The sequence below is a fragment of the Ctenopharyngodon idella genome, chromosome 24 (genome assembly GCF_019924925.1).
Source record: "Ctenopharyngodon idella isolate HZGC_01 chromosome 24, HZGC01, whole genome shotgun sequence".
In the NCBI taxonomy this organism is placed as follows: Eukaryota; Metazoa; Chordata; class Actinopteri; order Cypriniformes; family Xenocyprididae; genus Ctenopharyngodon; species Ctenopharyngodon idella.
In genome coordinates, this window is record NC_067243.1 from 13,185,031 (window position 1) to 13,286,123 (window position 101,093).

The window sequence follows — 101,093 nt, forward strand, 5'->3', positions numbered from 1 at the left end:
CTGTATTATGTAGAAGAGTATCGTGAGAAAGAGATCGAGTGAGCGAGTTTATTACCTGCATTCACATTTAGCGTTTTCCTTCAGGTCAGTCCTATGTTCATAATAAAAAATCTGTTTAAATGTCTGATGTATTATCTTGTCCTTTTAACAGTTAAGGGGTTTTCCCGTGACTGACAGCGCTAGTCAAAGCATGTCAGTTGCGTCTTGTTCCGTTTTCAAAACAATTCAGTCTTTTCAATATAAAAGTCTTCGCTACTGACTGACACACTCATAAAGACAGTCTTTGCTGCCATCTAATGGCGTAATAATGTAACTTCTGTTGCTCTTCAGGTCAGGGACTATTTTTTCCGGCGGAAGGAAGGCTTTTAGTGAAAGTTTACTTCATGGAAGTTGCATTGATACATATTTGTGGCTTTAATATTTGTATAGTGTGGTAACCATTTTATAAAAGCAATAAGGTACTCGAGGCTAGTGCTGTATCGTGAATAAGTCACGGCTGAAGGGGTTGCAGGCACTGCGTCGTGCCTAACAACGCCCTTCAGCCGTGACTTATTCATGATACAACACAGCCTCTTTTACCTTATTGCTTACAAATAAAATAATATGTTCATGAAGAACCAATTAAACTAGTCCACCAGATAGCTACAACAGTACACAGTATTGAAAAGCTTTGTGTAATGAACCAGTTAGATCACAAAGCACAAAGAGTCATCAGCTTACCGACTCACTGAACATAAACGTCAATGTTCATTCAATGTTCCTTTTGTAATTCTCAAGAGAAACTAAAACCAAAAGAGCCTGAATTCCCCTCACACATGATGGCAGAACATAAAACTGTCAGCATTGTTTTACTGGTCACTTTCATCACCGGTAAAGGCGCAAACATTCAAGGACATTTTGTGCAGCATACAAAGAAAAATCAACCTGAATAGTCAACATCTAACCATATATTTAAAGACAAAATCCACATCATTTCCCTTTTCGCTTTGGGCTGTTTGTGGCACTTATGAATTGCTTAAAAGTGGAATTACATTCTGTTGTTCTCAAGAGATTGAACGCCCTTCTATCCAACGTCTGAAAGATTAACATCTCAAATTCTCTTTTTGTGAAATGCGTTGTGACATTTGAAAACCCACAATACTAATTTTGCTATTCTCTATTCCTTGGAATTGAGCATTCACTTCACAAAAGGCTCCAGGAAACATCTTTTATGTACAGAATGTCTTTCTAAAATGTGTTTCATTGGTTACCAACATCTGAAAACCTCATACCCAGCACATTATTCTCTGCTTCATGGTCTTCCACAGTAGGACCATTATGTTCCCATGGTTTCCACCACCGGCAGTAACATGCTCTTTAAAGTTAGGGTCACAACCTCTGGAAAACCTTTAAGCAAAAACTGAATGTAGAGGAGGCAACTCTGAAAGAAATCAATGTCACTGAAAACCATGTAATGAATGTGTAGCATTTAACAATGTCAGACAACCTGAACTGACTCACCTTAAGAGACAATAGAGTGGACATTCTTCTCCTGACGTCATAGTGCATGATGTCAAAACATCTGTGAAGTCAAAGTATTGAGTGATTCATTAAACATGTAGGCTACAAATATAATTTCCCAAAAGTTCTGCTGTACTTCTAAAGTTGAGAATCTTATTCAGAACGTGTTTTGTTTCGCCGCAAGAAACAACAAATAGAGATGTTTACTCAGATGGTTGTTAAAGGGATAGTTCACCCAAAAATGAAATTTTCATCATTTACTCCAAACCTGTATAAATTTCTTTGTTCTGCTGAACACAAAGAAATATATTTGGAAGAATGTTTGTAATCTCGCCCCCTATTAGGGGCTTTCGCACCGAATAGTTCTAGGAACTCAGTTATAAGATGGTTCCCCGGGAACTAATTTCTCCTTCGGGCCATGTTCCTGGTTGCATTCGCACCAGGAATAGGAACTCTGAAGCGGCCGACAGGGGTGTCTTTAAGCGCGGCATTTACAAACGCTAAAAACCGGTGAATGGAGGATGCCGTGATCATAGCTCTGTTTGTTGTGTCGTGGGTATGCAAATGCATAATCTACATGCCTGAAAGAGCAAATAGTGGGGCTAAGAGACAAAATCTCCTATGACAACTTTCAGTATCGAGGCGGAAAAAAAGAACACAACCCTGCAGACAACAGATAAATGCCGTTATCGTTTTTTTCCATGTTCGTGAAGTAAATATGTTTACACAGCTTTTTAAAAATGCTGGGTGCCGGTGTTTGACATGCGTTTGACCAATCAACGTACACTTACGTCACTGATCATTCCTATAGTGCTGGTTTAAACCCCTATCTGAAGTAGGAGCTAATTTAGTTCCCCCAAAAGGAGGTCCTAGAACTAAAATGTTCTTAGTTCCTGAGGTGGGAACACGGCAAAATCCAGGTACTTCAGCCAATAGTTCTAGAAACTATGAAAAGGTTCCTCTGGTGTGAAAGCCCCTATTGACTACCATAGTAGGAAAAAAAAATACCATAGTTGTCAATGGAGGGCAAAATCTGCTTGGTTACAAACATTCTTCCAAATATATTCATCTGTATTCAGCAGAACAAAGAAATTTATTCAGGTTTGGAACAACTTGAGGGAGAATAAATGATGACAGAATTTTCATTTTTGGGTGAAAACATTTAGGGATGCTTTTGGAAGAAACAGCCCAGTATGACTAGTGTCCGTTTCCCATCAAATGACTCTCAAAAGCAGATTCTTTTTAGTGATTTAAAAACATACCACCGAAACCTACAAGAGTCGCACTTGTACTTTTGACTTCGGAAATGGAAAATAGGATCTTCCGACAAGAACATGAAGGCTAGCAAAAGAATTGTGCAATTTAATGAATCGCCTCGTCCGGACGATTCATTAATTGAACCTATCTTTGCAGACAGTGATTATTATTACAGTATATTATTTGCAATAGCCTATTGTAATACTTTTACAAAAATAAATAAATAAATAAATAATAATAATAAAATATATATATTTTTATATATACAGTTGCAAGAAAAAGTATGTGAACCACTTGCAGAATCTGTGAAAAAGAATTTTAACAAAATAAGAGAGATCATACAAAATGCATGTTATTTTTTATTTAGTACTGTCCTGAGTAAGATTTTTTACATAAAAGATGTTTACATATAATCCACAAGACAAAAAAAAAAGCTGAATTTATTAAAATAACCCCATTCATAAGTATGTGAACCATTGATTCTTAATACTGCGTGTGGTTACCTGGATGATCTATGACTGTTTTTTTGTTTTGTGATGGTTGTTTATGAGTCCGTTGTTTGTTCTGAGCAGTTAAACTGAGCTCTGTTCTTCAGAAAAAATCTCCAGGTCCTGCAGGTTCTCCAGTTTTCCAGCATTTTTTGCATATTTGAACCATTTACAGCAGTGACTGAATGATTTTGAGATCCGTCTTTTCACACTGAGGACAACTGAGGGACTCAAACACAACTTTTAAAAAAGGTTCAAACATTCACTGATGCTCCAGAAAAAAAAAACATGATGCATTAATAGACGGGGGGTGAAAACATTTGGAATTTGAAGATCAAGGTAAATTGTATTTAATTTGTCTTCCGGGAAACATGCAAGTATTTTCTGTTGCTTCCGAAGGGCAGTACTAAATGAAAAAAATGATATTCAAGCAAAATAAGAAAAATTCGGACCTCTTCATTCCTGTTCAAAAGTTTTCACACCCCGTCTCTTAATGCATCATGCTTCCTTCTGAAGCATCAGTGAATGTTTGAACCTTTTTTAATAGTTGTGTTTGAGTCCCTCAGTTGTCCTCCATGTGAAAAGATGGATCTCAAAATCATTCAGTCACTGTTGGAAAGGGTTCAAATATGCAAAAAATGCTGGAAAACTGAAGAATCTGCAGGACCTGGAGATTTTTTCTGAAGAACAGAGCTCAGTTTAACTGCTCAGAACAAACAAGGGACTCATGAACAACCATCACACAACAAACAAACAGTCGTAGATCATCCAGGTAACCACACACAGTATTAAGAATCAATGGTTCACAAACTTTTGAGCTGGGTCATTTTAATAAATACAGCTATTTTTTTTTGTCTTATGGATTATATGTAAACATCTTTAATGTAAAATATCTTAGGACAGTACGAAATAAAAAAAATAACATGCATTTTGTATGATCTCTCTTATTTTGTTAAAATTTTCAGATTCTGCAAGTGGTTCACATACTTTTTCTTGCAACTGTATTTTACCTGAAAGCTGCTGTTCACAACTAGGGCCTGTGTTTTTTGTCCCATAGAGTATGGCATTCTTTTACTGATAAACTAGACTAACTACTTTAAATCTTTGATTAGCTTGCAAATCAAGCAGGCCAACTGTGAAAACGTCACACAGTCGTATTAATATTCATATGGCAAACTTTCATTGTAGGATTCTTAAATCCACTGCCCGGTCGTTCTTTCATCCGCAAAATATAAGGCTTCAGCGCGTGTTACCATGACTACCAAGCTGCTGTGTTTGGCCCAGTTTAATTAATTTCTGTACTCAGTGCTAGCCGAGACATGATGCGTTCTAACAATAAATTGCTCCTATCATGTATAGGAAGAGAGGAAAATCTCCTGTGTTTGAAGTATAGTGCCTCTGGGCCGTTTACCCTCCACACTTGTCAAGCTAAATAACCTTGGAAGTTTTCATAAAAGGTTTAAAAGGGGCGCAGTGTAAAGTTCAAACCTAAATAAATGTATGATATGCGATCGCCGTGTAACAGCTCAGCACTTGAGCTCGACGCGTGCGCTTAATAGGCTACACTTCCGTAAAACGTATTACTTAAAATTACACATCCTTGCTTGATTGAGCCATCAAACTATTTTAGGCAGCTATCCATGGCTACAAACTACTTTAGTCCAGTAAAAAAAAACTCAGACTCGATATAAAATGCTAAGCTAAGAAAAGATATAACCTACACAGAAAGTCGTCTTTGATATTCAAAACATATATACAATACTAGTGTAATATTAATGATGTTCCGAACCAACATGACTTTCTTTCGTCTGTGAAACACAATAAACGAAAACGTTAGTCATAAGGACAGATTCAGTGAAAAAAGATACAATGAATGTGAATAGTGACAGATCCCCAATTCTGCCCAACAACATGAGGGTGATAAATTATGACAGAATTTTCATTTTTGGCTGACCTATTCCTCATCCTGCAGCAGAGTTCGTCGAGAAACTGAAGTGTAAACGCACGACGCCACTTGGTGACGAACTGTGGCATTTACGGCATAATTATGTAGAGCAACTTCAGTCTCTGTCTCCTCCTAGTGGTTACACGAAAGAACTGTCCTAGATCAGCAAAGAATATGTTAATTAAAAATGATTTTTTCAATAAGAAATCCAAAACATGTAGTCACATAAACTTTTATTGTAAAGATTTATTCCAAAATAGCAGAATATTGCAGAGGAAGGGATGAGTGAAAAGACAAAAAGAGGGGAGAGAGAGTGTGTGTGTGTGTGTGTGTGTGTGTGTGTGTGTGTGTGTGTGTGTGTGTGTGTGTGAGAGAGAGAGAGAAATGAAAATCCACACTTGACTTTGGCAAGACTTTTTGAAGCTAAATATACCAAAATTCCACAATAAAAGTAAGAAAATGTCTAATTTAAATGCCTTCTGTCCTTACAGATGAGTTAATATTTCACATTAGCCTCTTATACATCTAATAATGCAATGAAAAGTCACAATCTATTTTCAACTCCAAGTTAATATATAACAATTTATAAAATAAATCCGAAAAATGTTGAATGGTTATGCTTACCTGTGCTTTTTAGTTCAGGAATACAATGTTAAACTATCCATAAGCCATCCAATGCATCTCCCCAAGCCTGTATTGACCTGGATTTTTGATAAGTCGAGAAAAAAAATCCACCGTCCTCACCAAACACTTTCTGTCTGAATCAATTGGGCATCGACTGTGGGTGACCCACCTTGATATCGCTCAATATTGGTGGCCTTGGATTAGAAACTGAAATGCTGGCCATAAACTCCATGTTTTCCTTTACAAACTAATATGAGATTTCATCCAAATGCTTTATTGGATGCAGAAAACCATGGCTGCGTCTGAAATCACATACTCTCCTAAGTAGGTCCTTATTTTGAACAAGTACACTCTTCAAAATAAAGGTACCAAATAGGTGTTTTTGCAGCAATGCCATAGAAGAACCATTTTTAGTTCCCAAAATTCGGAATACTTCTTTTGTCGAATACTGTTTTTCACCTACTATATAGTAGGGAAGTATGCAATTTCGGATGCAGCCCGTGTTTTTTTTTTTTTTTTTTACAGGAATGCTACATATCTGTTTTGACATCTGACCTTTACCCAAAAAGAAGGTGGTTGTGCATAATGAATGAAAGGAAAATGAAATTATTGTTAAAAAAGAATGATGTTTTAGTGAAGTGTCAGTTATACATTGATACAGTATATACGCCTGCTAAGAAGGCATCTAAAACTAATCACGGATAACAGGCCTGGTCCACGTTGTGTGTTACTCTAAAATCCTACAAGCTGTAATTGGAACACACATCCCTCGCCAGTCCCACTTCTGGAAATCCTGGGTTAAAACTACGCTGTTTCTGCCCTATTCAGCCTCTTTAAGGCCGAGTCTGTGTGTGTGTGTGTGTATTACAGTGATAGAGAGTCTCTTCTAGCACGGGTGCACGTTGCACGCGCGAATCTCCCTCTTGTTTTTGCAGTTGTTGGGCTGTGAGGATTTGCCTTTCTTCTTTACGTTCATCACGCGTTCTTGGACCCCCCCGCCGCACGACTTGGTACACTCCGTCCAGCTGGACCACGGGCGTATCGGACAGGCTGCTGGAAGAGAGTAAAAGAAAATCAAGGTGGGGTTTTGAGCAAGGGCCCTTAACTGATAACTGTCAGTGTCCCGGTAGCAGAACACTTGATTTATTGCCTTTCCCCCCCCCATCACCAGTGTTGGAGGTAACGCATTACAAGTAACTTGAGTTATATAATCAGATTACTTTTTTCAAGTAACTAGTAAAGTAACACATTACTTTTTAAATTTACAACATTAAACTTTTTTACAAAAATAGAACTTTTTTTTGTTATTAAAACAAACAAAGAGCCCAGCCCAGATGGGAAAAAGTAACGCAAAAGTAACGTAATGCATTACTTTCCATAAAAGTAACTAACGCAATTAGTTACTTTTTTTAGGGAGCAAAGCAATATTGTAATGCATTACTTTTAAAAGTAACTTTCCCCTACACTGCCTATCACATAATTTAAGGGGCTTTCGCATCGAATAGTTGTAGATACTTAGTTATAGGAACTAGCCACTAGGATAGTTCCCCAAGAACTAATTTCTCTCCCGGGCCATGTTCCTGGTTGCATTCGCACTGGGAATAGTAACTCTGAAGCGGCATCTTTAAGCACGGCATTTACAAACACTAAAAACCGGTGGATGGAGGATGCCGTAATAGGAGTTGTGTGTCGTGAGTTTCGTGATAACAGAGATGGAATGTAAACGCATAATTTACGTGACTGAAAGAGCAAAAAGTGGGGCTAAGAGATGAAATCTCCTACAACAACTTTCAGTTTTATATTTCATCGAGGCGGAGAAAAGAACACAACCCTGCAGACAACAGGTAAATGCCGTTATTGCTGTTTTCCCATGTTTGTGAAGTAAATATGTTTACACGGCTTTTTAAAAATGCTGGGTGCCGGTGTTTGACATGCGTTTGACCAATCAACGTACACTTACGTCACTGATCATTCCTATAGTGCTGGTTTAGACCCTACTCTGAAGTAGGAGCTAATTTAGTTCCCCCAAAAGGAGTTCCTATAACTAAAATCGTTCCTAGTTCCTGCAGTGCGAACACGGCAAAATCCAGGTACTTCAGCCAATAGTTGAAAAGTATTACTTCGCAACAGGAAAACGCATCCTAAAAATTTCAGTGGAGTGTGAGTGTCACCTGGTGTCATTTTTGGTGTAGCGCCTAAACAGAATGTCACAGCAACCTCAATTATTTTTGTGATATCAACTTCAAATTTGGAATACAACTTGGTAAGACATTTTCTAGCAATTATAGAGTCCGAATTGTTTTGTAAAATATATATTTTGTATTAAATACAAAATGATTAGTGCAGTATATTTGCTTTAAAGCAAACAAACTTCTTTAACCTTTTTGCACTTTCATTTTTTGAAGTGCTTTGATTTCAGCAATAATGAAGTTCTTTTTTAAAGAGACCAATTTTAGGTCTGAATTCCAAAGCATTCATAAACTGCAACCATTAGTTTGGATAGTGCATTTTCAAGTCTATGCCCAGAGAGGTGGGTGGCGGGTATCAAGAGCGCTTAACTTCCTCTTGAGAAGGTGGCGACCAAAATAAAGTGTCAAGAATGAAGATTACCAGTGTCCTCCACAGATGATGGGGACAGCACAGTTAAAGGTGATGTATGAGTGTGTGTGTGTGTAAGAAATAAGCAGCAAGACCAGAGAGACTTCCCTTGTACAATGAGCCTGGGACATCCTCTACATCACCATCTGTGGCCGTACTGAATCACTTCATCATATGCTGACAATATGACGTGTGTGCGTGTATGTATGTGTGCGTGTGTGTGTGTGTAAGAGATGCTCCAGCTCAGAGAGAGTGGCAGAGCTTTACAAGATGTGATGTATTGATTGCTGTACGTAGGAGCAATACAGAGGATTTAAAGGGAGCTTGGGAGAACAATTTGATCAATAACAAAAATATTAGCTCTGTTTCAAAACATAGTAACCTGCATTAATGCCTACATATGGCATTTTAAGATAGATCCTATTTGTCATGGCACCTCATAAGTGACTGATTTGGAACATTGTACTAATATCATTGGGGTGAATACGTTTTTTTTTTTTTTTTAATTAATACTTTCATTATTCAGCAATGTGCATTAAATTGATCAAAAGTGACAGTAAAGACATTTATATTGTTACAAAAGATTTCTATTTCAAATAAATGCTGATCTTTTGAACTTTCTATTAATCAAAGAATCCTGAAAAAAAGTATCACAGTTTGCACAAAAATACTACCCACAACACATTAATAATAAGAAGAAATGTTTTTTGATTAAATCAGCATATTAGAATGATTTCTAGGATCATGTGACACTGAAGACTGGAGTAATGATGCTGAAAATATATTAAAATGTAATATTTAATTTTAAATTCTAATAATATTTACAAAATTATTGTGCATTATTATTTCTCTGCCTTTTGGAACAGGTCTTTGTGTTGAGAGCGCACTTGTGATACCTTAAAATACTGACTCTGTAGGCAGCTTACTAGGTTTTGGAACAGAGCAATTACCAGTTTCCAGGAACAATATACAAATGAAATAAACGTATAGTTAAGAGGGCAACGAGAAATTATATTTTCAACTCATTTTACTACCATAATGAAACATATTTCTGTGCAAAATGGAATATTCAAATGAGAAAAAAAAATTAGGTCGAGACTTGATTTTATTCGTTAGGAATTGATTAGATTAGAAAAAAATGGGCATTTCATTTCATCTTGACGTATCCATATGGTAACTTTAAAAACAAAACTTATTTGAAAATGAGATGGGACAAAAACAATTTTTCAATACGTTTGATCATAAAACTTGCTTTTGCATGCAAAACTTTGGCATTCCCCAGAGAAACTCTGTGTTCACTTGCAAAAGCATTGAAATACAGTTTTTCTACCCACCTCATATCAGCTATTAGCACTTCAGGTTGACTTTAAAGTCAGATTCAGTTGCACAATCTATGTGCAATTAACACAAATCCTGCTTCCAGGAACGTTCTGTTGACAGAGAGCTAAATTTGCAACAAGTAAATACTAAATAATTCCGGACCTGTGCTCTCCTCAGCCACAGACTCCCTGCTCTGTTTTGCTCTCCTCCTGTCTGAAGCCTCCTGTCTCTTCCTCTTGTCGCTGGCGCGGGATCCTCTTGTGCACTTGCGGATCTTGCATTTCTTCCTCTGGACCGTCTCGGGGCAGGGCAGGCCACCGAACTGAGGCTCTAGCTTGACCATTCGTGAGCGGATCATGTGACCCTTCCCGCAAGACTTATTGCACTCGGACCACCCTGACCACTCTGACAGCATGCAGTCCGTGGCTGGAAGAGGAACGGAATGAATTCAAAAGGCAGCATTTCACCAATCTGTGTATTTCTGTGCATGTACTTAGCTACTGTATGGGGACAATTTTGTGTTTTAAATATTACAAACTCTCCCTTTGGGGACGTCTTTAATTGGCAAATCGAATTAGCTTTACATGAAAACGAAGTCTTTGGTATGTCCCCATTTGGATAGCAAGTAAAAAAAAGATGTGTGTGTGTGTGTGTTACTCACGGCATTCAGGATGCATGCACTTTTCAACCTGCTCGAGCTCATCTGGGCACAGGCTGGGCTCTACGGGCGTCTTTAGCATGCGCTGACGGGAACGCATGCCCACACCGCAGGACACACTGCATTCTCCCCAGTCTGACCACGGAGACAGCATACACACCACTGCGTCTACACACACACGGTTAATTAATACAGTGTTACGCAAGTTATCAATAGTTTTTTTTATATTTTTATTAGTGCTGTCAATCAATTAAAATGTTTTACTAATTAACTGCACCTAACAAGTTTTTAATATATTTTTATATTGTAATAATTTCACATTTAATCCCCAAATTAAAATAGAAACAACAAAGACAGTATATTTTAAAACTGCAGTCCGTAAGTTTTGCCTCTTTGTCGCCATCTCTGTTTGAAACCTGCAATTGCATTTATTTGCGGAATTATCTTTACGTGGGTTGTGCATCGGCACGGCTCCTTAACGCGGATGAATCTAATGTTTGATGTCAGTCACCACACCGATAGATACTGTACTTCGGAATCACAGATTGTAGTCTTGGAAGTATGACCAAAATAAGAATTTTCAAAAAAGCGTTAATTTTGACAGCGCTAATTTTTATAAATATTTTAAAGTATATTAAATATATTTTAGAGCTATTTTACATTTTTATTGTATAGCCAAAGAAATTATATTTAAAATATTTCTAAAACTAAGAGCATTCAAACCAAAACTTTGCCATGATGCTTACTTTTTCTCACCTACTATAGATCAATCATATTTAAGTAAAAAACAATTATAATTTCGCCAGTTACATTTACTAGTCAGAAAAATTATTATTATTATTGTTGTTGTGGTTGTTAAATTATACAATATTATAATTAACATCAAATCTAATATTTAATATGTAAAGTGAATGAATGAATGAATGAATCATCTTTCCGATCTGTTGTATTGCTTTTGTCCCAATTTAACATAGTTAAATCTACTATTTATTATATTTTATTTATGATTACTTATTATAATATTTATTCATTATTATTTATATATAATATTGCAATGGCAAACTGAATTACTGTTCAGTTTGAAGCATCAACTGTTACAAGTTAAAACTAAAATATACAGCTTATTCTATGTACAAATCTGACTTATTGATTATTGTATGAATTAAAGTCCTATTATGTGACTGTGCATTACTTTACAGAGAATTTACAACCTGCTATATCTTGCCTTAAGAAGAAATGGTGCAGCCAAATGAAGTACTGACTTAACGACGAGTCGTTTCTTGAGGCCTCAATTTAAATGAGACTTTATGAACGGCTGGTGCAGCCCGACTCGGGGCAAGTGACAAGCAGGTCTAATTAGAAATCGACTAGCACCAAAGAGGAATTCTGGTAATGAATCAAGCCTGGCGAAGCAGGGCATCTTGCCTGGCCCATGAGAGGTTGTTGGATTGAGTTGACTGAATTGACATTTCGTGGCTTCATACTTACTGCACTCAGGCATCATGCACTTCTCTGCCTCCGCCAGCTGCGCTTGACAGGGCGAGCCATCCGAGGCTTCCATCTTCATCATGCGCTCTCTCCTCCTCATCCCCACTCCACAGCTCACGCTGCAGGGCTCCCACTCACCCCACTCGGTCACCACACAGCTACTGGGTGCTAAAACGCACACGTGTCTAGTTATTAGTTATTTGACACTGAATGTTCATAAAAACATGAACACAACATATATGTATAACTTACAACAGTCCTCGTTGACCACACACTTCTCGGTCTCCTCGGTTGGTAGTGTACAGCTGGAGCCGTCCTCTGGGAACTGCTTGACATATCTCTCTCTGGATCTCATGCCCATGCCACAGGAGGCGCTGCACGGAGACCAGCTGATCCACTCTGACATCATACATGTGGACGCCTCTAGAGAACAGAACGCAGTCATATGCTAGTGAGGTACTGTATGTCACAAAACTTTCTCAAATGTATACTCTGAGATCTGGTGATGAATGGACACATTTGACTGAATTTACACATGGACACATTTGACTAACTTTAAAAAGCTTTCGATTCTAAAATTTATGCTTTAATGTTTTAAATTTATTTTGTGGACAATGAGTTCCTTTACAAAAATATATTTGTAATTTAATTGTTTTTACATGGATGAGCCAAACATACAGTACATGCATACTTCAATACTGTTTAAAATGCATCTCAGGATGAACCTCATGAAGTGAGCTGAGAGAATATGCTATAAATTATATGTATGTGGCAAGTTAGCAACAGGCTAATAAACTAAATTACTTGTCAACAAATGTGTTTTATAATAATAATAATTTTTATTATTACATTATACACAAAACATTTGATGTTAAATAGTAGTAATAATAATAATAAACTCTATCACTGTGTCAGGAAAAATCTTTATTGTGGTTATTTTTATTAAATTATACAATATACATCAAATTTAATGTTTAATGTGTATAATTTGATAATAATAATAAACTATATTATTTGCCACATTTGTTTATTGTGTTTATTGTGTAATAATAATAATAAATTATGCAATATTATAATTAACAACCAATTTAATATTTAATGTGCAGGATGTAATAATATACTTAGCCTATTAAGTTTGCAATATAGCAATATACTATATTGTCAGAAAAATTGTTTATTGTAATTTTTATTATTATTATCATCTTAGTCTATTAAGTAATAGGGTAATGAACAGTATTGTCAGAAAAATTGTTTATTATATTTTTTATTATTATTATTAAATTGTACAATATTATAATTAACGTCAAATTTAATATTTAATGTGTAGAATTTAATAATAACAATAATAATTAACTATAGTATTTGCCACAAATTTGATTGTTGCGATTATTATTATTATTACTACTACTAATACATTATACAATATTATAATTAACATCAAATTTAATATCTAATGTGTAGAATCTAATAATAATATACTTAGTCTATTAAGTAATAGGGTAATGAACAATATTATCAGAAAAATAGTTTATTATAATTTTTACATTATTATTATTAAATTATACAATATTATAATTAACATCAAAAGTAATATTTAATGTGTAGAATGTAATAATAATAATTAACCATATTGTGATTATTATTAAAGTTTACAATATTATAATCAACATCAAATGTAATAATTAATGTGCAGAATTTAATAATAATATTTATTATATGTGACCATGGACCACAAAACCAAAATTTTGAAAACTGAGATTTATACATCATCTGAAAGCTGAATAAATAACCTTTGTTAGTATAGGACAATATTTGGCCGACACAACTATCTGAAAATCTGGAATCTGAGGGTGCAAAAAAAAAATCAAAATATTGAGAAAATTGCCTTTAAAGTTGTCCAAATGAAGTCCTCAGCAATGCATATCAACTCACAAAAATACATTTTTGCTATATTTACGGTAGGAAATTTACAAAACATCTTCATGGAACATGATCTTTACTTAATATCCTAATGATTTTTGGCATAAAAGAAAAATCAATAATTTTGACCCATACAATCTATTGTTGGCTATTGCTACAAATATACCCGTGCGACTTAAGTGCGTCCAGGGTCACATATTATTAATATACTTGTTAATAATAGGACTATTAATAATAATTTAGGTATTGAAAACTGGTGTCTTTGATATTGCTGGCCATGCCTTACAAACAGCCCACGTTTTTATTTTATTATGATAAGGAAAAAAAACATGTAAGATATTCACTCTTCACTATATACAACAATATGATGCAGTAACCTGCTCCTATAATCCTCTTTCTTTATGCATGACGGACTGTAAGACTACAATCCTCCTTCAATGCTGCCGTGCTCTACAGTTCATCTTTCATATCGTCCACCTTTCTCCCCTTATAGTGCTGACAGATGTGATCAAATTGACCGATCCAGCCATGCTTTATCTCACCTCAGCCGTTCCAATTATCTCTAAGGCAGAGCTTGTAAATAGATTTGTTATCAGACGGGATGGATGAACTTGGGGCGACTCTCCATAGATTTGTCTCCAGTGCAGAATTGCAGACCCCATTTGGGACGAGCAGCGAGCACTACCTAATAAAGCAGAACTAAGTGAATCATTAATAAGAGCTGTAAATAAACGTGGCCCTGATGGGGCCCCCAGAGGCCCCAGTGCCGGCCTGTCAACGGGATGGTGGATTATCAATCAATGCAAGCCCTTAACGGCCTATTAATTAAAAACAAAGGAGAGTCTATGGAAAGCAATTCTGGTTCTATTAATCAATAGCGAGCACTGGCGAGAAACAACAGCCTTCAGCGTCTTTAAAAGCCTCACGTCAGGGTTGACAGGATGAAGACGTGATGTGGAAAAACAGACAGATCAGAGGATGGAGAGGTACAGATGAGGTAGACGGATGGGTTGATGTAGATACATTGACAGTCAGAGGAAAAAAAAGAGAGAAAATCACCATCAAGCCAGCTGGCGAGACAGAGCGACAGATAAAAAACATCACAGGTGCTGCACAACTTGGTCTAAGAATCTTATTGTGGTTATTTTTGCTTAGTGATATTGCGATTTGAACTGCAATATGTTAGAACATCTCACATTTTTGTTTGATATCAAGATTAAAAGAACAAGAATAACTCAAACTATAACAGCAGCTCTCATGTGGAACAGCAAAAACTACAAACTATGCCTTTTGTCTTAAAGTTAAAATATGTTTTGCACAACAAAAAGTTCTGCTGCTAATAGAAAAAGTTAGTCTTGAAGGACAGCCATGCTTGTTCTCTTTAAAAGTATTAAATACAGACCTTTTTTAGTTGACCCAAAAATGGACTTCAAAACAATCTGGTTCTCATTGCATTCACATTGTACTTCAAAGTGGACTCAGACCTATTTTTGGTCCATTTTAATTGTGATCATTTTCTTTCAGATTGAACTCTGTCCACTTGAACATCATATTATTTTTGCATATTATTACTACTACTCATATTCATAGTTGTTAAATTAGATATTTTAAAACATTCTAAAACTACAATATTTTTATACAATAGTACATCATATTATATTAAACACACACACACATATATATATATATATATATATATATATATATTTTGCGTATTTAGAACATTTTAATATATTCTTATACAAATATCTTATACATAATAATTGAATATTGGGAACATTTTAAATTTTACAATATTTTAACATTTTAATTTTTATACTATAAAATATTTTTTTTTCCATCGTTAAAACCCCCGTGAAAATCAAGATTTTTAATATTGTTTATATATCTATGTGGTGTTTTTAACATGCTTTAAGACAAACCATGTGCAAATTCATGTCAACAGCATTGCTGAGTATTTTCTCCTTAAAACTGCAGTGAAAAAAAGACAGTCTCAAACCCGCGGTTTGAAATCGCTGGTGTCTGTGACGTCACAAACTACCTTGTAAGCAATCACGTCAACGTGCTGACGGGCTTTAGTATATCATTAACAGTGAACTAGCAGGGGAGTCTCGAGAGAAGCCAGATTATCCCGGTATATTTTTCTGTTGATATGAAAAATCATGTAAATTTAGCAATATAGTGGGTGTATGATGTATATCACGATGTTATGATGAACTATATGCCTTTCTCCACTGACGTTCCGAGGTGTTTAAAGCGTTTGTAAGGATACAGATTGTTAGCAGGCAGCTGTCTGACTGGCAAACGGGAACATGGTTTGTGTAACATAAGCAACACATTATTAGCTGTTTAATAACATAGTCAAGCAAAAGGCTAATCATATTAATTAGTTATGTGTCCGACGTTGTAAAGCGCGATACCATCGTGCAGCATTTACCTCAGTAAGTTGACCGAGCGGATCTCTGAGCAGGCGTGAGCGAGGAGGCGGGGCTAATTAGCATATTCATAGATCCACGTATATTAAATAAGGCAAGGGTGTAGAGTTACATTCAAGCGATTTTAAGGTATAAAGACTTTTTTTCAGAGGAAAAAACATTTAAATATGTCATTTTGGTGATCAAAGATGAGTTTTAAGGGATAAAATTATTGACTACAGACAGGGGGACTTTAAACATTCAAATGTAGCTTTTATTTTGGCGGAAAAGTGAAAAGGACATGTTCTATATGTTCTGGAGACTATATTTACTTAATTAAAGTCACAGAAGGCAATATAGCAAATTTGATATAAATTTGATTAACTGTGCAGCCCTTACAGCTGTATAGATACACATATCTAAGTAAAGACAGCCAACCACTGAAACGCGAAGACATTATTTGCAGTTTAACTTACCAAGATTTTACACTCTGACCCAAATGGTGAACCAACCAAAGTGCAAATGTCCTATTGATTCTTTTAAACGATAAACCGCAATTTATAGTTTACGGTTATGGTTTATAGCGTCTACCTCTCCAACGAGAGAATCGATACCTCGGTCTGCTCAAGCAGATTGCGGGCATAAAACTCCACAGCAGCAGTTTGAGGTCGGATAAGGTTTTCTTAACCTTGAAATCAGAGGCCTTGCATTTTTCTACATTACTCTCTGTAACAAGACTATCAATTAATAACATACTCCGCTCAAATCAATGATTTTTATGCATGGAGTTCTGCACAGCATTTTTATTCCTTCCTCGTTCATTTTTTTTCTTTCCCTTATTCCATGCACCTTCCTTCCTGGCACGCTCTGAGATAGCGATCTCTAAATCCGTCAGCCTCAAAGGCTTTTATATGCACTGGAGAGCTGGAGACCAGCATTATCTTGCTCACCCTCCTCGCTGCAGCCCGGACCCATGCAGGGCTCAAAGTCTTGGGTGTGCAGACAGGGCATGATGGGGTCCAGCTGCGCTTTTAGCATCCTCTGCCTCATCCTTCGACCCTTATCGCAGGTAGAGGAGCTACAGGCCGACCACGGAGACCAGTTTGAGTAGATGCACGTCTCTGGAATGTTGTCTCCTGCAGAACAGTAAGTGGACAGACTCATTAGGTTAAATTGCACGGTCCATGAAAAGCAGTGACACTTTAGCAAGGCATTTAATGGGAAAAACATTGACTTTTCTTTGTGTCTTCGTATCTTTTCGTCTTTTTTTTTTTTTATTCCTCTCAGTGGTGCTATCAAATCATTCCCTTACCAGCCAGACAGTAACACTGGCTAAGTTTGGAGCTGGACTAATGGCTGCTAGTAACGCAGAAATGACGCTCTTTAGCTATAAAAGAAGCAAGTCTAGCACCGCTCCACATTGTTCATTCTAGTCCTCATCTCTCTATTCCTGAAACTCACAATAAACTGGAGGGAAACCACAGGTAATTATCTGACTCGGTGCATTAGCCAACAAACATAATTGAAGTGCACTATGATAAAGCATATTGTTCTTCTTCATCTTCCTGTTGTTTGACTTAACCATGACAGAAGGGACATTGGGAGGTTTACTCTAAGATACCTGCTGGCCGCCTTGTTCATTAAACTGTCCGGTGGCTATGTTTTTAAATGAGGTGCTACAAATTGGATAAGATAGCGTAGCCATACGCACCTTCCTCTTTCTCCTCCTGAGCAATATCAGCGACGATATCGTCTATGGTGTCGGGCACGGTATTGCACTGCTCTCCCTGCAGATTGGAAGAACATGGATCAACTTCATAGCACCTGATAAGATCCACCATTTGCCATCTGATCACTATCACGCTAAGCCCGGCGAAAAAAAAAATCTCCAGGGGCAGATGATTGTAAACTAGCTGGCTGGAGGCAATCCCACGCTTTACCCCACTCAAAAGCCTTGAGATGAGATTCTTCCCAGCTGTGAGATAGAGATGAAACATCTGGTGTGGAATATTAAGTGTTCTGGATCATGCCGATAAGTTCCAGAATGGATTATTTTAGAATTGAATACTCCAAACACTGTCATTTGAAGGATAACAGATGTGTTATGAGAGTTGCTGTGTTTTTGTGCATCGCGACTGCTTGCCTTGACATATTTTTGTAAGCAATTGCTTTAGTTTATTTAGCAAATGGGCTTTTATGACTCAGCAATTCATGGTCAGTAACTATATTAAACAACACAGCTGTTCAGGGTGAATGTTTAAACAAAACGGTCCCATTTTGCCATAAAACAGGGAATAGACATAAATATATCCTTAAAAAAATACATACTCAATGTTATGGCCAGTAACTGACAAATAAATGGCCAATATTAAAAAGTTATATTATTATGTCTAAATAAATGACAAATAAAACATTTTAAATGATACAAGTGAATTTAGGCATCACAATTTACACTATTACAAATGGATATTAATTTTGATATTTGCTAACAATTACATTTAACAGTCATATTAAAATATAAGTGTTTTTTTTTTAAAAAGATTAATTAACAATTTAAAATAACTGCATCATTACTCCAGTCTTTAGTGTCACATGATCCTTCAGAAATCATTCTAATGTGCTGATTTGCTGCTCAAGTAACATTTCTTTTTATTATCATCAACGTTGAAAACAGTTGTGCTGCTTAATATTTTTGTGCAAATCGTGATACATTTTTTTACAGGATTCTTTGATGAATAGAAAGTTCAAAAGGATAGCATTTATTTATTTGTGTAACAATATAAAAACTTTTACTGTCATTTTTGATCAATTCAATGCACCCTTGCTGAATAAAAGTATTAATTTTTTAAAAAAAAATTTATGCCCTTAAAGGGATAGTTCACCCAAAAATGAAAATTCTGCCATTATTACTCAAACGTTTCATATTTTTGATAAAATCCGATGGCTCAGTGAGCCATCCATTGTCAGCAAGATAATTAACACTTTCAGATGCCCAGAAAGCTACTAAAGACGTATTTAAAAGTTCATGTGACTACAGTGGTTCAACCTTAATGTTATGAAGCGACGAGAATACATTTTGTGCACCAAAAAAACAAAACAAAATAACGACTTTATTCAACAATATCTAGTGATGGACGATTTCAAAACACTACTTCATGAAGCTTTGAAGCTTTACGAATCTTTTATTTCGAATCAGTGGTTTGGCGCGTGTATCAAACTGCCAAAGTCACGTGATTTCAGTTAACGAGGCTTTGTTACGTCATAAGTGTTTCAAAACGTTTCGAAATTTCAATGGTTCATGTGACTTGGCAGTTTGATACACGCTCTGAACCACTGATTCGAAACAAAAGATTCGTAAAGCTTCAAAATCACCCATCACTAGATAATGTTGAATAAAGTCGTTATTTAGTTTTTTTTGGCACACAAAAAGTATCCTCTTCGCTTCATAACATTAAGATTAAACCACTGTAGTCACATGAACTGTTTTAAATACTTCTTTAGTACCTTAGTGTTAATTATCTTGCTGTCAATGGAGGCCTCACTGAGCCATCTGATTTTATCAAAAATATCTTAATTTGTGTTCTGAAGATGAACGAAGGTCTTATGGGTGTGGAACGACATGAGGGTGAGTAATTAATGACAGAATTTTCATTTTTGGGTGAACTAACCCTTTAAACTTTGATGAAATTAATTTCATTAGATTTTTGGGACTTTTAGGACAGATGTAAAAATACCTAGTTCTGTCATAAAATAGATGCTACAGGCGGATAGGTCATTAATTCAACCTGCTGACAATAACATCGTAAACTCCACGGTACAAGCTGATTGGTTCCTGTTGCATCTGCAGCCAATGAGCTTGCTTCTCAACATTTAAATAGTTGGTCACTGTTTGCTGTAGCAGTTTGCAGTGCACTGTCTAAACCCTCCACCTTTCCCAGCTCCACCTGTATAGATCTGCTACGGGTAATTTGTGCAGCAGCAGCAGCAGCATGTCTTACTCGCTCACAGCAGGGTGTCTGTGTATGTATTGGCAGTAGCAAGTCTCGTTACTTGCTCTGCAGCATCAGCAATAATCAACAGCAGCTGCAATATCAGCTGCTGATAGCTATTCCTCCAAGACCAAATACATTAACATTGCCATATCCATTACAATGCTAAACACTTCTGAGAGTTGTCATGATAGAACTATAATTATAAACAAAAAAGACATGATGAACATGTTAGCTTTTAAAATCACCTTTCTTGCGATTCTCTCCACTACCACTCGGGCGAGGGGTGCCATGGGGCCACCGGAAGGGTCATAAAAGGGACTCTGTGGGTGATCCAAACTGGTGAGGGGTCGAATCCGCTCCTGGGGATTGCTGGGTTTATTGGGAGACTTGGATATAAATATGAAGTGGAGGGTGACAAGAGAGAGAGGGGAGGGAGGGAAAGAGAAAAAGAGAGGCAGAGTATGTGACTTTTGGATGCCATCTGCCAGGGCCTCCCAACTTTCATCTCCATATACATCATTCATTCACTCTGTAATATTCCCTTTATGAGTGATTTATGGCCTTGTTTCCTGCCTCTGCACTTTGGGTCACCTGACAGTTATTTGCGTTCCACTCCAACGCCTTCAGAGAAACGCTGCAAAACAAAGACCAACTGCTGCTCCAACTGCTCGGTTAAGCTGAGTTCAACTTCTTTTTATTTCTTTCAAGGAACAACTCAGGACTGTCTTGTACCAGCAGGGGGCATCGTGTTGAGCGCTGGTTCCACTTAGCATTTGGGAAGACTTAATACTGTTTCCACTGAAGGGCTCTTGAGTAAATATTAAGATGTTATTGACACTAGAAGCAACATAGGATACAGTGAAGAAACTGCCTTATTTGCACACTATTTTTTTTTCTTTGCTGTATTTATTTATCTAGTGTAGCCTTGGATTATGTATATTCATAAGCAGTAAACTAAAAATATGAGCTACAAAGTAGCTTTTGCTTTGTTTATATAACAATTTCATTTCCACATTAAACCTTCAGGGCAAAACAAAATATTATTCCATTATAATTAAGGCTGTCAAAGTTAATGTGTTAATGCATATGATTAAACATTTTTAACACATATTAAAAAAATGGCAATAAAACTTTGACATTTTAACTTACATTCTGTTATGTATGATTTCTAAACAACTTATCAGAAACTTAAGAGCTGACTGTAACTAATTAGAGTGCGCATGAAAATATATAAAATGTGAATATTTTAAATAATAAATAATCTATTGATAGCCAACTTATAACAAAAATTCTATGTAAATAAGACAAACCAAGCAACTGACTTGAAGTCTTATCATAAAGAGTTCATGAAGACAAGATCTTAGATTAACATACAGTAGAGGAGAGAAGAGATTTATCAATTTATCACTTCGATTGTTCAACGTAGCTTCAATCCACAATGACTCACGTTGACCGACTGTATATGGATTCCATTTTGAAAGATCTCACGGTATGTTCTAAATGTAATAATGTAATCACTCTATGAAAGCTGACCTCATAAGTGACCCCGCTGTCAGTACCGGCGTCCCACGGCACCAGATCCTTCACCAGTCTCTGGACCCAGCCGCAATCCCTGGTGCAGAGGTCCTCCCCAGACAATCCCACATTCCAGTCAGGGCTGGGGCCCAACATGGTCAGGAATGACATGAGATGACGGGCTCGATCCACTGAGAACTCTGCCGAGGGGGCGGCACGCCTGAGAGAAGATGAGGGAAAAGGTGAAGCCATCTGAAAATAAAGTTATATTCCAAACAAACATAGCGCCACGTACAAGAAGTCTGTGTCATGTGTTGTTCGCTGAGGCATAATTTGTTAGAATCCATGCAGATGGTAATTAATCAAACTAATTGCCCTGATAACAAACCATCACCAAAGCAACTGTTGCCATTTGAGCAGAGCAGGCTGCGCGTTTGAAGATGTTACTTGGATCTATTGATTAACACATATTAAATATTCATCATGAAACCAGCACCTTATGACTCTCACAGCCCACACTTGAGAGCAGAAGAAAGAGGAAGAGAGAGCCGTGCACTCCAGGCAGATGAGAATTAAACTCATGTTTTGAAATAAAAACCAAGGACTTGTGTCTGCCGAAATAAAATAAAATCACAGGATGAATGGGGAACAATAAGCTTAAAGTCACAAACGCAAACCAATGATACTCAGTTGAGACGACTACAATATAATTGGATAATGAGAACCTATATAACCCTTGTAAGATAAAATAAATTGAACCCTAATATCCCTGACCTATGTTTTTAAATGCAACAAGCCTCAATGTTCTTTATTTCACTATATGTGGGAATGTGAGGAGGTGCAAAAGTTTTGAGGTGGGGTGACTCAATGATTCTCAATTTATTTCTTCTCCAATTCCTCTAAACCCAGCACTGTGTAACTGAGTATCTAAGCAGACAACCGTTCTCTGCCTATTAAAAAAAAGAAAATGGTGGACTTATGTCTAAAAACCAGATGTTCAATTGCTCTATGTTGGAAGAATGTTAGCTGCCCTTCCTTAAAGTCACCCTGTGGTGAAAATCAAGTTTTTGATGTTGTTTATATGTCTATGTGGTGTCTTTAATATGCTTTAAGACAAACCATGTGCAAATTCATGAGTCAACACCATTGCTGAGTATTTTCTTTTTAAAACTGCAGTGATCTAAAGACAGTCTCAAAAACGCAGTTTGAAATCGCTGGTGTTTCTTACGTCACAAACTGCCTTGTAACCAATCACGTCAACGTGCCAGTGGGCTTTAGCTAATCATTAACTATAACTGCTCTGAAGCAAGGGAGTCTCCAGGTTATCCTGCTATATTTTTCTGTTGATCTGAAAAATCGTGTAGATTTAGCAATATAGTGCGTGTATGATGTATATCACGATGTTATGATGAACTATATGCCTTTCTCCACTGACGTTCCGAGGTGTTCAAAGCTTTTCTAAGGATACTGATCTTATATATATATGATGATTCATAATGATGATTCAATGATATATACAGTATATAGTACACCCCTCACATTTTTGTAAATATTTTATTACATCTTTTCATGTGACACCACTGAAGAAATGACACTTTGCTACAATGTAAAGTAGTGAGTGTACAGCTTGTATAACAGTGTAAATTTGCTGTCCCCTCAAAATAACTCAACACACAGTCATTAATGTCTAAATCGCTGGCCACAAAAGTGAGTACACCCCTAAGTGAAAATGTCCAAATTTGGCCCAAAGTGTCAATATTTTACGTGGCCACCATTATTTTCCAGCACTGCCTTAACCCTCTTGGGCATGGAGTTCACCAGAGCTTCACAGGTTGCCACTGAAGTCCTCTTCCACTCCTCCATGACTCCTCCATGACGGTGGATGTTAGAGACCTTGCGCTCCTCCACCTTCCGTTTGAAGATGCCCCACAGATGCTCAATAGGGTTTAGGTCTGGAGACATGCTTGGCCAGTCCAGTGGTCGTCTTGGAGGTGTGTTTGGGGTTGTTATCATTTTGGAATATTGCCCTGCGGCCCAGTCTCTGAAGGGAGGGGATCATGCTCTGCTTCAGTATGTCACAGTACAGGCTGGTTCCCTCAATGAACTGTAGCTCTCCAGTGCCGGCAGCACTTATGCAGCCCCAGACCATGACACTCCCACCACCATGCTTGACTGTAGGCAAGACACACTTGTCTTTGTACTCCTCACCTGGTTGCCGCCACACACGCTTGACACCATCTGAACCAAATAAGTTTCTCTTGGTCTCATCAGACCACAGGACATGGTTCCAGTAATCCATGTGCTTAGTCTGCTTGTCTTCAGCAAACTGTTTGCGGGCTTTCTTGTGCATCATCTTTAGAAGAGGCTTCCTTCTGGGACGACAGCCATGCAGACCAATTTGATGCAGTGTGCGGCGTATGGTCTGAGCACTGACAGGCTGACCCCCCACCCCTTCAACCTCTGCAGCAATGCTGGCAGCACTCATACGTCTATTTCCCAAACACAACCTCTGGATATGATGCTGAGCACGTGCACTCAACTTCTTTGGTCGACCATGGCGAAGCCTGTTCTGAATGGAACCTGTCCTGTTAAACCGCTGTATGGGCTTGGTCACCGTGCTGCAGCTCAGTTTCAGCGTCTTGGCAATCTTCTTATAGCCTACGCCATCTTTATGTAGAGCAACAATTCTTTTTTTCAGATCCTCAGAGAGTTCTTTGCCATGAGGTGCCATGTTGAACTTCCAGTGACCAGTATAAGAGAGTGAGAGCGATAACACCAAATTTAACACACCTCTTCCCCATTCACATCTGAGACCTTGAAACACTAACGAGTCACATGACACCGGGGAGAGAAAATGGCTAATTGGGCCCAATTTGGACTTTTTTTTACTTAGGGGTGTACTCACTTTTGTGGCCAGCGGTTTAGACATTAATGGCTGTGTGTTATTTTGAGGGGACAACAAACTTACACTGTTATACAAGCAGTACACTCACTACTTTACATTGTAGCATAGTGTCATTTCTTCAGTTTTGTCACATGAAAAGATATGATAAAATATTTAAAAAATGTGAGGGGTGTACTCACTTCTGTGAGATACTGTATGTATATATATATATACACACACACACACCAATCAGGCATAACATTATGACCACTGACAGGTAAAGTGAATAACACTGATTATCTATTCATCACGGCACCTGTTAGTGGGTGGGATATGTTAGGCAGCAAGTGAACATCTTGTGCTCAAAGATGATGTGTTAGAAGCAGGATAAATAGGCAAGCGTAAGGATTTGAGTGAGTTTGACAAGGGCTAAATTGTGATGTCTAGATGACTGGGTCAGAGCATCTCCAAAACTGCAGCTCTTGTGGGGTGTTCCCGGTCTGCAGTGGTCATTATCTATCAAAAGTGGTCCAAGGAAGGAACAGCGTGAACCAGCGACAGGGTCATGGGCTTATTGATGCACGTGGGGAGCGAAGGCTGGCCTGTGTGGTCCGATCCATCAGATGAGCTACTGTAGCTCAGACTGCTCAAGAAGTTAATGCTGGTTCTGATAGAAAGGTGTCAGAATACACAGTGCATCGCAGTTTGTTGCGTATGGGACTGCATAGCTGCAGATCAGTCAGGGTGCTCATGCTGACCCCTTTTTTTAAATTCATTTTATTTTATAATAGTTTATCCAACATATCTAATACATATCACAAAAAGTGATTTATGCCTCTAATGCTTTAAAAAAAAAGTTATGGGACACCACAGTGTGCCCTATTGGTGGAAAGTGCCTTGTACGTTTGACTTGATGGTTAGAAATAATTAGCGTCTGCCATTCCATTCCCTCTTCACGGGGTAAATTGGTTGTGGTAATTGACAGTCTGATGTTAAAATAGGTCAAGAGAATGTCCTGATGTATTGGAGCTGGAGGGAGGCCATTAACCTCAATCGCAAAAGCACCGCGGGGGAAATGCTACTCTCATCAAAAAACGGAAGCCTTCGCTAAACAAAACCGCACATAAAATATTAACCGCCTCGTTAGTGAGCGGGAAAGAAACATCTACATACCCAGCAGGTGCTAAAGAGAGGTTTTTTTTTTTTTCATGAACCAGACCTTGTTGTTTTCCACTAAAAAATACTCACCCAGGAGAAAGAAGACAATGGAAAGATTCGGAAACTTACACTACCGTTTAAAAGTACGGGAAAATTGAGGGAACGAATTAGTACAACATGGTCATGATTTAACTAATTAGTAAGTCAAGGGAACAAATTCTCAATTCGTGGCTACAATATTTTTTATTTTTCATATCTGGGGTTCCATACAAAAGTTTAGAGTCAGTAAGATTTTTAAAATGTTTTTGAAAGAAGTCTCTTATGCTTACCAAGACTGCATTTATTTGTCCAAAAATAGAATGAAACTGACTAAAATTTAATTTATTCCTGTGATGGGAAAGCTGAGTTTTCATTCTTCAGTGTCACATGATCCTTCAGAAATCATTCTAATATGCAGATTTGGTAGTCAATAAATAATTCTTATTATTATCAATGTTGAAGATGGTTGTACTGTTGTATTTTGTTGTATTTTTTGGAAACTGTGATAAAGATAAGAATAGATTTTTTTTGTATCTGTATTTATTACTGTCACTTTTGATCAATTTAATGCATCCTCGATGAATAAAAGTACTGTATTAATTTCTTACTGTCCCCAAACTTTTGAATTGTAGTTCAAATAAAATTCACTGTGTATTTTATGGGGTTTTCAAAAACTCATGTACAAGACCTTTTGGATATGGAGATTCTTTGGTTCTTCAGTTACATATTTAATATATTCTGTTGCCCCCATTAAGTTTGGACACACTTGGTTTTATATTTTGTCATATGGTCTAATGCAATGACATTCCTACATTTTTAAGTGTGGCTAAAGTGTCAAAATACTTTCTGAGGCCTCAGTATAAATGTAAAAGTACAAAAGAGATGGAAACTTACACATTAAGAGGCTGCCAGGCGGGCCACTGGGCTTTGGTTTTGATAACTGTCATAACATCATCACCCTGCGAGAGACAGACGGAGAGAAACAGACAGAAAAAGAGAATTTGAATTTTTATTGCATCCTATATATAGAACAACAAGTGTGCTGAGACAAAACAGCAAGGATTTTGTGTTCTACTTTCTTCAATTTGTCTATCTTTCCACCACTACAAAAAGAAAAGTTTCTTTTCCTTGCTTTATTTCTCTCCCTAAACATCTGAAATTATTATATTCATGGCAATACTTCACTTCTGGTTGTGTGTTTAAGATTCATGCTATTGTTTGGAGCATTGATCCATTTGTTGTTGTTGTTATGTGATACCTGGACCCAAGGGAAAAAGACACCATGCTTTAACAATACTTTATTGAGAACCAAAAGAAACAGCTATAATAAAACCACATTAGTAAAGAACAGTCAAAGACATGTATAAAGAAAGAAAGAGCGTGATTGAGACAAAAGCAACAGACAGAGATCGACAGGCACAGAAAGAGTAAGAAAAGCAGGCTCTGTACGTATTCATCAGGGGATGCTAGGGGCTGAAAGAAGTGTGTTCCAACATTCAGACAGGATCCTGAAGGTACAAGTAAGCGCTGACAGTTTCAAGTGCAATACTGAAGTATAATGGAGCTTGTGCCTTATCGGTTCATTATGTAGACCTCTGTCTGATAATGCACTGCACACTGAGAGAGCGTTTAGTTTAAATTCCAATTTTTGTCCCAAAGTGAACAGTTCACAGGCATCTTATAAACAGTGTTGAGGGTAACGCATTACAAGTAACTTGAGTTACGTAATTGGATTACTTTTTGTCAAGTAACTAGTAAAGTAGTGCATTACTTTTATGCATTACTTATATATGCTTATAAATATGCATTACTTTTGAATTTCCACCAAAATATTTTTCAAATAAGTAACAGAAGTTACTTTGTTTTCCCATGTATTGACTGACAGTTCTCCTGTCCCCATGTTGGGAGAAATCATAAGTGCAGCGGCGTTGTGTGTAAACATGATGGTTATTGTAGTTCTAGACTAAATGTGAGCATTTACTCATCTCACTTGCACAAAAACAGATTCAATATTCATCAAAATGAATACAAACAGTGAAATACAATCTCAGAATATTGCACAAACCTGCAATAATTAAATATATATTAAACAAATATACTTTATGTATTTAATCTCACTTTATCAACCAATGTCTTTGCTGCTTACCTTTGATTATCCACTATTTTAGATAAACATCACATTTGTGTATTATTTTAAAAAAAAATGTATTGCTGAAGAATGTTGAACTTCCTTCTCCTGTATCCTTTTCTTCTTCAATTTAGAATAGCAGCACAGCTGAAAGGTTTGTTTGAGCTGCGCCCCCTACTGTACAGGCGTAAATATGCATTTCCTTCAGCCTGAGGCTTATTCATTTCACTTTTGGTGTGAAAGGGCCTTTACATTTGCCAAAAATAGAACTTTTTTATTGTTATTAAAAAACAATCAAGCAAGCCCAGCCCAGGTGAGAAAAAGTAACACAAAAATAATGTAACACATTACTTTCAATAAAAAGTATCTAATTAGCGCAATTAGTTAATTTTTTAGAGAGTAACGCAATATTGTAATGCATTACTTTTAAAATTAACTTTCCCCAACACTGCTTATAAGTTAATACGTTTATCTTATAAGGCATCATATAACTGGCGTGACGCCATTTCAAACAAAAACGGGCCAAAACGAAGTTCGTTTGGTGTTCATTTCGGAAGTGCGAAACAGCATGCACTGTAAACCCTAACGCTCAAAATACTCAATTGGTTTGAGTCGGGCAAACTCAAATTAAACAAATTACTTGAATCAAATTAACTTTTATGAGCTTTTAGAACTTTCTTTTTCTTTTGAGTTCATGAAACTGAAACGCATTTTAAGTAATCTGAATTGTTTCACTGTTTTGAGTTTTATGAACTTATTTCTTCTAATTTAGACAAACGTAAATTTACCTGAAACCGGTCAGAGATTTCAATTTCCCAGCTTGCTTTGACATGACACTTGAAAGGGAGAATAAAGTTAAGAGCAATTAAAATGTATGGGTATAAAATTAAAATCTGCCAGTTCTGCTTATTTCTTAACTTAAAAAATTGATGTAACTGATTACCTCAAATTTTTTGAGTTTTGCCAACTTATTCGGGTTTACAGTGTGCCAAAGTGGACTTTTCTGAAAAATTCACTCCGGCTGGTAAACACCTTCGAACTACCACTGGTTCGTGGCGATTGCGTAATAGGAAGGTGTGCTCTGGGCTCCGCCTACTTTGACATGGAAATCTTCTCTGGTTCATTTCTTCTGTTCAGTCCATTGAGGTCAGATGTTCGCGAGTAAAAACATGATTATAATTTTTAATTATTATGAATATGTCATATTGGTAATAAAGAAAGCAAATGCTTTCATTACAAATACTTTTTTTCTCCCTTCAAATTATTCTTCACTTCCATTGACAATCTGACGTAAGAGCTTTTGTAATGACAGGCCACTTTGCACCAAATACAGTTCAGCACATAGATTCAGGTTTGGTCAGGAGTGTCAAAATGCACTGAATATGGCCTGTGAAGTGTCTTTGAGACCCCTGACTTAAATTCAATCTATAGGCACCAAGCGATCCGTCATTACAAATGTCCTCGCAAAAACTCTTCCGTCAGATCAATGAAAGTGAGACTACTGAAAAATTAACATGCTGGTGGCAAACGCTCTTTTGATGCAGAGCTGAGTGAGGAAAGTATCCACACTCACAGTTTGCCGCCCAACATCAAACAGACGTACAAAGTGAGTTTGTACATTCCTAATGGCCTGCGTGAATTACATTAACGCAAAGACAGCCGATACAAAGCACCATAAAAATCAATATTCACTTGCTTACTCAATGCTTATTGGATCGTTTCATGCAGATTTAGTTTGGGAGTTTAAAAACAGCCATCAGTTTAGGTCAAGTGCACTAAAAGTAAATTTGCTGTTACTGCATTTATCCTCAGAAATAGCACACACAGGCCACACGGGTCAACAAAGACATATTGTTGTGCATTCGACTTCTATATTTATCGACACACTAACTGGTTCAACAATAGACCCACTTTGCAACAGAAATTCAATAACAGCTGCTACCAAACAAAGACTTCTGGAAGAAGTAAGATTGTGAAGCGGCCTCCAAGACTTCGTTCTGGCATTGTTGGCATTTTTGTGAGAAATACACAGCTGCCTTGAAGTAATTAAGCAATTAATCTGCTAATTGGCCAAATTGATGAATATATTTCAAAGAGGCAGATGGTGCCGCACATGCTTGAAGATATTAATTTATGGTCCACTACTCTGGAAGTTTTTCGCATTTGAACCAAAAAGAAATATAGCGGCTGAAATGGGCCAAATGGACTTCACTTCTGCTTATTCTGAGGATTTATCAAGTGTACTTAGGTTGACAACCTGGGAGCGAAATCTTAAAGTAAATCGCCAAACCGCTGAACCAAGAAACAAACCGGTCTAGTGCTCCGAACATGAACATCGATTGTGGTGCAAAATAATAATAATACATCAGTGCCAAACCGTGGGCCAGAAACTAAGTTCTTCTGAAGCTTTTTGACCTCCTTGAGGGTTTTAAGGAGGGATGTACCAGAGAAGCTTCAAGAAAACAGAAAGACATTTTGTTCAAGGCTGACTGGCGATTTTTCAACCTTTGAGAGAGTCTACAGCTCCCTAAAGGCTCCTGTAAAGAAAACGTCTGTCTCCAATTCAACTTTTATCACCCTGAGGCAAGTGCACTTTTAGTTTTGCTTTGGTGTTTTGGTCACAAACTTATTCTCAATTCTTCGGGTCACTCGCTCGCATTCACATACAGGTCACACGCCTGGTGTTTGTTTTGCGGATGCAGATATCCTGTGTATCGGTGTATGAATGCTAATGACAGTATTAATTTACAGTGTTTAAAGGGACAGTTCGCCCAAAATTCGATCGCCATTTACTCACCCTAATGTCGTTCCAAACTTCTATGATTTTTCTTCTGTGAAACACAAAAGTAGATATTTTGAAAAACATTTTTTGTATTTACAATGAAAGCCAATGGGGTCCAAAACAACACTGGAGACATTTCAAAATATCTTCTTTTATGTTCCACAGAAGAAAAAGTCATACAGGTTTGTAACAACATGAGGGTGAGTAAGCAATGACAATGTAAACAATGTGAGAGTTGTAATTTTTAGGTAAATTATTATATTAAAGCAAGACGTTACAGTCATAACCAGTGTTTTTCAGGCACTGGTGAGATTTTGGGCTATTTTCTTTCAATAACATCCAAGAAAACATCCAAAATGCACATCTAAGTGTTTATTTTATTACACTTTATCTATTTGCAACTGTAGATTTCAATTTCAACAAATATATAAAGGCTGTTTTCTCAAAATAAGTTTTTTTTCTCACGCACTGAGTCAGAAATCTCAACTTCAGTAGCAAACCAAAACTATAGACCAAACTTTTCAGTTTTATTCCTATCTCTAAAGGTTTTTTTACAAAAGGGTTTGTTCATATAAAATTCGCCTGATTTATATAACATGTTATTCCTAAATATATTGTGAATTTTTATGACAGTATTTTCAGATTTATGGAGTGATAAAAAGAGATATCCAAAAAAATCCCATCTGTAAAAACCTTTAACTAATATGTCAACAAAATGAATTTTGAACCTAGCTTTATAAAATGTTCAAATTGTATGGTGATATCTATTCATTAATTTTTTACGCTGTTCACCTGTAGTGTCTTGCCTTAAATTTTCCAGGACGTCGGATAAGAAGGACAACTGTTGACTTTCACTTGCACATAGTGAATTTGCTTGTGGGCCATCCTTGCTGTGCAGCAAATGAGAACTGTGTCACTCCGGGTCCCTGGCTGCTGTTTCTGAAAACGGGTTTTACACTTCACAGACTGTCGCCCCAAACTGACCTCGACCAAATTGCCGGGGGGATGGAGCAAGACAGAAGAGGAGAGGAACAAAGGATGAGAGGTAGAAGAGTGTGACTGCTGAGAAGCCAAAGGGTCTCAGAGGGTTCTTGGAGAAATGCCTCGGGGAAGGTCATATACACCTTTCCATTTCTCCAGGCTTCAAAAGAGTCTCATATAAGCACACAGCACAACCCACTGACAAGGCATGCCGCTCACATACTACCAACAGCTGCTGTTGAATGGCCGTCAATGGAGAAAGATGCCTTTTGCCCCATAATGGTGTAGTTATGGCATCTACGTCAATGATAAATAAGATAAAAAAAGATGAAGAAAAGGAAAAATTTAGTTTAAAATGATGTACCAAGTTGGGTTGGGTGATGTCTACCAAATTGGCATCAGACAATGTCTACAGTGAAACATGGCGATGGACAATGACATCGGGGTGGGGGGATTTAATTCATTCACTGAAAAAAATGATTTTTTGCTGCTTGTTCAAATTACTTTCCTACACATTTTGTCCTAACTTAATTTCATTGTGTTCAGTCAACTTAAATACATCTAGTATTTACATAATCCGTTTGTGTTGGGATTACATGAATGAATTTTGTTCCATTAACTGAAAATGGGCGGTGTTTGTTAGTTCCCAGCATGCATTGCATATGGCTGGATCAAGAGAGAAAATGTTTAAAAATTAGGTGTTATTTTATGTGTTTTGTTGTAAGATGAAAACGGGGGATGCTTGATGGTGTTTAATAGTGTTCAGTGTTCACTTATATTGGAATTTTTTGAATGTTTTAAATTTCATTGGGTTACCATTGTGGAGAAGAGTGGAGCATTTGCTTAGGCTGTGGACTGGTGCTTCACATTCAATGTCTGCTTTGCACTGAATGCGAACATTTAACATGCTAGTGAGTGCACTATTGTTAACTAATAGGCTGTTGACTACCTAGTCTAGTCTAATGATTCAATCACTTAACACATATATGAAGTTGAATAGTTTAAGAGAACGCGCACGGAACTGGAAGGGCTTGAATGAAGCGTGTTTGGCTTTAGATACAACAACTAGATGATATAGCACTGAAATATCATTACCACAAATGATCCTGAGTGTTTGTGGTGTGATCCGCACCACAGTTTTGACACGCTGATCACTTCAACTAGAAACAGTATAATGGTACTACCGTTCTGTCTCACGGTCCGGATGGAAACATGCCGGGATCCGGACACGGACCACGGTCCGTCATTTGAATATCAGTGGTTTAGTTTGAATCACCTGGAATCACAATGCCGGCTCAACGTCGTGACGTCTGTCAGCATCGGCGATGGACAATGACATCGTCTATTGGCCCAACCCTAGTGCCAAGTTCTTAGAAATGTACTCTTTGCATTCATGTTGGTTTCATTTGTAGAGAAAAATCTTCAAAAAAAGTTTATATTTAATGACTTGGTATTTAATGTCATGGTGTAACCATTCAGTAAAATCTTTTTTTCAAATAAATATATATATATATATAAGTTAAGTGTTAACAATGAGATTATGTGGTTTTTATAATCAATTAACACTGCTTTTGTCATTTTTTTACAAGATGGACAAAATTTGTCACCAAAAAAGTCATTCGGTTTAACCAAAATTTCGGTTTTACCGAATGACACTTTTGGTTACACCGAATGACGATATTTTCAAACAATGCTAACAGACTGATATCTAGCTAGCTAAATAGTTAGCTTGCTAGCTAGCTAGCAAAAGGACAATCAAACATTTTATATTTAGTATCAGTTTTTAAAATATTCCAACATTTTCCATGTTTTATAGCGGCTGTACTGAATGACCTGATGTTTCGGGACATGCGTAAGAGCAAGTGATAACATGAATTTTTCAAATAGTTAGTTACTTTGCTTCACGACCATGTGGTCCTTTGCAGATGTCTGAATGATGTCACATCCTGTCACATGATATTGACCGCATGATCTCTTTTTATCGGTTACTCCGAATGACAGCAATGAAATAAATTTTTCTGGACATTCTTTCTCATAACAAAGCATCGACTTCTACACATAATTTTAATACCATTTTGCACTATTTATTACATTTTAAGATATTTTAATCACAAATGAAATGGCTGTATTGGCCTTTGGACGGTTAAACCGAATTACCTTTTGACACTTAAAAATCTTTAAAATACCTTTAAATGTAGCAAAATAGAATTAAAACCTTTTGGATTCAATAAAAGAGATCTAGCTGTACTACGTTACATACTTTGGATGTCATATCTTTGTTTTTTTATTATTATTAAGGCCTTTGGACAAAAAAAAAATGACCCGTCACGTCATTGACCCATACATATTATTTATTTTTGTTTGAATTTGAAATAATAATATAATTAGTTAAGGGTTTCCTTTAAAAAATATTTATTCTCTAATGAGGCTTTTTCATCATTATAATATCATAACAGTTGTGTATCACCCTTGAATGATCAAAAATAAAATATCAAAATTAATTTTAATTAAATTAAAATCATGTTCATCATAGAAGATGTGCTTTTAAGTTATTTTATGTATAAATGGCATTTTTTTTAGTTGTGTCACCCTAAAATAGTGACTTTATGCCCCCCAAAAATATAAGAATTAATTTTAATTCAGAAATTAAAATCATGTTCACAAATTGCATTGTTAATGTATTTTTGAAAACAAAAATCAGAGTTATGTCACTGATCTACCAGCTAACCGGACCATGCTACACACAGAGAAATGAGAGTAGATAGAGAGTGACAACGAAAAATATTGAGTTTTCTGGAAGTGCCACTCATTTGGCAAACAGCAATTACCAGTCGTCCAGAGCTTGGCAAGCGTGTACTGAAATTCTACTCTGAATCACTTTTTCCAATCTTCACCTCTTCTTTCAGAGTCACTGCTACTTATCACCCAATAACCTCCATTCAGAATAATCCTTCAACAGTCCTAGTACATTACCGGCACTTTTGTGTTGCCTTTTAGTTCTGAATCATCAGTAATCTTGACCTTGATCAGACCATTGTGCCCTGTGCCGCCCGTGACCGCAATCCCCGTAGGACGTATCCATCAGCTGCTGCCGAAACAAGTGCGCCGTGGTGGCAGTAATTGAGTTGTTCTCAGAGAGGTGTCATTCAGAACTAACAACTCAGTCTCACACTTGCAAGGCTTCTGCACTTTTTATTTTCACATCTAAAAGATTTCAGCCTTAAAGAGTTCTTAGCTTAGAGGTTCTTTAAAACACATGTGATGTAAATTAATAGAAAATAAATGTCCAATCATGCTCAAAAGCTAACGTGATAATTTTAACAATAAACATTATTTTGTAGATGCTCTGTATTTTGGGAATGTTCGAGTTCTAGCCTTTGTTGTTTTTTTACTCCAGTGGCAAAAGTTTTAAATGAATAGCATTAGCAACACACTGGCATACAGACGTCCTCTTGTAGAAACTAAAGACAAAGGCTTTTATTTAATTGGAAGCTGTCTTTGGGTTACAGGATTATATATATAACACTTATTTTCCTATAGTTTGGCACTGTTAAAATGTATGAATCATTTTTGGCTGTCTTTTTGATACACATTATTTTTAATTGGCCCTACTCAATAAGAAGTCCCTGTAATTCCCAATAGGCTATTGTTCACTAATTCACAATCTTCTTTATGGATCTGCTGAAAGGTGCGCGATTTCACACTAGCACAAAAAGTCCACCGTTCTTTCAAGTCCATTACACAAAGGCTCACTTAATCAGCAACAGATATGGAATTGTTAAAAAAAAGAGAAAAGTTTAATGAAAATGCTATTCTCTGTAACTTTGCTGGTTAATGACTTATGCGACTTTCAAAATCGAGAAAAGGCTAAATCGATAGCAGCCAACTGCATTGTAAGAAACACTAAAAATAAAGATGTGACACAGAGTCATGATGAACTGGGCACTGTTGCAGGCAGGCCAGCAAGTCCAAACTACACTTAAGATATACATACACCGATCAGGCATAACATTATGACCACCTTCCTAATATTGTGTTGGTCCCCCTTTTGCTGCCAAAACTAGACCCCTGAAGGTGTGTTGTGGTATCTGGCACCAAGATGTTAGCAGCAGATCCTTTAATTCCTGTAAATTACGAGGTGGAGCTTCCATGGATCGGACTTGTTTGTTCAGCACATCCCACAGATGCTCGATTTGATTGAGATCTGGGGAATTTGGAGGCCAAGTCAACACCTCGAACTCGTTGTTGTGCTCCTCAAACCATTCCTGAACCATTTTTGCTTTGTGGCAGGGCGCATTATCCTGCTGAAAGAGGCAGTCAGGGTATACCGCTTCCATGAAAGGGTGTCCATGGTCTGCAACAATGCTTAGGTAGGTGGTACGTGTCAAAGTAACATCCACATGGATGGCAGGACCCAAGGTTTCCCAGCAGAACATTGCCCAAAGCCTTCTTCACATTGCCTTCTTCCCATAGTGCATCCTGGTGCCATGTGTTCCCCAGGTAAGCGACACACGCAGCCGGCCATCCACGTGATGTAAAAGAAAACATGATTCATCAGACCAGGCCACCTTCTTCCATTGCTCCGTGGTCCAGTTCTGATGCTCACATGTCACTGTTGCCACTTTCGGCGGTGGACAGGGTCAGCATGAGCACCCTGACTGATCTGCAGCTATGCAGCCCCGTACACAACAAACTGCGATGCACTGTGTATTCTGTCACCTTTCTATCAGAACCAGCATTAACTTCTTGAGCAATTTGAGCTACAGTAGCTCGTCTGTTGGATCGGACCACATGGGCCAGTCTTCGCTCCCCACGTGCATCAATAAGCCTTGGCCGCCCATGACCCTGTCGCCGGTTCACCGCTGTTTCTTCCTTGTACCACTTTGATAGATACTGACCACTGCAGACCGGGAACACCCCACAAGAGCTGCAGTTTTGGAAGATGCTCTGACCCAGTCATCTATAGCCATCACAGTTTGGCCCTTGTCAAACTCGCTTAAATCCTTACGCTTGCCCATTTTTCCTGCTTCTAACGCATCAACTTTGAGGACAAAATGTTCACTTGCTGCCTAATATATCCCACCCACTAACAGGTGCCGTGATGAAGAGACAATTCTATTAGCTTTTGATTCACAAGCTTGCGATTCAATATCTATTAATTGGGGTATGTATCAGATATGATACATTGCAAATGTTCTCAAGGAAAAAAATATCTCAACTAATGCTGTAAAACATCAACTAGTGATCTGTCACGCCACACATCCAAGTGCCCAAATGGAATTTATTGTTTGAATTTCGTAATAAAATTGACAGAATTTGAGAATCTGAGACTGAGATTTTGTTCATTCATCAACTGAAAACAGCATAGACTGATTCTTGTGATTTAAGAATCAATATTGGTTCATCAAAATGAGAATTGATTAAAATCAAGAAATCAATATTTTTTCACCCGCCCCTAAAATATAGTTCAGACACGAATCTCTAGAGGGCGCAGGCTCCAATCTGCAAGCAATCACATCATTACCACAAGGCACAAGCTGATTGGCCTCTGCTGATCCTGCAGCCAATGATATTACTTGTTCATCATGTTTGCTATCAGAGTTTGTCTGAACCCCTCCACCTCCCCCAGCTCCACCTGCCTAGATCTGCTGCAGGATTTATGTATGTCTATTTATGCAGCAGCAGCATATCTTACATGCTCACAGCATTATTCTTATATAGGGAGGTTTTGAACTAAATATTTAAATTAAAAAAAAAAAAAAAACATACAAAACCACTGCTAGAGTCAGCAAGCATTTCTGTAATTGAACTTTTGTCTAAAAACCTTATAGCTACTGAAATATAGACCTTGTGAAATATATAACTTCCCTGTGTGACAATTACCCCGGTGAGCCCACAGCCAAGTGACTGTGACATTAAGTTCTAAATAAAATCATAACAATAGCAGGGAAAAAAATATACAGGTGAAGACAATTAATAATTCTGACATGAAAGGGATGCCAAGCAACACACCAACAATTCAGATCAAACGAACAAAAACAAAGCTTGATAGTCCTTTTTTATCAGGCTCAAGATTGCTACATCAAAAGAGCTCATAATTTCATCCATGGTTGGGAGCCCTTTGTTGCTGCGTTTACAGTGAGAGAAGAGTTGACTGTGTTTATGGTAATACTGCTAAAATGCAAGAGGGAACTGAGCTAATAATAACCAACTCTTACTGGATCCTCATCCAGGCTTTAATGTAATCCCGGGAAATGCAAGACAGGAGAAAATGAGATAACATTCAGACTCTCGCTCTTGCTTTCTCCCTCGCTCTATCTTTCTCACACTGTATAGGGCTGCCTTATGGATTTTTGTCAATCCTACAGTACTTCTAAATTAAGAAAACAAGACATTTATATAACAAATGTATTTTCAAATTCTCTCTCTTTTTTAGCAATTTTGGCTTAACAACCTTTCAATCAGGGCCAAAGTGTTGTTTCAGTTGAAAGTCTCCATATAAAATTCTGTCGTTCATTCTGTCAGTGATGAAGGACAGGTGAGGCCAACAGCCAGCAGGCATCGGGAAAATGTCACAACTCACTGGCATTTATAATATCTGAGCTATCCCACACAGAAACTTCATGAACTTTTCTTTAACTTTTAATGTACAAGTTTCAAACATTCTCTTAAAAATAGATTCAGCAACTTGGGCTTTATAAAAGTTTTTATAGGTTTCATCGTTGTATTGGTTCATGTGTTATTTAAAGTCCCAGTATGAATGTTTTCCACAGAATTAGAGAATAAAGCAGTCTTAAATGGAGGTTTATATGGTTTAAGGCTAAAAAAACATTTGCTCTTTGCCATTTTTAAGATTGTATTAGCAAAAGCTCAGAATGAAAGAGAGATTTACCTTCAACTAAACACAACAAATTTTTAATCAGACTCTTCCAAGATAAAATCATCTTAGCTCTGCTAACCACAATCATTTTATAGCTCTATAATCATCTTCTGAGCATTCACTGAAAGCTATACCACTCTACCAGATAATTTGTGCCAGAAAATGCTTTGCTAAGCTTCATTAATCAATGGTTTCGGCCATAAGTGTGCAGAGATATGACTGTCCACACTCAAATTCTCCCTCACCCCTACAGAGAAAGGGGGAAAAAAATGTTCAGAATTAAAGGTGCCATTTACACGACACTGTTTTCAACTAAAAACAAAAAACTTTTTATGAGTTTTGGCCATTCATTTACACTACATCAACGTTTTGGGGGCCTGAAAAGACAAACGTTCGAAAATGGGTTTTGAAGTGCAAGTTTTTGAAAACTATACCATTATCGCCCCTGTGTAAACTACAAAAAGCAAATTTGTGAAAACGCGACATCATGCACATGCCTATTACGTGTTCAGTCTATATGCATGTGCGAGTACTTGACAACTAAAGCCCAGAACACACCAAGCCGATGCCGACGAACTAGTGGCGACAAAAGCAAAGTTGCCCTGACACACCAAACCGACGCTCAACACCCGACGGCCAAGTAGCACGTCCGTTCTGCGCCATATCATACCAGCAGGTGGCAGTAGTTGAACAGCCAATCAGAATGATCCGATGGCCCAACGAGCTCCGATGCCGATTCAACATGTCGAATCGGCCGAAAAAAAGCAGACGAGGACCAACTTCAGCCGACTGTGTGGAACACACTGAGAAAACTTAGTCGGCCGACGAACAAAAACTGCCCGACGGCCGACCGTCGGCTTAGTGTGTTCAGGGCTTAAAACAACAATGGCAGACTACAGGACTGTGTTGAGTTTAATAAAGCCAAATTCTAACATTGCCAATGAATTCTAATTCTGACCTCAACAATTACTGGCATGCATAATACAGCATTTTTACTCGTTTTCGCGGATCTGGGTGAAAAGGGACTGTTTTGACAACGTTGTCGTCTGTACGCAAAACTTTTTAAAAATATAAAGGAAGAAGTTTTCCATGTTTAAGTACATCGTTGTCATGTAAACACCCAAAGAAACTTTTCATAAAGTTGTCTAAAACATTAGCATAATCCAACAACTAGTTTAACCACAGTGTGTCAAAGTTTGTCAAATTCCTAATCACCAAGTCTAACTTTTTGTGAAGTGGACAATCAGCCATGAACTGTTGATTAAGTCAACCAGCCTTGAATTTCATATGTTGGTATAATATACTGACTAGAAATACATGAAAAATAAAACACTTTGAGGTAAAACTAATTTTCTCTCTATTTGCTTTGGAAGCATTGCCTGTCAAAAGAGTCTCTGGATGAATGAGATCATCAAAGCATAAGGGTCATTCTATGCCTTCATGTGCTTCAATAGATTAATTCAATATATATAATTAATTCAAATATATATTAATTCAATAGACCGTGGTTTTTTAAAAAAGTAGAAATTAGCTTGTCCTTAAAAAAATATGTTGTCATTATAACATCTTTATAATTTATGGAAGCATTCATTAGGTTAAAATTTTTTGAAAAAAAAAAAAAAATAAATAAAAAAGGAAGAGGGTTGATGCACAGCTCTAGTACACAATTGCAATAATTTTACAATAATAAATATGAGATCAAAGATAAAATCCTAGCTTATTTTTCCTACTGAAAAAATAAATTATAATTGAAATCTGTTCTTCTGAAATTTTTGATTTTTGAGTAAAAATGTGAATAATGTGAAAAAAATTACTTAAAAAAAATGATTTAAAAAAAAATCATTTTTGAAAGTGTACATGAGGGACACAAACGGCACTTGTTTTATGGAGCGAACAATAAATGCAAATTCATTTCGGATACCATTTGTATTCAAATTGCGAAAACAGAAAACAATCTTCAATTTTTCCAGGCCACTTGAATTTAATTGAAAGACAATCATGTTAGTTTACTCTTGTTGTGGTTGAAATTAATTTTAACAGATGCGTAATTAAACAAAACACAGATGCTAATATGTTTAGAGGTTGAATAAAGCTTAATTGGCTCTAAAAAGCCAGATCCATTATCATCTGTCCTTTCAATTACACCTTATTATTCGAAGACGACACGCCGGCATGTATCACTTGATTTCCAGCCATTGTTCCTACACTCATTAGCTCTTGGACTTAAACTCAATCCAATTAGACAAACAAAAAATTGGAATAACTGCAGATGTTGCCATGTAGCTTAGCAACATGAGCCTTGGTTCTCATTTGTGCATCGTAATGACAAGTCCAGATGGCAAAAATTCAGAGGATGATCAGTTACTAATTGGACAGCTGCCACTTTAAAATCTATAAACCTTTAAAAGTCACCAATTTCTGCATCTTGGTTGGCACATTTATACACAGGTCACTGTGTTACATAACATAATTGGTCTGTTAGGCTTTAGGAGACATATTCCAAGCTTATGTTATCATATTGTGGGTTACAACCACATAGAAGTGTGTATTTTGAGAGCGTGTGTTGACAGAAAGAGGTATTGCATAAAGTGCAACAGGCTTTATTTGACAAATCCATTATGGCAAAAGTGTATCCGTCAATGTCCGTTGCTATACCAACATGCTGAAGTGCAACTACCAATAAGGAGGTGGAAGAAAATGAGTTGACTTTTCCTTGCCCTGTGCTCTGTAATTAGTTTCCGACCTCCCGCCAGCCCAGGGAATAGACCTACTTGGCAGGGAAATAGACCTGCTGACCTCAGCAAGCTTGAAGACTTACGACAAAGTTCCTCTGAAAGACTTGTAGCACATCTGCAATATGAGAACACACCGGAGTTCATGTTATCTTGATTTGGACATGGGTGGAGGCGAGACCCAGTCAAAGCGATGAATAATAACAAATGCACTTCCAATAAACTCTTAAGAAAATGCTGCTGTGCCAAAAAGACTGTTTGTTCACGAGCTTCCAAAATAAATTTTGTGACACAATGAGATAAATTTGATATCCTGTTCTGAGCACCAAAATGATCTTTAAATTTAATGGATCACTAAAATGTACGTTAGCCTCTCTAATAACATTTAAAAGCCATTTTTGCCTTTATATGATAGGATAGTATAAAGTGGACAGGAAGCGAGGTGTGTGAGAGAGGGGGGGATGGGATCGGGAATGGTCCACGAGCTGGGACTTGAACTCGGGTCGCAACAGTGCAATATGACGGTGCTGCCCACGAGGCTATCGGTGCCAATGAGCCTCTTTAATAACATTGTTCAAAGCTTGTCAAAATATATTTATTATTTTATATATAATATTAAATAAATAAACGTAACTTTATTATTTCATATTTCATATTTTGTGTGCGTATATGAATGCGCACACACACACACACACACACACACATATATAGATTAGATATATGCCCTCATACCTTTCCAGTGCAATTACTCTGCATTTAATCTTTTTTTACTTCCTATTCGAATTCATGCAGTATCCGCTTGGGAGTTTAGCTAGGAAAGTACAGCTTGCATGTCTAACTCAAGCTAAACGCATTAGCAGTACATTCAGACGTGACACTTTGTAGTTCTATGGCAGCCAGGCTCCATACAGATGCAAATAACCTTTCCTCTATGTTGTGCACTACCCAAGCCATCTCACCGTAATTATCTTGTCTTCCGCACGTTACACATCCAAATGCCGCTAATAGGAAGTGACACGTGAGGTAACCGAGTCAAGCAATTAAAATGGAGGATTAATGAAAACCCCAGTGAACCCTTATGCCCCCCAAAAAATGTCATTCAGAAGCTGAGTACAATGAAACCCCAATGGTGGGACATTCCACTTTTTGAAAGCATCAGGTAAACAAAACAATGAAAGAATACAAAACGAATGGGTCCAATTTCAAGCCACATATTCATTTGTTTTCAAACAGCAAACATCGAAAGCGAGAAAAATGGCTTTAAAGTTGGACGGCTTTGATATTCATTTTTTCCGAATCTGAGCATAGTTGAGCCAAACAATTCTGTCACAGGACATACCACAGTCTATGAGACCTTATTTTGCGAATTTATGCAGCAGTAAATTCAAGTTACCACTTCAAAAATGTTGCTACCTATATTGAAGCTATTTAAAAGCACAATATGTAATTTTTCACCACTAGAGGTCACTTGTTCAAAACAAAGGTGTAGCTTGATGACGCCTTGATTTCGCGGAATCATGGGAGGTGTTGTCTTCGCGTCTACAGCCTGTGGAAAAGAATCCGACGGGACTCGGGAAGAAATCATATTCATGGATGCTAGATTGATATCAGGCATGGTAAAACATGGTACTCATGGTAAATCAAAAAAACGAGATTTAAACAATAAGACTTACTGCGTTGAGCTATATAACAATGATTCGTTTTCTGTCTATAAACGTATTCAAACAGTTGTTCCATTGTCTAATAAAACATAATATATTAAAGCGTCTTTGGTGTTACCATGGATTCTACAAAATAAAAATCGAGAGTAACGCGGGTATGATGTCATTGACAGGCGACTCACGGACACCGTCCATGTCCTGGTTAAAAATGCTTATTTCTCTCGATTTAAACATTCTTGGAAACATTTGGGATAATGTAAGTACACACAAGTCAACATAATATAACATATAAAATATAACATTGTTCTAGTGGTTTTTGGATATTTTAAACCAAAAATCTTACATATTGTGCCTTTAGGGGGAAATATCTTTATAAATACATTTTAAAAAATCACATAAAAATACATAAAAAATTATTCAATTATATAATTTATCTGGCAAAAAAAAAAAAAAAAAAAGCATGTAATTTTAAAAGCATTAAAATTAACTTAATTTTGCAATAATTAAACCTAACGCAAATACGGCAGAAAAGCAAACTAATTTACGTAACAGAAGCAAAAAAGATCCAAGGTTAAAATGAATAAGTAAATCATTTATTTGATCAGTAAACTGCTCATTTGAATGAACTGTTCAAACATATCAATTCAGAACATGAATTGGACTGTCAAACGCTAAAATCAAACGCATTTGATGATCACCTCGTGACAAAATATGATGAAAAATACAACAATGTAGTGTTTTGTCATGCTACGCAGCTACTCGTTCAATAAAGTAGCTTTCTTACTGGCAAGTTACAACTATTTTTTATGTATTTAGTTACTTCACAGCAATGTATAAATCCAAAGATAAAGAGCAGGTATGCTGAACAGAGACAAGACATTATAAAAAAGTCAGTTATGCCGCGCATGGAGGATAAGACCGATAAGATATCACTTTCTATATGTGCTACAGTGACTACCAGTGAATCTGCTTTGACGTGAAGAAGCCATAACTGTCTCCATCATGCTTATAAAAGCAGGAATGATAACGTACATATACCTCAGGCTAGATTAACCCAGATGGGAATACATTCGCTTGGATTTTGAGGACATTAATCCAAAGATTACAATCAAGAATGTGGAAAACAAATCAACTACTATGCACAAAGCATTTGACCGAACAGGTAAATAATCATCAGATTTCATGTCCTAAAGCCCCACAGACTTTCATTTTCTATGGGTGTTTTTGTATCTTGTTTGTAATTAGTTTCTCTTGTATGAGAGCAGTCTGAGACCTCCCACTTTAAAAACGTACGTTCAATAAAATGATTAAACAAAAATGAAAAGAAAGGCTATACTGGGAGAAAAAAAGCGATGTTTAATCATTTTGTTTTTCAAATGCCATGCCACAGAGCCCCCGAGCGAAAAGTTCAGACGTAATTGCTAATTCATATGGCTGGCGTGATATTGATTGCATACGTGTTGGACCAGAGGGCAATTCATTTGGAATTTTGTCACATTTAACAAACAACAGGTGTGTGGTGTTGAGTTTTGGTGTGCTGTTGTCATTTGGGGGTTGAGGTAAAGGTTATTAAAATAAACGTTTAACACTGGAATGCATTTTTATGAATCGCCCTCAGGGCTGTGTGATGCATATTCATTGTTTTATCTTGTTAAGGAAGTGATCCTTCGCCATGTAATGAGCATGCAGATCAGATATCTAATCGTGCGGCTTATCGCCAGCTCCTCTGAGGCAATTCTTCATTGTCAGGCCAGCGAATATCCAACAGATTAGCTGCAGGCTAAGAAGTATGATGTCCAGTTTTGCTAAAGAAAATATGAATGCAGGACACAAAAAGATGACATGGTCAGTGATAAAAGAAAGGCATGCAGATTTTTTTCTTTTATAGGCCTTATACACCAGAGAAACGAGCGCACAGCCATCTTTAGAATTTTGTGTTTGAACTTCCGCTTTTGCGGTAGCTCTGTATATTTCTATGGCATCGCTGTCAAGGAGTAATTAGCTGATGAAGTGGATTTACTTATTGTAGAGTTAACGAAAGTTCGAAAAAATCACGAGCATTGTAGTGTTTTAAGTGGTTGCCAAAACAATGTCAGTATATGTCAGTAGACTGGGAAGATTTAAAACCTAGCAGTTCATTCATAAATCCGTAAGATCTTACCTTCATGCTGTGAAATACAAACCAGATACAACAAGCGCTGCACTGAAAAGGGGCGGGGTTACATAAGGTCTATAATGTTCAGTATTTGAATGTGTAAGTCATCAGTAAAGTAAGCAGAGATGCATTTAGGCCATTACCACAAACAGGGTTCTAAATAGGTAATGTCTATTAAAATCTATTTTAAAAGCAATCAATTCTATAATGTTTACATTATCATTTAAAGTTAATTTAAGTTAATTTAAATCAAGTTTTTAATGTTGTTTATATGTCTATGTGGTGTTTTTAACATGCTTTAAGACAAACCATGTGCAAATTCAGATGTCAATACCATTGCTGAGTATTTTCTCTTTAAAACTGAAGTGAAAAAAGACAGCCTCAAACCCGCGGTTTGAAATCGCTGGTGTCTGACGTCACAAACTACCTTGTAACCAATCACGTCAACGTGTCGGCGGACTTTAGCATATAATTAACAGCCAACTAGCAGGAGATTCTCGAGAGAAGCCAGATTATCCCGGTATATTTTTCTGTTGATATGAAAAATTGTGTCGATTTAGCAATATGGTGTGTGTATGATGTATATTACGATGTTATGATGAACTATATGACTTTCTCCACTGACATTCTGAATTGTTAAAGCGTTTATAAGGATACTGATTGTTAAAAGGCAGCTGTCTGACTCTGAGATGGTGAACGGGAATATGGTTTGTGTAACATTAGCGGTTTGTTAACATGGTCAAGCAAAAGGCTAATCATATTATGTGTCTGACGTTGTAAAGAGCGATACCATTGTGCAGCACCTCAGTAAGTTGACCGAGTGGATCTCTGAGCTGGCTGGCATGATTGAGTGGAGGCGGGGCTAGTTTGCATATTCATTGATCCACGTATATTAAATGAGGCAAGGGTGTAGTTACAGTCAAGCTATTTTAATACATGAAGGATTTTTTTTTCACAGGAAAAAACATTTAAATATGTCATTTTGGTGATCAAAGATGAGTTTTAAGGGATAAAACTATTGACTACAGGGGGAATTTAAATTATCATATGATTTAAAAAAAGTTTGGATTTTTAAAATAAAATATTTAAAAATTCCTATCAAGTCCTATCAAGTTTATGCATTTTGTTATAAAAAATAAATAAATAAATAAATAAATAATAATATTAGATAGAATGTATAAAATTTTTAAAAAATACAATAAAAAATTATTTAACTGAAAAACAACTGGGTTACAGGGTTACAAATAATAAGGCTGCAAATGTAGCCTAAATTGGATGAATTTATATTTCCCATAAATATAAAGAAAAATATCAGCATTATCTCCTCTCAAATCACATTTCTACCATTCTCTGACAAGATCAGTGAAACAAAACCTTTTCTAATATTATAACCAGGGAAAATAGAACTATTTGTTTGTGATTATGCAAACAACTATTTAAATGTATTAGCTTGGGACCAACAACCTTTTATCCCTGATTATTTGCACAACTAACATCTCTTACTTCACAAACTAACACAAAGACTTCATTTGCACTGCATTTTTTTCTCAAGAAAGGCAATACTTGACTTGTATCTAGCACTGTGACTGAATCAGCACTTTGTTTGTAATTGCATTACCTTCTCATTGGTATGTGGGATGAAGCCATTTAACCTTAGCTACCTCCTCTGGTAATTGCCACTTATGTAATACAAACTTTCTTTTCTCAAAGTCACTTTGGTAAGAAAACTGTTTGCCAAAAAAAAAAAAAAAAAAAACCTTTCATGTCCAGCTAATGTGCTTCTATACCACTCTACATGCTTGAGCTAAAATTTTCAGAAGAGCCAATTAGCATAAATTGCTATTCAAATACCTTGATTATTCCTTGAGTAAATTAATAAGGAAAGTCACGAGCCGTTGTTGTATCTCCTGCATAACTCTGCCAATTGGCCTTTTAGAGTTTCCTCACTGTCGCCGTCATTATCTCCGAATGATTCATGTCATCTGGATCATTGCTCAAGCACTTATTTCATGAATATGAATGATTTAAAACTTGATCTCTGACACCTATTTGAATATGCACACCAAAGACTCATTTTCATTGTATTTAAAAGGATAGTTCACCCAAAAATTACAATTCTGTCATTTACTCAACCTGAATGTTAGTACCGACCAATTTTGGTTAACACTAAAAAATGTTGTGTTCCACAGAAGAAAGAAAGCCATACAGGTTTGGAACAACATGTGGGCAAGTAAATACTGACAATTTTCATTTTTGGGTCAACTGTCCCTTTAACTCTTTCCTCACCATTGATGGAATTTCCAGCTATCTATGTTTTCACTGTTATATGGTAGGGGGCACTATTACACATCTTCTGAAATAGCACAGAATCTCCGGAAGAAGCAGAAACAAGCGATAGAAGCATCGCTTATGCACACGTAAGCTAATGTGATCATGAACCATTCAACAGCATATACTGTAAATCAATACCTAAAGTTACCGAATGAAATGTCGGAACCCAGGAAGAGGTAATGACTGTACAAGCTTTGGGGGTGTTGATGGACTCAATCTACTTGGTCTATGTTTTAATCATTGTTCTGAATTCGATCTGGGTGTAGTCTTTGACAAAAACATGATTTTCTCAGCTTTTTGTTCAAAAATGTAGCTTTTTTAATTAAACTTACCCACATTCAAGTGTACTGATATATCAGCCAATAATCGGTATCGGTCGATAAGATAGTTTAAAAACAGCCGATATTCAGGGCCGATATATCCTATCAATCAAAATGGGGCAGGAAAATGCACTGAATTTGTGCTTTGTGTAAAGAAAATGCTAAGACACCAGTTTGATGTTCAATATAAATAGTAATTATATGAATAACAGCATTCAGAAAAGTTTGTTTAGTGTTAATATTAATTTTAGTAATGTGTTTGTTTATAACTGATACCAGTTACTCTGAAACAAGTTGATGAAATGGAGAGAATAAAGTTTTTATTTGCATTTCTTTCAAAATATAAAAATTAAAAATATAATGATTAATTATTAATTATAATGAAATTATAGAAAGAAGGTATAAAAGGCAGAACCCCCAAATTATCGGTATAGTTATCGCTATCGGCACATATCACTCTGAATAATCGGCTATCGGTATCAGTGGAAAACTTTTGTATTGGTGCATATATATATAGATTTAAAAATAAGAACAGTTGAATATATATATTCAACTGTTCTTATTTTTAAATCTGACAACCTACTGGAAAAAATTAGAATGAACTTATCTGCTTGAATGACACACATAAATAATGAAACCAAACACACATAAATCAGCCGATGTCTGTTCACAAAGCACCCTAATGAGTTCAGAGCTGAGAGAGAGCGATCTAGGATCCAACAGCTCAGAAGAAAGTATCTGCCAACAGGCCCACCAGTGGATGCTGACAATATCTGTCTGTTCCTGACCACAAAGAGAACCCCAGGACAACACACATGCAAACAAATACAATCCGGTCTGTCGTGGCCTTAGGTGCTTCATTAACACCTGTGCAAATCAGAGCAAAATCAGTTCACACAGGACACATTCAGGTTAAAAGTAGTATTCTTACTAAAAAGTAGTAGCTGGTTTCCTTCTACTAGCTGAGATCCTAGTTATGTTATGTTCTTAGCACTAAAGTTTCCATCCTAGCATCAGGCATGCCTCAAAATGAGAAGACAGAACAGCACAACTGAAGTGTCATCACTACCTTGAAGACATGTGACACCTCCGGGAAAGTCTGTTTCTTTGACATGCAGGTTTTGTACCTCAAGCTTTTTGAGACAGGCTGAAAAAAGAGCTGTGATGAACCTCCTGACCCGACAGATGTGGCTCGGCACAAACCAAGCTGCCCAGTCCGCCCTGAACCTTGATTTAGGACTGAATCAAACAAGTGATCAAGTCATCTCAGGGAACATTTGAGTTTAAGTAATCGACTTAATTTGAAGGAATCATTTTGATTTTTTTATTTTTATTTAGAATGGCACACTTGATTTAGTGTTAATGTACCTTTTCACCCACTAGAATGTCTATATGTCTTCTCCAGTTATTTAATTTCAGATTTGGACATTTTCACTAGCCACCTATTTGTAAGAGTTATATTATAGTTTTTATCAGCTGTCGTAGCTTTACTCAGAAGTGTCTAGTCCCTCTCCTTCCATTACTCTCAGTGAAGAATCTAGTGAAGCATGTTTCAAAACTGTGCAAATGAAAGACCTTTACAATCTCCTCTGTCCACATCTTCCCCTTTCACGGAGGTGAAGTCTGTCTTCCACCTCCTGTCACTCTCCCCCTCATTCGTCTTGAATCTCTACAGCCAATCATCTCTCAGTCTGACAGGACCGCAGTGGGACAATTAAGGGAACGGCTGTGAGTTTCTGCTAGAAGGCAAAAACTGCTGAAAGCCTGATCTGTAATGTTCGATACAGCTTAGACTAACAACACGTCCAAAAAGCACCATGTTTTTTTTAATGGTACTATAGAAATACCCTGTTTGTTTGTTTGTTTTTTGGACAAATACCACGACACATGATAATCAGTATCAAGGTATAATGTCAATGTAATGCAGAAATTGCTAATGAAAATATGACCAAGCCAGAATGCACAAAATTCAGATTTAAGCCAATATAGATTATTATTGTTTATGTAAATTATGGCCAATAACCAATTGCTGTACAAATATTATACAATTTTGTCTAAATAAATTAAATAAAAAAATAATAATGCTATTAAAGGGTTAGTTTCACCCAAAAATGAAAATTCTGTCATTAATTATTCACCCTCATGACGTTCCAAACTCGTAAAACCTTCGTTCATCTTCAGAACACAAATTAAGATATTTTTGATAAAATCCGATGGGACAGTGAGGCCTCCATTGCCAGTAAATGTCAGTAAATGAGGCTTTGTTACTTCATAAGTGTTTCGAAACGTTTCGAAATTTAAATGGTTCACGTGACTTTAGCAGTTTGATACACGCTCCGAACCACTGATTCGAAACAAAAGACTCGTAAAGCTTCGAAGCTTCATGAAGCAGTGTTTTTCTAGACATTGTTAAATAAAGTCATTATTTTGTGCTTTTTGGTGCACAAAAAGTATTCTCGTCGCTTCGTAACATTAAGGTTAAACCACTGTAGTCACATGAACTGTTTTAAATACGTCTTTAGTACCTTTCTGGGCATTTGAAAGTGTAAATTATCTTGCTGTCAATGGAGGCCTCATTGAGCCATCGGATTTTATCAAAAAATATCTTAATTTGTGTTCTGAAGATGAACAAAGGTCTTACGGGTGTGGAACGACATGACGGCGAGTAATTAATGACAGAATTTTCAATTTTGGGTGAACTAACCCTTTAATGTAATTGAATTAATTTTAAATGAAATAATTAGAACAACAAATGTAGTTTATTTAAATTTAAGTCATTTTTATATTAATAAAACTGTACAGTAAAAATGAGCATGATCAATTAAATATCCAATAATATTGACCAAGATATATAAACACACTGAAACACACACACAATATCAACAAATTACTGATAAAATATACCAATAAATAACAAAAAATCTAATATCAACCCAATAAGCTATACTATATTGTTTCATTTCTTTCTTTTTTTATAATGTGCACCAATAAATCATCCAAAAGGGACTGGGTTAAAAGGATACTCTTCATTTTATTATGACTACTTTTAATAAAAACATTAAATAATATAAGATAAGCACCTTACATATCAAATTCTTAAAGGTGAAATTGAACTCGAAGCAATACAACTATGAAGCTAAATTGTTTCAAATCTGCTCAAAATTAAGGAATGACGTCAGTGTGTAACAGGTGTGCCATCAATCAAAAAGACAGACCATTCAAATGAGCATCAGCGCTTCAGACACACGCTAGAATCGTAACAGTTTTTTTTCTTTTTTTAATCGTTTGCTGTCTTCGCTGCCCTTTTGAGTATGCAGGCTTCTCAGCTGTCAGTCAGGCAGTGTGAGTGAGCTTTGGCCTTGTCAGTTTGTTTTGTGCACTGTCTGACCTCCCTCTGAATGATATGTGTTCTTTCAGGCCTCCCAGAGCGCTACCACAGAGCCGCGCAAACCAAATTACGGAAGATTACTGTCAGTCGGCCCTTTGCTGCCGAGGTCTCATTTACATAGGGAAAACAAGGCAGGGAAAAGGGGCCATTATTGAAAACGGATTTATGAGGGATCCCTCATGAATTAAAGAAAGTGCATCGCATAATGTGGCTTTATTGTGTTTTGTCCAAGTGCCGGGTTATGAAGACTGTACCGACATAGAGAGAGTCGAGGGACCTGGACGTAGCCTCTGAATCTCAATATGGGAAAGCTAGCCATTCTTTTACATTCTTTGGATGCTGGAATGAAGAGTCTAGCTCTTGTTCCTCTAGGGAATGAACATTGTGAAACACCATGTGTGTCCACTGAATCCTGAAATATCGCCAGTCAGGCTTTTATATACATCTATACTCCACTGCTATGGCTCACAGCATGCTAATTTCTGCTGGAACAATAGGGTTATACTATGGTAGTTCACCACAGCTCTACTCTCTTTATATTGATTGCGCTATAATAATTAGGTGTGCATAAAACATAAAAAATATTGAAGGCAACCATTTGAATGGCTTTTTGAGTTGAGAATTCTTATTAAGTTGGCTTGAGAAAGCCAACTTACTGAAATGCTATTTAAACTTACAGATCTTATTATTCTTCTGAGACTAAAATTTCTGACTCTAACTCCTCCTAGAGCTTTAACTCTACATCCTCCAAACTCGACTCAACCTTCAGATTATTTTGACTCGCGTTGCTATATCTTTTCTAACTGATCGAACTCACGGTTTTCCTAAAAATGATGATCAAAACTCAGACAAATCCCATAGACTTTCACTGACGAAATGTTCAAATGAGCCAAGACTGCTCAAACTGTCAAAATTCAAATTTAAACTACTCAATCAATCAATCAATCAATCAATCAATCAATCTATCTATCTATCTATCTATCTATCTATTTTCTGATTGTCTGTATTGCCTCCAAAACCTTCAAATGTTAAGCTTTAAAACTACTTTAAACTTCAAACTACTTCAAAATGAAAACATTAAACTTCAAGCTTTTGAAACTTCTTCAAACTTTCTGGTCCGGCTTTCTCAAGACAACTTCAAAGTTAGTCTCGACAAACTTTTTTATCTAGTTTAATTTATTATAAGATTTCATTTATGTTTAATTGTATCAAATTAGAATTCTTTAAAAGAAAATATATATTTTCTGAATTAACCCTTCAATGTGAAGTTTCCATGCCTTTATGTAAAAGAAGTTTTATGCAAACTGTTTCCTTCATTTACATAATACATTTAAATATTCAATATTATGCATTTTATATGTTTTCAACAATGCCATGGAGAGAAAAGTGCTTGTTGTCTTAAACTATTGACAACATTGCATTAAAAATCACAACTTGAATACTGACGAGACAAGGCAAAATCATGTTATACCTTAAAGTGTCACATACAGACCTCAAGATTTGACATGAATCATTAATCAATTAACTCATTTTGACTAGAACAATGTCATCCTGATACTACAAGACAGGAACTTATTTAATGTAAAAGCATTGAGTAAGCATCAACAACTACAGCATAAAACAAACTTTGTAGAACTATATTAATCAATGCCCTAGCGCATGCTAGGAACATGGCAAATGGGACTATTTGTAGAGGATTATTTGAACCCAAAAACACGCATTAATTCACCTCACTTTGACTTATTTAGTAATAAAGAATCTATTTCTTGCATTCCAGAAAGTTGAAAACTTTGGAATAGTAAGTCCCAATATTATTTGCTTAATTTTTTTTTTACAGCATGGTAAGTGCTGGAGCCATGTTTTAGATGTCTATTTTGAATTCAAGTAGTCAAAGAGAGGCTGTAGGCTTTGAGGTAGCTAAGATTCCTTTTAAAGTCTGTTGCCTCAGAGATGGAAAAAAATGAGAGCACATCCTGTAACATGTCAGATGTGAGTGCTTAGCGTTTGCTTTTCTCACTTGACAGACTTGGGAGACTTGGGGCTGAGTGGTTCGCAGCAATTTCCTCTGAAAAAGGAGATGTGGGGTTCAGACGAAAGTGAAAGGGGACGTGGTGGGCGGCCCTGCCTCATCTCACGCGAAGAGGCCTGACAGTCTCTTAATGGATCAACCAACAACCACCTAGTTGAGATATATTAGGGGTGTAATGGTTCTCTGTAAAAAATCGAACTGTACTGTTCTCCACCCAAGGTTCGGCACACGTTTGCACCGCGGATAATCTCAAACCTGACAAAGCAGCTATGATACGTTTTGTTAAAAAAACAACAACACCGCTAATGTATCTTTCTGTCGATGGATATGCTCTGCATGCGTTTCACGCGAGAGCAGCTGTCCTATCATCTGTTAATATGTAAATCTATTGCTGACATCACAGTTCCCTGCGTGTTGGTGCGTCGCAGTTCAGCATGGCAAGTGTAGGAGACAAGCCACTGATAAAGCAGCTGCCTGCATCATATAAATCTCCTGTCTGGGAACATTCTGGCTTCCCAATACATTACAACAGGGATGGTCAAAAAAAAAAAAAAAAAAAAAAAAAACAGTCACTCTTTGTAAACTTTGTTCGATGTGAATGCTGTATGCTCTAATATGACCAGTCATTTACGCTGTCATCACCTGAATGGTGAGCAGAGGTGAGACCACATATTGCCTTCTGTGTTTAAACAGGCACTCTGTGCTAATTCGGACAGGCACAAAACAATAATGAAAGCTCTGGGCACAAGAATGAAAGCTGCCCAATGGCCCTGGGCCAGTGCTGCTTCGTTACAAAAGTTTATCAATTGCATGTGTTTTAAAGGGTTAGTTCACCCCAAAAAGAAAATTCTATCATTAATTGCTCACCCTCATGTCGTTCCACACCTGTAAGACCTTCGTTAATCTTCAGAACACAAATTAAGATATTTTTGATAAAATCCGATGGCTCAGTGAGGCCTGCATTGACAAGTTAATTTACACTTTCAAATGCCCAGAAAGGTACTAAAGACATATTTAAAACAGTTTATGTGACTACAGTGGTTCAACCTTAATGTTATGAAGGGACGAGAATATTTTTTGTGCACCAAAAAAACAAAATAATGACTTTATTCAACAATATCTAGTGATGGGCGATTTCAAAACACTGCTTCATGAAGCTTCGAAGCTTTACGAATCTTTTGTTTCGAATCAGTGGTTTGGAGCATGTATCAAACTGCCAAAAGCCGCGGTCACACTAGACTTTGAACACGTGAAATTTCATCGGATGCTGCAACGGTCGTGATATGTTGTCACAGTCTGCAGCATCTATTTTATAAACATGAATTCAACATATAAGATATAGTAATACATTCAAAAAATATACAACCTACTCGACTTTACTGCAAAAATATCATTCTTTTAATTCAGCCAAGAGGTCATGCCGTGACGAATCGATCTTTGCGTGATGCAAAATTCGCAGGTCAGAGTTCACCAAACTTGAACTTTAGAATGCAGCGAAATGCAAAATTTTTCGCACAAGCTTGCGTTTCCGGTCTGATGCATTCGCATGCATTTGAATGGAAGTCAATGGAACGAAAAGTGCAGTGTGACCACCTAAAGTCACGTGATTTCAGTAAACGAGGTTCTTCGAAATTTCAATGGTTCACGTGACCTTGCCAGTTTGATACACGCTCCGAACCACTGATTCGAAACAAAAAAATTGTAAAACTTCGTAAAAAAAAGTGTTTGAAAGTGTAAATTAACTTGCTGTCAATGGAGGCCTCACACACCCAACGGATTTTATCAAAAATATCTTAGTAATTTGTGTTCCGAAGATGAACGAAGGTCTTACGGGTGTGGAACGACATGAGGGTGAGTAATTAATGACAGAAATTTCATTTTTGGGTGAACTAACCCTTTAAGCTTTACTAATTTAAACATTCAAGTGGAAGAAGACGCAAAAGAGAAATTGTGCATGCTGTGTGCGAAGTTTTGTGTGCAAACTCATCCGAAGGGTGCAAATGTCTCAGACGAAGCGCGTGAACACTAAATTGAGTTCGCTTTCAAGTCTTCTTGCCCTTGAATGGACAAATTCACACAAAAATAATGTCAACATACCCGTCTTGGTCTTAAAATTAGGTAAATACAACCTCAGATGTACAACAACATGTCATGGTTTATTTAACAAAAACTAGGCCAAAATGGAGAACACATGGTAGAACATTCAAAACAGACACTAATCTTCCAATGAGTGGATGTCCCAGCAAATTCATCCCAAGGTCAGACACGTGCAATGCCGCGAAAACTCACAAACTACACCTCAGACTCTACAGGCCTCAGTCAATATGTTAAAAGTTAAAGTTCATGACAGTACAATTAGAAAAAGACTGGATAAGTATGGCATGTTTGGAAGGGTTGCCAGGAGAAAGCTTCTTCTCTCTAAAAAGAACATGGCAGCACGGCTTAGGTTTGCAAAGTTGCATCTGAACAAGACTTCTGGAACAATGTCCTTTGGACAGATGAGACCAAATTGGAGATGTTTGGCCATAATGCACAGCGCCACGTTTGGCGAAAACCAAACACAGCATACCAACTGTCAAGCATGGTGGTTGAGGGGTGATGATTTGGGCTTGTTTTGTATCCACAGGACCTAGGCATCTTGCAGTCTTTGAGTCGACCATGAACTCCTCTGTACACTAAAGTATTCTAGAGTTGAATGTGAGGCAATCTGTCCAACAGCTAAAGCTTGGCTGAAATTGGGTCATGCAACAGGACAATGATCTGAAGATCACCAGCAAATCTACAACAGAATGGCTGAAAAAGAAAAAAAATCAAGGTGTTGCAATGGCCCAGTCAAAGTCCAGACCTCAACCGGATTGAAATGCTGTGGCGGCTCCTTAAGAAAGCTGTGCATAAACAGATGGCCGCAAACCTCAATGAACTGAGGCAACAAAAATTCCTCCAGAACAATGTGAGAGATGTTTCATACAGAAAATGATTACTTCAAGTTATTGCTGCTAAAAGTGGCTCTAGAAACCCTCATGACTATTTTGTACCCTTTCCATTAGTTCACTTGCCATCTCCTCTCATTTTTGCTACGGCTTCTCATTTTATGTGAAGGTTGGACTTAATTATCACCTGGTAATAATGAACTGGAATCAGCATCTCTATCTATATCACACAATCATCTTTCTTCCTCACTCTTGTTCATTCTTTAATTTACACAGGAAATTAGTAAAGTCAAATTTCATCTATACATGCAGCCACCAGGAGCAGCTCAAGGGATAATCTTTTCCTGAGCCGCAGCAAGGTATCACATCACTGTCAAAGAAAGCACAGCTCCATATCCATGTAATACACCCAATCAGCACTGCTCCATTGACCTCTACATCCAGAGTGTGTCACTGTTAATTACATATCCAGAAACATCTCTATTGCCACAAAATGCTTGTCTATGGTCTCTAATTGTAAAAAATAAAAGAATAAGAATTATTTTTTTCATATTCTGGCAAAGCATACAGTCTCCTCATACAAAGTCTCACACAGGATGAATCAGTTTACTAATTTAAAATGTTTTAATGGCTAGTGCTAGGACGTCTGATTCATTTTAGTGAATCATTTTGTTCAGATGGTCCATTCTTTTGTAAATCTTTCATGAATCAAACATGATTCACAGATCCATTTATATATTAATTAAATCATTAAATTATTAAAAATAACTAAATCATTAAAATTAAACATGGGACCAGATTTACTAACAGCTTGCGCCAGCGCAAACCCTCTTTTGGCATTACAAAACTACTGTTGTGATTTAGTAAAGACACGCAGTGCAAAATTAGCGCTGAAAAGGCGTGGGCTGAGTTTTTACGGCTGATCTTATTGCATGTGCATTTGTAGGAGTTTCCCTTTCAGACGTAAAATTTATGGGAGGAGAGTATTTAAATGAATCACGCAACGTGATTTACTAATGTTTGCGCTCATCAATTTACTGGTATTTGAGCCATTATTTAACACCCCAAAAAAGCATGTCTTAACCCATTTTGCGACATGGCTGCAATTGTTGCTGCTAGAAGGAGACGCCGCAGAGAAGAGAGCGCGAAAATATTTTCCACTCTTATTAATTCTTTGGAATGCCAGAGAAAGACGTTATCCATATATTACATGTAAGTTGCGCCTGTGTCGACCCACATCTGATGAGCATCAGCTCTGCTTGTTTGCAACCCAACACTAATTTGCACTGCTCTTGGTAGATTGTGTTGGTCATTATGTAAATGATTTGACTGCCTTAATTTGCGCGTCAGCAGTAGATCATGCGCAAAACTTGCCACTCCCATTGGCGCATTTGTGGAATTGCGCTTTCACGCTAATGCGCCCTGTTTAGTAAATCTGGCCCTTAGATTTGAATTATTTCATGAACACATTATATGTTTATTTAATATTTAAATAAATTTTACTTCGAAATACACACTCAAAGCCAAAGCAGAATTAATTATTCCACCAAGCAATGCACAGTAGTAATCAGTGGTTTTGAACAAATCAGTTGAATAAATGATTCAATGACTCACTCATAAACAGGCACTTGATTTGTTTCTGATTGAATCAGAATACTTGAACAAATCAGTTGAATTAATAAATCAATGACTCACTCATAAAGACAGTCACTCATCACTAGCTACTGGTGTAGCAGAAAAAGTCACTAAAAAACACTCTAATGTACAGATTGCACTGGCTGAACTGGCTGAACTGTGTCCAACAACACTCCATTTATGCGTCAAATTTTCGAGGACTGCATATTATATATATATATATATATATATATATATATACACACACACACACACACACACACACACATATACACACACATACGCAAAAATGGTATTACACTTTAATTGAACTACTTTAAAATATAAATAGCTTAAGCCTATATCTTGGAAAAACTCTGTTTTCCCCAACACTTAGAGGTGTTTTCAGTAAAGTTGTTGAGAACGAGCGTTGGAGGTCCTCAGGATTAGAAGAGGAGCTTTGGAAGCACCTGGGGGTGCTTGGAAGACTCAGTGCCAACCCTAAGCCGCGACACAGAGCTTTGCATGGAGATCTTAGGCTTTGAGTCCCTGCTATCACAGCAAAGTCCACCCCAGATGTTTCACATTCCGCCATGATCCTAAGGATTACCGAAACACATGACCAGGGCACCTTTGGACCGCAGTGCTTACACAGGGTGCCACACACACATCAACGAGGAGATGACAGAAGTTGTGTGCACAATAGAGGGTTCATTTTGTGCTTGCACAGCCAACGTCCCAACTTAAGGCTCCTAAACCCTCAGAATTCTAGGTTTATAAAAACAACTGGTGTGTATTAATAGCCTGCTTTATGAAAATAAATCTTTGACGTCGAACATGCCAAAATCTGAAGGGCGATTTGGAGAAATAAACGTTCTTCTTCCATTATAAAAACCGAAGGAAACTGTTGTTTCACAGCTTTTCTATACTGTGAGAACTGTGTCCCTTGAGCTGTGAGATTCCCATTAGCTCCTACAAACCCATTTCTTCTTCCTCAGTTAGATGCAAAAAACAACACGACAGCTGGAAACAAATTGTAGTGCTACTCCTCTAGTTGTTTATTACGGTCTTCTCGGGCACTAAAAACACATTAAAGGACTTTTATGCTGCACACTGAGTAGCATATCTGCTCCCAAAAGGCCTTAAAACAATTCGCAGGATCTCCTTGTTCTTTTTTTCACATCGGTAATGCCTATTGGAACCACCGCCAGAAGAAGCATTAGCTTTGTTTTTCATACGCCGATCTCTCCGTGCAGCATCCAAAGCAAAGCTGACAGGCAACCCGAAACCTGCCAGTCGGCTGAAACAAGACAATTGTTCTCAGCTAAAGCACTGAAACATCTTTCTAAACAGTGCGAGGGCCAGGTCGGGCTAGAACGGACAATGGGCCCAGCGAGCAGAAGTTTTGTGACGTGTGGAAGAATCCGATGGATACCATCCAAAGCCCCACAAGCTCAGCCTGCGGGAATTAGGCATTAGGAATGTTGTCATCGCAGCTCGAGATGGAGACAGGCACAAAACGGCGAGCCTAAGATGACTCTTTACAGTCCCTTTGGCGCTTTTTACTCTAAAGTGGTCTTCCGTTGGATCTGGCAGGACACATCCAAGAGAGAAATAAGAAGTTAAATAACAGAAATAAGCAAAAATGTGTCTGTCTACTCTAAATATAGTTTCCATGGGGACTGACTTCATCTTTAATTGCTAGTTTGAACACCGCAATGGAAGAAATTTGTTGTTTTGTTGATGACTTGCAATGCTAATGAGGAACTGTGCTAGAAACTTATCTCAGGCTAACACAATGTGCATACGTTCAAATTCAAAATTGCTGTCATTAACACTTTCAAAAGAATGCAAATTAGTTGCAATTCTTTTTTGTGGAACTCAAGAGAAAAATATAGTCTCTTTATTAAGAATTAGCATCAAATGAATTAATTAGTTGAAGCTGAATGGTGTAATTTTTTTCAATGTTAAAATGCTTTCTCCATTCCAGCTTAATATGACAAACAACTATGATACATATATATGCAATTAAAATTGATGATACATATATATGCAATTAAAATGACATGCACACACATTTACATACATACATTTGGGGTCAGTAAGATTTTGTTTTAAAATAAATCAATATTTTATTAAAGGGTTAGGTCATTAATTACTCACCCTCATGTCATTCCAAACCCATAAGACGTTCGTTCATCTTCTGAACACAAATTAAGATATTTTTGATAAAATCCAGGCGGTATCTGACTCGTCCATAGACAGCAATATAACCACCACTTTCAAGGTCCAGAAAGGTACTAAAGACATTGTTAGAAAAGTCGACGTGACTGCAGTGGTTCAACCTTACAGGGTTAGTTCACCCAAAAATTTAAATTCTGTCATTAATTGCTCACCCTCATGTCGTTCCACACCCGTAAGACCTTCATTAATCTTCGGAACACAAATTAAGATATTTTTGATAAAATCCGATGGCCTCTCTATTGTCACCAAGTTAATTTACACTTTCAAATCAGAAAGGTACTAAAAACATATTTAAAACAGGTCATGTGACTACAGTGGTTCTACCTTAAAATTATAAAGCGACAAGAATACTTTTTGTGTGCCAAAAAAACAAAATAACGACTTTTCAACAATATTTAGTGATGGCCGATTTCAAAACACCGCTTCGAATCTTTTGTTTCAAATCAGTGATTCGGCGCGCCAAAGTCACATGATTTCAGCAGTCTGACACGTGATCCGAACCGCTGATTCGAAACAAAAGATTCGAAGCAGTGTTTAGAAATCGGCCATCACTAGATATTGTTGAAAAGTCGTTATTTTGTTCTTTTGGTGCACAAAAAGTATTCTCGTCGCTTTATAATATTAAGGTAGAACCACTGTAGTCACATGAACTGTTTTAAATACGTCTTTAGTACCTTTCTGGGCACTGAAAGTGTAAATTAACTTGGTGGCAATAGAAGCCTCACTGAGCCATCGGATTTCATCAAAAATATCTTAATTTGTGTTCCAAAGGTCTTACGGGTGTAGAATTTTAATTTTTGGATGAAAAAACCCTTTAATTTTACGAAGCAACGAAAATTACTCAATGATAGAATCACAAATGAAATACAGTGTTTTGGCAGCAGCACTATATATAGTATCATAGGGATATAGACCAAAAACCAGTTCTGACTAAATGGTTGCCAGCTTTAGCTGATAATTAACGCAAGGAATGAGGCACATCATGTTCAGTGGGTCAGCAAAATCTAAACATCAAATTCATATCAATGCTGCAGTGTTTAATTAGCACATACAGACACTAATTAACTGAGATTGCTAAGAGGCACAAGCAAACACCCACCTTAACATTACAATACAGATTCTCGTGGCGTATTTAGCATGTAAATAGAGAGCACCCATACTGTTAGTATAAATGGAAATTTCACAGTTATGTACATCGTAGTGCTCCAAAAGCACTAAACATCCTGTCCTGCTTCATTTCAAAGCACATTTCATTCACTTTCCCATTTGCCTCACACTGTGCTTTTGATAGATTGCGGGATAAATATATCATCACCGAGATGAGATGATAATAAGATTCATAATGACATAGCTAAGTTGGAACAACAAATGTTAAGAAATTGCCTCAGAACCTCCTGACTTATTGTGTTTGCTAATGTCTGAGATCTTCCAAAGGCTTTCCTCGGATAAAAACCATCTGACCTTCATAGAGTCAGTTTTATGACACCTCGGTAATCATGACATCTACCTCATTAACTAACTGAAGCATGTTATAATGCTATTCCAAATTTTTATTCCAAGTTAAAGGTGTCTGTGGAAATGTGGACCGTAAGCTCAAGGTCAAAACTCACCAGGGGACTCTGCATGGGAGAAACGAAAATTACATATTTTAATCATCATAAAAAAGAGGGGAAAAGATGATTTGAATTCTGTGGCCTGGCAATATAAAAAAGACTAGAAACAGATTACATCTCTGTCCATGCACCAGCTATGGGAAAGAAAATTACAGCTTTTAAAAGACCTTTTGACTTTGTGGTACTCCAGTACCTGAAGTTTTAAAGGTAGAGCCATTGTGCAAGCAGTCGTAAACAAGATAATAGTATAATTTATCACTAGAATGATATTTCTGGCTTAATGCAAAGCTGTTTTGTTTTAGCCTATTATAAGCGTTAGCTCATTATAGGATTATTTTCCCCTCATTTTAAGGTCAAGATTTCAATGAAAAACAGAAGGAGAGTGTGCTAGTCCATACTTACAAAAGAAAACTAGTGAGCTTCTCTGCAATGGTGTTGAATACGTATGTATTACTGTACTCCTGTCTATTGTCGCATTTTTGCATTCAGAAGAGACTCTACGTGATCTATAACTGAAATATTTATCCGCACGGCTCTTTTCTGCTGAGAATGTTCTGCGATTGCCTTCCCGAAAGCAATGTGCCTAATGGTGAAATGATGTCTGCCAAAAATGACAGTAAATGACTGTGATGGTTTTTGGAAAAGGCTTTGATGACTGATTTTACAGTAGGATGGTTGTAGCGCTGCAATGTCTCTGCTTCGTCTTGCCGTATAGCAGGGAAAATTATATGCTAAAAAAGTCTGAAATACCATTTTATGCTAAAAGCTTTAAAATTATCAGAAGTATACTGCAATACAAATGTAAAAAGAAATAGTGCACCTAAAAATGAAAAATGTTCGTAATGCTCTTTTCATTCTTTTCATTCACTTTCGATGAAAGTAAATGGTGGCCGTCATGAAGTACCAAAAAGTACCATAAATGACCATTTTTATGATGATTTTGTAGCTTGACAGCCTCTACTCACCATTCACTTACATTATATGGAAAAGAGCAGCATGAACATTGTGCTAATCATCTGAATTTCACACTTCAAAGGTTTGGATCAATATGAGGGTGTGAATGACAACAGAATTAATTTTTTTTTTTTTTTTTTTTTTTTTTTTTGAGTAAATGGTCTCTTTAAAGTCAAACAGCATAGCGCACATCAAATCTTTTGAGATTTTCCAATTTGCTAAAAGCTGAAAAACTAAGTAAAAAACAGAGCTGCAAAGCGTATCAGTTCAAAGGGCCCCTGTAGACAGATTCACCCTCACTAGGGTTACAAAGCGTCCGCACCATCTGAAAAGATGAATGATCATGTCAGGTAAAACCAACCAACAGTATCAGAACGGAGATCAAGCATGTGGAAAAAGCCCTGAAAGCAAAAAAGAGCTGTAAAATAAATGGACAAGATAGAAGAAAACAAAATCAATTTTGGAATATGATAGACACTCGACAGCTGTCTTGCACTATGTGTCTTTGTATTTGTAATATTGATTTTTTTCATTGTTGAACTTGTTTTAAAGTAATTGTGATTCTTTTTTGGGTTCGATAACTGTGTAGACAGTACTTGTAATTGTAATGTAATTGTTTGCAATGGCAAACAAAGCAAATGTTGAACGCATGAAAGTGCCTGTAGCATGAATCAATATTCGTGGGTAAATTCGTCAACCATGTTCCAAGACAATCAACGAAAAACAAAGACCTTCCAGGTACATGTGAAAAATGAAAAGTGAAAAAACTGATAAGGCATCTTATGATCTAAGTACTGAGAAGTTAATCATATTTATCATTTTGATATCGCTATGATGCAGAAGTGTACTTGATTTAGTAAAATATCATATACATCGTTTATACACACACGTTTACTTAGCTATCTAAATACGAAGATTAAACTTTCTGCATTTTTTACAAATAAAACAAACAAACCAACCGTATTTACTTTATTTTTATGCCATCTCTACAAATGAGAATGTCCCCAAAAGGCGTTTTTGGAGTTTTTGTCAGGTTTAGCTCACTTCTGGGTACAAATTTGTCTCCAAAATATGGTTGTTTATAATATTTATTTATATACAAATCTTTGTATAAATAAAGAATAATTCAATTTTATTTTGTAAATGTCACATTCTGTCTGTGTTTCGTTTCATTTTCATGGACTTTGTTTCTCTTCAGTTACCTATTTCCTTTGTTGTTGTATCCCACCAGTCTTTAGTTACCATGGACACTCATGTAATCAATACACCTGTTCGTCATTTAGTTTGTTATCCTTTTATATTTAAGTTAAGTTATATATAATATTAAATATAATATTAAGTAATATTATGTGTGTGTGTGTGTGTGTGTGAGTATATATATATATATATATATATATATATATTTTACATCCCCGAATTCCATAAATGTTGGGACGTTCTTTAAATTTGAATAAAATGAAAAATAAAAAAAAACTTTTAAATCACATGAGCCAATTTTTTATTCACAATAGAACATAGATAACATAACAAATGTTTAAACTGAGAAATGTTACAATTTTATGCACAAAATGAGCTCATTTTAAATTTGATGCCTGCTACAGGTCTCAAAATAGTTGGGATGGGGGCATGTTTACCATGGTGTAGCATCTCCTCTTCTTTTCAAAACAGTTTGAAGATGTCTGGGCATCGAGTGTATGAGTAATCTGGAGTTTTGGTGTTTGACATATTTTTCTCTATAGGTGAAAGATCTGGACTGCAGGCAGGCCAATTCAGCACCCGGACTCTTCTACGACGAAGCCATGCTGTTGTAATAGCTGCAGTATGTGGTTTTGCATTGTCCTGCTGAAATACACAAGGCCTTCCCTGAAATAGACGTCATCTGGAGGGGAGCATATGTTGCTCTAAAACCTTTATATACCTTTCAGCATTCATAGTGCCTTCCAAAACATGCAAGCTACCCATCAGAGATGCTGGCTTTTGAACTGAACGCTGATAACACGCTGGAAGGTCTCCCTCCTCTTTAGGCCGGAGGACATGGCATCCGTCATTTCCAACAAGAATGTCAAATTTGCACTCGTTTGACCATAGAACACTTTTCTACTTTGAAACAGTCCATTTTAAATGAGCCTTGGCCCACAGGACACGACGGCGCTTCTGGACCATGTTCACATATGGCTTCCTTTTTGCATGATAGAGCTTTAGTTGGCATCTGCAGATGGCACGGCGGATTGTGTTTACCGACAGTGGTTTCTGAAAGTATTCCTTGGCCCATTTAGTAATGTCATTGACACAATCATGCCGATGAGTGATGCAGTGACGTCTGAGGGCCTGAAGACCACGGGCATCCAATAAAGGTCTTCGGCCTTGTCCCTTACGCACAGAGATTTCTCCAGTTTCTCTGAATCTTTTGATTATGTTATGCACTGTAGATGATGAGATTTGCAAAGCCTACGCAATTTGACGTTGAGGAACATTGTTTTTAAAGTATTCCACAATTTTTTTACGCACTCTTTCACAGCTCTGCCCATCTTTACTTCTGAGAGACTCTGCCTCTCTAAGTCATCCCTTTTATATCTAATCATGTTACAGACCTGATATCAATTAAGTTAATTAGTTGCTAGATGTTCTCCCAGCTGAATCTTTTCAAATTTTTTTGCTGTTTCAGCCATTTGTTAACCCCGTGCCAACTTTTTTGAGACCTGTAGCAGGCATCAAATTTGAAATGAGCTCATTTTGTGCATAAAAGTGTAAAATTTCTCAGTTTAAACATTTGTTATGTTATCTATGTTCTATTGTGAATAAAATATTGGTTCATGTGATTTGAAAGTCTTTTACTTTTCATTTTATTCAAATTTAACCTCCCAACATTTCCAGAAATTCGGATTGTAAATATGTATATATACATATACATATACATATACATATACACACACACACACACACACGAATATATATGGTCAAGGAATGGCAAGGTATACCACTAGGCTAACACACCCAACACTTAATTAGAAATTAATTTGTCCAAAACAAAATGTCTTCCCTATTTGCATGTGGGTGAAATAGAAGAGATTCTGTGTTCATCAATTTGAGATGTGTCAAGATGTGCACTTCAAATCCACCTAGGATGCATTGTGTAAAAGACAAATGGGAACATGTAGGGTATGAACCTTTCCCAGGCGACCTTTAAAATCCTCATGGAGAGCGTCGTGTTAGCACTGAATTATACTGCACACACCTTCCTAACAAAGCTGCTAAATGACCTTCAGTCTCAGACATGCAATTGTTAACATGTCTTTCAAAAGGCGGAAATGAACATTAAATTACAGCAATGTGAAGATTAGCTGATACTGACTAATGTGTTTAATTAAGATGCTTGACAGAACCCTCCGTTAACTGATCAACCTTTGACATGTTATTTCCGACACCGTGAGTGCGTGCAAAACTTCAGAAACGTAAAATGAGTGCCAAGCAACTTTTGATGGAGTGAAAGCAATAAGTCAGCTAATGGAATTTGATTTTGTGGGTGCTGACAAAACTTGAGATCAATTATTAGAGATGAAAAAATTCAGCAAGGGCATTGCTTCTAGTGCTGGGGAATTTGATTCATCCCAGTGACTCAAATCTTTTGATTCCCTTCATCAATAAGATTCATTCCTTCTGTGGATTATATCATTAGTCTGGGACAAATGACTTTTTGTCTATTATGAGTCACTGAATCAACCACTGAGTCATTCATGGCCAAAACAAGTCTTTTTATGCCTTAATAAACTTTGCATGTCTTCAAATCTGATAAATGACAAAGAAATAGCTTTTAAGCCCAATAAGCTCTTTCTCCACAAAAAATACAATTGATTGATTAGTTTTTCCTCCATTTTATCGACTAGGGTCGACTTCTATGAAGCAACCAAAGCACTTATACATGGGAGAGACTTCAGTGAACAAAACATTTCAGTATTAGTGAAAGAGAACGATTCAAAAGATGTGTTCAAAAACACTGATTTGTTTGCTTAAAAAAAGATTTGTTCATTAACATAAAAGATTCATTCAGATTCGTCCCTTTTGACTAGTTTTTCAAGGTTTAAAATAATTCTAAACAAACAGCATCTTGAGAAATGCATCAGAAAATGTAATGAGTCTAATCCTGGCCAACAAAGAACTTTTTAAAAAAACAATCTTTGCTGGGTAAATAGCTGATAATCCCAAGAAAAAGACGAATCTTGGTCTGAAAGTCGAGCAATTACTTCAACATTAGCTTTTAAGTAAGTCAGTCTGATCCTGATATCTCAGCTCGCTGCACTTACCTTTTGTCGAATCTCCTCCTCCATTTTGACGGGTGATCCATATTCTGCCACCTGCTTGACTCCTTCACTGGCGAAACCTCCGTACTCCCATAACACGTAACTTCTTGAGTGAGAAGCACCAATGAGAGCCGACCAATGATTAGCACGTCCTTTGGGGCAGAAACAACAGCGGTGAACAAATAACTGATCTTTCAAGCTGCAGCTTTATTCAATGCTAAATCCAACATCGCCTACCAGTTAATTGCTCTTCTGAAGTAACTTGTTCTCTAGCGTGTATCTTCACACATCTAAGCTTCTACACTTGTCTCTCTTTAAAGAGCCTACCGCATACATCAATGTCTGTTACCACAGACCTATTAACTAGCAGCAGTGCGCTCTCTGACAACATCCGCCCAAGCATCTCTTATCTTACAAAGTATCGTGGCCCAGGCAGTCGTCTTGCCTGTTTGCCAGACAGTAAATAACAGATTGGATCATTGCTGCCACACACATAGGTAATGAACCAGCTCTCCTGCTGACTGCTATATTAGCAAACCAGCCCTGAGAGCTAAAGCTGTAGGAAAGAGATATTGCTGCCCACCTCTGCCCACTCTTTCTGCAATGCACTTTGCTCAAATCTTTAAGTTTGAAATGTGGCATCAAAATTAGCAAATAAAAATGTTTTATTTTAGACAAATTACAAAATTAAACAGTGATATTGTCAAAATCTGTAAATGCAGTACAGGGGTAAGGTACCGAAATTTGCAAAATGATGATATTGTACAGCAATAAATGGGTTTTAAAAGGACAGTTCACCCAAAAATGAAAATTATCCCATGATTTAAGGCGCTTTCACAGTGAACGCGATGCGAAAAAGCGAGGCGAATCGCAGAAGAACGGACCTTTCACACCAAACGCAAAACGACTGATCATCTTCAGCTAATTCACGCCTGCACGCTAGGTGGCGCCGATCAACAGTGCATTTGTCCTCAAGTATGTGTCTCGTATATGGCTTAACATCGTCCGCTTCATAATATACAGCGTTAAATTAAGATTAATAAAGTTTGGTACTACATTAGAAACACAAACTATCTAAAATGCTTACAAGAATACATCATAAAATATAATTAGAGGTACAATTAGCATCAAGCTACATTTCAAAATTTATATTTTGTATTAATCTTTACTCAAAACGCACTTTAAACCATCATCGCGTTGTTGTAATAATCTAAAGTGGGTTTAGATTTGATAACGGGCAGACATGCATTCTTTGTAATTTTATAATGGATTGAACACTAAATCTGCTTATCATTTGTCATAAACATCCTTTATTGTTATAAAAAAACCATGAGCTGCATAAAAAACACACAGAAAACATATCGTCACTCTTTTGGCACAAGTCGACTTGCATAGGCCGTGTGCCGGAAGCTAGTTATTTTAGTTTATATTTTAAATATGGTTATTTTTCTTACAAAAACCCATTGCTTTGCTTCAGAAAGCCTTTATTAACCCCTGGAGCCGTATAGATTATTTTTATAATGGATGGATGCATTTTTTGTGGGCTTCAAAATATTTTTAAATATATCTCAGATTGTGTTCATCTGAAAGAAGATAGTCATATACACCTCGGATGGTTTGAGGGTGAGTAAATCATGGGGTAATTTTCATTTTTGGGTGAACTAACCCTTTAAGAAAAGTTTTGATGGCATTTTCTTTTCATCTTCTTCCCTCTGTGTAATGCATAGTGTTTATAAGCTCAGCTTCTTTGTTTACAGAGGTTACCAGGGAAACAGCTCTATTTCTGCTGTTCCATAAGCGCCACCTACTGACAGAAAGTGGATTTACATTTTCATTCAGCCTGACTGCGTTTTTTGTTTGTGAAACTCAGAACACATTTTTTTTTTAAGTTCATGGAAAATAAGCTAATGTGCATTCTAAAAATCTAAACAATTCAGATAATAAGGTATCTAGAATTATTCATTGAGCTGATAAAATAATAATTTTGACTTAAAAATGGTTAAGGATCGTTAAAAATCATTAAGGATTTTGAATGTTAAAATAGGGGTTTCCTGGAAAAAAGGTTGGGAACCACTGCAATACAGGGTAAGGTACCGAAATTTGCAAAATGATGATATTGTTCAGCAATAAATGTGTATTAAAGTCAGTACCCTGGCACAATGTACCTCACAATAATGTTTTATGGCAATATAATGTGTCACAAATGGCTTGTTCTTACTTGGGTAGTCTTTGGGATGCACCTTCTCAGACCAGTTTCCATAGAAAGTGACTCTATACTTGGCTGTTCCACAAGCACAGCATTCTTGAATGGGTTTTTCAGTAGTCGCAACTGGATCTGCAAAGCCGTTCAGAAGAAGATAGTTATTTAACTTTCATGTCACAAATCAATGCACATGTGCATTTAACTTATGCACACACTATGCTAACATTAAACAAACACAAACTGACACGGCATGCATAAACACAACCATTTACAACACACATTTTATATAGAAACTTCAAAAACAGATGAAAGGAAAAAAAGTCTGTTTACTTAGCATGCCAAGAGGGGGAAAAAACAGATTTTGTAGATGCTATCATAGGGATGTGCATGAGAAACCCAGCTTTAAAATTACCTTTCTCGCACAGTCTTTTGGTAAGTGAGCCCTCATCTTGGAAGAAAATGATTCTTCGCTGCACAACACTGGCCCTGTAATGAAGACATTAAAATGTTCACCCAACTTTTTGTGCCTTTTATCTGTCTTTTAGATATAGTTCTGTGTGTTTTACATTTACTGTACCACCATTATCACATTCAAAATTGTTTTGTAGTGGGAACAGACGATGCATCTTTTAACAAAGGCTTCAGCGCATAATGCTACAATTGCATAATGCTACTATCTGAGAGTATATTTCAATGATCTCAGTCAGCATGCTGAATGCTTTAAACAGTTCGGCTTTTAAAATGAAGACATATAGAGACATCTACTGAAGAGTCAGAGAAAAAGCAAATGTATTCAAGAGTACAGTCCATGTTCAGAGGGTTGGTGGAGGTTTGAATCTCCTTTAAACCTGCTCCTGATGGAGTACCCCAGAGACCTAACCACACTCGGCTTGGATCGACCCATGTGGAATATCAATGTTGAGTCCTGGTACTGTCCCACTAGAGCCTATTGCCGTTGCTGTCAGTCAAGGATATGACATATGGTAGATCTGTCTATAATGCTATGCCCTTCTGAGAATAAACCCACATGTTTTACGTGGGTGGCTTACAAGAGAATCTGGTGCTGGCCTTATGAAAATGTGAAGGTGTTTGCAATATGATGGATTCTGGGCTCATTTGAGCTTTGCAAAACCGAGTAACATCCTATTTGACATAGAATGCTGTTCCGCTTCAAGGCCCTTTCACAGCAAATGCGATGCGAAATAAAATTAATTTCAAACAAATTTCATTGTTAGGTTAAATAAATAAAGTAAATGGAATTGAATCATAAAGTGTTTTTGCGCTACTGAAGTGGTGATAAATTAAATTTAAAAAATCACTGGTCTCTTACAGAGAAAAAGTATGGGTGTTTGTAGAATATTTATGTGATAATTCGCTAATCACAGGTTATGCCTGTATTCAAAAGGGTTCATAAACTTCAAACATTTAATTTAGAGGCATTTTCAGGATTCTACTCTATTGTGGGCAGTGAAAGTTTCAGTGCGCTTGCGCCACCAAATACGAATATTCATGTTTGGTGTGAAAACAGTCGGCAACAAAGTGTGACTGCTCAAGACTTGATCCATTCTTCTCAAAACTTCTTAAGACGTCTCCTCTGTTGTTATTTGGTCTTGATCATCTCATTTGAACACCTGAAAGTCATTTATCTCCAGAGTCCCAAAGCTCAACAAAACCATTATGTTTGCAGCATCTTATCTGCCTTCCACAGCTTGATGGCACCAAAGAATCAAAGGAAACAAAATCCAGATCAAAACTTCCTTCCAATCCCTGGTCTGTTTGACATTTCCCTAGAAAAGTGCTGGAGGGATTCCAGAAGTAATTGCACTTTTATTTGATGTTCATTGGACGCCGTTGCCAGTTGTGCTTCGAGCCTGAGCTCTGGCATTCGGCCCGGTGCTACAAGGTGCAATGTCTCCACGGTTCTGACATGCCAAGGCGAAGTGACAGCAGATCCACCACATTGGCACAGCAGATGCTTCCCAGCAAATGTTTATTAGAAAAACAGACATCCCTGCCCTTATAATATAGATAAATAAATTAAAATCTACAACAATATTTCCTTGAGTTAGTAAAAGGGCAGCGATGAGACATGGGTAGGTGATATGGATTGTGGGTGAGGTGGAGGAGAGATTACTATCATTTTTAAGAAGTAAAAAAATAAAAGGACAGGAGAAAGGACAGGGGGAGAGAGACAGGACAAAAGGGATGAATGTGTAAGTGACAGAAAGAGGAGAGAATGAGATAACTGCCAGGAGGAAGAGCTCATAAATACTCCCACTGTGAAGGTTTTAATTGTCTCTACATCAATTTAATTTCGGAGTAGAGTTTGCTTTACTCAAGTAAAAACACATTTGGGGGCTCATTTAGGCAGTTGTATCACTTTTAGGATGCATCATTTTAAATAGAAAAAATGTTTTTATTTACAAAGCACCTGCAAACCAGATGAAATAGTGTGAGAGTATTCAAAATAAGGACTGCTACTCAACTGTGCTAAAACAAAGGGTTTAAAGGGATAGTTCCAACCCAATCTCACGGCAAAATGTAACTATTTTATGAGGTGGCGATTTTGTATGAATTCGTACAATGTGACAGAAACGTACAATTTTTAGAAAAGGTAAGCATGATCCACCCCTAAACATAACAGTCACTAGCTATGTTTCCATCCACCTATTTTTATGCGTATTTTGGGATATCGCAAAACTTCACTTTTTTATCTGACAAGAAAACATGCTACAAATGCTTTATCTGACAAGAAAACAACAAACATGCTGTTTTGGTTGTTCTGAAATGCATAAAAAAAGTCCGTCTTTAAAGTGATATAGTATAATTACCTTCCAGAACTGTCTTTCAGGACTGTTTTCCCAGACAGCAGGAATCCTCCTCCGAAAGCAAGATAACTTTATCGCCTTACGTCTGTGTGCTCTGAGGCGCAAGTAATTTATTATATACGAAAATTATATTATACAGTGGCTTCTCCTACTTTTCTTGATATTTAGCACCAGTTTATCAGGAAGTGACGATATTCTCTTCGACTCACTGGATGGAAACGCTTTATTCGCAAATGTTTTATGCGATAATCCAATTTTTTTATAACTTGCAATTCAAGTTAAATTCGCAACTTTGGATGGAAACACTGATTGTATGAAAACCTACAAATGAGATTGTACAACGTCATACGAATTAACCACCAATTAGTTACGAATTGCCATGAGATTATGTTAGAAGTTTACCCAAAAATTTAAAGTTATCAATTACTGACCCTCACGTCAAAACTTTCATTCATTTTCGATACACAAATGAAGATATTTTTAATGAAACCTGAAAGATTTCAGTCCCTCCATTGAAAGTCCATTCCTCTAAAACCTTGACAAAAAGTTCAAAAAGTTCATAAAGACATTGCAAAAGCAATTCATATGAATCGAACAAAGTCCTCTGAAGAAACACAATCACACGACTGTACTTGCTTGACGTGCAAGAACAAACCTCACTGGTTCTTGCGAAACGTCAAAATTGCTTGAATGGTATGCGAGAACAAAATTCATTTGTTCTTGCGAAACCTCAAACCTGCTTGCATGACATGCAAGAACAAAACTCTTTGAGTTTGCGTTACCATATCTGAAGCCATTTTAGGTTAAGGGCTCAGGTGATTGGCTCAAAAACAAATGTTGTCCATGAGCAAAAGTCGCAGATTTCAAATGCATGCTTCCCATTAAAATGAACTAGAATGCTAATGGATGGCTTTCTCCAGGTATTACAGACCTCACTGGTTCAGACCAGGTGTAAACAGGCCAGAGTGGCAAAGAGAGACTTCCAGAAAGTCATAGTTGTTGGAAAGCTTTTTGAGGGTAGGCACCCATAACGTGGAAAAATGCATAAATGCGCTGCATCATGTACAGCTAGAGCGAGAGAGAGAGACTTTCAGATGTCTTTAATGCATCAAACACACTTAAAGTTGTTTATGTCCTCAAAAGAAGTGGGAGAAAGAGAGATAAAGATACAAAAGACGGCATGAAAGCATGAGGGGGTGGAGTGGAAACACTGACACCACAACACTGACACATCATTCATATTTTGTTTGGTTGAAGACCACTGTAGCGTGCTTGTGCGCTTACTGTATGCAAAGGAAACTCAAATGGGAGGATGTTGTTTGAATGCTCAGAATATGTAAAAACTTTTAAAGGTTCTTAATTTTCAAAATCGTCTTTGATCCGCAGCCTACAATAGATGATGGGAACTCTCAAGGGCGATTTCAATGGCTCAAGATTAACATACAATAACCGCCCAACATCAATCAATCATAATCACATCTTCTATTGATGGTCCTAAATTCATTTCTGTTTACTCAGCTTCAAATATGATCGAAAAATACTTCAATACTTTCCAAGAAGGTGACTGATAAAACACTGACTAAATGAGACAAGTGCTTAGACTCAGTATTGTATTCTAGACACTAAACTCGGCATAGAGGCTGAGACTGTACCCTGTTTTCTCTGTTTTTCTTTCCATTTATTCAACAATATATCAATTCAGTACTACGAACGTTCATCTATCAGCCCAAATTCATGGATTTTCATTTATTTATTGCTATCCAAGCCAACGATAATTGTAAAAATAAAAGACAAACAATACATAATAACTCACTTGAGAGTGACACAGCCACTGCCAGAAGGTGGCGCTGTCCAGAACACTTGTATCCTTGTGCGTCTTCTGGGAATGCTCTCTGTGACGGCCGGGGGGCAGTTAGTCATGAACTGCGTGTCAGTTTCATCGATGATCTGTGGAACATTGAACAATGAAACCACACATCAGGGGAGGGGGGAGCTAGTCCTTTATCAGCTAACAAAAACAGCAAGAGTCTGATTGATTTCGGGTGTTTTTTAGACTAATGACGCAACAGTTTCGAACTAGATAGCAAACTAGTACTGTAAATGAGCTCAGGGATGACTATAGGATCAAATTTCATCTGTGGGCCAAGATGACTAACTGTACATGACAGTCTTTTCAACATCTTTGAGTGCAGAAGACAAATATTTGTAACTGATGGTTCTGTGCTTCTTAAACCTGGAGTTCATGTTAACCCATGAGGAAACATTTTGATATGCTTAACATCTAGGATAACCAACTTTTGGGAAAAAAACATCAATAATTGAGAAAAATGCACCACTGCAATCCATACACATGTTGAATGTGTGCCCGATTATAATGCTCTTCTATGTCATTTGGTCATCATTTGATGAATTACTTTTACCATGATAACTAAAAAAGTAATTTAAACATCCATTTTTAATATAATTGTTTAATTATTTGCTTTCCCCGCAGGCAGTAATAGCGCAAAGTTAATTGCGTCAAGCAAATAGTACTGAGTTTTGTGAAAAGAAGTGATATAATTAGCCTAATTTAAAAAGTCAATGGTGATTTTATGCTAAAAAGAATGACAGCAAATTTAAATACTCACAATGTCTGTTTAAAATTAGATTTCGAAAGGATAGTAAATAAGGTGCAAGTTTTTATGGAAGCTTGAATTGACTTCAGAATTGTGAGATTTAAACTCACAATTGCGAGTTCTAAAGTCAGAATTGCGATTCTGACTTTTTTCTCTCACAATTGTAAGTTTTCATGCAACTCTGACTTTTTTTCTCAGAACTGCGAGATATGAACTCGCAATTCTGACTTTGTAACTCGTGATTCTGACTTTATGACTCGCGATTCTTACTATATATCATACAATTCTGACTTTATAACTCGCAATTCTGACTTTATAACTCGCAATTCTGACTTTATGACTCGCGATTCTTACTTTATAACTCGCAATTCTGACTTTAGAACTCGTAATTCTGACTTTATAACTCGCAATTCTGACTTTATAACTCGTAATTCTGACTTAATAACTCGCGATTCTGACTTTATATCACGCAATTCTGGCTTTATATCTCGCAATTCTGACTTTATATCACGCAATTCTGACTTTATATCTCGCAATTCTGACTTTATATCTCACAATTCTGAGAAAAAAAGTCAGAATTGTGAGATAAAAAGTCGCAATTACCTTTTTTTTTAAATTTCATGGCGAAAACAAGCTTCCATAGGTTTTTGCGCTGAAATACCATATATAAATAAATTAATATTCAAAAAATCTCCCCTCTTCAATACATATGTACTTTTGCACATTTTTATACCTATAAGTAAAAAATACACAAAAGTACATGAAAAGACATATATTGCTCCTACTTTGTAAAATAGTAGTTTGTAAAATCACGTTGTCCAAGTGATGGAAAATTCCACTGGGGATGGAAAAGTACATTTTGTTTGCATGTTTCAAAATGAAATCGCTGCCAAATGTCCATCGAAGAGTAAAATCCATCCTCGTGGTGCATTAAGTTCTTCCTCCCTCTTTCTCACTCTCTCTCTCGTTCTCTCCATTTCCACTTCCCACTCTTTCACACACACTCTCATGCTAACCCAAAGCTGCACACAGTATCCTCTGGTTCTGTCCTTCATTTCTGTAAAAAAAAGCTGCAGTTTTGGCATCTCAAGCAAGCTTGTCACAACCGTGTTCAGACTGAAAAAAAAACAGTGAACCGGAAACTTCTGAATTGATAGGGAAACTAGGCTAAACTTTGTACAGATATGCTTGAGCTGTAGGACTGTGCAACAGTCGCTTTCCAAGTGTTTATTTTAAAAGAGGCCATGCGCGCCAAGCAGCCGGGTGCATTGTTTCCTGGGTAAAAAGGGGCTGTAAGTGGCTGTCTCAGAAATGCTGCGAACCAGCTGGGGGAAAGTTGTAGGAAACAGAGGAGAGGCATTTGTTTTAATTGTGGCTCCTGGCGAGGCTGTGTGGCCCTGCTCCTGAGGGACAGTGAAAGCCGTTTTCTGTTTGCCCTTTTAAACTCTGCCTCATTCAGTTTGTCTCTCTCGCACGCACAAAACTCCGTGGCCTGAGTGAATAACCGCGTCTCCTGAAGGAATTGAGGGCGTTTTATCTTCCAGGGAGTTCCTTGGAGAGATTAAGTGAAACGAATGGCGAGATGTCGCGATGTTTATTTCAACCATGCTGGTTTGGCCCGAGAGTTGTTTGTCAATTTGTGCTAGCATAAGAAGTGCAACAGCATTGTATATTATGAACTGTCATGATGACTGATGAATATGAATATTTTGAAAGGCACGGTTAACAAACACGGGTAGCAAACATCTTGGAATGAGGTTATGTCTGCAACTGAAAACATTTCTAAAACACCTAAATGTAATACAGCAAACATACAGAAACGTTTTATTCTGCAGATAATGCAGGTCATGGTCAGGGTCATTGATCAAATTACTAAACTAAAGTAGAATGAACTTAGATTTCACCCAGTAAATGTGTTTGCAATCATTTTCAATGGGCAAAAATTACATTACACAAGAGCACCCTAATAAATGGGTCAAGCTCCCTGCTAAACTTGGGCTCGTAAAAATAGATTCCCATGTTATAAATGGTGTCATTATACTACAGAGGACACGTTAATGTTTCTCTTAGACATTATATCACACAATGTAATGTATTATATTGTATACAAATATTAGAAAACGGATAAGGGTCATTGAGATAAGGCTCGTTTTTTGATCTATTAGTTCAAAAACAATTTAAAACAGCAATATAAACAGGCTATGACTGGAATACACAACTTGAATGATGAACATTTTAAATTTCTGAATTCGAACTCATTTTGAAGTAAAATATGTTCCTTAAAAATGTAAATTCATTTCTCTCTCTCTCTATATATACATATACAGGGCTTGACATTTTTTGCTCACCAGCCACTGTGGCTAGTGGTTTTCCAAAGTTATTAGCTACTCAGCATTTACACTGGCAACAACTGTGAAATTACGATTTATTCAGGGTATGAAGAAGTAGCTCATGAGACGAGACAATAGACGATACTGGGTTCACGAGAACGAGACGATATTTTAACACTATTTTTAAGAAAGCTTCAATAACAAAATATATGACTGGAAAAATACTCTTTTATTTGATGGAAAGTGCAAAACGATGCAAAATGCAAAGCAATGCAAGTGGATTTTGAAATGTTTTATCTAGGGCTGTTACTAACAATTATTTTGGTAATTGAGTAATCAGACGATTATTTTGACGATTAATCGAATAAAACGATTAAAATGACCTAGAATACAAATATAATAACAATGAGGCAATAATAATTAGTTTAAATAATAAATAAAAAGCAAGTAATCATTTGGTTTTATTGAACAACACTGTTAATATACATTATGTATTATAACAAATGCCTGCAGAGGGCGCCAACGGCCGGGTGATTGTTGTTGTTACACTTTACAGCATGATCAAATCCTTGTTTAATATTGGCCAAACAGCATTTAATTCAAATGTCCAATTAATCTTTAATAATTGGCCACTTCTTTATGATAGAAATGCTACAGCCACTGTAATTTCTTGAACAAGAACATGTGGACATCAAAACATGCAAACTTACAGCAAGGGTTTAAACTTATTTTGAAATCGCTCAACAACAATTTGCATATTTAGAATCATACTGATGTATTCTCCTGTGTTGGCGTAGGTTTATAAATGATTTATGTAACAAATCTGGTGAAATGGCACACGTTGCGTTCCCATATGAACGTTATAAACAACCCAAACTCACAGCATATTCAGAGATGGAGTTTCTTAATGGAGCTGCTGAGAAACACTTCACGCATGTAAATGATAACAGTGCAACAGACTTTATAAGCCTTCCCAAATGCTCGTAATTGGAAACCCAAACAAACAACACACGCAGACACTGAGTTTGTGTGGAACAGCATTTACTGTGAACGGAGCTGCTCTGAGACGCTGGAAGAAACACGTAACCTGCACGAATGTAAATAATTAAAGCGTCGTGGTTCATTCTGAAATTCACAGCGCATATATTTTTTTAATTAAATATATATTTGAACCTGTCAAATGCATTAATGTCAAGCCCTGTGTGTGTAAATAATATATATATAAGTGTTAGTCTTATTTTGAAAAAAGCCAAAATTAAATTAAAATATAGCGAAAAAATACCAAGAACAATGTGCTTGAAAGCTACTTTTTAGAGTCAATAGTATAAAAAGATTTCTCCTATTCAACATCTGCAACATAATTACTCGTCATAAATGTTTAGGACAAAACCACAGCTTTTTCTCATTTTGTCTTGTCTTTTTGTAGTTGCCTTTATTGTGTTTTTTCGTTCGTTCAATTTAGTCTGTCAAGACGAAAGAATCCCCAGTTAAAGACCTCAACAGAGGACGTCTTCTAACATCCGCCAGGCAATCTGAGCGCTGAAAAACACAGCGGTAAGAAGTGCAGAGCGGCAACCACAGTTAATGAGATCTGGGGGGAGAGATGCCGCACTAACAGCCTTCCTGCTTTAGTTTGGGAAGCACTGCGGCTTGATGTGGAGAGCACTAAATGATAGGGGTCCTGTCTTTCAGAGAGGACATGGCTCTGAGACAGTCAGTGCGTTACCAATGAGGAGCAGCATGTCTGAGACAACTTCAGCTTTGCTCTCTGGCAAAAGATGGATTTGAAATCCTTAAAGAGATAGTTCACCCAAAAATTAAAATTCTGTCATTAATTACTCACCCTCATGTCGTTCCACAATCGTAAGACCTTCGTTCATCTTCGGAACACAAATTAAGATCATATTGATGAATTCTGAGAGGTTTCTGAACCACCCATAGGCAGCAATGTCATTGCAACTTTTAAAGCCCAGAAACGTAGTAAAGACATTGTTAAAATAGTCCATGTGACTGCAGTGGTTCAACCATAATGTTATGAAGAGACGAGAATACTTTTTTTTACAAAAATAACAACTTTATTCAACAATTTACTCTCTTCAAAGTCATTCTCCTACGCTGTTTACATTGTAAACACAGTGCAGCACTTCCGTGTTTACGTCCGAACGCCGACTCAGTATTGGTCGACGCTGTTCACGTGAGCAACACGACGCATGCGTGTGATGCTGACGCAGGAGCTGGCCAATACTGAGTCGCCGTTCTGACACAGAACCTGAAAGTGCTGAACTGTGTTTACTACGTAAACAGCGTAGGAGAATGACATGGAACAGAGTAAATTGTTGAATAAAGTCGTTATTTTTGTTTTGTTTTTGCGCACAAAAAGTATTCTTGTCGCTTCATAACATTAAGGTACTGTAGTCACATGGACTATTTTAACAATGTCTTTACTACCTTTCTGGGCCTTGAAAGTGGTTATGACATTGCTGTCCATGGGGGGGGTCAAAAAGCTCTTGGATTTCATCAAAAATATTTTAATTTGTGTTCCGAAGAGTTCCTTATGAGTTTGGAGCAACATTAGAGTGAGTAATTAATGACAGAAATTTCATTTTTGGGTGAACTAACCCTTTAAAACTCTATAGGCGTGGTCACATTTACTCTCATTCAGATCATTTTTTCGGGTGAAATCCAGTTATTTCAATAGGAATCCACACGATTGGAAATTTTGTGTAAGGGCGAATGATTTCCCGACAAATACTTCTCAACAGGTTCGACAGGATTCACTGCGCTGACCAACAGAAAGTGACTTCTGTATGAAGTGGTACATCACTACACAATAGATAATAGATAAAGTATTTTTCTATTTTTAAATTTTTTTAATTCACTATCAAATCAAAATTAACAATTCTTGTTTTTTATGGAATAATGCGATATTTATTATAAATGATTTCTGTGTACATCATTTTTTTAAACGTATGTGTCCTCGTAATCTTTAATCAAAATAACTTCTCCCTTTTGCAGCGACATCTCTTCTCTTCTCTGATAATGTGTTCACTGGCGTGAGGGCAGAGCAACCTGTCACTCACATGACATCACAGCAACAGTCATCCAATCAATTCTCGGAGGATAAAATCAAGTCCCACACTACATTTTTTCTTGTTCAAGAAGCTGTTTCACTTATATATACACATCACAATAGGGAAGAAAAGACTATCGCAACTTTCGTTTCATGCTGACTTTAACTAAGGGGTCCTCTACCGATAATTCCATATGACTTTCCTCTTTATGTCAATGTTTTTTATTCATGAAAAAATTCAAATTAAACAAAAATTAAATCTTCTATATCGCCGTATTTATTTCAAAATACTTTTTTTTTTTCAGGAAAAGAAGATAATTACATTCTTCTTTTGAAATCAAACGTGTTTTTTATGATTTAATATTTCATGCACCAAAGGGTTAATGATCGTTTTCTTCCTAAAATGTACCACATCTAAATACAGACATGCAGACGCAACCCAACATAAACTGCAAATCATTTTGCAGAGACTGCAATTATACTGTCATCTTTGATTGCCACAGTTCAAGGCAGTTATACAGGGTCACTGCAATCCCTCACCTTGAAAGTGCCGGCGTAATCGTCAGGAGTGACGCCCTCCCGTCCTTCCTTCAGAGCAATGAGGGTAAAGCCACGAAAGTAAGATGGGCTGGAGGCATACAAACTCACTAGAGAGAGAGAGAGAGAGAGAAAGAGAGAACAAAATATAAGTCAGAGGTACCAGAAATGAGCTTAACAGTAGGTCAGATCTCAACAGTGTGCCAGGGCAAGTCGCAAACTGCTCTCGCATTTGGCACATACGTTTGCGTGTAAGCGTGTGGGTTGTGCGAGTGCTTTTCACATGAAGCAGTGAATACATATGCATGTACAAACACGCCGGGCATAAAACCCTCATAAAAAGGCATCTGCTGCTTAATGAAGGCCACTTACATGAATCCAAATGTCAGTAAATATCAGGTTATGGAGCTTTTGATGTTAAAACCAGTATTGAACTTATCCTGACAGGTAAATTATTGTGGAAACATTAAAATATACACGAGGTTATACAGCAAATAGTTTTTTCAAATCAGTCACAATGTTTTTTAACAGATCCTCACTTGTAGGGGAGACTGAGTAGATTTGTAACAGTCTAACCAGTTAGAAATTAGGCCATAAATGACCACGATCCTCCTAAGGTGACAGTAAAAGTTGTAAAGTGTGTAAAAACAAAGGATTTAAAGGACAAAAATATTCTGAAATCTTATCATTTGGTTCGAAATCATAATAATAGATGTTAAATTGCAGAATTGGCATAATCTGAATCAGCAGGTTGTCTTGTTTTGACATATGACACAATTCATTGTTTCTAGTAAAAAAGAAATATAATGACTTACCAGACAGGGAGGTTGTAACACACTTTTGTACTACTGGTGCCACAAAACTACATTCGCAACAGTTGTTAGAGTAGTTTTCTTATGTTTAATGTATTTCTATATTTGTTACACAATTTTGTTGTTCTGAATAAAAATATTACATATATAGTTTGAATTAAAACGTTTTAAATAAAACAGCAGTGATTTCTTAACACATAAATGTGATTGCCACAACAACAACAAAAAAATCATGCTCATAATCATGTTTTCTAGTGTTACAGTATGGAACTCGTTATACTTGACACAAATTTACACTGTTAAATTATACATTGTAGATGTCTAACCTACTTTAATTTGTAGCAGACAAGTATGTGAATATTATATCGCAATTCGAGACACCTAACACACACACACACAAACTCACACGAAGCTTAGAGACGTTTAAACAAAACGTGCTACTAAAATCCCACTCTCCGAGAATCCTCTTTGGTAAACATTTCAGGTTTTAGTGCTGCAAAAAGCAGGTTTTCTAAACTCTTTTTCAAATAATCACACATATTCCCCACATAAAACGCTGTTCAGCATTTTAATGTCAACCAACTTGGTTTACCTGCAGAAGATGCACTAAAGACGACACTTTACGCACCAATATTTACAATACTCCACACACGTTGTTTTTGCACAGGCGTGCATTAAAAGCCTTTTAAACTGACCGTAAAGGAACATTTTGTGACCTCTAACCTCTGTAAGTGCTCCCGGGTTGGTAAGTTTCTGGGTCTCCTTCAACTCTGAGGCGAAACTCGTTCTGTCCTTCTCTCCGAGCGCTCCGCGTCTGCGTCCGCAAAATCCGACAGAAACCACCCTCGGATCTCGACTGTCTCTCTGCGGTATCTCTTCTGAACGCATCCGAATGGATGAAAAAGACATTCAAGAAAACTAACAGCACAACCAGTCCGTCTTTGTCCATCATTTCCCCTTCTTTGCCTGACCAAACACAAGTTTGCAGTCTAGTACCAGCAAGAAAACGCAGAACTGGAAAAGACGGTCAAAACAAACAGACGCATAAATCGACCAAACTTGTCTATTTTGGGGTCCATTCACGAATAAAAGAGAGCAAAGACACCGTATCCATTCCCACTGAGGAGATTGCGGACGGTTGATAGTCCCGTGCCCGCGGTGCGCGAGATTGATTGAAGGCGAGCGCAGAGACAGAAGACTCAGATGTTGACTTTACTGAAAGGATATTCAAACTGAGAAATACCTATTTGGTCTCCTTGATAACCGAGCTCAGACTTAAAGAGAATAGATTCAGACTTTAAACAAAACCTAGACATAGACGGCTGACATTCTTGGTGAGACGCTCTGAGGAGAGAGAGATCGCGAATGTTTGAACAGCCGCGAGCTGCAGCAGCAGGAGAAAAGAATCACAGGGAGCTGCGCACTGAGGAGACATGGAGGATGATTTTGGGAACTCCTCCGTCTGTTAAGCTTGTTTATGCAAGGGAATGATTTGGAGGCACATATTTTTTAATGCGAGGAATTAACTGCATGTTTATTTCCGGTCCAAAAGACTTTTTTTTTAATTAGGCTACATGAAATGTATCACACTGTGTTGATGTACTGAATATCTTTATGTAGTCACAACCGTGCTTGTCTACAGCACTACAACATAAATTTAATGTACAATAGTTCTATTAAAGTAATTTTTTTATAAAGTAACTTATTTTTCAGACAAAAACTGGCCAACATACAGACTGTAAACCGGACTGGATATACATATGAGTGGCACGGAGTGATTTCCTCTCCCTGCTCAAAACGCTCTGTAATCACGCTCCAGCTCCATTTCGGGTTTTCCCTTTCACAATAGTGAGAGAAACCCGCTCCGAAGGATCCTGGGGCGAGAAAACAAACACTGAAGCTTCGACTTCTAAAAGTCAGTGGCCTCATTTTGAAATTATGAAAATTAATATATGCATATTTCTGAGTAACTGTTTGGGTTATGAAAAGAAATTACCTAGCCTGCATTGATTTCTATGCAGCTCCTAAAGGGACATGGTGATGGAAAAAACAAGAGATGGCAGGAAAAAAATAGGCTTTATTTCAATGCTTTTGCGTTCCCCCGAGAAACTTTGCGTTCGCTCTCAAAATGTTTGTGTTCCCGCAAGAAACTTTGCATTTGCTGGCAAATGTTCTTTACGAGTAAACACAACGAATGCAAAACATTTTGCAAGTGAATGCAAAGTTTCTCGGGGGAACGCAAAACATAGGCCTACGCGAGAGAATGCAAAAGCATTAAAGGATTAGTTCACTTCAGAATTAAAATTTCCTGATAATTTACTCACCCCCATGTCATCCAAGATGTTTATGTCTTTCTTTTTTCATTTGAAAAGAAATAAGGTTTTTGAGGAAAACATTCCAGGATTTTTCTCCATATAGTGGACTTTAACAGTTACCAACGAGTTGAAGGTCCAAATTCCAGTTTCAGTGCAGCTTCAAAGGGCTCTACACAATCCCAGCCGAGGAATAAGGGTCTTATATAGTGAAATGATCGGTCATTTTCTTAAAAAAATAAAATCTATATACTTTTTAACCACAAATGCTCATCTTGCACTAGCTCTGCGATGCGCCACGCATTACGTAATCACGTTGGAAAAGTCACGCGTGGCGTAGGCGGAAGTACCGCGGTAGGGCGAAAAACTCCCCTCTCATTTTCTCCTCCAACTTCAAAATCATCCGACATCGTTGTTTTACCTTTTTTTGTAAAGGCCGTTTGACTTAGTCTTTGCACGATTGCTTTGTAAACACTTGCTCTGTACTTCTGCCTACGTCACGCTTGACCTTTCCAAGGTAATTACGTAAAGCGTGGTGCATTGCAGAGCTAGTGCAAGATGAGCATTTGTGGTTAAAAATATTAAAAAAAAAAACAATTTTTTTTTTTTTTTTTTAGAAAATTACAGATTGTTTCGCTAAATAAGACCCTTATTCCTCGGCTGGGATCGTGTAGAGCCCTTTAAAGCTGCACTGAAATGGCAATCCAGATCTTCAACCCGTTGGTAACTGTTGAAGTCCACTATATGGAGAAAAATCTTGGAATGTTTTCCTTAAAAACCTTAATTTCTTTTCGACTGAAGAAAGAAAGACATAAACATTTAATTCTGAAGTGAACTAATCCTTTAACATAATTTTCCCTTCCATCTCATATTTTTTCCCTTCACCATGTCCCTCTAGGGGCTCTGTAGATTTCACAGTAAAATTCAGAATAAAAATGTTAACAAATGAAATCTTATTGTAAAGTCTTACCCCTTTTTTTAGTGTTAGAAATTAAAGTTAAATTTTGTAAAATCCTTGCAATATTTTACAGTGTTGTAATACTGAATATTGTAATTTCTAAGAATGTATATAAACTTAACAAATAGCTTAATTCTTGACAGGAAACTTACATTAGTGTTGAATGGGAAAAACATGCTGTAACAGCAGTCTAACCTGGAAATCATTAGCAACTTGTAAACGTATTTTATCAGCATCATTTTTGAGTTTGCACAAGTTTGGTCTCAGCATATTATTTTTATGCAACGCCAAGGCAGTTTTTCATTTCAAATCATTTTGTGGCCTCCATGAAAATTTGTTGAGGGCCCCTAGCCCTGGTTAAAAATCACTAATCAACAAGAATAACCTTTGAACATCTGCATACGCTGTATATCTGTCTGTTCAGAGGAGAAGTTAGAGAAACACACCAGCAGATGTCATTAACACATCCTGACTGACTGCACTGGAAATATGCCATAATAATTAATGAAAATGATTTCCCATACGTCCACACACCATTCAATTAACTTACAAATGCAGTTATTTTAATCTATAGAAAGAAATCAGCTTAAAATATACCCTCTTAGCATCGATCATTTCTTATATCCTAATATTTTTTTTAGGTTTATTAAAAAGCCTTTACTTAACTGGAGATTTCATAATAGAAAATAGAAAACAATATATAGAAAAGAAAAGGAGTACAAAAATACAAACAAAAAAAAAATCTATTATGAAATATCCACTTAACTAATGAGTGTGCCTTGTACCTTTTTATTGTAATTTTTCCCTACCAAAAACCACCTTTAAATCTCTCACTGAAGGACAAAACAGTATGCTTCACCAAAAGGGCAAACCAAAGTAGTCACTTTCTAGCAATACAAAGACCAAATCTGCTCATAAATGTCTATAGAAGACGACCTTCCAGGCTGAGTTGTTAGTTTGACACCTCACACATTCACTAACCTGTGTGTGATCTTGTCACCCGACCTATTGATCTGCCTGGGGTTGCAACGACTCAAGGGGCTGTGAAATATGCCAGAAGGTTTGTTTGACTGTATTGCCCTATAGCTCAGTGCTTGTGTGAGAGAAACACACCAGCAGCATTCGAGCTTGTTAATGCTTCAGTTCATCTTTGGCACAGGTTGTGCAAGTCTGGAGAGAGATGAGAAAAGAAGTTTAGAGGGGGTATACGGATGGGGAATGGCAAGCGGACTGACATTTCTTTTCTTTTTTTCTGTTTTGTCCAGTTTTTTGCCCACAGAATCCAAGCACAAAGTTCAGAATTAGTTAAATATAGAGAAAGAAGTGAAACACTTCAGCTCAACCACACAAATCATAGACTTTGTCTGTGGTGTGACTGATTGCTGGCCATTTAAGTATGGTAGTCATCTTAAAGGGATAGCTCACTAAAAAAGTAAATTTTTGTATTATTTGGTCAACCTCATGTCGTTCCAAAATATTTGAATATGTATAGCTTAAAAGCACCATTTATTGTTTTTTATAAAAGCAGTTCATACGACTGCACTATATTTCAAGCCACCTGGGATATTTTGAAGACTTGTTACGCTGCTCTTTTCCATATGTGTGTGTAATATATGAGCGATATCACACAAGTAGCCGTGCGTTATGGCTGTATATCAGCACGGCTGTGATTTGGCCGTAGGCACGAGTGCTGTAGGACCCTTAATGGACCCTTTCTCAATACGAAATACAACATTATTTATATAAAATAATATTTATTGAACAACAATATTTAAATTAACAACAAAAGCCATTATAAATGACAATAGGATATAAACACAATTGTACAATAAGTCAAGCGTACAAAAGTAGAGCTCTACAGGAACATAGCCCAATTCAGTTTGCTCAGGAACAAGTAATAGATTAACAAGACCAAAGATTGCCCATTTTATGTACCCAAAATTAATTATATCTTGCGTTTAACTACTGTAAGAGCCAGCAGCAAATCCCCGAAGCACTGGCCGAGATGAAGCTGTTCTCGGCGGGTACACGAGCACTGAACGGCTGCTGACGGCCTGGAGCTCGCATCTCCGAAAACGTCTAAACAAATCTCTCAACTGTCTAAACAACTACATTAAGGTCTAAAAAAACTACAGTTTGTGGTACAATATATATACACACTGTATATTGCTTCAAAATATCAAAAATAAAAGCATACAGGTTCAGAAAGACATGAGGGTGAAAATATAATTTTTTGGGTGAACTATCCCTTTAAGTAACTATTGCAGTACGAAACTGCTTAGCGTCCAGATGTCATTTTGGTAACACTGACTTGAGTTAAACCTATCTGTGATTAAGCCAGATGGCAATTTAATGTCTCACTGAGACAGCTTTTATTACTTAAGGAAATGGTTGAGGTCGCCAGGAAGCTCTCTTTTAAGTGCTGAAAAAGTTCCATGACAGTCCTGATATCCAATGAGGTCATTGAGTTCATCAGCACACATCATATGATGTTTCTGTTTATCCCAAGACATCACAGTGAATTGTAAAGCTGCAACACTAAATTTGTTTTGGCCACATGCGGCACAGAGAAATGCTGTTTAAAAGCTCAGGTGTGAAACACCTCTCATGTATATGTTAATCACATGCTGCGTCAGCAGACTTTAAGACAGCTGGAGACCAGGGCAGGAGTGGACCTGCAGAGCTAAAAGCCACACAGTGCTTTTCAAGTCAAAGTGTTTTAGTCAGTTTTAGTCAGCATTATGAATAGCATATTATAAGGCTGTGGTGCTTGTTTTCATGTTAAAGCACTAGTGTAATCCCAAAAGATGCAGACCTAGAAGTTTCTGCCTATGACTGACAGCTGTCTGAAAAGTGCTACAAAGCTTTTAATTGTGCATTTTGTTGCTTATTTTTATGTTTATGCAAAAGAACACTAATTGCTTCATAATTAGTTTAAAATAAGAAGAAAAGTCACAATTACAATAGAGTTGCAAATGTGAGATATAGAGCCACAGTTGGGAGAAATTGTGAGAAATAGCCGCAATTGTGAGATAAAAATTCACAATGTGAAATATAGTCACAATTATAAGAAATAAAGTCACAAATGTGAGATACAGTCACAAATGTGAGATACAGTCGCAAATGTGAGATAGACATATAATTGTAAGAAATAGTCGCAAATGTGAAATATAAATTCAAAATTGGTATAAATGTGAGATATAGTCGTAATTGTGAGAAACAGTTGCAAATACAAGATACAGTCACAATTTTTAAAAATAGTCACAAATGTGAAATCTAAATTCAAAATTCGAATAAATAGTCACAAATGTGAGATATAGTCATAATTGTGAGAAATAGTCAAATGTAAGATACAGTGACAATCTTTAGAAATAGTCACAAATGTGAAATATAAATTTACAATTGATAGAAATAGTCGCAAATGTGAGATATAGTCATAATTGTGAGAAACAGTTGCAAATATGAGAAAGTCACGAGAGATATAGTCATAATTGTGAGAAATAGCCACAAATGAGATATATATAGTCGAAATTGTGAGAAATAGTCGTAAGATATCAATGTAATATAGTCAACGTGAGATATAAATTCGCAATCAGTAGAAACAGTCACAAATATAATATAGAAATTCGCAATTGTGTGAAATAGTTGCAAATATGAGATACAGTCACAATTGTGAAAAGTAGTCACAAATATAAAATATAAACTCGCAATTTGTAGAAATAGTCGCAAATGTGAGATATAAATTTGCAATTGTGAGATATAGTCGCAAATTAAACACTGTTGTCGTAATTGTGAGAAACAGTCGCAAATGTAAGATACAGTCACAATTTTTAGGAATAGTCGCAAATGTGAGATATAATCGTAATTGGTAGAAATAGTTGCAAAATGTGAGATATAGTCGTAATTGGTAGAAATAGCTGCAAATGTGAGATATAGTCGTAATTGGTAGAAATAGCTGCAAATGTGAGATATAGTTACAATCTTTAGAAATAGTCACAAATGTGAGATATATAGTCGTAATTGTGAGAAACAGTCGCAAACGTGAGATATAGTCGCAATTGTGAGAAATAGTCACAAATGAGAGATATAGTCGTAATTGTGCGAAACAGTCGTAAGATATAAATGTAATATAGTCAAAGTGAGATATAAATTCGCAATCCGTAGAAATAGTCACAAATATAGAACTTCGCAATTGTGAGAAATAGATGCAAATATGAGATACAGTCACAATTGTGAAAATTAGTCGCAAATATAAGATATAAACTCGCAATATGTAGAAATAGTTGCAAATGTGAGATATAAATTTGCAATTGTGAGATATAGTCGCAAATGAGACATACTGTGGTCGTAATTGGAAGAAATAGTCACAAATGTAAGATACAGTCACAATTTTTAGAAATAGTCGTAATTGTGAGAAACAGTCACAAATGTAAGATATAGTCGTAATTGTGAGAAACAGTCACAAATGCAAGATACAGTCACAATTTTTAGAAATAGTCGCAAATGTGAGATATAGTTGTTTTTCTATTCTGAAGCAGAAACATGCGAGATAAGACATAAATCTAAACAGATCTAACCAACTCACAACGTCTTTAATGATACTACTTAATGTTACTCTGCAAGAAAGGAACATAAGCAGGCTTTTATTGGCTTTAAATTTTCACTGCCTGCACAAGATGAGCATAGGGGTGGTTATGTCTACATACAACACTGTGCTTGGCCCCCAAAGTGGTAAGGACCATTATGCAGGCAAGCGCAATGGCCTCTTGTCCTAAAGTGATAAATGTTCAAATCACTGGCGGCTAATGTACTGTGCTGGGGACTTTTTCTCTTAGTAGCATTCTAATTGACTTAGAGGCAAGTGATGCAAAGAAAGTCCATATGCCCATTTCCCCTGAAACACCCTCCATCCTCAAACCCTCCCTTGATAATTAGTAGGCGTAGCTGTAAAGAACGACCATGAGGTCTGCGTTTTCTCTTACCTCAGTTAGCATATCATATAGGTGATGGTTTCAGACTTTCATTGTAGCTGATTTACAAGGTGTTTTGTACTTTCTGTCTTGAAATTTAAAGCCTAAGTCTACTCCTTTGATAAAGCCTCCGTCTGGGAAATGGCACAGATGTAGCTCGGACAACTGGAACACATTTAAACACAGATTACTGAAGCAGTTTTCAGAACCTGGAGACAAGATTTCAGTTAAATAAAATGAACAGAAGACTCTCGTCTCCTATTGTAATTACTTATTCTCCTTGACCTTTCAAAGACTTTCGAAGGAAAACAGCTTGTTCCTAAGTAGTCTCAGAGCAATAAGTAGCATTTCCTTTTGTCAGGATTCACCGCCTATTGTATTAAAAATAAGAATTGCATAGTGTAATACATTCATGTAGTAAAGTAATGCTATTTTTAAGTGCCTTACAGTCTATTTCATTTCTTTTTTTGCTGTTGTGATGTTGTATATTTTTTTGCACGAGTGTGTGAATAAATAAGAAATAACAACGGAGTGTCTTTATAACCCTCTTTTGTGCAGAACTACTTCCTTCTGCCATGGATTAAAATCTCAACTTGACAGTTTGACCAAGGCTCCGTTACTAATTCTAAAACGTCACTTTAGAACTAGTAATGAAGGTTGAGTCCCACTCAATGTTGAGTCCCTCCATTGAAACTCATTGTATTTTGAACAGCATTATTGAGAGAGAGAGAGAGAGAGAGAGAGAGAGAGAGAGAGAGATTGCGTGAGCGAGCATTACCTGTGTCTGATATAACATTCATTCTTCAGGTCGATGTCCATAATATTATATCCATTATAAAATCTATTTGAATGTCTGATGAAGAAAGCGATCTTTGTATTTGTACTTTTTACAGTTAAAGGAATTTTCCATAACGGCGCTAAAACAACGTCCTTTGTTTACAAAAGTTGCTTTCAATTTAAAAGTCTCTTGCGACTAACTCATTCACTCATAAAGTTTGCCACCATCTAATGGCGTATTAATGTAACTTTCACTCAGTCCTTTTTACGCACCAATGGACCCTTTCTCAATACGAAATACAACATATTATTTATATAAAATTTATATAAATAATATGTTGAACAACAATATTTATTGAACAACAATATTTATATTTACAACAATAGCCATTATACAATAGGAAATAAACCTAATTGTACAATTCAGTCAAACGTAGGCAACAAAAGCAGTGCTCTACAGGATGTTAGTTAAATATAGCTGTAATATTAAATTATTAAATTTAACATAGCCCAATTTGATTTGCTCAAGAACAATAGATTAATTAATGATTCCAAAGATTGTATGTACCCAAAATGAATTATATCTCATGTTTAACCACTAGAGCCAGCGGCAAATCCCCGAAGCACTGGCCGAGATGAAGCTGTTCTCGGTGGGTACACGAGCTCTGAACAGCTGCTGATGGCCTGGAGCTCGCATCTCTGAAAATGTCTAAACAAATTGTAAAATAGACACTATGATTAAATATGAGTCATATATTTCAGATCTAAGCAACTACATTCTTACATAAAAACACTTAAAACTACAGTTCGAGGTACAACAAGTGTAGTATTTGTAAAAAATATGGTGGATTTGTTTGGCCGCCATGAGAGTCGCTTCAAGCGGAGTGATACAAACGGTGAAAAGGTAGAAGTGCTGTTATCACTAAAATGTTGCACGGCTCTCAGCCAATCAGATTCGAGAATGAACTGTGTGTGTGTTTTTATATATATATATATATATATAATTACACACACACACACACACACACACACACACATACACTTTTTGCAGAATGTTTTGTAATCTCTTCGAAAAACAACACACCAATAATGTTTACTTTTAAAACAGTTTTTACTCTGAAATTCTGAGTAACAATCCAGGTAACGCACCTAATTAAATGTGAAATGTTCTTGTAAAAAGTATTTCAATAATCTTTGTTTTATTTACAACTTTGAAAAAAACATTTTTACAGTAAAGGAGAAAAATACTGAGGTATTTTGTGCCCATTTGTCTGGTCAAAATGTGAACTATGTAAAAGGAAGGTAGTTACCTTGGTTCAGGGTCTCTGTACAAAAGTATCCACGCATGCTACTTTTTATTGGTCGAAAACTTTCCTGCAGTTATTTTTCGAGATATAACATGATATTCATAGATTTTGTTAACTGTGAATCATGAATGTATGAGAATAGCATTTGGGAAAAGGTTAGTGCAATTTGTGTCACAGATGGTGGTATTTGGCCTGACAAACAACATTACACTTGAGTTTCAAAAAAATAGAAACATAATTTCCTCTTCCAGTGCATCAGATGGCCTTGTAAAACTGCAGTACAAGCATGCAACCATGCATGGCATAAATGTGCAGTGACAGATAGGGTCAATGTCTGCTGTTTCTCATCCAAATCATCATTTCAGACTGTCAACAACATGTACCGAGGTCAAAGCATGACAAAACTAATGTGCTTTGACAATGATAAATTCATCTATTTTAGAAAGAGAGTAATTCTTTTGATATTTCATGTATGGATGGAGCCTTCTCTAAACTGTCTTTAAAATAAATTTCTAATCAAAGTTTGTCTGAAAAGTCATTTCAGTACACTGTCTGCACTCATGAAAAATGTCATAAGAAATTAATGTAGTTTTTAAACTATAAGCAGCTTTTAACTCCAAGTAAAGTTTACATCCAAACAAACAGTTCTGACCCAGACCAAAAAGAATGTTAAAGGATTGATCACCCTTTCAGGATTTTTTTTTCTTAATTCAAGTGAATTTCTGAGACTGTCAAGATCTTAAAAGACAAAAAAAGCACCATAAAAGTATCATTAAAGTGGTTGCATGATCTATTTCAAGTCATACAATAGCTTTGTGTGAGAAACAGATTGAAATTTAACTTATTCCTTGCAAAACTTCCCCTCCGATGAGCTGTTAGCCACTGCAACTGGATCTTTGATTCAGTGAGTCTGTAAAATAATCATTTGTGAACTGTGAACTTTTATGAACTGAATCACCAATTCATTTAAAGGTACAATGTGTAAATTTTAGCGGCATCTAGCGGTGAGGTTGCGAACCTCAACCAACGGAGCTCACCCTTCCCTTTTGGAGAAGCTACGGTGGCCGTCTGGTCGACGCAAAGCTGTCGTCGTCTGAAACAGCAGAGAGTACATCACCAGTTAAGGTTTCTTCTTATTTCTAACAAAGAACGATCTCTGCTTCAAATAAACCAGACGTCTACTAACTATTACTACTACTTCATGCATATTCAACTTAGTGACGATGTAAACTGCCTCTAAAAACACAAATGATTTAGAAGAACAACAACATAGTGACTAAACGTGATCTGTAGAGCAGTTTGTCCATTTAGGGCTGCTGTAGAAACATGCCGGCGCAAAATGGCGACTTGGCATGGAGGGGGACCTGTGGTGTATGTAGATAGAAATGGCTCATTCTAAGGTAATAAAAACATAATGGTTCATTATGTAAGGTCTTTATACACCACTGAAAACATAGTTATGTATATAATATTCCATTTCTGTCAATAGATCCTCCGAAATTTTACACTTTGCACCTTTAAAAGCTCTGACTAAAAAGAATGATTCATGAATCAAACATGGCTACTTCTCTCATGAACTCAGTAATAAATCAAATTTCCGTGTTTTCCTCACTATTGTTTTCAGAAGACTTGTAGTATAGCGGGTGAGTCATAATGTATGAATCACTTTTATGGTGATTGAATTGAATCAACATTGATCTAAAGTGAGCTAAATGATGACACTACAGCTGAAATTGTATTTGTTTCATAAATGAAGAACTTTGCAGCATATACTGTTATTTTCTTGTTTATTACTGCGCTGCTCTGAAACAATCTGTATTGTATTAAAGCGCTATATAAATAAATTTGACTTGACTTGATTCATTCACTTTCATTACATGCTATAGAGTGGCCAGGATATTCCACGGAAGAAATAAAGTCAAACGGCTTTGGAACGACATGAGAGCAAACTATTCTTTTAATACGAAACAACAAAAGGGTGCGAGGAAACTACCGTAACAAGCCAATAAAAAGTTTAATACCGCATTTTCCTGCCAAAGTTATTTTTTGTTATTTGCGAGAGTGCTTTTTATGGCGCTGCTAAAACATCTTTAAAAAGCTGCAAGCAATTTGAAGGCCCCATAAATCCAGTTTAATTGTTTTAAAATGGGCTGTAAATTCAAGCCTCTTTTGTTGATTTCTGATGTACAGAGCAACTCGAGTCCAAATGATGTCATAGCGAACAGCGCTACATTTCGCCTTCCTGTTTTTATTGGGGTTTAATGTACTCATGCTATCACTGAGGAAACGGCTTCAGAAATTCCCTCTTGATGCACCATGTGTCAGAATAATGAGCTCTGGATGTAATTTAACCATCATACTAGTGCTTTAAAAGCTAATAAACATTGTTGCCTCCAGAAAGCTGATTTTAAGAAAGGAAGCAGCAGCTACCAAGCATTTAAAAGAACCAAAACAGGGGTTTTGAAACCCAAAGTCCACCCAAAATTGATGATAAAAGATCTTGGACATGTCAGAAGAGAAGAATGGGATGCAAGCATGCTCTTTCCACTGTCAGAATACTTCATGAAACAATGCATCATTAAATAACGTGGTTATGTCCAAGACCACCTGTAATCTGAAATCCCAGTGGTGCTTTTGTGCGTATTCTAATCTGCCCGTTTTGTGCTCTGGCCTTGAGCGCCGGCCTTGTCCAAACCACTGTAATTACCTCTCTTATCTGAAAAGAGAGGGCTTAGGCCATTTCCTTCTGCTAAAACAGCCACTTTGTATGTCACGTTACAAAAAAAATGGGGTCTGCAGACACTGCTTTTGGTATTGTGTTCAGAAAGATTTAATATTCTGAATGAAACTAGACATGCTGCCCCCGTTCGCTTCGGTTTGTGTTTGTGACTCCAAGCAGCAGAATACAATCAAAGTCCATTATGACTGGAACAGCAAATCATATCTCTTGAATTTAAATGTGCTCTGGAGAGGAAATATGACTCAAATTAAATTTTATTAATTCTAACTAACTCGATAAGCCTGTGCAGATAAAGCAAGAACTGAAAAACTCTTGCTTTTTTGCACTTTTACCAGATACACCTATCAGGCACAACATTATGACCTCTGACAGGTGAAGTGAATAACACTGATTATCTCTTCATCACGGCACCTGTTAGTGGGTGGGATATATTAGGCAGCAAGTGAACATTTTGTCCTCAAAGTTGATATATTATAAGCAGGAAAAATGGGCAAGTGTAAGGATTTAAGTGAGTTTGACAAGGGCCAAATTGTGATGGCTAGATGACTGGGTCAGAGCATCTTCCAAAACTGCAGCTCTTGTGGGGTGTTCCCGGTCTGCAGTGGTCAGTATCTGTCAAAAGTGGTCCAAGGAAGGAACAGCAGTGAACCAGCGACAGGGTCATGGGCGGCCAAGATGCGCGTGAGGAGCGAAGGCTGGCCCGTGTGGTCCGATCTAACAGGCAAGCTACTGTAGCTCAAATTGTTTAAGAAGTTAATGCAGTTTGTTGTGTATGGGGGCTGCATAGCCGCAGACCAGTCAGGGTGCCCATGTTGACCCCTGTCCACTGCCGAAAGCACCAACAGTGGGCACCTGAGCATCAGAACTGGACCACGGAGCAATGGAAGAAGTTGGCCTGGTCTGATGAATCACGTTTTCTTTTACATCACGTGGATGGCCGGGCCCATTATGCTTTGGCAATGTTCTGCTGGGAACTCTTGGGTCCCGCCATCCATGTGGATGTTACTTTGACACGTACCACCTACCTAATCATTGTTGCAGACCATGTACACCATTTCTTGGAAACGGTATTCCCTGGTGGCTGTGGTCTCTTTCAGCAGGATAATGCGCCGTGCCACAAAGCAAAAATGGTTCAGGAATGGTTTGAGGAGCACAACAACGAGTTTGAGGTGTTGACTTGGCCTCCAAATTCCTCAGATCTCAATCCAATCGAGCATCTGTGGGATGTGCTGAACAAACAAGTCCGATCCATGGAGGCCCCACCTCGTAATTTACAGGAATTAAAGGATCTGCTGCTAACATCTTGGTGCCAGATACCACAACACACCTTCAGGGGTCTAGTGGAGTCCATGCCTCGACAGGTCAGGGCTGATTTGGCAGCAAAATGGGGACCAACACAATATTTGGAAGGTGGTCATTATGTTATGCCTGATCGGTGTATATTAGGAGTGGTTAGTTTTACTGACTATTAGTGATACTTTTGCTTAGTAATAATACTGTAAGCTTTAACCGAAGAGCTAAATAAATAATAATAATAATAATAAAAAATTCTGATTCAATTCCGATTCTTTTTGGTGTATTTGTATAATGTCCATTCTGCTTACATATGAACCAGATTCTCTCTCCAATTACTTGACTTTCTGAACCATTCTTCAAAAGAACCAACTGGATCAATATCGATCAATTGAAGATTGTGATTAATCCAAAAATTTCAACGTTATCTCATGACCAGTTCGTACATATTTTACGAGGTGGCTAATTTGTACAAATTCGTACAACCTCACTTGTACGAATTCATATGATTTGTCAAAACCCTAGTGACGGGTAGGTGTAGGGCCGGGGTTATGGGTACGAATTCATATAAATTTGGCAACTCGTAAAATATGTACGATTTAGCAAAAAACATACGAATTCCTACGATTGAGTTCGTACAGATTCATATGAATTAGGCACATTGTAAAATACGTACAAATTGCCGTGAGATCAGGTTGGAAAATTTACATTTTAACAGCTCAATGGGGAAAAAGGCTATTTAAATAAACAAGTGATACTGCTTAAATGACATATAAGAAGGATAGCAAGAATTATGGTTCCAAGGTCAAACCACTCATGTTTGCTTGGAAATAACATATTGAATGGTTACAAAATAAATAGTTTTAAAAAAAACACAGCTTTTCAACTCCTATGTACACAGTAGTTCTACTGAGACCTTTTCCTGTCATAGTCTAAACTCTAGAGGACTCGAGGGTCAGTAGAACACAGCTAAAATATGACACTTAACTCAAAAGTGTGGCTTGGGTCCAACTGCAAACGACAAGGGAAAAGGAAATTAATGATCACTCAGCAGCTCATGAAGTACACTTTGGTGCGGCCTTGATGCAAGACACACTTCTAACATGCAAGAGTAAAAGCTTAAGTGTTTATTTCATCATACATCAGAGTGGATATTGACACCACAACGGAAACATGGAGTACCAGCCGGATGGGGTTGCCAGATCTTTACTCAATTTTCACCCTTTGGTAAATGAGCAAGATATATATTATGTACTATATGTATATGTATGTGTGTGTGTGTATGTATATATAGTACACAAGGACACTTATCTAAAATACACGTTGCACTTCGTGTGATATGTACTGTCAGATAGAGTCAGTTTGCAAATATTTTGGCTCATGCATCATTTTTCTAAATGGTCTGCCATCTAATGGCAGTTCAGGGTGAGATGGAAAGATTCTTCAGAGAAATGAAGCGTCAAGGCAGTAATGCAAGCAATGTATGGCACGTACAAATGGCACAAATTGTGTTGAGCAGATAAGTGCAAGGAAAATCCACTGACAGCAGAAAGTGCACATACTTTGAAGAGCACATCACCTCCATTAGTAAATTTGATGAATTTTCACGCTAAGTTCCCTTGATTTGCAGTAGACCTACTTAGCAGCGTCCTATGGAAAAGAAAAAAGAAAAAAAAAATTTAGTGCCATTTTTATTTAGAGAGACATTTTGCTCTCAAATTTATGAATCAACTAAATTTTTAAAAAGTCAACATAAAATATACCCTTTCTAAAACAAATTTTTAAATGAGCTTTGAGCATGTCAGTGTTTTAGTGTTCTAACATTGTTATACTCAAAAAGCAAAACTAAAACATGCACACATACTTCATCATTTTAATCTAAATTCTGTAAGAGACAAAAACAAAGTACCGGAACCTGAAGGAACAGCAGAATAATCCATCTCAATGAAGCATGGAATCATGCAGAAACAAACTGGATGGAAGACCAATCAAACCTGCAAACCAAACAGACATGGTTAAATGTGTATTGGATATCAGATGGAGAATAGACTTTTAATTAAATGTGGATTGTGGGCGCTGGGCAGATTCCCAGAGGCACCGTCTTGTCCCTAAAGACAAAAAAGAATTAATTCAAATTTATTATGCTATTAATTCGCATCAGTATTGGGTTGGCTCAGTGTCGGAATGTTATATGATAATATGTCACTGAATCTTTTTCAAGAATGCCAACGGTCCTCGTTTGCCAAAAATTTTCCATGGTAACAGGAGACAGTATCCTGATTAAGCTTTTGTGCATAAATCGACCAAATAATGATGCTAAAAAATACTTTGTCATAATTGGACAGTTTTGCAGGCTCATCCAATATATATGCAAATTCCATGGTGTTTGAGTGGATATTAATTTGGTCGAATGAAACAAAATATGTCTTGCGCTTCACGGCTAATGAATGCCAAATTGACACTTGGCCTTTTATTTTTAAGTGAGAAATGTCTGTTTCCTGGCCACCAGCAAGACGACTGTCACTTTCCACAAATAAGGTAAACATTGGTGTCTTTTTTTTTTCTTTTTTTTTTAATCGAACTTAAAATTAGCCTAGCATTAAAAGTAGCTAGTTTTACAGTAAACATGAATTGGTAAATTTGGCCTGTTCCACCTCAGAGATTTTGACCTGTCTCTAACAATTCATACCACCTATATTCCTATTCAAGTTACGAAGAAAGTGTAAACTGGCGTGGCGTCAGTTAAGCTTTTTCCATAAGTTGACTAGGGAAGGCGTAGTACGTAGTGTAAGCTTTTTGAACTGCGAAAGTTTTACACTTTTACACTTTCCCCCCGGAGCCGTGTGGAGTACGTTTATAATGGATGGATGTGGATGGAGACACTTTCTTCAGCTCATAATCGTTGGTCCCATTCACTGCCATTATAAAGCTCGGATGCATTAGGATTTTTATTAAAATATCTCTGATTGTGTTCATCAGAAAGAAGAAAGTCATACACACCTAGGATGGCTTGAGGGTGAGTAAAGCTTGGGGTAATTTTCATTTAAAAGTGAACTAATCCTTTAAGCTTCTCTAAACATCCCATATCTGAACAAAAAAGAAAAGTGGCCATTACAAATTCTGTTGCCATCACATGCTGAGGTTTAGACTATGGTGCTTTCATAGATAAGTTAAAATCTCATACGTGATTTGCTACACTGCACTCACTTCTACAGGGTGACTCCTGCTAAACAAACACGTCTGCAGTAGGTTTGTGATGGGAGCCAACTATCATTACTCATTCGCTTCAGATAACTCCACCTGCCTTAAAAGGACTAGGGAGGTTCAGGCAAAACACACTGCTTGCAGACTTTTGGTTTATATTCATATTTGAGAGGGAAAAAAAGTTTATATATCATTCAGTTCTTTACTAATCGCCTTGATAGTTCTTCTTTCTTGTTTGGATGTCTTACGAATGTACGATTAGATATCTGGCCTCTTAAGTAAGACGTATTTCTGCAGGCCCAATTGTGTCTGTGTGCTGTATCCTTTGTTTTCATTTAACTGTGTGCAGCAATAAAAGCAATTTCTCCCACCATAAATGATTAAATGTTTCCCTTCATAATCTATTGAATTTGGCCTAATGCAGCCAAGGAACAATAAACAAACCCCAATGGAAGCCACTAAAGCACAAAAATGAAGCAATTTTCCAATTGCATGAGAACCTCTTTTTCTATTTTTAACAGCAAATGGGAATGGTGTTCGTTTGAGATTTATGCTGGCTTTTTTCTTTTTGATTCTCACTAATACTCCCTAAATTGTTTTAGAAATAAAAACATTTTGTTATGTAGTCTATTATTCATAAGCTTGCCACAATGTTATGGCTCAGTAAGGAAACATTTATGGGTGTTTCTTCAGCTTCAGTTTTATGGCAATTTTTATGTCCTAGCAGTTGATTTTTATTACAATTAGCAGATTTCAACATTTGTTTTTGCATTATAGACGCAAGTCTTGAAAACTTTTCAGTTTTTAGTCTTTTTTATTTTTTTCAAATAACGTATCTATTTTGTTTTCTAAAACAAACTCTCTAAAAATAAAAAATAATCTACCATAAAATATTAATGATAACATTTTAAAATCTAATAATGAAAAAAAAGAAAAAAGAATGGATTTCAGTCATGACAGGGCGAGGGAGATCCACCATAGCAGGTCTAGGCAGGTGGTGCTGGGGAGGTGGAGGGTTAGAGTAAGAATTCGCATTTAATGTATTAGTTTGGATGCGTCGTGGTTATAAAGGGAAGTAGTACTGGATACATGAAATCGATTGGCTGTGGAAGTTACATTAAAACAACCAATCAGAATGCAACGCGTTGAAAAATACAACGCGGAGCAAAGAGGAAGCTGACAACGTGTCGACAGATAAGGCAGAGCAGGTTACTTTTGATATGAAACAGTCTCAAATTTAAAATTTTGTAACTTTTAAAGAAATTTAAACAATAAATACTGTTTTGTGGCCCTTTAATGTGTCGTGACAGATCGCCGTAGTGCCTCAGTTCAAGCAGCACCTTAACAGATCACCTCTTCTGACTACTTTATTTATAGCATCAAATAAACATTAATGAACATCAGATAGAATGTTGTTTTAACCGCAGAAAGACATAAGTACAGAAATTTTTCAAGTTCAAGTCCATGGCGTTAATCTACTAACTCCCCTGACTGCTTTGTCGGACAAAATGGCGGATTTGGTGTTATGATTGGTTAGATCACCTGTCAATCAAACTCCCGGCGAAGGGTCAATTGGAGAGGTGATGGTATTTCAACGGCAATTTTTGCCGTAAAACATGTTGGATATTGCTAGTGGACAAATTAAACTAGTATTAAGAGATTTTATTTTCAAAAAGTGCCCATAGTTGAAGAAGCACCCATAAATCCTTGAAATCAACTGTACAATGATGCTTTGTGCGTTTCATTAAATTATGACATGACGTTGTGCTGCTCACCTTAGTTTTAAATCAATTTGAGGTATAGGTGCTTCATCACTGAGCAATGACACAATAAGAAAGACAGATTTTCCTGACTCTGTGCCCAGCACTCTTGTGCATACTATCTGTTATGGAAAAAATTTTTTAGGGAAGCACAATTGTATTGATTCAAATTATGGAATGGAATCTTGCAGCCAATAATTTTCTTTAATGCCATAACCAAATGCGCAAAGTAAAATATGATGAATGATTGTGCCGGACGTTTTGTTCTTTAAGGGTAATTCTATAATGAAACCTATATTTTGTTCCAATATGACTCACATTACTTTCCTTCAAGCTTTCAAAAGGAAGTAAAAGCATCATAAAAGCAGGCACGCTACCTTCAAAGTAGAAACCGACCAAAACGTAAGTTGTTATTTACTCATCACCTAGATTATTTAGTCAGTGAATTGAATTTAAGAGCTAGATTAGTATGATTCATTCTTTGTCAAATCATGACAGTATTTATTATTCCTTTAAGTTACCGACTGCTACGCAGCA

The 101,093-nt window shown here is 36.9% G+C and overlaps 1 protein-coding gene across 2 annotated transcripts; it reads right to left on the reverse strand.

Moving 5' to 3' along the window:
• Window positions 1–5,406: 5,406 nt before the first annotated feature.
• spon1b (spondin 1b) lies at window positions 5,407–82,667 on the reverse strand. Of its 2 annotated transcripts, none has more exons than XM_051884576.1 (16): window positions 81,959–82,667; window positions 80,427–80,533; window positions 73,685–73,818; window positions 69,456–69,529; window positions 69,059–69,175; window positions 66,844–66,992; window positions 26,695–26,759; window positions 21,738–21,939; window positions 20,450–20,590; window positions 17,924–17,999; window positions 17,163–17,348; window positions 12,131–12,301; window positions 11,879–12,046; window positions 10,394–10,558; window positions 9,895–10,158; window positions 5,407–6,864 (listed from the first exon to the last, which is right to left on the reverse strand). In XM_051884576.1, the coding sequence occupies exons 1-16, from the start codon at window positions 82,185–82,187 to the stop codon at window positions 6,701–6,703; spliced, it is 2,412 nt and encodes an 803-aa protein (XP_051740536.1). In that variant the 5' UTR covers window positions 82,188–82,667; the 3' UTR covers window positions 5,407–6,700. The 2 variants fall into 2 exon arrangements, with proteins under 2 accessions (XP_051740536.1, XP_051740535.1); XM_051884575.1 differs by having other exon boundaries at window positions 5,407–6,867.
• Window positions 82,668–101,093: the final 18,426 nt, after the last annotated feature.

What these genes read in the sequence shown, in the direction of transcription:
- spon1b (XM_051884575.1), bottom strand. Translation starts at nt 82,187, where the DNA reads ATGATGGACAAAGACGGACTGGTTGTGCTGTTAGTTTTCTTGAATGTC. An exon ending in ACCCGGGAGCACTTACAGAG is followed by an intron (nt 80,534 to 81,958) that starts GTTAGAGGTCAC and finishes CTCTCTCTCTAG; the next exon opens with TGAGTTTGTATGCCTCCAGC. An exon ending in AGTGGCTGTGTCACTCTCAA is followed by an intron (nt 69,530 to 73,684) that starts GTGAGTTATTAT and finishes TCTTCATTACAG; the next exon opens with GGCCAGTGTTGTGCAGCGAA.